This window comes from Panicum virgatum, chromosome 1N, assembly GCF_016808335.1.
Source record: "Panicum virgatum strain AP13 chromosome 1N, P.virgatum_v5, whole genome shotgun sequence".
NCBI lineage: Eukaryota > Viridiplantae > Streptophyta > Magnoliopsida > Poales > Poaceae > Panicum > Panicum virgatum.
In genome coordinates, this window is record NC_053145.1 from 66622779 (window position 1) to 66760842 (window position 138064).

The 138064-nt window shown below is 47.4% G+C and overlaps 12 protein-coding genes, 4 long non-coding RNA genes and 1 pseudogene across 25 annotated transcripts; 8 read left to right on the forward strand and 9 right to left on the reverse strand.

The window, feature by feature from the left end:
• Nucleotides 1-4213: 4213 nt before the first annotated feature.
• On the forward strand, nucleotides 4214-26389 carry LOC120657719. Of its 4 annotated transcripts, none has more exons than XM_039936139.1 (18): nucleotides 4233-4522; nucleotides 5284-5403; nucleotides 6191-6309; nucleotides 6487-6532; nucleotides 6758-6830; nucleotides 6924-6981; nucleotides 7315-7410; nucleotides 7538-7655; nucleotides 8200-8466; nucleotides 9021-9122; nucleotides 14613-14970; nucleotides 15059-15172; nucleotides 15509-16140; nucleotides 16416-16609; nucleotides 17139-17361; nucleotides 17600-17719; nucleotides 21730-22497; nucleotides 22946-26389. In XM_039936139.1, the coding sequence occupies exons 1-18, from the start codon at nucleotides 4316-4318 to the stop codon at nucleotides 26027-26029; spliced, it is 6699 nt and encodes a 2232-aa protein (XP_039792073.1). In that variant the 5' UTR covers nucleotides 4233-4315; the 3' UTR covers nucleotides 26030-26389. The 4 variants fall into 4 exon arrangements, with proteins under 4 accessions (XP_039792075.1, XP_039792073.1, XP_039792074.1 ...); XM_039936138.1 differs by having other exon boundaries at nucleotides 4260-4522; nucleotides 21727-22497; XM_039936141.1 differs by lacking the exon at nucleotides 5284-5403 and having other exon boundaries at nucleotides 4214-4522.
• Nucleotides 26390-28699: 2310 nt separating this feature from the next.
• LOC120653793 (serine/arginine repetitive matrix protein 1-like) lies at nucleotides 28700-31632 on the reverse strand. Its single transcript, XM_039931462.1, has 2 exons — nucleotides 30959-31632; nucleotides 28700-28880 (listed from the first exon to the last, which is right to left on the reverse strand). The coding sequence occupies exons 1-2, from the start codon at nucleotides 31630-31632 to the stop codon at nucleotides 28700-28702; spliced, it is 855 nt and encodes a 284-aa protein (XP_039787396.1).
• Nucleotides 31633-35518: 3886 nt separating this feature from the next.
• On the forward strand, nucleotides 35519-38791 carry LOC120657721 (zinc finger CCCH domain-containing protein 19-like). Its single transcript, XM_039936142.1, has 3 exons — nucleotides 35519-35875; nucleotides 36377-36487; nucleotides 36641-38791. The coding sequence occupies exons 1-3, from the start codon at nucleotides 35780-35782 to the stop codon at nucleotides 38408-38410; spliced, it is 1977 nt and encodes a 658-aa protein (XP_039792076.1). The 5' UTR covers nucleotides 35519-35779; the 3' UTR covers nucleotides 38411-38791.
• LOC120657723 (large ribosomal RNA subunit accumulation protein YCED homolog 1, chloroplastic-like) lies at nucleotides 38652-40766 on the reverse strand. The gene is made up of 2 exons (XM_039936145.1): nucleotides 40208-40766; nucleotides 38652-39484 (listed from the first exon to the last, which is right to left on the reverse strand). The coding sequence occupies exons 1-2, from the start codon at nucleotides 40690-40692 to the stop codon at nucleotides 39064-39066; spliced, it is 906 nt and encodes a 301-aa protein (XP_039792079.1). The 5' UTR covers nucleotides 40693-40766; the 3' UTR covers nucleotides 38652-39063.
• A 148-nt stretch (nucleotides 40767-40914) lies between these two features.
• Nucleotides 40915-44049, reverse strand: LOC120657722 (beta-catenin-like protein 1). Of its 2 annotated transcripts, XM_039936144.1 has the most exons (8): nucleotides 42936-44049; nucleotides 42689-42773; nucleotides 42059-42155; nucleotides 41910-41973; nucleotides 41765-41821; nucleotides 41613-41650; nucleotides 41423-41504; nucleotides 40915-41256 (listed from the first exon to the last, which is right to left on the reverse strand). In XM_039936144.1, exons 1-8 carry the CDS (start codon nucleotides 43953-43955, stop codon nucleotides 41167-41169), a joined length of 1533 nt encoding a protein of 510 aa, XP_039792078.1. In that variant the 5' UTR covers nucleotides 43956-44049; the 3' UTR covers nucleotides 40915-41166. The 2 variants fall into 2 exon arrangements, with proteins under 2 accessions (XP_039792078.1, XP_039792077.1); XM_039936143.1 differs by having other exon boundaries at nucleotides 40915-41504; nucleotides 42936-44018.
• Nucleotides 44050-44449: 400 nt separating this feature from the next.
• On the reverse strand, nucleotides 44450-46511 carry LOC120657724. The gene is made up of 5 exons (XM_039936146.1): nucleotides 46122-46511; nucleotides 45807-46010; nucleotides 45246-45329; nucleotides 45033-45155; nucleotides 44450-44955 (listed from the first exon to the last, which is right to left on the reverse strand). Exons 1-5 carry the CDS (start codon nucleotides 46359-46361, stop codon nucleotides 44818-44820), a joined length of 789 nt encoding a protein of 262 aa, XP_039792080.1. The 5' UTR covers nucleotides 46362-46511; the 3' UTR covers nucleotides 44450-44817.
• A 3434-nt stretch (nucleotides 46512-49945) lies between these two features.
• Nucleotides 49946-50761, reverse strand: LOC120654269. The gene is made up of 3 exons (XR_005667038.1): nucleotides 50704-50761; nucleotides 50105-50255; nucleotides 49946-50011 (listed from the first exon to the last, which is right to left on the reverse strand). It is a non-coding gene; the product is annotated as an uncharacterized LOC120654269 (long non-coding RNA).
• A 362-nt stretch (nucleotides 50762-51123) lies between these two features.
• LOC120657727 lies at nucleotides 51124-60496 on the forward strand (annotated as a pseudogene).
• On the reverse strand, nucleotides 56435-57663 carry LOC120657728. Its single transcript, XR_005668281.1, has 2 exons — nucleotides 56775-57663; nucleotides 56435-56693 (listed from the first exon to the last, which is right to left on the reverse strand). It is a non-coding gene; the product is annotated as an uncharacterized LOC120657728 (long non-coding RNA).
• Nucleotides 60497-60591: 95 nt separating the features above from the next.
• On the reverse strand, nucleotides 60592-67869 carry LOC120657726 (protein argonaute 1C-like). Its single transcript, XM_039936147.1, has 23 exons — nucleotides 67688-67869; nucleotides 66926-67508; nucleotides 66637-66845; nucleotides 66392-66541; nucleotides 66173-66306; nucleotides 65873-65982; nucleotides 65135-65241; nucleotides 64908-65046; nucleotides 64640-64756; nucleotides 64434-64541; nucleotides 64158-64229; nucleotides 63247-63369; nucleotides 62931-63096; nucleotides 62706-62827; nucleotides 62488-62625; nucleotides 62227-62369; nucleotides 62030-62092; nucleotides 61890-61953; nucleotides 61682-61817; nucleotides 61496-61569; nucleotides 61320-61414; nucleotides 61218-61249; nucleotides 60592-61132 (listed from the first exon to the last, which is right to left on the reverse strand). Exons 2-23 carry the CDS (start codon nucleotides 67493-67495, stop codon nucleotides 60924-60926), a joined length of 3081 nt encoding a protein of 1026 aa, XP_039792081.1. The 5' UTR covers nucleotides 67496-67508; nucleotides 67688-67869; the 3' UTR covers nucleotides 60592-60923.
• Nucleotides 67870-80111: 12242 nt separating this feature from the next.
• LOC120657729 (calcium-dependent protein kinase 6-like) lies at nucleotides 80112-82365 on the forward strand. The gene is made up of 2 exons (XM_039936148.1): nucleotides 80112-82015; nucleotides 82128-82365. The coding sequence occupies exons 1-2, from the start codon at nucleotides 80405-80407 to the stop codon at nucleotides 82242-82244; spliced, it is 1728 nt and encodes a 575-aa protein (XP_039792082.1). The 5' UTR covers nucleotides 80112-80404; the 3' UTR covers nucleotides 82245-82365.
• Nucleotides 82366-96694: 14329 nt separating this feature from the next.
• LOC120653794 (monosaccharide-sensing protein 2-like) lies at nucleotides 96695-98742 on the forward strand (the record flags this gene model as incomplete). Its single annotated transcript, XM_039931463.1, has 1 exon — nucleotides 96695-98742. A coding segment is annotated over exon 1 (1935 nt), but the record flags the coding sequence as incomplete, so codon positions are not given.
• On the forward strand, nucleotides 98743-99977 carry LOC120657731. The gene is made up of 2 exons (XR_005668283.1): nucleotides 98743-99286; nucleotides 99374-99977. It is a non-coding gene; the product is annotated as an uncharacterized LOC120657731 (long non-coding RNA).
• A 211-nt stretch (nucleotides 99978-100188) lies between these two features.
• On the forward strand, nucleotides 100189-101362 carry LOC120657730. The gene is made up of 3 exons (XR_005668282.1): nucleotides 100189-100612; nucleotides 101045-101081; nucleotides 101199-101362. It is a non-coding gene; the product is annotated as an uncharacterized LOC120657730 (long non-coding RNA).
• Nucleotides 101363-106932: 5570 nt separating this feature from the next.
• On the reverse strand, nucleotides 106933-107962 carry LOC120657733 (probable E3 ubiquitin-protein ligase ATL44). The gene is made up of 2 exons (XM_039936153.1): nucleotides 107901-107962; nucleotides 106933-107673 (listed from the first exon to the last, which is right to left on the reverse strand). The coding sequence occupies exon 2, from the start codon at nucleotides 107609-107611 to the stop codon at nucleotides 107063-107065; it is 549 nt and encodes a 182-aa protein (XP_039792087.1). The 5' UTR covers nucleotides 107612-107673; nucleotides 107901-107962; the 3' UTR covers nucleotides 106933-107062.
• Nucleotides 106955-109468, reverse strand: LOC120657732 (outer envelope pore protein 21, chloroplastic-like). 4 transcript variants are annotated; one of them, XR_005668284.1, is made up of 7 exons: nucleotides 109265-109458; nucleotides 109105-109188; nucleotides 108675-108827; nucleotides 108462-108560; nucleotides 107908-108034; nucleotides 107594-107676; nucleotides 107425-107517 (listed from the first exon to the last, which is right to left on the reverse strand). XR_005668284.1 is itself a non-coding variant. In XM_039936151.1 (6 exons), the coding sequence occupies exons 1-5, from the start codon at nucleotides 109352-109354 to the stop codon at nucleotides 107951-107953; spliced, it is 510 nt and encodes a 169-aa protein (XP_039792085.1). In that variant the 5' UTR covers nucleotides 109355-109458; the 3' UTR covers nucleotides 107546-107676; nucleotides 107908-107950. The 4 variants fall into 4 exon arrangements, 3 of the variants coding, with proteins under 3 accessions (XP_039792084.1, XP_039792085.1, XP_039792086.1); XM_039936151.1 differs by lacking the exon at nucleotides 107425-107517 and having other exon boundaries at nucleotides 107546-107676; XM_039936150.1 differs by having other exon boundaries at nucleotides 106955-108034; nucleotides 109265-109468.
• An 870-nt stretch (nucleotides 109469-110338) lies between these two features.
• Nucleotides 110339-136486, forward strand: LOC120657734 (callose synthase 3-like). 3 transcript variants are annotated; one of them, XM_039936154.1, is made up of 42 exons: nucleotides 110339-110585; nucleotides 110689-111048; nucleotides 111156-111381; nucleotides 111464-111557; nucleotides 111689-111799; nucleotides 111899-112015; nucleotides 112121-112213; nucleotides 112299-112390; nucleotides 112480-112606; nucleotides 114282-114419; nucleotides 114494-114570; nucleotides 114906-114999; nucleotides 115625-115747; nucleotides 115852-115966; nucleotides 116765-117099; nucleotides 117181-117233; nucleotides 117308-117368; nucleotides 117914-117995; nucleotides 118065-118114; nucleotides 118197-118283; nucleotides 119098-119226; nucleotides 119340-119443; nucleotides 119530-119614; nucleotides 119710-119870; nucleotides 119981-120104; nucleotides 120173-120279; nucleotides 120708-120837; nucleotides 124499-124650; nucleotides 125235-125344; nucleotides 125442-125567; nucleotides 125652-125720; nucleotides 125803-125977; nucleotides 126683-126827; nucleotides 127268-127387; nucleotides 127459-127577; nucleotides 127669-127752; nucleotides 133677-133789; nucleotides 133897-134126; nucleotides 134336-135133; nucleotides 135239-135289; nucleotides 135650-135835; nucleotides 135914-136486. In XM_039936154.1, the coding sequence occupies exons 2-42, from the start codon at nucleotides 110823-110825 to the stop codon at nucleotides 136160-136162; spliced, it is 5868 nt and encodes a 1955-aa protein (XP_039792088.1). In that variant the 5' UTR covers nucleotides 110339-110585; nucleotides 110689-110822; the 3' UTR covers nucleotides 136163-136486. The 3 variants fall into 3 exon arrangements, with proteins under 3 accessions (XP_039792088.1, XP_039792090.1, XP_039792089.1); XM_039936155.1 differs by having other exon boundaries at nucleotides 110378-110612; XM_039936156.1 differs by lacking the exon at nucleotides 127669-127752 and having other exon boundaries at nucleotides 110340-110585.
• Nucleotides 136487-138064: the final 1578 nt, after the last annotated feature.

The following is a 138064-nucleotide window of genomic DNA, read 5'->3' on the forward strand; positions in this document are numbered from 1 at the left end:
AGGATAACCACCGCGTTTACGTGCCGAAGAACGACTAGTTTACGAGCAAACTAGCAAAGGCCGTCGAAGCTCTCGCCCAAGAGGGACCCCCGTCAGGGTGTGAACATCGCCGGACGTGCCCTTAGGTCGACCAGCGAGCTTAGGACGCCATCAATGGCCGTGGAGATCACGATGGACAGCAAGGGAGATTGGAAAAGACTAGAGTTTAGAGGTAAAAAAGTAGATGCATAATGTTTTGTTCGATTGGGTGTGTCTCAATCGGGCATAGCCCTTTATATTTATAGGGCGGGAATGTCTGTACCCGTGGGAGGTCAAAAATATGTTACAAACCGACCTAGAATTAAATTACAACTCTAATTCGGACTAATCTGCTAAAAATCGGTCAGACCGGTCACCAAATCCGGTCAGACCGGACTCCTCGTGCTGCACAGCAGCCAAAACCGGTTAGACCGGTCCCCAAATCCGGTCAGACCGGTTTTGCCCAAATAGGCAAACTTCTTGGCGCCATAACTCCTACACCCGGACTCCGAATCAGGCGATCCATATGTCCGTTTCGATCGTCTCGACGAGGGCTTCATCTTGGTGCATTAAAACCCATGATTTGACCTCGTCTTGATGCCTTTTTGTGCCCATCTTTGTCTCATTGATGAAATCATATCCAAAATATCCCAAAACGATCTCCATATTCTGCACAATGGTCATATATGCCAAACTTATAAAATAATAAGAGTTAATATTGAATTAGTTATTTTGGCATTTATCTTGCCTACTTCAAGTCATGCCAATTTTGAGTGTCAATACTACCCTATATCTTGCATAGGAACGCGTCACGTCAGATATCTCGTGGCCCCAAGTCTGACAGTAGTTCGATGCGGTCTAGCTATTTTAAAGTAATTTGACTTTAATCAGATACATCTCCACTAGTACTCTTCGGATTTTTGTCTTTTATTTTAATCTTTTTTAATATATAATTTTAATAATAATCTGTCTGAATCTAAATTTTTAAGAAGTAGCCATTTTGATCATGGCACGACTTGTGGCACTCCCTGAAGAGTCACACCACATGCTACGGTGCGACTAACCTGCCATGCTGGAACTCCCGCGGTCGCGCCACATGCTTTGGTAATAAGGTTCAGTCGCGCTATTTGGCGTGACTCCTTCCTACATTGCGTCGAGCGGCTTGGCGTGACTTATGAAGGAGTCATGCCGACGGGTTGGGTTGCCAATGTCCGTGCCAAGGGTTGACCACGAGCCGACGGTTTCGTAGGGCGGGGGGGAGGGGGTTGCGAGGGCCAATGCCCGCACCAGATTGTTCTTAGGCAAATTTTGCATTAACTTGTTAGACTAAATCTTTTCAAGCTGGTTAAGTTGCATATTACAAAAGACAAAACACAGAGGTGTACTAGCACATTACTTATTCAATGGAACTCCATGATAAATCCACATAGTGTCCATGACAAGTCTAATAATATTACTGCCATTACAGTATGTTAGAACTTCATGACAAGGTCATTGTTGACGGTCCTTAAGTCAGAAATAGAACCGTCAACTCTTGCATATTTTCGTAACATTTAATCACCAAACGTAGTTGTAGGACTTAATTCTAATCAATTCCACGAGTTTTGGTGATTCTTGATTTGCAGGCACCCGTACGCGAAATAAGGAGAAAACAAGCACAAGACGCAACAGAAACACACAAAAAACTTCATCATGCGTCACACTCACAAGATGAGCCCATTTGACAGAGAAACCCGACGTACAGAGCCCCGGCACTGACGTACACAAGATCAAGATGGGGGCCCACCTGGCAGTGTCTAGGTCGAAAGGCGGTGCGAGAGGCGGCACCCGGGGGTTGGCCGAACCCCGAGGTAGCCCGAACCCTTTCTGGCACCAACCGGCCCGAGTTTTGGCGGGAAGATCACCACCGCCATCCCAACGTCGGTTCCTAGTGTTTCCATATTTAATTCCCGCGGGAACTGACCTATCCAAGCCATAAAAGGAGGTGGGGAGACCCTCTCAAAGACAACACACCTTGGAGAGAAGAAGGAGAAGGGGAGAGTCCACCTTAGAGCTATCTTGTAGAGAGTAGGTTAGGGAGTGTGCGAGGAGAAGTTCGGGAGGAGTGCCGGAGTTGTCGGCTTCCCTCTGCTTGCACCTCGGCGGATACGAGCCTCTTTCGAGTAAGTATCCGGGTTCGTCTACTTGTTGAGTTCTTATCTGAGTTAAGCTTTCGTTATCTTTTACTTGCGGGATCATCGTCCGTCCTCGTGACGGTTGCTCTAGTCTAAAGGCTCGAGTCGTGGATGGAGTCGGGGCTAGAGGTTACCGGTGTTTGCATACCTTCTCCACGGTCTGTCGGGGTAGGCGGCAGGTGGTGACAGCTCTGTCCGTCCTTTGTAGTCCCCCATGTGAGGGTTGGGTGTAGAGCTAATAGCCGGATACTCTTAGCAGACCAGGAGTAAGCCGGTGCCCGAAGTAAGCAAGTGAGAGCTGGTTTATCTCTGCTAAGTATCTCTTCTCTTAGACAGCCATACTACCCAAAGGCCACCCTTCTCTCTTCCTCCGGGTAAAACTAGTTAGAAGACCGTTACACCTCCGTTCCTCGTGAAAAATACGATACCCTTGAATACTCACCGGTGAAGTGCTACAACGGTATCTCCGTACGCTTGTGGATTATTCTGTGAACGTTAAGAAATACCAACATTCATAAAGTGAAAGAAATCGAGTGGTCGTAGCCTAAGAGGGGGAAGAAGTAAATTAGGCAACTTAATACTTTAACCTATGGCTCCAACTAATTTTCACATTAGACTAAAATACGCTATCTAAATATGCAATTACAATTCTTCTATTGTGAAACCTTCATCCCAAAAGAGTTTTGCAACCTATAACTAATTCTAGCTTGATGTTACTTTAAAAAAAATAAAGGAACACAAGTTGCAAGTATGAAATGCATAAACATAAAATGGGGAAGAGAGGAATCAAACTCTTTAGTGAGTTGTGAAATAAGACAGGTGTCCAGAGTCAGCTGGTTAGAGTCGCTGGTTAGGTGCATTGCAATTACCAAAATATTTTGACCTCTTTGGTGACCTTACCAAAGACTAAGGGCTATTTAGTGTATAGTAGTATTTACATCTGTAAGATACTTTGTTAGGTAGAAACAGATCAGTTAGAATAGATCTTAAAATCATAAAAGCATGATCTTGAGCATACATACAGTTTAGTAGGAACATATAAGATTAATATGGTCTAGTAGGATCACATAGGCTTTTAAAATCATAAATTCATGATCTTGAGCATATGATTTAGTAGTACCACATAGGATTAATATACTTTCTTTTCTGGTATCAGTGTAATAGTGATAGTGTTCTGTATCTTGACAGTACGGTCCGAGAAACTGGAGATCTTGCCGGCGGAAGGGGCGTGCTCAGCGCCTATGAAAGGTGCACGCCAGGTTTGCGGCAGCACCGCGGCCGCTTCCGCACGCCAACCGACTAAACGCGACTCAACTCATGCCAATTTCCCATACTGCCCCATCCATCTCCTCTAAAGAGCTCGATCCTGCCGGCTGCTACCACCCGCGCCTCCCTCCCACTCCTCCCTCCCGCAGGCCATCTCCTCCCTCCTACCAGCCGCCATCCTCGATATGTAAGTGGATCGAGCTAAGATGTGTCAGCGTGACATGTTGATCGCGCTAAAACATGTGATTTGATCCTTGAAATATTTGTGCGTCTTGGTATGACCAAAATAATTACTTCATGGAACTTTAGATTCACACGTGTTATTATCAAAATATTAAATTTAAAAAAATTAAAATAGAATAAAATTTCACTCTTAGGCTCTGTTTAGATCACACCCCATAAACTCCGTAAACACAAAAAAATATCACATCGAATGTTTCGACACATACATGGAGTACTAAATAAAGTCTATTTATAAAAAATTTTACATGGATGGGCTGTAAATCGCGAGACGAATCTAATGAGCCTACTTAATTTATGATTTACAACAGTGATGCTACAGTACCATCCACTAATTATTGATTAATCATAGATTAATTAGCATCATTAGATTCGTTTCGCGATTTATAACCCATCTATATAAAAAGTTTTGTAATAGACTTCATTTAGTACTTCAAATTAAAAAGATTCTAACGCAAAAATTTTGCGCGTGGAACTAAACACGGCTTTAGTGTAATCTAGTAACGGTTAGTGGTAGGACAGAGAGGCAGAGACATACGGACGGGGATTAGTACACCCCCCACCAGTCTGACGAGCTCGACCTCACCGGGGGTCCGCATCCACCACCGCCCCCCGCGATGGCTACCCCGCGCTCCTCCCACCACCTCTCCGCCGCCGCCGCGGCTGCGGCCGCTGGGGTATCCTACCCCCCGCCGCTGCCCCCCACGCCGCCCAGCGCCCCGCCCGACATGGGCGCTGGCGGCGCTGCCAAGCAGATCGTCGACTCCCTCCTCGCCCGCTTCCTCCCGCTCGCCCGCCGCCGCATCGAGACCGCGCAGGCACAGGTCAGCCGCCCCCTCTCTTATTCCTCCATCATCGCATTCCACGGCTTCATTTCCCACCACCTCATGGCATGGATTCCAGATCGCTTTGCAACCTACCATTGTTGCTGTCTAGGTTTCTAGGTTTCGGTCTATGTGCATGTCCAAATGCCCAATTCTAAATTCTAGTTCTCAAACGGCTACTTCCCACCATTTTGGGATTTTTGATTCTACATCATGTCATTCTTCATTCCGCTGTTGACGGCCCCATGCATGTCACGTGCTTCTCTACAATCGATCCGTTTCTGCCGGTGGAGGAGCAGGAGCGACCCTTAATGGAGGGCAGTCAGGATAAAAATGTTGCAACTGAATGCCAGAAAAGAATTTTTAGGCTTCATGTTGATGCCAGAGAACGCTTACAATTGGCCACAGTTCTCTGGGAATGATATTGTTTCTGTCAACTTTTCAAACACTCTGAAGCTTTCCTTAATTTGGCCTGCCCAATACTCAGCTGTGAAGACGGATCACTCAACCGCAATGTCTGCCCTCTCAACCTTTTTCACTGGGCATGCTGGTTGGGTTTTGTGAGAGACCCTGCACCTGCTCACTGTTATGACTGAACTAGCCAACTCCAGATCAATGTGCCGTGGTACTTGCCCCTCACAGTAGAAGGCAATATTCACTCACGAAATGCACCCGCCCATCCACCTCTAACCACTCCTCGTCATCTGCCCTAAACTCCTCACTTAACCATCTCCTGTCATTTGTCCTAAACTCCTTTCCAGGGACACCATGGGCAACCTTGCTGCAAACATATTCACTGCGTTCGGCTGGTCTCCAGCCCTCCAGCGCTACAGTATTTCCCTCTCACATCCCTCCAGCTCCAGCCTTCAGCCACCAGCCAGGTAACAGTGTTTTTCTCTCACAGCACTCCAGCTCCAGCCTCCAGCTCCAGCCTGCCGAACGCAGTGATTGTAAATACTGTCTTCTTTTCTGTAAATATTGTCTTTTTTTTTTGCTGTGAGGTATAATACGCTGATAGCCAATAATGCAATTAGGGATCAAATCTTTTTGTAGATTCTGTTGGATTTTCCTTCAACATGTGTCAAATATCTGTCCAAGATTAGTATTCTTGTCCATTGGTGCTCTACTAAAGGTTTTAATCTTTTATTTTGTCAAAATGTCCCCATTACCTTCTGGTGGCTTATGGTAGGTTTCACCTGTAGCCTATGTTTGTTAGGTTTTTCCTGCTGGAAAAGCTTAATGGGGTACTGATCTTGATATGCACATCCATTTAGAGGCACATTATCTTAGCTAAATGCCAGATGTGCTCAATTCATTTAGGGAGTGACCTATTGCATCAACTTAACATGGCTGACCAGCTCCTTAAAGAACTTTGTATACATTGGAATATCTGCTTAAGTGGTTAACTTCTATCAAAGAGTCTTGATATGTACATCTATTACACCATTTTCTTATAGCAGGAGGGGGATCAAGATTGCAAGATGGGCAGAACCTTAATCTAGTCATAACTTGCATATGTGGCTGGTTAGCTTGATGTAGCATTGTTTCATCTAGGCATGCAGTTACCAGCCATATGATTATGATGTCAAATTATACTCGGTGTGTTATCAGGTACGGCACTGTATGTAAAACACAAACTATACTTAATTCTAATTTTGAAAATAACAGGATGGGCAATACCTCCGGCCATCAGATCCAAGCTATGAGCAAGTATTGGATTCTCTCGCCATGGTTGCTAGACACACACCTTTACCACTTTTGGAAGCTCTTCTTCGGTGGAGAGAGAGGTATGCTGAGTGAACTATCCTGAAAACTCCAACCTTATAATATTAGGTTCTGATTATTCCACATTTAGCTTTGTTTCTTACTGCTTAGGCTTTTCAAGAAACTGTTGTGCTAACCCTAGAAAACACTTTGCAGTCCTTTACTTTTTTACTGAAATGTTGTTCATAACTGTTTGGCAGTGAATCACCAAAAGGTGCCCATGATGCATCAACATACCAAAAGAAGGTTTGTCATTGATGGACCATATACTTTCATAATAAGGATAATTTTCTTTCCTACTATCATTCGTTTATATAAAATAAAAAAAAACAGTAGACACACATTCTGTAAATTAGCATAACTGCAAGTCTGCAAGCAGTCACTGGAAGTACTTTTCACTGTTATTATAGCAATTGCATTGCGTTGTTAGTTTGTTACCAAATCTTATATCCGTCTTTTGTCCTTATTCAGCTTGCTGTTGAGTGCATATTCTGTTCAGCCTGCATTCGATTTGCCGAGTACTGTCCGCAAGAGGGCATAACAGGTTGCTAGTTTTTCTATTTTTTCTTCTTGATTTTCTTTGCAGACTTACTTTTCAAAGTAGTTGACTGAGTTCTTGCACTTTAATTCTGCGTAGAGAAACTTTGGATTGGCCTGGAAAGTTTCGTATTTGATTGGCTAATTAACGCAGACAGGTAAGGTTTTACTGCCTTTGTTAACATGTTTCTTGTATGGTAAAAGTAGACACATCTAACACTACAGTTTTTATTTGTGCATTGCCCTAAAAAAGTTTGTATATGTGCATTCATAAGCCCAACTTTATCCTGACATTTCATTAAAATAAAAAAATGTTAGTTGCATAATAAATGTTTGCTGTCTTATTTCAACAACATCCACCCATGTTTTGAGTCCTGTCATTTTGTTTGTTTTTCTTTTTCTTTTAATTAAGGGTTAATTGCCAGCCAGAGTTTATGTACTTGTGTTCTTGTGAAGCTGATTTTGTCCCCTACCTTCTATACTTTCTGCAGGGTTGTCAGCCAAGTAGATTATCCTTCATTGGTTGATTTGCGGGGTCTGCTCTTAGATCTTGTTGCGCAGCTTTTAGGGGCTTTATCTCGGATAAGGTATGCTTCTTACATTCTTGACTTCCATGGATAAGGAGGAGGGAGATGCTTATATGACTGAAATATCACATGAAAGCTGTTGCATCGTGTCTAAGTTACTGAGATCTACGATGTTTTATTCGTACAGGTTCAGTTCGGTGACAGAAAAGTTTTTCATCGAGCTTAATACACGGCGTATTGATTCACCTGCTCTTAGAAGTGAGACACTCAGCATAATTAACGGGATGCGCTACCTTAAATTGGGGGTATGATATGCAAAAGCAAAACAGCTCCAGTGCTATATAATTTCATATTTGGTATTTGTTGATAAGGAATTGATTAAGAATCAAAGTGCACATCTGTATTTTTCTTGGCCCCCTCTCACATATAGACTGTTAAAATTCTGGTTGCTATTGCGCTACTGTGCTCCAAGTCCAAGCTAATTTTCCAGTCTCCATGGACCAAATTGTTAGAATATTCATGCAAACGATAATCCTAGGGAACTAGTTTAATGATTGATGTTGTGGTTTACTTAGATGCATCGAATGATCTATGCCGCTATTTATGTACACCCAATCAATAAATTATGCAGTCTTAATTTCAATATAATAATAAGTCATTTGCTTATATGAGTATGAAGATTGGTTACCTGTTCACTTCCTCATCTTTGAATTAATGTTTGTTGGATAAAATGTCCATACGGCATGCCTGTGCACTTCAGAGTTATGGCTAGGTATGAGAAATGTATTTCTGTTTTGTAGAGAGGTATATACAACATTTTGTTTCCTGCAATTAATTTACGTTTTTCAGGTGAAGACAGAGGGTGGGCTGAATGCTTCTGTATCCTTCATTGCAAAAGCAAATCCTCTAAATCGTCCTCCCAACAAAAGAAAGAGTGAACTGCAACACGCTTTATGCAATATGCTCTCAAGTATACTTGCCCCACTTGCAGAGGGTGGAAAAAACCATTGGCCTCCACTTGGTGTAGAACCTGCATTGTCGCTTTGGTATGATGCTGTCGCGCGAATAAGGGTCCAGCTCATGTATTGGATGGATAAGCAGAGCAAACATGTTGCTGTAAGTAGATGAAATGAAACTAGTTATACACTAAGTATTTGCATCTTTATGAACAGTATTTATCAACTCTACTTATTTAGTCTGGTTGTTGCCGTTCTCTTCGGAAGGCCCTGAAAATGTTCATATTGTTATTGTTTTTTTGCAAGAGTAAACAGTCATATTGTTTGTGTCTCTTGAATTGGATAAACGATCAAATTCCATGCATGAACCTAAGCATTTTCTGAAACATTTAATTTCATACCTAGAACTCAGTAAATGAATCATGCTTCACAACTATTTGATGTGATAATGTAAAGCTGGGGTCTGGCTTACTTTGAACTTATTGCATTCTTCACTATTGGGAAGCACGGTGAATTGAATGTCACAATGATGAAATATTGTGAAAATGATTTGTAAAGTTGAGCATATTAACAAGCTTTAGTAATTTATGTCCATATTTGAATTATTCAGCAAGTGCTATGCTATATGCAAAGGCCCAAAGCAACAAGCTCCTCACCTTTTCTCTTATTGTTTTGGTAATACTATTAATAAACAATGCTGAATCTTTATTCCAGGTTGGTTTTCCACTGGTTACTCTTCTACTTTGTCTTGGTGATGCCAATACATTCAACTCTAATTTTTCCCAGCATATGGAGATCCTGTATAAGTATCTCAAGGTGATTTCTTTTCCTGCAGAGATGTGATATGATATGTGTTGGTGTATAGATTCAGGCCCATCTAGGCCCATGTACAGACTACTATATTGCCCACCCTTCTAGGGTTTGGAGGAATACATTGAGTTAATTCCCTCTAGCATGGTATCTAGCCTTCTCCCTCTTACATTGAGTTAATTCCCTCTAGCATGGTATCTAGCCTTCTCCCTCTCCCTCCCTCCCTCTAGCCGCTGGCGCCACCTGCCGCCGGCGCCATGGCCGCCCGGCCGCCGCCCCTCTCCTCCTTCCCTGCCCTCTCCTCCTTCCCTGCGCCCGGCGAGCCGGCCGCGTGGCCTCACCGGCCGCCCGGACCCGCCGCCGCCGCCGCCCTGGCCATCCTCGGGCCCGGACCCGCCGCCGCCGCCGCAGGGGCCGCGAGCGCCGCGGACGCCGCCGCCGTGGGGGCCGCAGGGGCCGCGGATGCCGCCACTGCGGGTGCCGGGGGCACCGCTCTGCCACCATCGCCGCCCTTCCTCCTCCCTGGATTGGGCTCGGCATGTCCCCCGCGGATGCGCCGTTCGCCGCCACTGCCTTCCGCGGGAAGCAGATCGTTGCCGGAGCTGCTACGGCCGACGCTGCTCTCGCCGCGGCCCTCCTTGCTGCCAAGTCCAAGGCTGCGGCGGCTCAGGAGCGGGTCCGCGCGGCTGCCCTCGCTTGGGAGCGCAAGCGCTCCGCGGCCGATGCTCTCGCTCGCCGGGTCGCTGAGGCGGAGCACTACATCCTCCTCACCGGCCAGCAGCCCGCCGTCCCCTTCACCGAGCACGCCTCCTCTTCCCACCAGGCTCCGCCCTCGGGTTCTGGACCCCGGCTCGACCCGACCGATCCCATGGTCGCCCAGCTCCACCTTCAGGCCGCCGGCGTCCAGAACATCAAGGCCCTGGTCGCCGTCCTCCTCGACCCTACGTCCTCCTCCTACGGGCGCTGGCGGGACCAGGTCCTCCTCGCCCTTAGCTGCTACGCCCTCGACGACCACGTCCTCCTCGACACGCCGGTTGAGGCGTGGGACGTTGTGTGGCTGCGCCTCGACAGCATCGCCATGTCCTGGATCTTTGGGACCATCTCCCTAGATCGTCAGGACATCGTCAGGACTCACGGCGGCACCGCGCGATAGGCCTGGCTGGCGCTCGAGGGGCAGTTCCTCGGCAACACCGAGTTCCGCGCTCTCCAGCTCGACACCACCTTCCGCACCTTAGAGCAGGGGGGCCTCTCCGTTGGTGAGTTCTGCAGGAGGATGAAGGGCATGTCTGATGCTCTTCACGACCTCAGGTGCCCGGTACCTGATCGGGTCTTGGTGCTCAATGTCCTGCGGGGTCTCAACTCCACCTATGACCACCCGCAGACATGGATCACCCGCCAGAGGCCCTTCCCCTCCTTCCTGCAGGTCCGGGACGACCTCGTTCTCGAGATCACCAGGGGTCCTGCGACCGACTCGTCCTCCACCACGCTCGTGGCTGCTCCACCGGCCTCCTTTGCCTCGCCAGCCACCTCCCTCCTTGGTGCTCCTCCCACAGGGCAGCCCGGGGGTTGGGGGGGTCGTGGTGGACGTCGTCGGGGGGGGGGGGGGGGGCGTGGTGGTGGTGGTACTGGTGGCCCTGCTTCTGGTGGTGCCGGTACTGGTGGTGATTCTGGTGGGGGCCGTCGGGGCACGCCGACTCTGGCTCCTACTCCCGCTCCTGCCCTTGCCCCTGCCCCTGGAGGTATGCCCTGGCCATCCTTCGGCAACCCATGGTCAGGGCGCATCTCGATGTGGTCGTTCCAAGGTCGAGGGGGGGCTGTCGCTCACAGCCCCAGCCGGCGGCCCTGCTCCCCTGTTCGCGCCGTCTTGGACTCCACCCACTCAGCCCAGCCAACCACCGACTGGGCGGGGGGGGGGGGGGGGTGGGACCAGGCCGCGCTGGCGCAGTCCTTCAGCACCATGGGGCTGACACCGCCGGTCAGCACCGAGTGGATCGCCGACTCGGGTGCCTCCTTCCACACCACCCCTGATGCCGGTATCCTCTCTTCTGTCCGATTCCCACATCCCTCTTGTTCTTCTTCCATCATGGTTGGCGATGGGTCTTGTCTTCCTGTCACCGCCGTGGGTTCTGCTCCTGCTTCTTTCCATTCGCCATTTTACTGCTGACAATTCATGTTCCATCGAATTTGACTCCTCTGGTCTTACTGTGAAGGATTCGGCTTTCCGGCGTCCGCTCCTCCGATGTGACAGCTCGGGGCCCCTTTACACCCTTCGTCTTCCTGCTTCCGCTGCTCCGCCTTCGACTTCTTCTTCGTCTGCTACCTTTGCCGCGACGTCGTCTTCCACCACCTGGCACCGCCAGCTTGGTCACCCCGGCCGCGGCGTTTTGGCTCAGCTTAGTCGTAGTACCGATGTTTCTTGTACTAGAGCTCCTGTTGAGCACCTCTGTCATGCGTGCTAGCTTGGTTGTCATGTTAGACTTGTTTTTTGTTCATCTTCGCATGCAACACATGCTTTTGATCTTGTTCACTGTGACCTGTGAACTTCTCCTGTACCCAGCATTTCTGGTTATAAATACTATCTGGTGGTGGTTGATGATTTCTCTCATTACTCTTGGACTTTTCCTTTGCGCGCCAAGTCTGAGACCTTTCCCACTCTCCTCCACTTCTTTGCCTGGGTGTCCACTCAGTTCGACCTCACCATTAAGGCCGTCCAGTGTGACAACGGGCGTGAGTTCGACAACACCACCTCCCGTTCTTTCTTTCTCTCTCGGGGTGTTCAGCTGCGCATATCTTGTCCGTATACCTCTCCCCAGAACGGCAAGGCTGAGCGGATGATTCGCACAACGAACGACGTCATGCGCACCCTTCTGATCCAGGCCTCTCTGCCTCCCCGTTTCTGGGCTGAGGGTCTCCACACCGCCACCTACTTGCTCAACCGCCTTCTATCCATGGCTTCCCCTGCTCCCACTCCACACCACGCTCTTTTTGGTACCCCTCATCGCTACGACCACCTTCGTGTCTTCGGGCGTGCATATTATCCTAACATCTCCGCCGCTGCTCCTCACATGTTGGCGCCCCGCTCGACTTGTGTGTTTCTTGGTTACTCCCCTGACCACAAGGGGTACCGATGCTTTGACCTCACTTCTCGCCGGGTCCTTATCTCCTGACACGACATGTTTGACGAGTTGGATTTCCCCTACTCCACCTCCTCTACACCTTCACCTGACCCCGAGTTGGAGTCCCTGTTTTCGCCTGACCCGGTGGTTCAGCCATCTTTGTCTGTCTGTCCTTTCTCTGTAGGTTTTCCTGGTACACCGGCACCGCCTCCGGTGATCTTTGCTGCGCCTCGCGAGGCCCCGGTACCTTCTATCGCGCCACGCGCGGTCCCGGTGTCTCCTGTCGCGCCACGCGCGGCCCTGGTGCCTCCTCCTGCGCCTGCGCGCTACGCTCAGCTGGTGCAGGTTTACCGACGTCGTTCGGTGCCGACGCCGACTCCGGCAACGGAGGCTCCAGCGTCGCCGCCGCCACTTCCACCGGAGCCGTCGCCGCTGCCACCTCCACCGTCTCGCTCTCGTGTCGAGCCGGTGGTGTAGCACCCGCCCGTCATCCATCGGGACCCTGGTCATATTCATCCCATGGTGACTCGGCGGATGGCTTCTCAGCCCGCGACTCTCTCCGCCACCGAGGGAGAGCCGCGGATCTCTCCGGTACCCTCTTCTGTCCGCGACGCCCTGGCGGATCCTCACTGGCGTCGCGTGATGGAAGAGGAGTACGCGGCTCTTCTTGCCAACCAGACGTGGGACCTCGTGTCGCGTCTGTCTGGTTGCAATGTGGTCACTGGCAAGTGGATCTGGACGCATAAGCGTCGGGCTGATGGCACCCTGGATCGCTACAAGGCTCGCTGGGTTCTCCGGGGTTTCACCCAGCGGTCTGGTGTGGACTATGATGAGACCTTCAGTCCAGTGGTGAAACCTGCTACAGTGCGCACGATCCTCTCGCTCTCTCTCTCTCGCTCTTGGCCTACGCACCAGCTGGATGTGAAGAATGCGTTTCTCCATGGCACTATCAGAGACAGTCTACTGTTCTCAGCTAGCGGGATTTGTGGACTCCAGTCGTCCGAACATGGTCTACCAGCTCAACAAGTCTCTCTATGGTCTGAAGCAGGCTCCTCGGGCTTGGTATTCTCGGTTCGCCACGTTCTTGCTAATATTGGGGTTCACTGAGGCCAAGTCTGACACTTCTCTGTTCATCTACCGCCGTGGGGATGAGACTGCCTACCTGCTGCTCTATGTTGATAACATTGTGCTCACAGCCTCCAGTCAGCAGTTGCTTCAGCACATCATCTCTCTGCAGCAGGAGTTTGCTATGAAGGATTTTGGTCAGCTCCATCACTTCTTGGGTGTTACTGTTGAGCCTCGCCCGTCTGACCTTCTCCTTCACCAGCGGCAGTATGCACTTGATATTCTGGAGCGGGCTGAGATGACTGATTGCAAGCCATGCTCCACTCCTGTCGATACTCAGGCGAAGCTGTCTGCTGCTCTGGGTGATCCCATGGCTGATCCTACTGCCTTCCGGAGTCTTGCTGGAGCCTTGCAGTACCTCACTTTCACTAGACCGGACCTTACATATGCCGTTCAGCAGGTCAGCCTTCATATGCATGATCCCCGGGAGTCACATCTTGCTGCGCTGAAGCGTCTACTTCGCTACGTCCGTGGCACTGTTGACTTCGGCCTGGTTATTCACCGATCTCCCTCTGCTGAGCTGGTTGTCTACACCGACGCTGACTGGGTTGGCTATCCGGACACTCGTCGCTCAACCTTGTCTCCTGGTCGTCCAAGCGGCAGCCGGTTGTCTCCCGCTTCAGTGCCGAGGCGGAGTACCGTGCTGTCTTCGACAGCTCTTGGCGGAGCTCCATAGCCCGCTCGCCAAGAGCACGCTCGTCTACTGCGACAACGTCAGCGTCGTGTATCTCTCCACCAATCCCGTTCAGCATCAGCGGACGAAGCATGTGGAGATCGACTTGCACTTCGTTCGCGACCGGGTCGCTATCGGCGATGTTCGGGTCCTCCATGTCCCGACCACCTCCTAGTTTGCCGACATCTTCACCAATGGTCTCTCCTCCTCGACTTTCTCGGAGTTCCGCTCCAGCCTCAACGTACCAGGTGGCTAGTTGTGGCTGCAGGGGGGGTGTTGTCCCTGTGTGTGCTTTCTTTGTTCTCCAGTCTTGAACTCCGCTGCGCCGGTAGTTCAGACTGCGGGGGTGTTGGTGTATAGAATCAGGCCCATCTAGGCCCATGTACATACTACTATATTACCCACCCTTCTAGGATTTGGAGGAATACAGTTAATTCCCTCTAGCAATATGGTCCCAAGAACAATTTCATGTTACGATATCAGAATATTTTATTTTCCATGTTTCTGATCGCAGAAACCTAATATTCTTCCTTTCCTTTGTGACGCTTTTGGAATAATTCTAATTTATTCATTATTATGCAGGACAAGAATCATCGATCAATGGCATTGGATTGTCTGCATCGATTAGTAAAATTCTATTTAAATGTTTATGCGGATTACCAACCGCGAAATCATGTTTGGGATTGTTTAGACAGTGTTACCTCTCAATTACTGACTGTTTTGAAGAAAGGCTTGCTAACTCAAGATGTGCAGCACGATAAACTTGTTGAGTTCTGTGTGACCTTAGCTCAGAGCAATCTGGATTTTGCAATGAATCATATGATACTGGAATTGTTAAAACCAGATAGTTTAAGTGAAGCAAAGGTTGTTGGTCTTAGGGCTTTGCTCGAGATTGTTGTTTCTCCAGCAAATCAACAAGTTGGCTTGGATCTTCTTCAAGGTAACCTGGCACCGGGGTAGTTTTGTTTTGTTTAGCTTTAGTTGTTATCTGAAAAATATGGTAAGTGTATTTTGTTCTCAAATTTCAGTGAATGGTATTGGGCACTATATTCCAAAGGTGAAGTCAGCAATCGAGTTAATATTAAGGTCTTGCAACAAGGCATATAGCCTAGCACTTCTCACATCATCAAAGGCTACAATAGGTATGCTGCTACATCTCATTATATATAACCATGTTTGAATTATTCAGCAAGTGCTGCTGTTATTCTTTTTTTTTTCTCAAACACACAGGAGAACTGTGTGTCATTTTATTAAGAAGGAGAGAAACATGGGTACAAGTAGAAAAAGGAAAAAAACTCAGCACACACCAATGCACCCAAACAACCACTCACACCCCTCTCACACACCCCTACTCTCTATTTATTTGGATAACACTTGGAAATTGTTGTATTAATTGTAAAAGATGGGAGGAATTATGTATTAGTTGTTTGTCACTTTCCTGTTTACTCTGTGATCTCTAATATTTTTTTACTTTTCAGACAATGTAACAAAGGACAAATCTCAGGGATCACTCTTCAGGTCTGTGCTTAAATGTATCCCGCACTTGATAGAAGAGGTGGGCCGTAATGATAAAATGACTGACATTATACCTCAGCATGGCATAAGTATTGACCCTGGTGTTCGTGAAGAAGCGGTGCAAGTATTGAACAGGATTGTACGATTTCTACCTAACCGTAGGTTTGCTGTGTTGAAAGGAATGGCTAATTTTATTCTAAAACTTCCCGATGAATTTCCTCTTTTAATTCAAACATCACTTGGACGTCTGGTGGAGCTGATGCGGTTGTGGAGAGTGTGCCTATCTGAGGAAGTTTTGGCAAAAGACATGCAAAATACGAGGCGCTCTAGTATAGGAGGTGATGCATTACAGAGGTCTCCTTTTCATAGGCCCAGGGATGTATCTGAATTTCGTGCCTCAGAAATGGATGCAGTTGGCCTTGTGTTTCTCAGTTCAGCTGATGTTCAAATACGGCTCACTGCCTTGGAGTTACTGCGATGTGTTCGAGCTCTGAAAAATGATCTCAGGGATTACTCGGCAAATGAATGGGGTGACAATAAACTGAAACTTGAACCAGAACCAATATTTATTATTGACATCATAGAGGAAAACGGGGTGAGTTTTATATATATATATATTACGTGGAATTTTCTGGATGTTAATTTCTTTTGAGTTGCTAGAAGACTTGTTTGGAATTTCAAAATTTCTTAGGAAAATATGCACAAAAGTTTCTCTTGCATCCAAGGCTTCCATGGAGTTACTATATTCCTGTGAGCCTAAAGATTTTATTGGCACAAGTGTTGTCATCAAACTTTTCTTCTTTTTTTTTTCAATCCCTGATCACACAAGAGAGGATACCGCAACGTAAAGTTGTCTTTATTAATACACAGGAAGACATTGTTCAGAGCTGTTATTGGGATCCAGGGCGGCCTTATGATCTAAGACGTGAAATGGACCCTATTCCTTTGGACGTGACTCTTCAATCCATTTTGGAGAGTCTAGATAAAAGTAGATGGGCACGCTACCTCAGTGAAATCGTGAAATATGCTGCTGAACTTTGCCCTAGCTCTGTGCAGGATGCAAGGTAAGAACTATGTTTTTATTGGATTTTTTGCATGCATAATTCTATATGGTAAATGCTACTTCATATTTATTTCCTTCCAAGGTCAACTGACCTTATGTTATGGGGTTCAATTAGGCATTGCTTTTCTCGCAATCTGGTGTACTAAATAGTTGAGTTCGAAAACTAGTAGTTACATCTTGGGCAGAAGCTCAGAATATGACCATGATGACCTGGTGCCATGGTAGGTACTGATGCAAAGTTGGCTGAGGGTCTAATATAATCAATGGAATGGATATACACAGCATTGTCTTGTTTTTACTAGTGATTTGTTTTGTTTTGACTTTGGAGATTATAGTTTTCTAAAATCAGCTGCACTCTTTCTTTCAGAACTAATCATTTATCCTTTAAAATTATTACTTTGTATTTTTTGAGAACTGATTGGCACTTGCTCATTCCATAGAAACTCTATTTTCTGCATTGATTTGATAATTTGATTGTGTGAAGAGCTATATTTGGGGTATCTTATTAACTTTACTATAAAACTCCTCAGATTAGAGGTTATTAGGAGACTCGTACAGATTACTCCTGTCGAACTTGGTGGAAAGGCTCAGCAATCACAAGATACTGAAACTAAACTTGACCAATGGTTGATATATGCCATGTTTGCATGCTCTTGTCCACCTGATAATAGAGAAGAACTTCCCCTCAAACCAGCAAGAGAAGTTTTCCATATGATTTTTCCGTCACTGCGTCATGGTTCAGAAGGATATGCAGTAAGTTAATGCAATGATTAATTTTGCATGCACTTATCCTGCCTTTGCATATTACTGCAGTTTGTTCTTTCTCGTCCTTCCTAACAATATTCTTTGTTTGACTGCCGCAATAGTTCTGCTGTGCAGAGAACTGCTAATAAATATGCACTTTCAGCATCTTCTACAATTTGATTAGTGAGTACTGCATATATGCTTAGAAATTGTTATTTCCCCTTTTGGATGATTTCTGTGGCTGCAGCTTGCTGCTGCATCTGCCCTTGGTCACTCGCATTTAGAAGTATGTGAAACGATGTTTGGTGAGCTGACAGCTTTTCTTGAGGAGTTGTCATCAGAAACAGAAGGAAAACCTAAATGGAAGGTACATTGGCTTAACTTTCTTCTAGAAGTCAGTATATTAGTGAAATTCATTTAACTAATCAGGTATGAATGTTTATTTGGCCTCCTTTCAAGGGAGGTAATATGTTTCATAGACTGGCACGCACACATGTAAGCACGGGCACACTTATGAGAAAGTGGCCAGCAGATCTTGAGATTTACAAAGTCGATGGGCATGTCACCTACTGTGGCTTGATTAGCCTTTTGCTTATCTGTCATCCGAATCAATAATTCCTCTACAAGCTCACAACCTCTTCGTCTATCTATCTTTATGTGCCTAGAGTCTCTAGCATAAGCCGCCGCTACCTTTGAATCCCACTTATTTTTTCTCCCTGCTTTCCTTGTGCAGCCTTTTCCCTCTTTATCCAGGCTTTTGCCTAGTTTTTTTTCTCGAACGCACAGGCTAGTTGTCTGACTTACATTTTCTAGATTTAGAGCTTCCTTGGTTTGTGTCCATGGTGGGGTAGACTTGGACAAATATTGTGAACTAAAGGGGTTTGTATCGTCCTCAATATTATTGAAGTGGTTGCAAATCTTTTAGGGGGATAAAAATACAAATCAAGTAGAGCTAGCATGAGATGTTAAAATGTAAATATAGCTTCTCACTATATCATATACTGGAAAGTAAAACAAAAAGCAATTACTTTCTCATCATATCTCTTATCTACTAATCTCTCTTTTTTCATTTCATTTTTAAACTTGTACATACGTATTAATAAAAAGCACAATGTGGTCGCCTCTATTAAAGACGTGTCTCTTGGTACCTCGTTGAATTCTTGTATCCGAAACCACCCTTGAGCCCAATGACCGATGAACAAAGATACTGCGTGCTATAAATGTGCTACGGACCAAATCATTGTATGATAGCGGGAAGAACTAGCTACTCGCCCTCCCTCTGGAAGCTTTGCCTGCTTTAGGTTCTTGTTGCATGACTACAATTGATGATACGTCTAGGTAGTTATAGCCATCTCCTTGACAAAAGATGCTAAACAATTGCAACAAACCAATCTATTCTTTACAAACTTCCCTAACAACCAAATGTAAACAAATTAATGATAATTATTTGCGGCTGGTTGCTGTAGCTGCAGAACTGGTAGTCCTAGGCCAGGGCTGGCCCCACTTTCCACAACACTTCACCTCCCCTTGAAGACAAATCGAGCTGTGTTTGATAGCTACGCTGAAGACCTTGGTCGCACTCCATTGGAGGAAGGTTACTATGTTGAAACTGATCATGCCATGAAGCTAGTGTCATCAGTAATGTTGTGTGGGCCTTTGGTTTTATTGATGGTGGTGGGGGTGAACGAATGAGCTGTGTGAGGGAACCTTTGGCACCATTGAACACAGCAACACTGAACAACACCTCCTTCATGTCAACACTTGTGCCCGTGTCAACGCAGGGCTGCACCTCCTGGCAATTGTTATCCATGTTGTGCACAAGCAAGATTTGATTTTCCTTCACATGGACGTTTGCCATATCAGTCTTGCTTATTATGGCTATAGATGCATGTTATGGTAGCAGGACCATGCTCAGGCCCACCAGTGCGGCGCCAAGGACATGGGCGTACTATTCCTGTGGTTACTGCTGCGCGTGATTGGTGGCACGGATTAGATTAGATTGGTGTTATTCAGTTTGTTTGGAAATATGGCTATAGATGCATGTTATGGTAGCGGGACCATGCTCAGGCCCACCAGCGCGGCGCCAAGGATATATGCGTACTATTCCTGTGGTTACTGCTGTGCGTGATTGGTGCCACGGATTAGATTAGATTGGTGTTATTCAGTTTGTTAGGAAAGAGATAATTATATTGATTTGCAGGTTTGGTTAGGATATTTTGCTTAGGGGTCAAGTCGTCTCTGTATAAGAGACACCATTGTATCAGTTGGGACCAAGCATTCCCTAAAAGCAGTCGGAGCCTCCAGTCCAGAGGGTGACTAGGACTAGTCGGTTTTTCCTGGTATCCCTACCAAATCTGCATCAAATGATGTAGGTGCGCTTTAGGAGGACGTATATTAACCATTTTTTTTCTTTATCATGTGAGGCTATAACAACAAATAAAAGAACACTTTTTTCGTTCCTAACACAACAAAATAACAACAACAACATAGCCTTTTTTCCCAAGCAAGTTGGGGTAGGCTAGAGATGAAACCCAAAAGAAATAAAGGTCATGGTTCAGGCATATTGATAGCTAGTCTCCAAGCGCTCCTATCCAAAGTTATCTCTTTAGAGATATTCCAATCCTTAAGGTCTCTCTTAACCGACTCATCCCAAGTCAGTTTAGGTCTACTTCTACCCCTCTTTACATTATCGGATCGCTCAAGAACCCCACTACGCACCGGCGCCTCAGGAGACCTCCGTTGGACATGTCCAAACCATCTCAGCCGATGTTGGGTAAGTTTCTCCTCAATTGGTGCCACCCCGACCCTATCCCGAATAGCTTCGTTTCGGACTCTATCCCTCCTTGTGTGCCCGCAAAACCACCGCAACATTCGCATCTCTGCTACACTCAGTTGCTGGACATGTCTTTTTGTAGGCCAACATTCAGCACCGTATAACATCGCCGGGCGAATTGCTGTCCTATAGAACTTGCCTTTTAGCTTTTGTGGCTCTCTTTTGTCACAAAGGATGCCAGAAGCTTGACGCCATTTCAACCAGCCAGCTGAAATTTTATGCTTAACATCTTCATCAATGTCGCCATCCTTTTGTAGCACCGATCCTAAATACCGAAAAGTATCTTTCTAGGCCACCACTTGTCCATCTAGACTAACGTCTCCCCCCTCATGCCTAGTCACGCTGAAATCACATATCATGTACTCGGTCTTGGTCCTATTAAGTCTAAACCCTTTCGGCTCTAACGTGCGTCTCCACAGCTCTAACTTCCTATTAACCCCTGCCCTACTCTCGTCAACTAGCACCACATCATCAGCAAAGAGCATACACCAAGGGATCTCACCTTGTATATCTCTTGTGACCTCATCCAGCACTAAAGCAAATAAATAAGGGCTCAAAGCTGACCCCTGGTGTAGGCCTATGTTAATAGGAAAGTCAGTGGTGTCGCCATCACATGTCCGGACAAACGTCGTTGCATCCTTGTACATATCCTTGATGAGGGTAATGTACTTAGTTGGGACTTTGTGTTTCTTCAAGGCCCACCACATGACATTTCTCGGTACTTTGTCATACGCCTTCTCGAGGTCAATAAAGACCATGTGCAAGTCCTTCTTCTGCTCCCTATATCTCTCCATCAATTGTCGTATTAAGATAATCGCCTCCATGGTTGACCTTCCAGGCATGAACCCAAACTGCCTTTGGGTCACACTTGTCACTCTTCTTAGGCGATGCTCGATAACCCTCTCCCAGAGCTTCATCGTATGAGTCATCAGCTTAATCCCACGGTAGTTAGTACAACTTTGAACATCGCCCTTGTTTTTGAAGATAGGTACTAATATACTTCTCCATTCTTCCGGCATCTTGTTTGACCGAAAAATGAGGTTAAAAAGATTAGTCAACCATACTATTGCTCTGTCACTTAGGCATCTCCACACCTCAATGGGGATACCATCAGGTCCCATCGCTTTACCTCCCTTCATCCTCTTCAAAGCCTCCCCGATCTCTACCTCCTGAATTCTCCTCACAAAGCGTCTGTTGGTATCGTCAAAAGAGTCATCTAACTCAAGGGTAGGGCCCTTACTGTCCCCATTAAACAACTTGTCGAAGTACTCTCTCCATCTATCCCTGATCTCCTCATCCTTCACTAACACAACAAAATAGGAGCACTAATTTTTGAGTGATAATGTCAGCTTAAACTTGCATTGTAACTTGTATGGTACTCATATTTCTGACGAATGTTGTTGCTTGAGAAGGCACATTGCCACTTGTGAATTAAATTGACAAAAACAATAATCCTATGCTCATCTCTTCAAATCATGTTGATGAAGATTATAGGCACAGTTATTCAGTACTCTCTATCTGATGTCTTGCGTTTGGTTCAGCAGAATCCTAGGTCCCGTCGTGAGGACCTGCGCACTCATGTTGCAAACATACACCGAATGATAGCTGAGAAGGTTTGGCCTGGGATGCTTAGTCGGAAAACTGTACTCCGTTCGCACTTCATAAAGTTCATTGAAGAAACATATCGCCAAATCACCATGTCATTGCCTGATAGCTTTCAAGACTTGCAGCCTCTGCGATATGCATTAGCATCTGTCCTGAGATATCTAGCACCAGAGTTTATTGATTCGAAATCTGAGCGGTTTGACAACAGAATGCGTAAGAGGCTTTTTGATCTTCTCCTTACCTGGAGCGAGGATTCTGGTAGTTCATGGGGAATGGATAGCAGCAGCGACTATCGCCGTGAAATTGAGCGATATAAAACTAGTCAACATACTAGGTCAAGGGAATCTCTTGACAAACTTGCATTTGACAGGGAAATGGCCGAGCAGTTGGAAGCTATTAACTGGGCTTCCATGAATGCCATTGCTTCATTGCTTTATGGGCCTTGTTTTGATGATAATGCAAGAAAGATGACTGGCCGGGTGATATCATGGATTAATAGTTTATTCATGGAACCATCTGCAAGGGCACCTTTTGGGCATTCACCGATTGATCCACGAACACCGTCATACTCAAAGCATACTGATGGAGGACGTTTTGGTGGGAGGGACAAACAGAAAACTAGCCACTTTCGAGTTCTCTTAGCAAAAACTGCACTGAAGAATATTTTGCAGACAAATTTGGACTTGTTTCCTGCTTGCATAGATCAGGTAAGCTTAACTTATGTTTCCTATGTCCACTTTCTGTATATATTAGGAGGTAGACTATATACACATTTGCAATGCTGTCCAAATCATATATTTCATGGAATAGTTACATTTGCTCTAAGAATTTTTTGCGCTAAAGTTTTCTTCTCAGACCAATGCATAAATTAGTTGCTTATCTAACCGCTTTACCCTGCACAAATGAGTTTGCACTAAAAGTTTTTTTTCTATCTTTGAACAGTGTTCTTTGTTTATTCTTTCTTATCTCCTCCAAGGAAGTTCTTTTCTTTTGGGCGAAACAGTCTTGGAGATTTTTGTTACTGTTGCAGTTTTCTCACTTTGATTGAAAAGTACACTGAGATGTTCTCAGTGACCTGGACATTATTCTGTTTATGTGTGTGTTCCACCCGCTGTTAAATTTTGACGGCGCTGATCTTTTATCAATAATTTGCAGTGCTACTCTCCAGATCCTCTAATAGCAGATGGCTATTTCAGTGTTCTGGCTGAAGTCTACATGCGTCAAGAGATTCCAAAATGTGAAATCCAGAGACTTGTGAGCTTGATCCTCTACAAGGTGGTTGATCAAACAAAACTTATCCGTGACAGTGCCCTCCAGATGTTGGAGACACTTTCTCTTCGTGAATGGGCTGAAGATGATACTGATGGTGTTGGGCATTACCGGGCTTCTGTTGTTGGCAACCTCCCGGATTCCTACCAACAATTCCAGTATAAGCTGTCCTCAAAGCTTGCCAAGGACCATCCTGAGCTCAGTGAGCATCTGTGTGAGGAAATAATGCAGCGCCAGCTTGATGCAGTGGACATCATTGCACAGCATCAGGTCCTTACTTGCATGGCTCCTTGGATAGAAAATCTCAACTTTCTGAGACTAAAGGAATCTGGCTGGAGTGAGAGGTTACTGAAGAGTCTTTATTATGTGACATGGAAACATGGCGATCAGTTTCCTGATGAGATTGAGAAACTTTGGAGCACTGTTGCAAGCAATACTCGCAATATCATCCCTGTTTTGAATTTCTTGATCACAAGAGGGATCGAGGACTGCGATGCCAATCCATCAGCAGAGATCACTGGTGCGTTTGCTACTTATTTTTCTGTTGCAAAGCGTGTCAGCCTATATCTTGCTAGAATTTGCCCACAACAGACCATTGATCACTTGGTCTGTGAGTTATCTCAGAGAATGCTCGAGGACAACGAGGAACCAGTCAGGCCTGGGAAGGTTGATGCCTCTGCAAATGTTGTACTGGAGTTTTCTCAAGGGCCTACTGCCTCTCAGGTTGCAACAGTCGTTGATAGTCAGCCTCACATGTCCCCCCTTCTTGTTCGTGGTTCCCTTGATGGTGCAGTCAGAAATGTCAGTGGAAACCTGAGCTGGCGGACATCTGCTGTCACTGGCCGAAGTGTGTCTGGCCCACTGAGCCCATTGGCTCCTGAGGTAAGCATTCCAAACCCCACAGCAGGCCGGTCAGGCCAGCTGCTTCCGGCACTAATGAATATGTCAGGGCCGTTGATGGGTGTCCGAAGCTCAGCTGGTAACCTGAGGAGCCGTCATGTTTCCAGAGATAGTGGTGACTACTACTTTGACACCCCAAACTCAACCGATGATATTTTGCATCAAGGGGGCAGTGGAGCTCATGGGATCAACGCAAATGAGCTCCAGTCGGCGTTGCAGGGGCACCAGCACTTGCTTTCGCGTGCTGACATAGCTTTGATTCTTCTGGCTGAAATTGCCTATGAGAATGATGAAGACTTTCGTGAAAATCTGCCTCTGTTGTTCCACGTCACATGCGTTTCAATGGATAGCTCAGAAGACATTGTGCTTGAGCATTGCCAGGACTTGCTTGTGAATCTCCTCTATTCACTTGCTGGCCGTCATCTTGAACTATATGAGGTTGAAAGTAGTGAGCGAGAGAACAAGCATCATGTGGTAAGCTTGATAAAATACATTCAGTCTAAAAGGGGCAGCCTGATGTGGGAGAATGAGGATCCTACCCTTGTCCGGACTGAACTTCCTAGTGCTTCGCTGTTATCAGCACTTGTGCAAAGCATGGTTAGTGCTATTTTCTTTCAGGGGGATCTTCGTGAAACTTGGGGTTCTGAAGCTCTTAAGTGGGCCATGGAGTGCACATCTCGCCATCTGGCTTGTCGATCGCACCAGATATATCGTGCATTACGTCCCAGTGTTAAAAGTGATAGCTGCGTATTGCTCCTGAGATGCATCCACAGATGCTTGGGTAATCCTGTTCCGGCTGTTCTAGGTTTTGCAATGGAGATATTGCTGACACTTCAAGTCATGGTGGAGAACATGGAGCCTGAGAAGGTTATACTTTACCCACAGCTCTTTTGGGGGTGTGTTGCGCTGATGCATACCGACTTTGTGCACATATATTGTCAGGTGCTTGAGTTGTTTTGCAGGGTAATTGATCGATTGACATTCCGTGACCGGACAACAGAAAATGTTTTGCTCTCAAGCATGCCACGTGATGAGTTTGACATCAATGGGTATACAAGTGACCTCCACAGGCTGGAGTCTAGAACCACTTCAGAGAGATTGCTATCGGTAACTGAGACTGGGAAGGTCCCTGCTTTCGAAGGCGTGCAGCCGCTGGTGCTGAAAGGGCTCATGTCCACTGTTAGCCATGGATCTGCAATTGAGGTGCTATCTAGGATCACGATACCTACATGTGATTCTATATTTGGGAGCCCTGAGACTAGGTTATTGATGCACATCACAGGCCTTCTTCCATGGCTTGGTTTGCAGCTAACGAAGGAAGTACAAGTACCTTCCCTTGGGTCAGCTTCGCCGCTGCAGGAGCAGAACCAGAAAGCTTACTATGTGGCGTCTAATATTTCAGTATGGTGTGGTGCCAAATCTTTGGATGATCTAGCTGAAGTGTTCAGAGCATATTCATACGGGGAGATCATGTCATTGGAAGATCTGTTTGCACGAGCTTCACCTGCAATATGTGCGGAGTGGTTCCCTAAGCACTCATCTTTGGCATTTGGGCACCTGCTGAGGCTCCTGGAGAGGGGGCCTTTGGATTACCAGCGAGTGGTTCTTTTGATGCTTAAATCGCTGCTGCAGCAAACCCCTGTGGATCCATCCCAGATACCCCAAGTGTATAATGTTGTGTCACAGCTAGTGGAGAGCACATTATGCTCAGAGGCGCTGAATGTGCTAGAGGCCCTATTGCGGAGCTGCAGCGGTGTGACTGGTGGGCAGAGCGAGGAAGCTGGGTTTGGTGAGAATGGGCATGGGGTCGGGGAGAAGGTTCTTCAGAGCATGCTGCTTCCTCAGTCATCTTTCAAGGCTAGGAGTGGACCACTTCAATATGCGGCTGGATCAGGATTCGGGTCTTTGATGGGTCAAGGTGGTGGAAGCGCCACAGATAGCGGGGTGGTGGCACGAGATGTGGCACTGCAGAACACCCGGCTGCTGCTTGGACGAGTTCTTGATACGTGCGCCCTTGGGCGTAAGAGGGATCACAAGCGCCTGGTGCCTTTTGTGGCAAACATCGTGTAGAATTATTAGCTGAGGTGTGTTGATGGATGCAGGCAAGCATTGTATTGTACAGCGAGGAGAGGAGAATGGGTGGTGGCTAAGAAAGATGGGATTGTTGTTTGGCATCATGGATGGAGATTGCTCGTAAGTGGGGCTGGTGCACAATCAGTTTTGAGTCTTGTTTGTCTGTGCAGCAGAGCAGCGGTGTGCAAGGTAGACTGGAGTCCAGTGTACAGTATGGGAATTATTTTTATATAGCTATTATTTTGTTTTGGTTAGAGATGCGGTGGTATGTAAATGGAAACCAATTATGAATCTTTCTCTGGTGTATTATATATTATGTGCTCCCGAACTAAAGGGACGGATGATGTTTACTGTTGATGCGTTGCCTGTGCTGTGCCGCTATTGTTTTATCTTATACGTCCAGTTGGGGTATCTACTGTGCAGCCAATCAACGAATAAGCCTACTTCCTCGTCCCTAAATAAGGCCCTGTTGAGTTCCCAAAATTCCTAAATAAGGCCTTGTTGAGTTCCCAAAATTTTTACAGTAACCATCATATTGAATCTTCGGATATATGCATGGAACATTAAATGTAGTTGAAAAAATAACTAATTACATAGTTCAACTGTAAATGACTAGACGAATCTTTTAAGTCTAATTAATCTATAATTGGATATTAATTATCAAATAACAATGAAAGTGCTACGGTACCCAAATCCAAAAAAAATTGCGAACTAACACCCTAACTGTCATCATTGGTGTGTGCTACAAGTTTGATTTGTAGAAAATATTTGCAAACATTAATATCTTCAAATAAATTTATTAAAAATTAGGTTCGAAAGTATTTCTAATGTTACTAATTATGTACCATAATGTTGGTACCCTGTAGCAGGGATACCCACTTTTACTGCAGCAAGGCAGGACCTGCGTAGTTGTCCATAGCTGCGCGGGAAAGACGGAGTAGCCAGGCCCCACAGGTCAGGCTCTTCCCTCACTAGGCCAACGGCCCCGGACCCGCTCCCCGCCTGGGGAAGGGTCCGGAGACGCCACATATCCCTAAAGAAGGGAAGCTCCGTGCTGATCGCCGAGGCCCGGACCCCCATAGGGGTCCGGGACCTCCTGCGCCCGTCCAGACTACCCTCACCATGTAGGGGTCCGGAACCGCCACGTGTCCCGAGGACGCGGGATCGTGCGCGAGTCTTCCGCAGGGGGACTCGCCCACCCACCGCATTTAATGTGGTGGACAAGGCGTGCTCTGTCGCCGCGGTATGTGAGACAGCCTTTGTCAGGCCTCGCTGAGCACCGCGTATTACCAAGAAGCACAGTGCAGCCGCCTGTGCCGCACCCGCGCAGAGCCCGCCTGCAGCATTAAATGGATACGACAGCACGGCACTTTTCCATCATGCCGCCTACGCCGCAAGCTACACCACCCGCTTAAGCAATGTGACGGGCGGTGCCACTAGCTACGACAGGCTCGACCTGACAGGACGACGCTAGGGCATGATGGACGAAGGGCTCCGGGAGCAGGCAAGGGAATCCAAGAGAGAGATCTCCTTTGCCTGCAACGCCATAATGTATGAACAATCCGTTATTTTATATTGCATCGTTGGACCCACCTGTCGGGGATCCAACAGCCGTGTACGCGCCCCCTTGAGATATAAAAGGGAGGTGCCCGCTGTGCACAGGACAATTAAGACAGACTCAAGCTCTCGCACCTTCTCACTCTCGTGGGAAGGCAATACAACACACAGTGGACGTAGGGTATTACGCTCCGGCGGCCCGAACCACTCTAAATCCTGCTGTGTTCCTCGTGTTCTTGAGTGAGATCGATCTAAGACTAGCTACCCCCTGAGTACACACCCTCTGGGCTAGGGCGGGTGCCTTCCGCCACCCGGCCGTGGTTTGCAGCACCACGACACATAAATATTAATATCTTTAATATATATTTAGTCAAAGTTGTTTCTTGGAAAGTGAAACCATAGTTTTTTTTTACGAAACGGGAGGGGGAGCTCTCTACTAATTATATATATTAAATAAAGTAAACAAAAGAGCTACAATGTTTCAAGATACAAAGAAAGAAACAAAAAAAGATTAAAAGAATTATACAAGTGAGTCCATCGATTCTGACATTGCTTCTTGTTTCAAGATACAAAGAAAGAAACAGAAAAAAAAGATTAAAAAAATATACAAGTGAGTTCATCGATACTGGCATGTCAAGAAAAATATGTTCCTTGGCAGCACAAGATTATCTCAATATTACGTTGGTATACCTATGATAAAAGGACATATATTGTCATCAGTAGAACATCTGCTTTAAGTTAGCTTATTGTTGGAATTCAGTTTTGGTTGATGTCGCTATGCTTATTTATGTTCTTAAGAAGTTGGGCCATAATATATCATCTTTTGGTTTGGTAGGGTGATTATGTGCACGGATATTATACTACTCACTTGGAATGGATTGGGATGGGAGAGTCCCAGCCATCCTTTGAAGCAGTGGCGGAGCTCGCCAGGAATTTTAGCTGGGGCAAAACTCACCTTTGGTCCTCCGGCACTCGTCGGCTCGCCAGCGACGCTCATCGGCTCGCCAGCGACGCTCATCGGCTCGCCGGTGTCGCTCTCCTCCACCATCAGAGGCACAGACGCCCGCCGGCGCTTGGGCTGGGGCCAGTGCCGCGCAGCTCGGCGGCCGGTCAGCCGGGGCGCCTCTGGCCGAGGCGACTCGACGCGACGACGCTCCAGTCAGAGGAGGCGACGGGCGGCGCGGTGGTAGCCTGGTAGGCTGGCTGCGAACTGCGGAGGGCCGGAGGTCGGACCGCCGGAGCAGGAGGCGCGGCGCCGGCGCGGATTGGAGCGGGGGCGCGGGGCTGCAGCCTGCGGGCACGGGGAGGTCGGGAGAATTAGCCAATTAGGGATTGCCGGATTGGGGATTTGGGGGAGCTACTTCTTGGGCCGGCGGCTATTGGGCTTACTGGGCCTTTATTTCTCTCCCATTTTGTAACACCCGAGTGTTAAAATTGGGCTTAACTAATTAATTAGTGACCTGAGTTAATCCATCGCAAATCAAGTCGAAATTCTGCCCAAACTCACTTTCATTTCCTGGAGTCGGGGTGAACCTGGATACTCCGGGGTTAAATCCGGAAACTACCCGGATACTCCGGATTTTCTTCCGGATTGTCCGGACTTGCAATCCTATAACACGTGCTAGGGTCCTTTTTCTGTTTCCAAACGTTAAAACACCAACCACAGGTTCTTTTTCTCTTCCTCACGAGCTCTCCCCCTCCCCTTAGCCCTAACTTCCAAACTTTCCCTCCCAAAATCCATCTCAAGGCCAAGGGAACCTCAAATCATCGTGAAAGACTCCTTTCCTTACGAGTTCCACTTTGGGGTGGCTTTATTTTCAAGTTCTATGGGCAAGAAAGGTGGGCTCAAGGTATGTAGGCTAGGGCTAAATGGATTGATCGTTCTAAGATGTTTTAAGCGATTTTTTTGGGTCAATCATCTCCATACGAGTCCCTCTACTAGGGTCTAGAAGGGTTTCGATTTTTGTAGATTGGTTATGCTAGAAATCAGCATTTTAGTTTTTGGGCGAAAACTGTGAAGAACCCAGATACTCCAGGTATTAACCCGGATACTCCAGGTATTAACCCGGATACTCCGGAATATTCGGATATTCCAGATAGAAACCCGGATATTTCGGGTTTTTGTAGGATTTTTGGGGCTTCGAGTTGTTTGGGTAGTGGTGTTTATATATGGTTTAGCTTGATTTCGAGGTTTTAAATCATAATGCGTGCATTCTCATATCATATGCATACGTGTAGACGCCGCCGCCGAAGGAGCCGTGTACGAGGTGATTGCCGGGCCACAGGAGCAGCGGGGGCAAGTTCAGCAGGAGAATTGTGAGCACCCGGCCCAAGGCCCAGCTGAGCCCAGTGTCAAGCAGCAGCCCGAAGGCAAGCCCCGGTGCACATCCTATTATTTTAAATTATGACACTGAAAGCATCTAGGCATCTAATTCGAGTTTTGGATATTAATGACAACGATTTGTGGATTAAAAATTTCATTTGAGATAATGAGCATAAGTTGATCCACGGATAAAAGGGATTTGGTTGTGAACGTGTGAAGTTTGGAGATGATATGCAAAGCTCGGGCTCAAGGTAAAGGTATAAAATAGAGCTTTTGTATTTTATCGGTCAAAAGGCGTTTAGTAGATGAAAAGTGACCGGATTTGTTGGATAGATTGTCGTACTATCAAGAGGGGTTGTGTACTCGTGCTTGACTGGTCTTTAGTGCCATTTTGCTCAAAATGTCTAGGTGCATGCATGAGGGCTAACGACGCTTTGACAAGATTTGAAAAAGAACAAGTTTGAGAGCTGACTGCACAAGCACGAACAGTCCGCTCCCTGGAGCGCGGACGGTCCGCACCCGTACTAGAGAGCATGTTTGGCTCTGGTGGAAATTAGATGTGACTGGCGGACAGTTCGGCCCAGGTGGGCGGATGGTCCGCCGCTCTAACTCAAATTGTACCAGAGATGGTGTTTTCTCTGGTTGAGGTGATGATCTGTGCGGCGGACGGTCCGCCCCTGGGGTAAGGACGGTCCGCCGGCTATTTGACAATTTGTACCAGAGACATTGTTGTCTCTGGTGGTTTTCAAGGATGAACGGCGGACAGTCCACTCCTGGGGAGCGGACGATCCGACAGCTAATTTCAAAGTTGTACCTCGGGCTGGGCAAATATAACCGAGAACCGAGTACCGAACCGAAAGAACCGAGTACCGGAACCGAAAAAACTAGAACCGAGAAATTTCGGTTCTACTTCGGTTCCACGTTCTGAGGAACCGAAATTCCTCGGTAACTTCGGTTCTTGACTTCGGTTACCCGAAGAACCGAACCCCTATGCCAAATCCCAAATTAGCCCAACTGGGAAAGGCCCAAGTCGGCCCAATACAAACCCTACCACCCCATCCTCATCCTCAGATCCCATCCGCCCTCCCGGCCTCTCCCACTCCGGGGCGCTGTGCTCATCACTTGACACGGTGACGTCGTCGTCTTCCGGCTGCGAGGGCGGCGGTGGCGAGGCGGGAGGAGGCGGCGGCTCCTGGGCGCGCCGCGGCGACACGCGGCCGGACGGCCTTGCCGGGACAGGCGGCTTCCGCTGCGCGGGCGCGGCTGGGCTGGCGGCGCGACGGTGCTCCGTCGACGGCCGCTTCGCCGCGGAAGACCGCCTCACGGAGCGGTCCCGGGGCACGTGCCGCGGCGGAGGCGGGGACGGCGAGGCTCGCGCGCTGCGTGAGCGGACGCCGTAGGAGGCCGCCGCGGCGCGGTCCCGACGCGCGGGCCCCAGATCGGCGGAGACCGGGCGCCTCCTGGCCGACGGCTTCCTCCCGGGCGACCGCTCCGGCCCGGCCACCGAGCTGGTCGCGACCGACGACTCCGAAGCCGCCTCTGACAGCTCGTCGGTGGCGAGCGAGAGCGACACGCAGCTGCCGAGGTCGCTCACCGCGGCGTCGGTGCTGTACTCCTGCTTCTTCGCCTTCTCCGCTCCTCGCTCCTCCGCGTCGGGGACGGCATTGGCGACAGGCTTGGGCTCGGGCCTCGGCTTGGCGCTCGGCGTCTCCGAGAGCATGGTCCCCCTGATTCTTTCCTACCCGACCAAGCGACTCCGCGTCCGGCCGCCAGCCGCCAAGCTGCCCCCGGCGCGGCGGTGCCCGCCCTCCTGCGACTCTGCGAGCGCGTCACGGCTGCCGGCTGGTGTCCGGCCACCCCTGCCTCGGCCCCTGCCACCTCTGCCGCAGGCCAGCCCCTGCCCGGCTACCCTGTCCGGCGTGGCGGAGTGCCTTTCCCAGCTCCGGCCGGCGCTCGTCCCCAACCGTCTTCTGAGATTTCGGTTCCTCGGTTAGAACCGAGAACCGAACCGAAGAACCGAGAACCGAATTTGCTCGGTTCTTAACTATATAAAGTACCGATCGGTTCCTGTTTTTTGGGAACCGAACTTCTGTGAGAACCGAGGAACCGAACCGATCGGTTCGGTACTAACCGAATGCCCAGGCCTAGTTGTACCAGAGACGATGTTCGTCTCTGGTGGTGTGGAACACATAACTGCGGACGGTCCGCCAGGGCTGTAACGGATAGTTCTGACACGCATTAAATGCACTCTGACTCACTGGTTTATAACAGCGGACGGTCCGGTTTTTGAAGGGATGTCTATATATATCCAATGCCCGGCCATTAGGAGGCTCTCTTGGCCATTTGGACTGCATACTTGACACTATAGAGCTAAGGCATCTCTCACACACACACACTTGCTTAGAGATTGCATTCTTGAGAGTGTGAGGGCTTCTTAGTGCATTGCATCAAGAGTTTGAGCTTTGTGGCACTAGGGAAACTTCAAGCAAGCGTCATCGACTTGTTACTCTTGGGAGTTGCCGCTCCCTAGACGGCTTGGAGAAGAGGATTTCGTGGAGCTCTTCCAAGGAGATTGTTGAGGAGCCCCGATTTCGGTTGTGAGAGGTCTTGTGCTCACCTTACCGGAGTGGTGAAGAGCAACTCTAGTGGAATCGAGGTATGGAGCGGTTCCTTGATTCAAGCCGGCTCAAGATCAAGAGGTTCTTGATAGAGGAGCGGTTGATTCTTGGAATCCACCTCAACGTGGATTAGGGGTGACCGGTAAGTCATCGACACCATGGGATAAATTCGTGTGTCAAGCTTGGTTACCTCTCTTGCTCACTTTAATTCTTGTTTTTACTTTGAGCAATTTACTTTATTAGAGTTTGATTTGTATCTTGTCACCCTAGGTTGCAAACCCATCTAGAGATAGTAGTAGCATGACATAGGGCTTTCCTTTGTTACTAATTAAATTTCTCTAGTGTTGTTGGTTTTAGATTTTAAACCGACTATTCACCCCCCCTCTAATCGGTGTTCTTGATCGTACAAACACATATATATGTCTCTATTACTTGTGCATTAGGTTTAGAAATTGTTTGGAACCCTAGGTGCCTGATCCCTAGGTTCTCTTGAGTTATACTAGTATGTATAGGACGATAGAAGTGCTATGCTTAATGGTTCCCGGTAGAAGACGAGTGATCTCTGGTCACTCGCGAGAAATAAGATGATTAGAAGTCGAGTAATTTCCGGTTACTCGCGAGATATATAATATTTTATAATCCAGTTATGAGTTGTTGAACTTGATATAAATGGAAGCTTGAGACCAGACGGGAAGTGATGATGATATATAGGTATGACAGCAGAATAGGGTTCCTGGGTGTCTTAGTCCCGTCTGTGTCGGTTAAGAACCATACCGTTGTTGGCCCTGCTGATCATGTTTGAATTGTACTAACCGCATACCGGGAGTAGGAGGTAGTCAAAAACGGTAAGCCGAATACTGCCTTGCTTCGAAAGTACAGGAACCCGCACCCAACTCCTGGGGTAGTCGAGTAGTCGCGGAGAAATGGAGATGCATTGTTTACTTTTGGTGGTCTCATGTTGAGCTCGGCTGACCATATATCGTTGGGCTGGTTTCTGTAGTTCGAGGCATGGAGGGGAATGATTGGCATGTATAGTCCGACGGGGCAAATACGTGCCGTGTTGGTTAGGTCCACCTTGCAAGGTTAAATCGGATCGATTCGCCGTCGGTCGCTCTCGGACATGAACACCTTAATCTTCGAGTCACACCGTAGTAAGGAAGTGAAACAGAATAATATGATAAATGTTGATATTTCTTAATCAATTGTGCTTTCACGTTGGTTGTCATATACATGCAAACCATAGATATTTAGCAAATCTATTGCTTTAATTTGGAGCTAAAATCTTGAAATCAAGGATCTACTTTTAGGTGCTTTTTCTGCAAAACAAACTACCAGCCAGAAAGCCTTGCATGTTTAGATATGTGGGCTAAGTCTACCCATTAGACGGGTAACTCTTGCTGAGTATTAGTATACTCAGTGTTTTGTTGGGAAAATGATTTCAGGACCCCGCACACGTAGACTTCTGTCCGTGTTGCGCCAAGTTCGTTCGACTGGACGCGGATGGGTGGAACGTTGAGCACCAGACGCGTAGCTTTGGAGTGTATAGAATTGCACACTTGTGGGCTGAGTGTGTAATTCATTTCTGTTCTTATATATTGTAGTGACAGATTCCATGTTTATCAAATTTTGTATAAAAGTCAGATACACTTGTATAATATTATGTATTTCGAACTCGGTTTGTAAACTAAATGTTTCAGAGTATTTGATGTTTGTATTTTTAAGTATTGTGTTGTGCTCGTACCATCTGCGCTCATCTTCATGTGAGACTACCGGTGTTGTTTCGATCGGGCCGTGGGTTGAGAAAGGATCGTCAAATTAAATCATTAAGCTAATGCGTCTGATGTGTTCAAATAACGGCTATTACACTTAATTTAAAGTTTTAATTTGGCGGTTCCGTCACACATTTTCATTTGGCTCCTCGCGTGAGTCGTCACGAGTAGAGGAGGACGGACGCCGCCGCAGCCGCGACACTGTTCTGCTCGCCGGCTCGCCGAAAGGGAGGAAGATAGAGGAGGCACTGGTGGTGCTACTCCGGCAGCAGCTGGGGCAGCTACCCCGCATGGGGAGCTCCGCCTTTGCTTTGAAGCGGGGGAGCCAATTGCCTACTCGTAGGAACTGGGAAGGACCAGATTTAGCAGGCCAGGCCGGCAGGGTATCACCGAACCCAACCAGAGCAGAGCAGACCGTTGCACAGGCATAGGGCGTCAGACATGCATGCAGATGCAGTCTCTCCCTCTCTCGCGCGCGCGCGCACATGACACATACATACACACGCGTGCAGCAGTGTGTGGAGGTAGTCAGTGGTCAGTCACTCACAGGCAGATCTATTCTAGCCATCTACTACTAGCGCTGTGTTTAGCTCCCATGAAATACACTGCAGCGGAAAAAACACTGTAGTATACTATAGCACTTTTCATTTGTTTGTGTTAGATATTGTCCTACTATGACCTAACTAGCCTCAAAAGATTCGACTCGCAACGTACATCAAAACTATGATCCTGTTTAATTCCCACCCCGTGAACGCAAAAAAGCCGTAAACGCAAAAAAGTGCAAAGGAATCTTGCTAATTTGAAGTACTAAATGAAGTCTATTTACAAAAACTTTTTTGTATAGTTGGGCTGTAAATCGCGAGACGAATCTAATGAGCCTACTTAATCCATGATTTGCAATAATAATGCTACAATAACCATCTGCTAATTATTGATTAATCATGGATTAATTAGCATCATTAGATTCGTCTCGCGATTTACAACCCATCTGTGCAAAAAGTTTTGTAAATAGACTTCATTTAGTACTTCAAATTGGCAAAATTCCCACACATTTTTTTTGCGAAAACATGTAAAACGAACTAAACAGGGCATATGGGTCATTTGATACACTTAATGTTTCGATGTGATGGAAAATTTGGTTTGGGGGGGGGGGTTTGCAAATTGGGAATCCCTCCGTCTCTCTCTCATCCGTCCCTCCCCACTTGAGCTGAGCTGAGCTGAGACTGCTGAGAGCTCACTCCCCACCACAAACAAAACAACAGACGGATCCAGAAAGAAGGAAGACATCGATCCATCGTCTGCTCTAGTCTCTAGCATGAGATGAGATGAGATGAGATGAAATACTGACCAGGAAGCAAGAGCACTTCCATCCGTTCCAGCTCCAGCTTCTCCATCTCATTTCTCATCTCATCTCGCCTTTTGGTTTTGGCCGGCAAGGGAAGGATTCCCCCCGCCCCTCCCCGCCTGCTGCATCGCATCTATGGACTCCGCCGCGCGCCCCGACGAGGAGGAGGCGCGCCGCCGCCGCAGCACCGACTGCATCTACTTCCTCGCGTCCCCGTTGACCTGCAAGAAGGTACTACCTCTGCTCATTTCCTTTTTATTTCTTCCATGGATTCTGATTCCATGGCTCGCTGCGCCGCTCGATTTGCTCCCTTGCTTCCCATCCCATCCATGCGCCGATCGATTTCTCCACCTAGTAGCTTAAGAAGCATGCATGCCACCTACCTTACTTCGATCCAGATCACCATTTCACCTTTGCTACTACTACTTCTTCTTCTTAGTAACAGTAAAATATTATTAATAAGAAGAAGAAATTCGTCCGAGTAACAATCATTGCTTCTTCTTCTATTAAATTAAAAGTTAAAAGCAACAATTATCCTGCAAATCATATACGTAGATCTGTTTGCCTGCTCTGGTAAATGGCTCGTCGTATATATGCTGTCATCGCTTCAGCTTCAATCTGTTCTAGATCCATTGCACTGCAGTTCCTAGGTTACAGTAGCTTGCTATTTCCTTCTTCCCTGCAACCCTAATCTCAAGCAAACGGCTGACATGTTGTTTCTCCCGCATGCAGGGAAGTGAATGCGAGTTTCGCCATAGCGACGCTGCCAGGATGAATCCCAGGGACTGTTGGTATTGGTTCAATGGCAACTGCGCCAATCCTAAATGCTCATTTAGGCACCCGGTACTCCCTAATCCCATAGCCCTGATTCTTGTGAAAACAATATTATCCTTGTACACCACACAAAACAAACCCATTTTATTTATTACTAAAAAATAATGCCATGAGGACCTGGATTATTAGCTCCACAATTAACAGAAGCATGCTATCTTTCAGCCATTGGACAACCTGCTCGGAGCACCACCAACACCAACAACTCCACGGGCTCCTCAACAGCCTGCACCGCAAGTTTCTGTTCCAGCTCAAGCCCATGGATCTGTTCCTGCCAAGCAGGGTGTTCCGTGCTATTACTTTCAGAAAGGCATGTGCGCAAAAGGGGACAGGTGTGCCTTCTCGCACGGCCCACAGCCTGCTGGGACTCCACAGCCGCCACCGGCCGCCAAGATCTTTACTCCTGCTTTGCAGCCTAATTCCCAATTGAAGAACTCGTGGACAAAACCCAACTCTTCAGGCCAACAGAATACGCTTGCAGGCATACAGGACAAGTCAAAGTTCAGCACTCATGATACTAAACCAGTTCAGAAGCAACATGTGACGAGTAGGGTTGACCACTCGTCAAGAACTTATCAGAATCACAGTAATTCTTATGTGCAATCTGGTACAACAAAGCATTACCAACCTCAGCCTTCAGTCCAGGATGGCTTAACTGAGAATGGAATGGAGGCGGGTGAATTTGTGAGGGAACCTTATGCTGGTTCTGGTGTTCTTGTTGCTGGTGTTAATGATGACTCTGAACAGTCATTTAAGGGAAACCATAGCAGCTATCATCATCATACTGAAAGGTCATACAGAAGTTCAGCTGAGAGATTGTCGTCGGACAAAAGGATCTCGGAGCGAGAACCTATGCCTGCTGTGATTACTGGCAGTTCAGATTTGCGCCACAGGTTACTGAAGCAAAGAAGGCTCAATAATAATTTAAGATCAATTGAGGCCCCTGATATGAATGACGCGTGTGTTGAGGGCGAACGCAATGACCAACATCGCTGGAGAGGTGAAGAGCATGATGACCCCCTCCCTCGATCTCGATTGTGTGATAGAATAAGACTGCCTGATGCGACATCCTTTGACAGACATGGATCACGCTCAGAGGAGTTGGATAGAGGGCCTAGGGGCAGGCTGTCACCACCGAAACACTTGGACCTTCGAGGGAAGCTTCTTGAAAGGCTAAAGGTCAGATCAGCTGAGGAGATACCAGTTAATAGTGTTAAGAGCTCGGTGGTGAAGGCAAGTAGTGGTGAGGATGCTGAATCATTGAACTTTGCTGGTCCAAAGAGCCTTGCTGAGTTGAAAGCAAGGAAGGGTGGTGGCAGCTCATCACGGGAAGAGGCCATCATCAAGGGTGTGGGCTTATCTCGTGTGACTTCAGGAACAATTTCGAGCAGGGAGACTGCTCCATTTGAAGGTCCAAAGCCACTAAGTGCCATACTGAAGAGAAAAAGAGAGGTGGCCAGTGAGGATGCTGCTGCCCATTTTGGCAGCATACAGGAAGAGGATAATGCTGCAGGAGTGGATGAAGAATCCCAGATCTTAGCGGATGACACAGTTGAGGAGGAGAACATGGAGGGAAATACAGCAGCAGATGAAGAAGGGGAAGAGGAAGCCTTCCATCCTGAAGATGATGTGGCGTATGACGACAACACTGATGAAGCTACAGGTCAAGATCTGGAGGAGCATCAAGATGTAGAGACAGCAGGGGAAGACTATGACTACGAGGCGCCTGACACCAACACTGCTGCAGGTCAAGAGCTGGAGGAGCATCAGGATGTAGAGGCAGCAGCCGAAGACTATGACTACGAGGCGGCTGACGTCAATGCCGAGGAGGATAATGAGTACCAGGAGTACCAGGACGACGATGATTTGGAGGATGACGATGACGACGACGACGACGACGACTTTGCGCGGAAAGTGGGCGTGATGATCTCCTAAGCAGGGCAAGTTGCTGTTTGAGACCCAAGCAGCAAGAAGAAAGAGGAGTTACCGGCGGGAGGGAGATACTTTTAGTTCACTGCGCAGAAGACGTAATATAATTTGGGGAACAGAGATAGAAGAATGGAAGCGAAAATCAGCCCGTGTATCGGAGAGCACGCTTCTTGTATAAACCAAACCATGAAACCAAGCAGCAGCAGTGACCGACCCGTCTGTCTGCCTGTCTGTACTCAAGCAAACGTTCCTAAATCGCCGTGTTGTACCCCCATCTTGTATTGTTAGTTGACACGAGACCAAACAGATACATCATACTCTACTTGTATTTGTTCTTTGGTGCAGAAGATGGAAAGAGATTACTGGTACAACATACATGGCATTCTATTCTTGTTTCTTGCATCCAGATTTGTAGTTTTTTTAAATATCTAATCGCTGATAGGTAGAGAATCCAATTGGTGTCTTCCCACACAAAGATCCGAGTAGAACTTTGCAAGGATCTCATCCATCTGTTGCCCATCAACACTCCTAGTTACTAGGAGATGCACTTGACACGATTCCCTTCAAGGTATGCAGTAACTGGGTATACAACAACGCTGGCTGCTAGCTAGTTGTACAAACTCATCAGTCATCACCTACGACAACATGTGGTGTTTGTATCATCTTTTCTGGATTGGTTTCAACAGCTCTTTGAGAGGTCCTCGACCTTTCACGTTCTTGGGCTGCTGTTGCTTCTCGTTGCTGCAGTTGCAACTGCTGGTGTTGAGGTTTGTGCCACAGGCAAGGCACAGGCCTTTGCAACTGGGGCTGCAGACTGCATCCATGGTTATCTCTAGGTGAATGATGTCCCGGATGTGCTTGGAGATGTCAATTTCCTTGTCACCTGCTGGGAAGTGCAGCCGATCATCCCAGTCGACGTCTTGGTCGTCTTCGTCCAGGGTGCCAGTTAACGAAGCGCCGTTAGCAATGTCTTCTTCATATATGGTACCTAGATCAACTAGGTCGGGTTCATCTACCGGCTCCTCTGTCAATAACAAGGAAAAATTGGCAAATATAGCTTGGGGGGCTGGCTCAGCACACCTGGGGAAATACAGAGAGAGAGAGATAGAGAGCATAAAACAGCTGTGTCAGTTGTACATTCCATTTCAGTATGCATTAGGCATCCCGACCCTCTATGTATAATAGTTTTCATAGCATTAATTATACCACCATATAGGATTTTTAGTTTATATAGCATCATAATAAATGAGAGAGTAAAGAGAGGAAAAAACGAGATCTCATCCTCTGCGGTACCTATTCCTCAACCCCCCACGACAGTGAGGGAGGACTACTGCAGAGGAATCCCGTCCTCGTGCAGAATCTAATCTAGTGTTAACACGTAAACCAATACAGGCACTATAAGTTGTGCATTGAGAGTAAGATGATATTTTTATAATAAATGGAGAACAAATATAATAGGTAGAGAATACGGTAGTAGGTGGAGAAAACAGAGTGAGTTTAATAGAAATCGACACCATAACATCATAGGTGGCAGAGTATAGTTTCTGGTATATGCCAACATAGCCACTACCCATAGATATGGGACTGCCTTATCCTCATCTCTTGGGTTGACAATGACAGAGAATGCTATGTAGATTTTTTTATAGAGGTACCAGAAATGTTAAAAAGTATTAACCGACCGACCGAATTGGAGTAGTACTAGCTACATGGTATGGAGACCATAGGAGACGAAGAGCATGAATTAAATTAAATATTATGGGAGGGAAATTAATAAAGGACAAAGGCGTGTGGGTGGTGTTTGACCTGAAGCAGCCGAGGGTGATGACGGTGCGCACGATGCCGTCGAGGCGCAGGCGGCCCCGGCGGCGGGCGACGTCGAGGGAGACGAGGACGGGGGTGGTCTGGGGCTGGGGCTGGGGCTGGTCCAGCGTCCCGAGCCCCATGGCGGCGGCACGCGCGCGGGAGTGGTGGGAGGAGAGGTCGCCGAGGCCGAGGCGCTCGAGAGTGGAGGCGTACTCGAGGTGGTGGACGGCGGCGTCGCGACGGTAGACGAGCGCGCCCTCCCAGGGAGAGTCGTCGTCGTCGTCGGATTCGGCGTAGTCGTCCGGGTCCAAGTCGACGGTGAAGAAGCTCTCGTCGTCGTCGTCGCCGCCTTGGACGGAAACGGCGGCGATGGACCTCCTCTTTGACCTCCACGGCGGCGGCGTGGAGCGGAGAAGGGAGGAGGGGCGGAGGAGGAAGAGATGAGCCGCCGGCAAGGAGACGGGGACAGCAAGATAGGAGTACATGATTGACGGAGCCGAGTGCGGGAGCGGAGTCGCCACCCAGCCCAGAAGCAAATGTAATAATCTTTCCTTCTTTGCCCCCTTCACCAAGGTTTTTAAAACGGTAAGGCATGTGGAGCCGCTCAGTCGCCTAGGCGGGCTAAGGCGAACCTTAAGCAAGCCGATGGGGAACCGTCTTGTCGTCTAGACGACGCCTTAAAAACCCTGCCCTTCACACAAACCAAGTGCATGTCTCAAAACTGGCATTCGAATCCCAGAATATAAAAACCAGTGTGCAAATAACTAACTAATACTTCTACACAGGAAAAGCATACAACACAACAGAATGCTGAGAGCAGGCAGGCAATGCCCCTCTTTGTTTCTGCCATCCAACATCTACACTACTCAAACATGCCAGCCTTCTCACAAAATCTCTCTCTAAACCCCCCTCAGAGGAGCATTGTCTTGCTCTACAACCAGCCCACCCATCCATGCGCATCACAACACTGCTATAATCTCCTTGGTCCGTGCTTGAGCTCTTTCCTTCTCTTCAGGTCCATCCAAGTCCCCAATGTTGTCATGGTACTCCTGCAATGCAAAACCACTAGATATCAACAGCTTTGTTCTTAATGCCCATCCCCTATCATTGAGGCTACCACCAAGCAACATAAACGGTCAACAGTGATACAAATTCAGGACCATACAAAGCAGCACCCACTAGATCGGAAGCAAACTGCAATAGCAAACACATCACCTCAAGTATGTCCTTCACATCTTGCTTCGTAAGTTTGTTTTGTCTTAGAAGCAATTCAACTCTTGCCCTCATCTGGGAATTCCTGAAAATCAGCCAGGGAGATCAAAACAAAAATGATGAGCTTTGCATTGAAATCCGACTCTGCAAGACAAAGCAAAATCACAGAGAAAACAAAACAAGTTTTACTAACCCAGAGTGCCAGATGTGTCCCAGAATAAGTGCAATTAACTGAAAATATACACAGAATTGGTTTCAGAAGCATCATAAGGTAAACATAAACCGAACCAACACTGGATGAAAAACAATGTCAGATACAATACTATCAGGTCATTATGCCAATACCTGCAGTGTGTAAAGGCCAGCTTCAAGTTTTCGGTTATACCGCTCATCATCGTCCATCTGGGAGAAAAAAGCAACGTGTTTCTAAGAATTCATTGCTTGCTCAAATGGGAGATGATGATCGATGCAACAAGGTCTAGAAAGGCACCTCTAGATCTTCCAAATCAAGACTATCAAGTCTCTCAGTCTCTTCTTTCACTCTGTCTGAATACCTGCACAGCACAAGATCAATGTGCAACCAAGAAATAAAGTGACCCAAAAGGTAAAGCAAATCTCTTTTCACCACAACAGATATACCTTGTGTAAAACTCCATCAGACGGTCTATCTTTTCACATTCATTCTCAACAAATTTTCCTAGTAGCCTCATCCTTCGCGAGCCCTTGGTAATACCACCTAAAGACAGGTATACATAACCATCATGGGAAAAATACAGAAACACAAACTGAACCACAAAAAGAAAGCAGCTAATCACAGACAGGGATCATTGAAATACACTATGGGCAAAGGAAATGTCGGTTGGTCATAATTGTGATAGGCTGTGAGATGCAAACATAATTGCTGCATGCTATGAACTGTTTGAGAAACTATCAAATCAAATGTTCAATGGCATTCTTCCCAGAGATACTGTTATGCAGGTAAATGTATTACTTGGGGAATTCCACACATAGAAATAAAATTAAAGTTCTTACATGATAAGTGGCAAAATATTTACACATTCAGTAGGATCTAGGAAATTCGATTTACAAATCTGTAGAATACTTGTGGATATTCATCTGATATAAAAAGACTTAAGTATATTAACATTCACCCCTGAAAGGCAGAAAAGGAATTTTGATGTATCATCACCAGGGAGAACACATCTGGTCACACAGAATAATAAATTAATAAATATATAAAGTAACACTGGAATAGACTTGCCTGCTTACCAAACAATGAGGCAATAATCGAAATGATACGTTCTTCTAGCTCCTCCTGATAACTCTCTTTCTTATTCTTCTTGTTTGCGGGAATCTGTGGTAGACTTTTAACAGACTCATTTCAGAAATCAGAAAACAGATTGAATTAAATGGCAGATGGAGTTACCAGGCCTATTACATAGCGCATAGCATCAAAGAATAGATGAATACACTGGATCGTCTGAGATGTTAGAAGAGGGATGAAGGTTTTACTTGCCTTACCCATGAAGGCCGCGAAAGCAGTCTTAAGGCCAAGCACGTCAACAAAGCGCTCGCATGCAGGCGGGAACCTGGTCATGGCGAAATCGAGCGTGCGGATGGCAGAGCTATATGCCAGCTTCTTCTGTTTCATGATGATGATCATGAGCTCGACGCCTTCAGCCTTGACAAACCTCTCCTTGTTCTCCAGGGGCATGAGCACGCAGCAGAGACAGTCAAAGAGGTTCTCGAGCATCTCCTCCTCGTCTGAGGTCTTTGGGTCCCTGGATTTGTACATGGCAACTGCCTGGAGCAGGCCGTCGACTCCGTTGATCTGTCCCAGGCGCTTCTGGTTGGCAGGGCTGTTCTGCAGGAGGATGGCGAGGATCTCCGAGGCGTACTGTTTGTTGGCGTCGAATTCGCGCGCCTTGAGGCGCGAGAGGAGCCAGCGCAGGAGCTTGGTGCCGTCGCAGACTTTGTCGGCGAGGTTGGGGCGGAGGTCGAGGAGGTTCTCAAGGACGGCGAGGGTGTTGTGGACGGCCTCGGCCTCGTCGGGGTCGGCCTCGGAGAAGCGGGAGAGGTTGTGGACGAGGAGGTCGAGGGCGTTGGCGTCGACGAGGGCGTCGGCGAGGGCCTGGACGGCGGCGAGGTCGGAGGGGTCGTCGGAGTCGGTGAGGTCGGCGAGGAGGGAGGCGGCGGCGGCGGCGAGGTCGGCATTGTCGTGGGTGAGGAGGGAGGCGAGGGAGGAGGCGAGGCCGATGGGGACGAGGTCGGGGAAGAGCTCGGGGGCGCCGGCGAGGAGGCGGAGGCGGTCGGCCTCGGCGTGGAGAGCGATCTCGGAGTCGGCGAAGCGGGCGGGGTCGTCGGGGTACTTCATGCGAGCCTCGAGGTTGTCGCGGAGGCGGCGCTCGAAGGCCAGGAGGAGGCGCTTGGCGGCCCGGAGGTCGAGCACCTCCACGGCGTCGGCGGCCGAGAGGTCGACGTCCGCGGACTCATCGGGCCGCTTGCGCTTGTGGGCGGCGGCGGCGGCGGCGGCCATGGCCAAATCCACCTCCTTCCCTTGGCTCTCCTCTCTCAGCTAGAGGCTAGAGCTAGGGTTTGGTCGGCTTCCACGCACGCGGACGGGGGGGATCGATTGGAATTGGAGAGCTTTTCGCATTAAGATTCGCGCTCGGCCGAAAGTTCCCTTTTGTTCAGTGTCTGATGATGAAAATGAAATGAAAGACATCTCCTGCTACTACAGAAAGAAAGCAATCTAGTAGTATTATCTAATAATCTAGTACTGGATCAAGCAGTATGTAATGTAATAAATGAATAAAAGAAAATGAAATACTCTGAAGCAATAGTACTCTCTGAACGAAGGTCGTTTTGGCTTTTCTAAATTCATAGTGTTTGCTATGCATCTAGATATAACATATGTCTAGGTACATATCAAAATATATGAATCTAAAAAAGTCAAAACGACTTATATTTTGGAACGGAGGGAGTAATAACCAATCTAAAAACCTCGCTTCCAATCACTCCTCACACAGATTTGCCCGTCAAGTATCATGATTATTATACCATACATAATACCACATATACTGCCAGCCACCAGAATTTTCTTTTTCTTACAAGAAAAAAAGAAACACAGAGGAGCAGAGCAGGGCTAGATAGATAAGCTTCCCAGCTATCGTACGTCAAGGCATCAACTAACCAACTATGGTCCTTTCATTTCCTCCATCACAAACAGAACAGCAATCTCTATCGAGCCAGTGGAATGGGAGCCAAGCACCACAAGTTTGTCCTGGCCTAGAACACACTAGTACATCTAACCCACACATGAAACAAAGAAAATTTAATCCCAAGTTAGTGGGGGACCAGATCATCAGCAAGCAGCATGCTGCAACACTCGCGTTGCTTCATTTCTTGTGCGCCCTGTAGTCTGGAGAGTTGTGGAGCAGCGGCGACAGTGGATGCCTTGATGAATCCGCACCACTGAAGTCAAGAGCCCGACCAGCTGGGCAGCCATCCCTCAAGCTAGAGGACTTGCGCTTATTCTGCAGTAAAAATCATTCATGGCATCATCCCACCACATTTTTGGCCTCACGCTTCATGACAGAATTTATCAAGTTACCTTGGTGGATGTGCTGGCCGATTTCTTTCTTTCAGACCGGCGTTGTCGCTCTTTCTCCAGCAAACCAAGCAGCCTTTTGTTCTCTTCATCAAGAACCCTGTTATCCTCACTCAGCGTGACCACCTTCAACGAGAACAAACAAGAGAACAATTGATTGCTCGTCACCGAAAACAAGCCTGCTTGTCAGGAAAACACGGGACTACACTGATATACCTCTGCCTCTGCTGTAGCAAGATTTGTCTTCAGAGTCTCCTTATCAGTCTCTAGTTCTTGCACTCTAGCCGTCAATGCCTCCGACTGCACAATTCATGTTGATACTGGCCGGGTGAAAGTTAGGAAATGCATATCGCTACTGGTGCAAGCAATCTAGGACCGTCCAGTGTTGACTTTCCAGGCAGCCCATTTACCGTCCAGCACAGACTACAGACTACAGACTACAGACTTGATGGAACTGCATCTAAAGTTGGAATGACTTGCAATTTGGAATGGAGGGAGTAATATACAAATTTAGTCGCTCAAAAGTCAAGAGATATACTCCCTCCATCCCAAAATAAGTGTTGTTTTAGCATTCAAATTTTATCCCATAAAAAGTGCTGTTTTAGTTCTAATCAAAGCAATATTACCAAGTACAAAGAAAACATGGTCATAGAGTCAATCAAATACTAATACTTAGTAGGTAGATGTTACTTTTCTAGTGTCTATTGAAACGAACGAAGCAGAAAGAGTGCAGCATGTTGAGTACAGGAATGTTATGTTAGTGGCACACATACATACATTTGCGTTTTGGTGGAGGCGTGCGCGCAGGTCGTTGTTCTCCCGGGCGAGTTCGTCGCAGGAGTCCATGGCGCGCTCGAGATCCCGCTCGTAGAGGTCGCACTCCTTGGCGCACTTGGCGTTGAGTTGGGCGTATGCGGTGGCCAGGGCCTCCTTGTCCTCGACGCAGCGGCGGAGGCCGGCGGCGTTCATGGCGGCCTCGGCCTGGGGAAGGAAAGCGAACGAATGAGTGAATCCAGAGAGGTGCCAAGGTCTGCTCGGCCTGGGAAGGAAAACGAAGGAAGGAACGAATGAATCCAGAAAGGCAATACGTACCTTGAGCAGGTCGATGCGGCGCTGGGCTGCGCGGAGGTCCTCCTCGAGCGAGAAGATGTGGTCCTGGAGGCGGTGGCGCTGTTCCTCGGAGGCGAGGAGCTTGAGGCGGAGGGAGCGGTCGGAGACGGGGAGGCCCAGGGAGCTGTGGATGGAGTCGCGCACGTACTCCTCGGCGCCGGCGGGGAGCGGCGCAACCCTACCCTCCATCTGCGGCGGCGGAGGTGGAGCAGTGGATCCCATCGCTCCGGTGATCTGCCCTAGCCCCTAGACCGCTAGAGAGAGGAAGGATGGATGGACGGACGGACGGGAGGGATCTCTTTTGTTCGGGAAAGAAGTCACCCTCAAGAAGAGGCGATTTGAAATCGATTGCAGGAGGAGGAGATGGGATGATGGACCATCAATGGGGGAAGAGGAAGATAGCGCCTTTTTTTTTATTTTTTTATTTTTCGAAAATATTTTTTACAGAAATATATTTTCAATATCACAATTTACAGTTTTGTACCCTACCGCCCGGCAGGGGGCGGCAGGGGGCCTGCCGCCCATCAGCGGGGCGGCAGGGACTTATATGTAAATTGAAAAAAAAATATTTGCGCGGGAGCCCTTGGCGGGAGCCTGCCGCCCCCCTGGCGGGTGGCAGGCCCCCTGCCGCCAATCCACTGGGCGGCAGGGGGCCCGCCGCCCGCCAGGGGGGCGGCAGGCTCCCAACTATGGACAATTTGCTGTAGCCATTAAATATGTTTTAGATATGGATACAAATAAAAACCATTAGTAAAGAACATGAATATAAAAAGTATAAGCTAGCAATTCACACACATACGCAAATGAGAACGAAATAAGTGATGTATGAGAAGGAAATAAGTATAACATGATGACATGTCCATAACAAAAATACAAAAACAACTAGAAGCACATCCTAACCACCCCGGCCACCCCGGCCACCCCGGCCATGTCGACCTCTTTTACGCTGAGCGTGGACGTGGTCTGTAGAGTAGGTGTGTCGCTCTGGAGGCCCTACGTCTCTACCTGGACGTCCGGTGGGCACAGGTGTCTGGAAGGTAATATCGGCCTGCGGGTTAGGTGTAGAAAATAACCGACTCCAATCTTCGAAGTTCGCCTCAAAGGTATCCTGTGTGGGCCCTATACAGTAGCAATTAAGATATCTTAATATCGTCTTATAAGTCATATATTTTGATATATATTCATCATACATACCTGGTGGTGGTGGATACGAGGAATGACCCATATCAGGAAGCTGGTGGTGTGATCCTGTAAACTGTTCAAATTATTTAAAATATTTATAGAGATAAGAAGCACATGATAAATTCGGGCTACAGATTAGGTATTTACCTTGCGTTCCTTCTGCTGTCGCCGTAGGGTAATACGAAGAAGGTCCAGCATCATACCCCTGTTGTGATCCTATATGTAAATACAAAAGGAATTAGACTTCATACCACAATTAATTGAAATTAAGATATTGACTATATGTTTACCGAAATGTCGTGGTGGTGCCTGTGTTGGTTGAAATGACATGCTTGCAGCTGGTGCCATGGTACTAAACTGAGTCCCTCCGTGAGGTTGGTAAGGTGGGTGTGCATCACATGTATGGACTGAGAATTAATTGTTGGCTTCAAAGTAGGAAGTTAGTAAGTATCCCCACGTACCTGGATAATGCTGCTGAGACCAATAAGGTGCTTGGGAAGACTGCTGCTGTGTGGGACCACAATGAAACGACGTCGAGGCTTGATTCGAACCGTACGAGTCATCGTACGATGTCCGGCTACCAAAAGCTTCAAGCATGGAATGAGATCTTTGTGAAACTCGGGTCCAGGGCGACTCTTGCTCATTCCTATCCATCATAGATCCCCCTCGAATCCTCATCAAATTTGCCCTGGCATCTAAGTCCATCAACCTGCACATTTCAAACTGCAAGCAAGAAAAAAAAGGCATTAACACTGTAATCCAAAGTATTTGAAAAGCGATGATAACTTTGACTCACCGCCCCAGCTAATGCTTCGTCCCTATGTCGTGCGTACCCATCCTGTGCTGTCGCAACATGCGGCTGTGGTTGCATGTCAGCATATATCAAGCGGCAACGAGTCTGAGGCTAGTACCAGCTCAGGTACGCCCTGTACGAAGCCTCCGTGTGTGCAGGGGTCGCAAGCACCACGTTCTCCTCTGCCTGGTCCCAGCCATTGACCCAAGGCTGCACCCTTGTCACCCACATGTTGGAGAAGGTTGCCCAGTCCTCGATAAACTAAATATTGAAAACAATTTAGTCAAATATGATTAGTTAACTATACAATGCATAGTCACTGAAATAGTATATGAATTGGTACCTGTGGTTATGGCGTTCGACCCGATCCAATGCTGACGGCACAGGATACAACTGCCTTTGACCGAACTGTCTCCTGACTCTGTCCGGGCAGTGAGCCTCAATGTAAACGTCGTACACCAACGCTGTAGTTGTCATCCATAAGGCCTGGTCCTGAAAGCAAACCGAAGATATCCCGATCGGTGCATGAGTGTTTATAGCCAACTCGGAGTAGGGCTCCCACACGACGTCTTCAGGTGTCAACCGATCAAACTCAGCCACAAAATCAGGATAGGCCCGACGAGACTGTACGTGGGCCCACCTCTTCTGTACAAAATTAATAATAATATATACAAAGAGAGTAAAACAAAGCAACAGAATTGCCAACAGAATAGTACGAGTAGCAGTTATTTCCGTACCTGACGAGCGTACCAGAGAGTCCCCATGGTGGGCCTATCGTTCTCGGTGTCACCGTACATATCCAGCTCATACGGTCAGTGGTCGACAAGCGGGCGACCAATTGCTATCCTCTCGTACGACCAAAGCTGTAGCAGAATTGGACATCCTGTAAGAATTGCATTGTGCTTATTTTGCACCGATGCCTTGCAGAGGCCATGGTACGTGGCTGCAAGTACCGCTGCACCCCAACTGTATTGAGGCATTTCCTCCACAGCTGGCTCTGCGATCTCCAGTGCGTAAGGCACAAGCACCCTATCCACATAGGCCCCGTGTGAGTTGTTGAACATTATGTATCCAAACAACCACAACAGGTATGCCTCAAGGGATCGAGTGACGCTATCATCATCAGCATCATGTGCCAAATTGTCGGGCTGCATAGAAATGATGAATATTTATGAGTACGAGATCAATTATAAAAATGAATGATGAGGCCTTCTTTAGAAAACTTGGTATGAATGTCAAATAATTCAAATGCTATGAATATCTTTGCAAAAAAACATTTTATTATACTCCATCGTTCCAAATAGTATAAGTTCATTAAGGCCTGGGTGCACTCATTAATGTGAGATGACATTTTCCATCAATTATTGGTATAGTTACAAATTAAAATAGGTGACAAATAATTGGCATGGATTAACATATAGTTCATTATTTAAATAGAGGGCATGGAACAACATGGGTAAAATGCTATCATTGACAGTACTCATTTGATGGATTTGCAAGAAATATATAACTGCACTAGTAAAAAGCATAACTCTAACATTAATCGTTCCATAACAAGGTATGTACCTGGAACTGGAGGATCCATGCCTTGGCAGGGCCTGTTGTTTTTGGGTGCTCTTCTACATCAATCGCGATGTCAATATTTGCAAAACGCTCTTCTAGATCGTCCAACCACGTAGGCGGGACGACACGAGGCCCTACGACATCCCCACTGATAGGAAGACCCAGCAGCATCGCAACGTCCTGTAGGGTCGGTGTCATCTCCCCACAAGGGAGGTGGAAGGTGTTTGTCTCAGGCCTCCATCTATCAACTAGAGCCGTAAGTAGAGACCTGTCCAGCTGTACTAATCCACTCTCAGCAAGACGACCTATAGTAAGAAGACCAGCCTCACTCAACCTGAAAAATAGAACGATGAAATGTAAGTACATTATGTACGAAACGTATACGAAACAAACGTATTTTTAAAAACATAATCCGACGACATATCACCTGGGCACCCATCGTGGCTCAACAGGAATAAACTCCGCTGGTGGACGTGGACGCAGCACGTTAAGTTTCACGCGCTGAACCACAGCAAGAAAGGACCGGTGCGATGAGTCTATGACTCCGTCAAGTAGAGCTGGCGTATCTCCGGCCATACCTAACACAAAAAAAATATAAGTTTTCTGCATTTTGTATATTTTTTCTGCATTTTTCTACAATTTATCTTAAATTTTCATAAACTTTTCTAACATTTTCGTGCATTTCCTACAATTTTTTACAATATATTTTTATAAATATATATTTCTAACATTTTCTAAATTTTTCTGCATTTTCTACCATTTATCTGAATGTTTCATATACTTTTCTAATATTTTCTACAATTTCTGACTATTTCTCGAAATTTTTTCTCGTATTAAACAACTAATCAATACCACAAAAGTTGTTGGTAAACCTAATTGGTTTTTCTAAAAACTAATCTTAATTCTACCTAAATTATATTATAAACATTACCTAAATCGCTAAAATATCATTACTGCTGCATACACTAATTATAGAATTAAACATACAATAAATTTAGATTGAGAAAGTTGAGAAATATTTATTACCTGCGGTTAGGATCCAAAATCCGGCAGGGCTTCGCCGTTACAACTCTCTCCCTCACCCCTCCTCTCTCCCTCCCGCTCTCTGGATGTCGTGGGAAGCAAATGAGGGGGGAGGAGGAGGGAAACCCTTTTATACAGGATTGGGGAGCCTGCCGCCCCCCTGACGGGCGGCAGGCCCCCTGCCGCGGGAGCCTGCCGCCCCCCTGACGGGCGGCAGGCCCCTGCCGCCCATCCCAGTGGATTGGCGGCAGGGGCCCTGCCGCCTAGTGGATTGGCAATGCCTTGCCTCCAGCCAGTCCCAACAATTGCAATGCTTGCTTGCTTTTGATTCTACATATTCTAGGACTGTATTATATATATGGGAGGACATCATCATCATCATCATATCTATCGTCGCCTTCATATATAGTACGGATCGGACGATCGCTAGCTAGTAGTCTTGCAGCAAGCATGGCCGGCGGCGGGTTCAGCAGGCCCGACAGCATCGCCGACATGATGCCGGAGGCGCTGCGGCAGAGCCGCTACCACATGAAGCGGTGCTTCCAGAGGTACGTGGCCAGGGGCAGCAGGCTGATGAAGAGGCAGCAGCTGCGCGCTGGAGGAGCTGCACGCACGAGGCCGTGGTGCTCCCTCCCCACGTCAACCTGGCAGTCAGGACCAACCCGGGCATCTGGGAGTACATCAAGGTCCACTCCGCCGACCTCAGCGCGGAGCAGATCACGCCATCCCAATACCTAAAGTGCAAGGAGATCCTAATAACACACCACGACCACGACGGCGACGAGCTGCTCGAGGTGGATTTCGGCGCCCTGGACGACCTCTCCACGCCTCGGCTCACGCTGCCTTCCTCCATCGGCAACGGGATGCACTTGGTCTCCAGGTTCATGTCTTCCAAGCTCGCCGCCCCGGGAGGCATGGAGCCGCTGCTCCAGTACCTGCTCGCGCTCACCCACCGGGCCACAACCTCATGGTCAATGGCACCGTCATCGACACCGTCAGCAAGCTCCAGACGGCGCTGCTCCTCGCCGAGGCCTTCCTCGCCGGCCTGCACGGCAGCACGCCGTACCAAAGGTTTGAGCACAGGTTTCAGGAGTGGGGGCTGGACAGAGGGTGGGGCGCCACCGCCTAGGCGTGCAGGGAGACCATCACCTACCTCTCCAAGGTGCTGCAGGCACCGGACCCCACCAACATGGCCAGGTTCTTCAGCAGGGTGCCGTCGGTCTTCAACATCGTCATCTTCTCCATCCACGGATACTTCGGGCAGGACGAGGTCCTGGGGATGCCAGACACCGGCGGCCAGGTCGTCTACATCCTGGACCAAGTCAGGGCCCTCGAAGACGAGCTCCTCCGAAGGATCAAGCAACAGGGCCTCCTCCTCGATCTCACGCCTAGGATTCTTGTGGTACTACTGTGTGTGTGTGTGTGTATTCCTTCCTGAAACATATATATACATGTAGCATTAATTAATCAATTTGCAGCTTCAATAATCAAGTTGAAATACATACTGTTATTCCAGCTAACAAGGCTCATACCAGAAGCCAGCAAGGCCACCAAATGCAACGTCGAGCTTGAACCCGTCCACAACACAAGCCACTCCACCATCCTCCACGTGCCATTCAAGACTGAAGACGGCAAGGATCTGCCCCACTGGGTCTCCCGCTTCGACATTTATCCTTACCTGGAGAGATACGCCGAGGTTTGCATTACATTATTTATTCCTTGTCTTTCTTTTCAAAAAAAATATATATATATATCCATTCCTTGTTGACAGGTATAGTATATGCATTCATTTCTTCCAACAGCATTATATATTCATTCCTTTTTGGGACTGGCTGACAAATTGAATGCTCTACTTCAGGACTCCTGTGCCAAGATCCCTGACATGTTGCAGGGAAAACCAGACTTGGTCATCGGCAACTACACTGATGGCAACTTAGTAGCATCCCTCGTGTCAAGGAAACTAGGAGTCACCCAGGTGATGAATAACGGCCCATCATATATATAACCCATGCAATGCAATGTAAAACCACCAGCCAATAAATTTGACAAAAACCTTACTTGTGCATCGACAGGGGACGATCGCTCATGCTCTTGAGAAGACAAAGTGTGAGGACTCGGATCTCAAGTGGAGAGAAATGGACCACAAGTACCATTTCTCCTGCCAATTTACTGCTGATATGATTGCCATGAACACCAGCGACTTCATCATCGCTAGCACCTACCAAGAAATAGCTGGAAGGTTTGTTTGCTTGTCTTTGCATTGCTAACCTCTGTGAGAACCGCCCAATTTGATACTATTTTAAACGAACCGCCGGCCATTATCACCCAGATGAGAGTTAACACGTGCTTGCCGGAGAGCGTGCCACGTGCTATCCCACATCTAGAGACATGAATAACCAACACGTCATTCATCCAAAATAATATCAAATCCGGTAGTCCCGGTATGTGCTCCAACATACGCCCAGAATCAGCATATGCACATACTGTTTACAATCAAATACATCGCCAATAATCCACAAAGAGCAGTTTTACATTACCAGAGTTCACAGCTTAACATTACAAATTCAACATAGGAGGGTTCAAACAAGTTCCATTACAAGCCTTGGGCTCACGAAAATCATATTAAACATAAACATAAAGTTTATTGCATTTACATGCTCTCACGAAGCTCGATTATGATAAAGACTTACGAAAGTAATGATGCCTTGCTCAAGGACATCGTTACAGCCACTACGACCTACTCTTCCCCCGCATTAGGATCAGCGGGGTAGAAATGGCCGAACACCACTTCCGGCTCACCTGCAACTAGGTTTAGAAAGCAACATGAGTACAAAAGATACTCGCAAGACTTACGCGATTACATATACAAGGATCATGCAATGTCTCAAGTAAAAGCTTTAAGGTTAAGTAATTATTGTATAAGCATTAGCTCTCTACACTATCACCTATCAAAATTGATTAATGTTGCCCAAACCCCTAAACAATTTTAGTACATTAAGAGTATACAATATAATGAGGCACAGAGGTGCCATGAACCATTCCCATCAAAACCGGAACTTTCTACGAAGAGTTCGACGGACAAAGAGCTTGCTCATAACCGAGAGCGCGGCAATTCGAATTGATTATAACCTTGCAAGGGTGTACTACTTTACCCACACGACGCAAGGACCATGCAACTCACCCACCGGCCATTGTTGGATAAGGGGGTACTCGCGTCAACCGTTCCCAACATGGCTCGATCATTGAAATCTTCACACCTAGTTTACGCGTAGAGACTTAGTTTCCACCGGGGACATTTCTAAACTTTCCTACTCGTAGGTCCACCCGGGGACACCTCTAAGCCTCTCTGCATAGCCCGTAGCCATGTATCTAGGATTGTACATCAATGATCAAGTCAAGGAAGGTAATTGGCTTATCCGTACCATTATATAGGATATGTGGTAGCACGGAAAGGTGCTCAAAGCCGACGTCATCCACGGACGGTCCTTAAACGATCCAAGCGGACTGTGCCCATATGACTCCATTCACTAGGCCCTACCATTCCGCTCGAATCTCGATACTGCACTCTACTTGCGCCAGATGCTCAAGTGCGATCAAGGATACCCAGGTAAGTGTGATACTACAAACCATTCCTTTCTAGCAAGCAATGTAGTATTCTAAGCAGGGCTAAGCATCTAGTCGAGTTTAAGTGAGTAACGGACTAATGTGTGGCAATGACATGGTTGAACAATTCAAGGAAGGATAATGCATCAAAGTAGGTACAAGCATGCAATGCATACATAAAATATATAACCCAACATTACCCGGTGAGATAGCTAAACTAAATCAGATTAAATAGGTGCAAGGAATATGCTTAGTTGCTTGCCTGGGTTAACTTTCGGCTCGACCACGAACGGGGCTCCGGGTTCAGGCTCCACGGACTCGGTGGGCTCCACGGGTTCGGTCACTAAAATGCATGAATGCATTGCAAGAATTAAGAAATGAACTAAACAACAAGAATAAATCATGAAATAATTTGAGAATGCAGAAGACATTGCAAGGGACTCATGAAAATTGGTTTTGCAGCAAAAGCATTTTCCTATAAGTAACCATAAATATATGAGTTTTTAGCCACTCTAAACAAGGTAAATCAGAAAAGGAATGCAAACTTAACTAAACAAATCCAAGAAAATTATCATGCAAACTAGGCAGGAACACAAGGCTAACAAAACTAGTTTTACTATTTTCTAACTTTCCAGTAAAAAGTTCTATATTAAACCACATTTTGGACAGCAAGCACGAAATCGAAATGAAAACCTAACTAACAGCAAAGAAACACATGAGTAAGTTGCACTAATGGAAATAATATTTCACGAGGAACCTAACAAAATTTGGTTTGGCATTTTTCGAGTAGTATACAAATAACCAAGCATTAAACTCACTTTTGCAAGATAAAACTATAAATAAATCTACAACAAGGTAACATGCAAAACAATATTTTTCCTAAGTAGATCTCAGATAGAGGAATCCAACAAAACAAGTTTCATAATTTTTTAAGTTATACATGAATTTCTACAAAATTTGCAAACTTGCTACTCAACTAAACACCTAGAAAAACGCTAGATGCACCCCAGCCGGCCAGCCCAGTGGCTGACAGGCAGGGCCCACGGGCCAGCGGCCCACCCAGCCGGGTCAAGGCGAGGCTGGCCTTGAACGCGGCGTGGGCGCGGCCACGGCGTCGCGCGCGTCGCGCGGTGCGCGCGCACGCGCGTGCGCGGCCACGGCGAGCAGCGGCGGCGCGAGGCAGCGCGACGGGGCGGGGCCAGAGCGGGGAAGGGGAGGTGCGCACGGGGATGCGGAGGTGGCGGTGAGGCTCACCAGCGGCGGCACGGGCAGGGAACGGCGATGAGGGGGCGGCGCGACGAGCGGAGGCGGCGGCGGACCGAGGCTCTCGCCGGCGGCCCTGCAGGGAGGAAGAGGGGGCCGGGTTAGGGGCGAAATCGGTCGAGGATGGGGAGGACTAGGTGGCGTGCATGCTAGATCGGGGAGGACCTCACCGGCGGTGACGAATCGTGGCGGTGACGGAGCTCGGGGGCGGCGGCAATGGGGAGTCGGAGCTAGGGTTTGAGGCGGGGAACGGGGCCGACCTCGACGCGGATAAGAAGAGGGGGCGAGGGAAGAAGGAAGGGGTGGCACGGGACGCGAGGATGGCCATCACGTGGCGCAACTCGTGAGGATGGACGCCGGCGGCGGCGACGCGTGCGGCGCGGCGCGCCGAGCAGGACAGGGGAAGGAGAAGGGAGAGGCTGACGGGTGGGCCCGGCAGGGAATTTTTTTTTTTTTTTTTTTTTGGCTGTGACAACCTCTGTTGCGAACGAATGGCTTGGCAATGTCCCACAACTCATCAAGCAAGCTACTTTGCAACAGCAAAGACAAGCCTGGCCAGTATGAGAGCCACTACGCCTTCACAAAGCAGAAGCGCCTTACAGAATTGCACCCGCAGATCGAGGAGCTAGTCTACAGCAAAGAGGACAATGACGAGCACATGTAAGTACACACATGACATTATGGCTGGGCATTCGGGTTACCCGAAATTTTCGGGTCGGGTAGTTCGGGTTTTAGGAATTTCGGGTTTCCAAAAATGATACCCGAAATCAGTTGGAAAAAAGAAGAACCCGAAAATTCGGGTACCCGAAAATTCGGGTTCGGGTTTTACCCGAATTACCCGAAATTCTGGAACTCCACATACGCAGTATAAAATCAAATCAAATACACTCAACCATACATCCAGTTCACACGTCCAAACTGACAGTTCAAACGAAATTAACTAACACTTCACACATCCAAACCGTGACAGTTCACACTTCACATATCACAATTAATAAACATAGTTTTGAAGCACACAAATCAAATCATAGATGAAAAAACTACATGACTAAGACAGATTCGCTTCCAAAGTCCAAACCACCCAGCACGGCAGTACTCCATCTGTCCAGCAGCACCACTGCACCACCCTAAATGCAAAGCAATAAGACAGGGATTTTCATTAACATAACAGAGATTGAAAAAAAAAGTAAAAACCATTAGAGCATTACCTTTTTAAGATGTAGATGACCTAGGTTTGGAGATCGACTTGGAGTTGCTTCCTGTTGGTGTTGCTTGTGATAAATCATTTGTGATCTGTGAACACTGAACTGACCACTCTACGATTGATGCTAGCAAACAACAGCCCGTGGATTGGCGGTTTGACCACCTTTTATTTAAATAAATGTCAAGCTGCAACTATTCCTAATTCCAGAGGAAGTAAAACTAAGATCCGCGCTGTAAATCCTTCACCGTATAACCGACGAAAACAGCTTGACCCAGCAAAATCAAAGAGCAAGTTGCCCCACCCGCAAAACACAGATTTTGCGGACAAAAAAAGAACTTATTGCTTGAAAACGATAAATACAACTAGATCTGACCGAGAACTAACAAATCCCCTAAACATGGAGAACCCCTAGAAAGTAAATTGATAGTCCCCTCCGCGCATCAAGTCCAGCGTAATACAAATAAACAGATCCGCAACAAAAAAATATAAATGAAAAACTTTTGGATTCAAGGGCTCGCAGCAGAGCAGAGAATCTGCAGAACACCATGAAAAAACGGTCGCAGCAGAGCAGATAATCTGCAGAGCACGAAGCAACCGACTGCAGCGCGCCCGAGTGAGGAGAAAGAGAGAAGCAGTTGCCGCGGCGGAGGGTTACCTGGATCTGGATCGAGGCGCCTCCGGCAGCGGCGCGGAGGGGGCAGGATAGAGGGTGGTGCAGCAGCGCGAGTGGGCTGCAGCAGCGCGGAGGGGGCAGGATAGAGGGTGGATCGAGGCGCCTCCGGCGGCGGCGCGGCGCGGTGTTGGGGCGGTGGCGCGGCGCGGGGTTGGGATTGGGACGGCGCGGGGTCTGGGCGTCTGGGTCTGGCGAGTCGCGTCTGGCCGTCTGGGGGCACGGCGTGGGGTTAGGGTTAGGCTTGGACGCTTTGTGTTGGTGGTGGGCTGGGCTGCAATTTACTTGGGCTAATGGGCTGACGAATTTTTCGGGTAAATCGGGTATTTCGGGTACCGTGGCCCAAAACCCGAACTACCCATATTAATTTCGGGTACCGTGGGCTGGAACCCGTATTATGGTTCGGGTTTTTCGGGCTCGGGTTTTTCGGGTTCGGGCTTCGGGTATCGGGTTTTTTGCCCAGCCATACATGACATCCAGGGCTTGCTTTTTCTTTTGATTTTTGGCAAAATATAATAATCTTGCTGATGAGTCTCAACCATGATATAATGCGACCAGAGGCTACCTGGAAGACAGGAGCAAGCCGGTCATATTTTCAATGGCAAGGCTCGACAAGGTGAAGAACATCACTGGGCTAGTTGAATGGTATGGTCAGAACAAGAGGCTCAGGGACCTTGCCAACCTTGTGGTTGTGGGCGGCCTCCTAGACCCCTCGCAGTCTAAGGACAGGGAGGAGATTGAGGAGACAAACAAGATGCACAGTTTGATCAACAAGTACCAGCTCAAGGGGCAAATCCGCTGGATAAAAGCCCAGACAGACCGTGTGTGCAACGGGGAACTTTACCGTTGCATATCAGATACCAAGGGAGCCTTTGTTCAGGTATATGACCAGCCCAAGGGGGACAACCTAAGTTGCACGGATAACCTAAGTTGCATATCAGATACCAAGGGAGCCTTTGTTCAGGTATATGACCAGCCCAAGGGGGACAACCTAAGTTGCACGGATAACCTAAGTTGCACGGATATGGATACGCGGATACGGCAATTTCTTAAAAAACCCGATACGAGGATACGTTTACTATTTAAAAAATAAAATAATAATAATAATAATGCAGCGCCACAAAGTATTTTCTCCACTAATAATAATAATGGCTTCTCTAGAATGGAGTCAATTCATGTTAGTACGTATTTCATAGGGAATATGGCAATGTTGCACAAGGCGCTATGCACTCTTTAGGAAAATCAGAGAATAGTGGGCCTCAAATTAGATAGAAGGCCCATCAAAACAAGCAAGCAGCCCAACCGAAAACTTAGCTCCACCTTTATCTCTAGCCTCCACCCTATCCATTCGTGGCTTCCCACCCCTGCCTCCTCCTCCACCCGTCTCCTCTGCTGCAGAGGCCGTCGCCGCCCTCCCGCCCCTGCTTCCTCTTCCGCTGCCTAGGACAACGTCGCCCACCCCTGCCTCCACCGCCGCCGCCGCCACCCGCTCCGCCTCAGCCTCCTCCGTCGCCGCCACCCACTCTACCTCAGCCTCCTCCGCCGACGCCCCCTCCTCCAGGCTCACCTCCTCCGCTGCCGCTTCAGCTTGCTATCCCGTCCTCCCTCAACGGCGCACGGCGTCCCCACCTAGCGGATCTGCACGGCGGCCACCAGGGGTCCTGCTCGAGGGGAGACTAGAGGAGGCGTCTCGTGTCCTGCTCGATGGAGAACCAGAGGAGGCGGGGAAACAGCAGCCCGCCGGCGGCTGCTCCTCGCGCGGATGGAGGGCCAGAGGAGGCGGATACAGCAATAGATACGTATCCAAAATTGAGTTTCAAGGCCCATTGCAGCCCAGTACACCGATACGCGATGGATACGTATCCCCAGCGTATCCGTATCCGATACGTATCGGATACGGGATACGTGGTCTCCTGGACGTATCGGGGTATCACAGGTGACAACATATAGCCAGGTCATCGAAGCTGATGCTATTCATAAAAATCAGTGCTAACCTAGTCATCTACTGCTATGCCTTTCAGCCTGCACTCTATGAAGCGTTCGGATTAACTGTCATCGAGGCAATGAACTGTGGGCTGCCAACCTTTGCAACAAATCAGGGAGGCCCCGTAGAGATCATCGTAAATGAGGTCTCGGGTTTCCATATCAATCCACTTGATGGAAAAGAGGCAAGCAACAAGATTGCTGACTTCTTTCAGAAATGCAAGTAAGATCCCATGTACTGGAACAAAATGTCCACTGCTGAACTGCAGTGCATCTATGAATGGTAAAAGTGTCCTCGTGTCTCCACTGATGGTTAAAAAAAAACAATCATGTGTGATGCGTGTATTGTCTTTGAATGTAGCTACACATGGCAGATCTATGCAACCAAAGTTCTGAACATGGCGTCAATGTATGGCTTCTGGAGGACTATGAACAAAGAAGAGAGAGGCAAAACAGCGCTACCTACAGATGTTCTACAACCTTCAGTTTCGGAAGCTGGTGAGTTGAGTACCCGAACTAGGTGGATTTTACGATACCTCAAGAACATAAACTTTTGAACTTAATGATGTTTTCAGGCAAAGACCGTGCCAGAAGAGGGCGAACGACCCGAGCAACCTGCGGCAGCTGCAGTGCCAGATAGATTGGTATCAAGGCCAAAAGAAAGGCAAGTGTGTCAACTCTTAAGAAATTTACTGAAGAAAGAGCGGGGAAGCAGCTGAACTGACTGATCATGGTTTGTTGCGCAGGAAGACACAGATAAGGATCCAGAGGTGAGAGCATACCATGCTGCAGCTGCAGAACACAAGGATTTGATAGATTCATAAGAAATCCGTGATGAATGAGTATAAATACTGTCTGTATCTAACATGTGCAGGATTGAGAGCAGCTTACTTGGACCTGTGCTCCCAGCCTCCCATCTCTCCAACGCTGCTTGAAGTGCCAAAAACCAGATGTGTACCCGAGCTACAATGTGTTTCCTCATTTTTCTCATGCCTGTATTGATTTGGAAAGATGTATGAAAAATAACCACATGAATAAAATCACAGCTTTCCATGATGATTGTGGAAGAAATACATACTGACCAGAGCGGCATTTTGCATGAAACATGAATTCCCACCAGCCTGACATAAGAACAGGAACAACAGAGCCAACTAATTGCCTATTTAGATTGGGTCACCAAATGAAGTGTTCAGACTGATGCTGAAAATTCAAAGGATACACTTCGTTTCTTTAATTTCCGCCACAGGCTCCTCCCACGGAGCTTCAAAAGCACCATACCGAAATACCAATTGCTTTACACAACACATACGGGGCAGCGGAATTACTCACTAGTAACTGAGGGTATTACCATTAAAAGAGACAGCATGAGTGACATATCCTAGCATATGGACATCAGCATAGCAAACGGTAACAGTACAGCATGTAAAATAGCAGCTGCCAGATTATTACTCTCTTCCCATATTTACAAGTGCGGGTACCATAAGCCACCAAAGCCTAGCCTCAGCAGTAGAACATGACCCTCTTTACATTATCCTTCAGAGCCGGAAGTGGCCTAACAGCTGCACCACCAGGGGGGCGAGTGCTACGGGATGCTGATTGCGGTCCACGGCCTGCAGGACCACTTGCCACAGAACCACTGTCCGAGGTCTCTGGTTCCATGTAGAAACGAGCACGGAAGGCAGCCAGATGAGCATAATATGCCGGTGGAACTGCAAATGAAAACATGATTTTAGCCATGAAGCAAGACAGTGGTGGAACTGCCAAAAACAATTCCTGGATGAGTGGATAGCTTACCGATTGATACAGAGCGCGTGCACCTTGCATAACTGCACATATGGTGCAAGTTAGAAAAATAATATTCTAATAGGAAATTTCGCCAGAGAAAGACACACTTACGTGTAACAGAGGTTGTTGGTAAGAGTCTGCAACCCATCAGCAGAGAAGTTGTTCTCATCCCACAAGACATGATAATGAGCTGGACGGCTAGTACCCTATACATGAAGTATGTGATGACTTGTGTGTTAGAATGGCATTATATGACATAAGAGATGCAACCAAACCATGGTGCATACCTTAATGCCAGCATGGCTGCACAAGTAGAAGTCAAATTCAGTAGGATGGCAGATCTTCGAATCTACAACCGTACCTTTCGAAATGTGCATCATGGCAGAAGCATTATGTCAGATAATAAGTGGCAGTAATGAATATCAGTATTAACATAGTAAAGCTACGAGGTACAAGGTAATGTTAAAATTTACCTGGGAGTATGTTTCCACTCCTGTCAATTGAATTTTGATCATTGTGGTTGTGAGCAAATAATCTGGTATGATGGCGCTTCTGAACCACAACAAAAGTCACCTTAGGTTGGTAGTTTGCTTCCAGGGAGGCACAGGCCTGAGGGACACAGAGATCATATTTAATTGTAGCATCCACATATGAACATGCCTGATCTGGTCATATACTTACCTTTCGGATTGCATTGAGCTCATACAGCAGAACTTGATAAAATTGTCCTTCACTAACACCATCCCTGATAAGCACAAAGAAGATTAAGCTGTAGAGAAAGCAGAAAGCAGAGTACCAGTGTTCAACTCGAGAGCACAGACCTGTAAAATATTATTCGCTGGGGCTTCTCCCCGGTTGATTTTTTGAAGGATATAAGTAGCTCCCTGTAATTTCGTGATGTAACAAATTAATTGCATTGAAGAAAGAGAAACTGAAAAATGCATGATAAACCTTGTCATTCGATCACTCCATGTTCCTTTCTTAAGGAAAGAAAAAATCGAAATAATAAGCAGTGCACCTTATCATTCCACCACTAACTGTCCCTCTCTGTGGGTCTTGCCAGACCTTATACAAATCCTCTATCAATTCTTGCCGATGAGCTTGAGCAGAAACTAATCCAGCATATTTTGTCACTTCTGGCCAATCTTGGGAGGCCACAACCTACAACATAGAGTTACTGGTTAACAAACTAAATAAGAACTTTTCTCAAAGTGAAAATCAGGACAAGAACAGGTAATTAGGCATTAAACCTAAAGAGTGAAGTTGTAATTCTACTTACAGCAGCAATTGAAGGGCTGCTGTCCTCTCCAGGATGAGGATGAGTCACATCAGCACCAAATATAATTGTAGGTCTGTCAGTAACCAGAGGAATCCGCCTTGAGACTGCATCTACCAGTACGGTGTTCCTGCCTCCAACCTTTGCCAAATTACATGCTGTCAACTTGAGGAACACAAAGAAGTATAACTTGTAAAGGACAAAACTGGAGGGTACTTCACCTTGACATTTATCTTCAGAGCAAGATTTGCAAGAATTTGTTTGTTCATTTTGAACACCTGCTTCGTACAACAGCACTGCGAAACTATCCCAAGATCTATTTCACACACACGCTTCAAATCACCTAGCATCAGGCAAGGAGACAAGTAATGTTGGCAAGGACCTCACATGAACAACAATATAATGAGAATCGAACAAATAAGAAGCTAGTACTGCAGTTCGTGTACCATAAAGTGAGCCGTTATTATCGGGTAGTATTCCGATAAGTAAATCAAGATCCTTGCGTTGAGGTCCAAGAACGTTCATGGCATCATGGTACCTAGCTTTTAGAGCTCGCTCCACTTGATCAGGACGTGCATATAGAGGTGGAAGAACAGGCTCCCGAGCAAAATCCTAATGATTACGCATGTAATGTTACTGTTGTATACGAGTCGATGAAGTGCAAATCCTAATGTTCATGTTGATGCATTTATATAAGGAACTTGAGGTGCCCCCTTAATGTCAATATGAAAGTTTTGCAGGAGACGTGTCAAGAATACTTGCCATTCCTGACGCTTGGCACATCAGTGCGAGTTCATGACAGAACCCACGAACAACACTCTCTTGCATATTGCGAGCAAAATTGACACATATCCAGCTTCTGACTTTGCCACCATTTACCATTTTCTGGATAGGGAAAGTAAAAAGAACAGTGAGCATGCATACACAATAAAGAAATGCCTACATCTTTTTTAATTGAAACCTAAAAGCCAGTGTTTAAAATCGGTCTAGAACTGGATCATGCTGATTGCTAACACAACTATATTGACTTCAAGATGCAACTTAACAATCTGTACTGTGCACTTACAAAAGGTGCTTTTCTGACTTGTATGTTTCGTAAAAACCCAAGATGGGAGATGTTTTACAAATCATTATACTTCTATAAAAAGCACATTGGTGGTGGTAGTGGGTGGTTCTACATAAGGATCTTCTGTGCAATGATCTGTGTAATGTATCAACCACATAATACAAAGATGGGCCCCCACTTTCTACCCATGTGGTTTCTTTGTGGCATCATTCTATTTTATACATAATTCAATTGTTAGAGCCTTGAACATTAAATACCCTTTTTTACTGGAAATCTGTTGCACGCACAGGTAACCGGATAGCGTAAGATTAAACCACACCACTATCAGGAGCAACTGGGGTCAGTTCCTAACTTAAAGACCTATTGATCATATAGATATAGTAAAATAGCTTGATATAATCATAGATGATGTATCATGCAAAGCACAAGGGGAGGTGTGATTACTGTAAAAGCAGTCATTAGGCAGTATAGCACTAGAACAATAAGCGCAACTGGCCAGAGTTAGGCCAGTAACAATGAAATTGTTGACAGCATATTGTCTTCCCTCCTCTACTTCCCTCGCATCAGGCCAATAATTGTAAGAACAAAAGAACATTCATGCAGTTACCTTGTTCATCATATTCCACTGACCAACTCTAGGTAGGCAATCCTTCTCCTGACCAGTCTCATTGTACTTAAGCTGTGTTAAACGAAAATACAGAAAAAGGCTTGTCAATGAAGCCATATGTTTACAAATAGGCATCTTCTTAGGACCAACTTTATGGTATTCTATACCCAGTGTTAAAGAGAGGATATTCCATTGGCTTATAACACTTGTATTGCTGAGAGCATGACTAAGGGTGAAGCAGAAAGGTCAAAACAGACAGAAAATGGGTCAACCTACCCGTGGAGCTGGTAAAATCCGTGCCTGTACTGATGCCAGACGATCGCTAATCGTAATGCCAAACTCTTGCGCGTAATCATCCTTATCATAGGCATTATGTTTAACCATCTGTCCACTCAAGATAAAGCGCTGAACATGAATGATCTGAACTTGCAGAGGCGAAATTAGGAAGCCACATGAAACCATAAAAACAATAAGATACATGCCTGAATTATATCACGCTCACGATCACGTGGGTGCTGGCATGTCTCCTCCAAAAGAGCTCTTATCTGATTTTGGTTTAATCTCTTGGAGTACCTCTGTCCTTCCACTATTTTGCAGACCTGGATAAAGTCAAACTCTACAGTCATAAAAACTTTCATGAAAGAATCCAAAAAAAATGCAAGATTTGTTAAAGAAGAGACATGGAAATTTGGAAATGGAGTCATGTTACGGAAATTCATAACAAGGAAGAAAATCAATGTTCAGAATTACCTCCATAGGCAAGTAATTTGGACGCTGTTGATTGCCAACTTGAAGGCAAGGAAGGTAGGTGTGTTGGATGGCAAAGCCATATGTCTCTTGAAAGTATTGTACAACTGACTTCATTGTGCCCCCTTCATCAACAGGAAAACTGCGGCACAAAGAACAGTGAATCTTTTACAGGAAAGTTCAAGTAGCATTGCAAAGGCCTTTAGAAACTAAATGAGAAACTTGCATACGTTAACTCTCGAGTCGCCTGAGTTGTTAATCCAGATATCCGATACTTTCTCCGCATGTTGCCACGATGAGTAACTTCCACCTTAACTCCTCTCAAGGCCTTCTTGACCTAGGGGTGTGAACAAAATATGAATATGTGTTTTTTTCTTACACAATTAAAATAGAAACCACATATGTTTTTTCTTTGGAAGAAGATTTTTCTTTTCGTATTGGATTGGATCCGGGGGGGGGGGGGGGGGTATAGAATGCATTTGACAAGAGCAAGACAACACACTGATCTACTATGCAGCTAAATAGTTTATGCCAGTGTAGTTCAAGCAATGTGAGACATAAGTATAGTTGCAGTTTCACCTATTACTTTTTTCCCTGCAAGACATGTGGATGTCATATGTGACATAAAGAAAATTGTAAAATCAAATATTCTCTGGTTATACAACCTAAAATACCATTAATGACTTTTCTATTAACACTCTTACGGACAAACAATATGAAATAGTGTGCTACATGAAAACATCAACAAACAGCAAAAAAACAAGGAGCACTATTTCTCCAGGACATAAACCAACTTACAATGTGCAGATTACATTTTACCACTTGTTGTTTCTATATCCAAACAGTTTAGATTAGTTCATCAAGAATTATACATTTTTATCCTCAAAGCAATACACAATATTTCATTTGAACACAGGTTCTTCCTATGAGATGAAATATCAGGTAAAAGGTTTGTTCAGTGAGAACACCTTCACACGTTCCGCGTCTGAGAGGGGCCTAGAGTGAATGTCAGAATTCAGCAGTTGTGCAACAAATTCAATTACAGGTAATGGCTCAATGAAAGCTGTTGCTGACATATCTGAAAAGGTACAGAAAGCAAAAAAAAATCAGGATATTTGTGTTCAATATGGATAGGAAATCATCAGTTAAAGTTCAAGTGCATTTGCCTCAAATGGAACAAAAAAATCCATGACCGAGACCATGCAGTAATAAAGACAGATAGAAAACATGCACAAATTCGCTACCAAGGGGATCAGGCTTTATATTACCGATGTTCAGTGAGAGGCCCATCTGAGTAGGCCTAATGCTCTGGTAAAATCCCCTCCAGCTTTCTAATCCATCGCCAAGGGGCTGCCTTCGGCCTAAGTCAGGCGAAAAGAAGGACCGGCCAAATGGTGCATAACTGTGGAGAAACAAATTGAGAAATACAGGCTTCTCTTCTTTGTTCACTGCTGCTAATTACAATGACACTAGAGATTCATTATTACCTTGCAGAAGGCAGCTCCCGCAGCACAATATCAAGAACTTGCAGTGCCTTTTGAGGCGCTTCTGCATGCCTCCCAGCTAAAAACAACTCGAGACAGTGGAGGTCGGCTCGTGCAGCAAATTTAATGACTACCTTAAATTTCCTACGTCGCCTACATCAAAAGAAAGCGAATAGTTCAGAAAGCATATCCTATGAATCTGTGGAGCAGGGGAAAATAACTTGATGAGGAAAATATGAAGAGCAGACCTCTCGGAACCAGAGCCATCATCATCATCAAGTAAAGTGATATGAAATTCCTGGGAAGTAAACGGCAATGGGCCTGCTGTGTACAGGCTCTTCCTACCATCATAGGCTGGAAGCCGCCCACCCAAGTAAGATTGCTTGTGGAGATTTACCAGCTCCTTGATTATGGCTCGACTAAGAACTCGTGATGTAACTTCCGGTGTGATTGAGACCTGTCGAAAGTAACTCGGATGTGACACGAGATTCCTCAAGATAAGACAAGAATGCAGGCTGCAAGTTAGAGTGGACGCACATCGTAGTGATGAAGATCCTTGTCTGGAAGTTGGGCAAAGAAATGATTGGCCTTAACCAAACACCTGATGCCAACACTACCTTTTCCTGGGCGCAAAGGAAACCTGAGTGACTTGCTTGAGGCGGGAATTGCAGGCACAACCTGGTGGCCTGCAGCGAGTTTGTGCTCCTCCATGGGCTGAATCTCGGGTGGCGATTGTGAAGGACCTGCCTGCAGTGGTGAGGCTTGAGGAAGCTCATGTGGAGCTTCCATTGCTTGGCGCAGCTCGGGAGCTGAAGGGCTTGATGATCCTGTGGATGACCCCTGGCCACCCGTAGCAGCACCAGCACGAGGGTACTGTTGCGGGCGCGTTCCAGATTCCCTGCCCGGATGCTCTCCAGGACGACCTCTTGGCTGCTGATGGTGGGCCTCGTGAACAGGAGACGGGCGCCATCCACCGCGCCCCTGGTTCCCTCCACGACCTCCTCCTCGCGGTGCCTGCTGAGCACGACCGCCTCTTCCAGCAGCAGGCTGCGGGTGCGGAGGCTGTGAGCCCTGCTGCTGCTGCTGCCTTCCCCTCCTCGACCCCATGCCTGGGCTTGGGCTGCACGAGATGAGAGAGAGGGACTTAGTCGCCAAACGCACCCATGGGCAGAAGGCATCGGAGCAGGGCGCGGCGGAGAACCCCAGCAAAATGCAAGTGCTCCACAGAGCACGTCCCCTGCCCGGATGTCCTCGGAGTCGGAGATGAAGAAGAAGATGGGGGGAATGGAGGAGGCCTACCTGGCTTGAGGAGGAGGGGATTGCGGTGAATCGAATCCAATGCAGATGCAGTGCAGTTCGAGAGGAGAGGAGAGGAGAGGAGGGGGAAAGGGGGATTGCCGTTGCGGTCGCACGCCACGACTACTCGACGAACAAACCGAAAGCCCCCCAGCTAGAGAGAGAGAGAGAGAGAGCACTAGTAGAGGAGAGAGAAGACTAGCAGCAAGCAGTTTTGTTCCGATGCGGCCTTTGGGCCGGGCCGGGCCAGGACCCTCCCAGCCTGCTCCGTACATACAGCAGGAGCACAGCCTGGCGGCTCCGTCAGCATTTCCAAGTACAGTACAAGCTCCGCCTCCGCCTCCGCTTGCAGGGACTAAAATTACAAAACTAATTTAAATGGAAGCTAATTCGTGAGATCAATCTATTAAGTCTGATTAATTCATAATTTGACAATATTGCGCTAGAGTAAACATGTGCTAATAATAAATTAATTAGGTTAATAGATTCGTCTCATGAATCAGCCTCCCATATATGCAATTAGTCTTATAGTCAGCTCATGTTTAGTCATCGTAATTGGTATCCAAACATCGGATGTGATAGAGACTAAAAATAAGTGACTAAATATTATTGCTATGCCAACTAGATGCATGAAACTGTGAAAATGATAGAAGGTGGTTCATTCATTCATATACTCGAATCTCCTTGAATGAAACTCTCAGCTGGGACCCGGGAATGGCCGTCTCCCCTACTCGAGCTGTGTACCAACATTTCTTCCTCCATTAGTATATAGTTTTCTTTTGTCTCCATTTATACATGCCAGTCAGTAGTATGTTGAAACACACTGCTTGCCTGCTTGGGAATATAAATAAAATTTACAAGGGGCCAAAACAAAACAGATTGTTTTCTTCCTTTTTCAATTTGGTAGTCCAAAAATAAGCTATATATATATACGGCAGCGCTATTCTACACCCTAGGTGTAGAATGGGATTCTACACCCTAGGTGTAGAATGGGATTCTACACCCAACCAGCCTAACACCTATCTAGCTAACCGACCAACCCGCCCCACCTTGTCCAGCTTCTTCATTCGCGAGCACGAGCCGCGAGCCGCGCGGAGCGCGGCGAGCGGCGAGTGCGAGACGTCCCCGAATCTGCGGCACGCGGGTCCAGTGGCAGCTGCGGCGTGCAGGCCGGCGAGGGCAGCGGCGGTGCATAGGCCGATGAGGGTAGCGGCGGCGCGCAGGCGGGCGCAAGGCTGCGGCGGCGAGGCGCAGGCCGGGCGAGGGCAGCAGCGGCGCGGTTCACTGGGCGCTCGACTAAGTAATTGCGGGCAGAGGAGGAGTAGGCCAGCAGAGGAGGCTGCTGCGGTGTGGTGCGACACGGGGGAGGTGGCCGCACGGGCCAGCGGAGGCGGCGGCTGGCCGGCCAGCAGCTGCGGTCTGAAAGGAGTAGGCACGTGCAGAGGCCGCAGCTGGAGCGTGCAGGAACTCCAGAGGCAGGGCGCGCGGGGACTCTGTCGGAGGCAGCGGCGCATACTGTGGTTGGCCAGGCGTGCGGCATGATCCGCCCAGGCAGGGAGCAGCGGCGGGGAGTACCCCCATGCCAGCGGCGGGGAGTACCCCCATGCCCAGAGGTGTAATGTGGTGAGCGATTGGGGATGAAAAAATTACTGAACCTTCCATTGGAATTCGATAAATACTGAAGCACTCAACTTCTCTCTCTCAGTAATTGAGCTAATACCTCTATTATAACTTTTCTCCGTGTGTTTTGCTGTGATGGACTGATTGAATTCAATAATTTATGGTTTGATTTCTAGTTATAGTGGGTGCCATCGAGATCACTATCCGGTGCTAGGATGGTTCAGTATTGGCCTATTCAATCTATATTTAGTTACTAAATTTGAAAATTTTACTAGCTTAGTTTTCGGGTAGTATCAGGTGATCTATTCAATCTATTGTAGTTCAGTAGTCTTAGTATTTAGGTTTTTAATCCATTAATTTAGTAATACTAATATGTTCAGTAGTCTAATGTGTTCAGTAGTGTCGAGAAGCTTTATTCAAATCTCATGTAGTTCAGGAGTCTAGTATTATCCTTTTGATACATTAGTTCAGCAGTCTAGTATTATCCTTTTGATTCAGTAGTTCAATAGTTCAATAATCCAGTATTTTGATCCAAAAAGTGAAGAAAATTGATTCGTCGGTAATGGAGCAATCCCTACAAAAGGCACTAGTTTAGTAGATTTTTTTTTGTAGTTTTGGTAGTATCAATTACTGAATTATCTCTATCTCATCTACATTTGTGGTCCAGTAATTTGTATTGTGTTGTGTGATGGCGATAGTTCATTAGTTTTTTTTATTTCCAGTAGCTCGGTAGTCCAATTATTCAATTACCGAAGAAATGTATTCGCCAGTTATCGGCGTATTACCAGAAAATGCATTTGTTCAGTAGTTTCTGTAGTTCAGTATTTTTTTAGTTAACATATTCTTTCAATCTATTATTGTTCAGTATTTTAGTATTTGTATTTCAGTTAATGTGTTCGGGGAACAGCGGTGGTCCGTGCCACTGTGCCCGAAGATGACCGTGTGTGAGCTGTACCGAGGCGAGCAAGTTGGGGCATCGAAAAATTATTGAAAAGCTTTGTCATGGCTTGGAGTATCTGGCTCTAGATTGTTCAACCTATGTTGAGTTACTGAATATAAAATTCCACGAGTTTAGTAGCTTTTTAGTTTTAGTAGTTTCTGTTACTAAGCTCTATTCAATCTCATGTAGTTCGGTAGTCTAGTATTTTGTTGTTTGATTCAGTAGTTCAGTAGTTTCTAAATAGTTCAGTATTGTTATGTTAATTGAGCTCTCTCAATCATCTGCATTTTCAATTTTTGGTAGCTCAGGATATCAGTACTCTAGTATTTTTCTGTAGTTCATGAGGTCAACATTGAGTCATTGGGGTGCTGCATACTTTGAGTGCTTTTGATTGCTCGTTCGAGGGGCAAGCAAAAGTCGAATGTTGGGGATGACCACAAGACATCAAAGGCATAGAATCATGATGGGTGCAAAAAAAAGAGCAATGGTTTGTGCTGGAACATTGTGCTTCAGCAGAACCACAAGCTCATCTACAACGCACATGATGATTTCTCAAATTACTGTAATAATAAAATTACTGATGTACCAATGGCTATTTATTTGGATGAAACAAAAAAGTACATTGCTGATGATCTCTTGTAATACTGGATTACTGGTTACATTGGTTATAAAATGTTGCTAAAATTGCTGGTTGGATTACTAGATTTCTAAAATGAACCACCAAAAACCTAAAAAATATTGGAAGAAAATGCATACAACAAGTAATGCTAATAATATTTATAAATGGATCTGAAAAAAAATACTGAATATCTGCAAGGTACACCATTGTTGATTGCAAAAAATAATTTATGAAAGTAAGATGTTGGTGAATCCGGACATTACTTCATGTACATAATACCCAATAATTGGATTACTTAATACAAGCATCTGCTGAATATTTATTACTGAATCCGAACATATGAACTATTTTGCAAAATAATTACTGGTTTGCAAGGAATCCTGAATCCATCCAATGTACAGAAAAATTCTAAATAACTGGATCTCAAAATTATTGAACCCATCCAATGAAAAAAGTACATAATACAGAATAGCCTAACTAGCCAACATTGAGTATGGCTTAAAGCATTGAAATATACAGTAATCGCAGAGAAAAATGGGCATGTGATTTTGGATATTGAACATTACTCCTGCAGTTCTCACCTCAATTTGTCAGCGTCGTTGCTTGTTTAATGACTAGCTTGACGGGTTTAGCGTGTCTCCATTTCCAACATACCCCGAAAAACCTAGAACATATATATAGGTAAAAAAATGTGCAGATGATTCAGTAATTAGCATATTCAAACTATGTTGAGTATCTGGCCCTAGATGATTTATGAATTAGCCTATTCAAACTATGTTGAGTTACTGAATATAAAATTGCACGAGCTTAGTAGTTTTTTTAGTTTTAGTAGTTTTAGTTACTGAGCTCTATTTCAATCTCATGCAGCTCAATAGTCTAGTATTTTCATTACTAAACTACTAGACTACCTACTCGGTTCATATCATCAGTGCTCAAAGAGTCGAAAAAAATACTGGTCTAACTACTAAACTAACAAATTACTGATACTACAGGCCTAACTACTCAATACTGAGGTACGTAGTAGCAGGGGTTTTAGTAATAGAGAATTACTGAAAATACTACAAAATAGGATGGAGGAAATACTAAGATGGAATTACTCTGTTACTGAGGTGTGTAGTAGCAGGGGATTTTACAAATATAGAATTACTGAAATACTAACAAAGATGACATACTGAATGTGCGGGATTTAGTTCATTCTCATCGACCATCAAACAATGGCCAAGGAACTTGCAAAAAGAAAAAGAGCCATGAAGGAAACAGATTACTTGGAAAAAGAACTAAATCTGAATGCAACAGATTGGCTACTGAATTATATAAATAATATTACTGAATATGATTACTGAACAATGTTAATTACTGAAATGAATAGAATTTAAATTTAGCTAGACTACCGCCACGTTATGCGTGAAAACACATATAGGATCCTATGAGAAAATACGTAAAATCTATTTTCTACATGCCCCCATATTACTGAAACTAAATATGTTCAAATAAATTACTGAACTAAGTTGTTCAAGCAAATCTATGAACCGCATGCTGACGACATCACAAAACGCATAGAAAAAATTTTGGAGGATTAGTAAAAAGAGGCAGAGAGGTTGTGGAGGTGTGAGAGCCGCACCTTCATTTTCCCAGCGGCGCTCCTTCATCTGGACCAGCACAACTATGTGATACTAAATCCTAAAAAAAAGAACTAGCCTAGCTAGCCAAAATATTCAGTAATCACCGATAAACATGGACATGTGATTTTGGATATTAAACATTACTCCTGTTGTTCTCACCTCAATTTATTTGCGCTGTTGCTTGCTTAATGACTAGCTTGGTGGAATCAACATGTATCCATTTCCAATATATATATATATCGGGTCAAAAAGGGCACACAATTCAGTAATTAGACTATTCAACTATGTTGCGCATCTAGCTGATTCATGAGATGATTGAGCTCAGTAATTTTTTTAGTTTCAGTAGTGTTAGTTACTAAGCTCTATTTCAATCTCATGTAGTTCGATAGTCTAGTATTTCATTACTGAACTACTAAACTACTTACTGGGTTTAAACTAAGCGACAAAAAAGAATAATTGTGCTTGCAATAACAAATTACTGAAACTGAAATAAAAATACTTACAAAACTACTATACTAACTACTCAGTTTAGTCATTAGCGCTCAGTAATCGAAAGAATATACTCGACTAACTACTCAATTTAGAGCATCAATATTCAGTAACTACTCAAGGGCTCGATGTGGGGATGGGGGAGGACGGTGGGCGTCAAGCAGCCTCTGGACGCCGTCGCTCGCGGCCGCTGGGGGCACAACGCAAGGCCCCAGCAGGGTGTGCGCGGGGACCTCGCGCATCACGCGTCTCTGCAGCCCCTGCATGCCGGCCGCTTGTTGAGGACGCCGATGAGCCGCTTCCGCACCATGCCGCTCAATGCCACAGCAGCCTCCACGCCCCGCTGCTTTCGCGCCGCCGCAGCTTTCGCGCCGCCGCAGCCTCCGCGCCATGCAGTTCGACGCCGCCGCAGCTTCCGCGCCGCCGTAGCCTCCACGCCCGCGCTGTTCGACGCCGCCGTAGCTTTCGCGCCTCGCAAAGCCACCTCCGCGCCACGCCGCTCGACGTAGCCGCGGTTGCCTGGCTACGCTGCTTGCTGCTGCCGCGGCCTCCGCTCCCATGGGGCCGCCGCCCTCTCGCTGCTCGCAGCCGCCGGAGCAATTTGAATCGGGATCTGGCGAGGTTGGGGGATTGACCGAAGGGGTAATTGGAGCAGGGTCGGGGTGGGCCAAGTTGGGCCGAGCGGGTTTGGCATGGGGAGACGTGGCTGGATCGGTTGGTTGGGTGTCGGTGTAGAATGCTAATCTACACCTAGGGTGTAGATTAGCACATAGGTATATATATATATATATATATATATATATATATATATATATATATATATATATATATGCATCCCCTCCAATGAAACAATAAGCTACGTACGGCGCATCAAGCAATCGGGTACTAGTAAGTAGTAAATTCTGATCTTCATTTAGTCAGGCCCGTGTTTAGTTAAAAAATTCAAAATTCCAAAAAAAAATTCCGGCACCTGCATGTAGACTAAAATCTAGACGAAATAAAAAACGCATTGCAACTGCTGTCTGTAAATGGCGAGATGAATCTAATGAATCTAATTAGGCTGTAATCAGACGCTAAATTGCTACAGTAATACTACAGTAACAATCTTTAATGACGGATTAATTAGGCTCATTAGATTCGTCTCGCGATTTACAGATGAGTTCTGTAATTATTTTTATAATTAGTCTATGTTTAGTACTTCAAATGTAGAAAGATGTCTTTTCAAAAAATTTACGGAGCTCAACTAAACATCCCCCAGGAGATATTCAAGATGCAACCTTCCCTGAGGCCAAGCTGCTAAAGTTCCAGCTTCTGGCTGCCCAACTGGCTGAGCATGATGGCCATGTCCATCCCTTGAATCATTGTTGCCATGGCCATCTCGTACGGGCATTTCACGGAGAAACCAACCTTGCCTGCCTTTTTCACTCTCCTAGCTGGCATTATCTCTGCTCAAGTTGCAAGTGGGACGGTGTCGGGATACCCACTACCCGTCCACGACACCCGCTAGCTTTTTCCGGGCATTTGCGGCGGCCCGCGAGACGCCGCATGCTAGCTGCGGGTGTTTGCATGGGGGCGCCGGCTGCGGAGGCCCGCGCGGCGGCGCTCTGCGTGCGTGGGCAGCACTCGCGGCGGGGCGGAGGTGGCCGCCGGCGGCTCCCCTGCTCGCGGAGCCTCGGGTCCTGGCGGAGCTCGAGCGCGCGCTCGCCGTCGACTCCGCGGCGGCAGCAAGGCGAACCGGCGGCGCGCAGTGGTTGGGATGGCACGCGCGGCATCGAGCGGGGAGCGGAGGTGGGGCCGGCGAGAGCGAAGCGGACGCCCGCTGCTACGCTCGATTTGCCGTAAGCGGCTTCGTCCGCTTGCGTAGCAGGTCTCGTAGAGAAGACCGCTGCAGGGGAAAAAACGGGATCCGCGTACTGGAGGAACGCGTAGCGTTCCCAGTGCGGATAGCCTGATGATGCTAGGATGGCGGTGAAGGCGGCAGTGCTGCAGGCAGGGTCGTTGGGTGCACCATCAATGGGGTAGGGCCCACGGTGGTGGCGGTGATCGACAGCGAGGAGAAGGGAGAGGAGGTTGGTGGTAGGATGGTGGGTACCTTCCGGAGCGCGGGCAAGCTCTAGAATGTCTGTTTCCCCTTATTTTAGTTTATTGTCTCACATAATACTATTGAAACAGTTGAAATCAGCTGGCTCTTTACCAGCCGAACCAAGGGATATTCTCTGGTTTTGTTGTACTGGACTGATGAGTGAATAAGTCCCCGTTTAGTTCCCAAACTTTTTCACCCGCTATAATAACTTCGAACGTTTGACCACTAATTAGAGGTATTAAATGTGGATAACTGACAAAACTCATTCCATAACCTCCGGTGAAATCGGAAGACGAATCTAATGAACCTAATTATGCAATGATTAGAAAATGTCGTGCTACAGTAAACAATATCTAATTATGGATTAATTAGGTTTAATAGATTCGCCTCGCGTTCAAAAAATTTTGCTAGCTTAGAGTCTAAATGAATCTGGATCTGAATGGAGGACAGGACAGGAGCCGAGGACTCACTCCTCAACACGTACCGTCTCCAATTCTGCATATCATCAACAAGCAGTGCTTTTTTCCTAGCGGTGCCATTCTTGCTGCTTCTCTCCGTTTCTTGCTGCTACGGGTTAGAGAGGGCGATAAGAAGGCGAGTGCTTTTTTCCTCCGGCGATCTGCCACCACCCTCTCCTCCGGCAGCCCTCGGGCCGCCTGAGTTGAGAGGGGAGCCCGGCTCCATCGGCGGTGGAAGATGTACAGTTGTAGATCTAGGGTCTGCTAGCTTTTATTCCTCACTTGTGCTTTTGCCCGGCTGGAGCGGCAGTGCCGCTTGCTCCTCCTTCTCTCTTGCCCCTCGCCGCTCGCCATCCACTCCTCGCCGGCTGCGGTGCCTTGGCGTGCCTCACGGGTGGTGGCTCGCGCGGCCGCCACTCTCTACCCCGGCTCCGGCCTCTGTGCGCGGGCGGTGGCGGGAGGTCGTGCGACGGCGGGCGAAACTGGCTGTTGGTGGTGCGGGTGGCCGGAAGGTGGCAGTCGTGGGCCGGCTGCGGGCTGCGCGGCTGGCTGAACGACGACAGGCGGGGTCGGCGGCGGCAGGCGGTGCGGGTGCGCTTCATCTGGCGGCTGGCACCTGTGGGTCTCCCCTCTCCTTCTTGTCGATGTTGCTTCGTGTGGCGTCGATGGGGATGAGTTTTGGTTCTTCCGAGGCGGATCCGGCGACGTTTTCTTCGGTGGTCTCGTGAGGTCAGTGTTTCCCGACAGCGCTTGGTTGGGAGAGTCGGCGTCGTCTGTATGGAATAAGGTACTCCAGACTTCTCTTTCCTTCGCCGGTGTGTGCTCCGGTGCCGGCGTCAGGTCTGTGAGTTTGTGTATAGGAGCATCGATCGTCTTGTCGTCGGCGCCTCTCACGCGTGAAGCCACAAAGGTATTGCGACGTGCCCGTCGTCTACGGAGTCTTCTGGTGATTTCAAGGACGCGGATCGGACCTATGTGTAGATGTAGGTTTGTTTGTAGTGTGTTCTATAGCTGCATGTATCCAGATGAGAGACTTCAAAAAAAAACCAAGCAAACAAAGCCGTGCGTGCATGCCACGACTACACGACCCACCCATCCTGAAGCGTCCCCTCATGAGAGAAGACTTAAATGTGATACAAAGCACCAGTCCCAGGAAGCTGATGCCACATTTATTACATCAGATGGTTCAAAACCGTACAAACCTTGGAGGACACTCGATACAGATGATGATAATTATTAACCAAGCTACAACATAGCACCAGACCGCAAACCACATAGGGTCTACTACGGGCTCAGAGTACTGCGACAGCGGAGGCATCTCAACGGGGTCGGTTCCACAGGCAAGGTTGGGTGTAGAACGATAACCCTACTCGGCGTCGTCTGGAACGAAGTCCGGGTCTTCTTCTGTAAAAAGTGAGAATGGGGTGAGTACGAACGTACTCAGCAAGTCCAACCACACCCACGGAGGGGTTAAATCAGAATAATATGCCTAGGTAAATCAAGGATGAGGTTACGGTTTACTTTGCAGAGAAACGATATTTTATGCAGGGGTTTGTTTTAAAGAAAACCTTTATGAAAATCAATTTCAGAAGTAACACGGAGTTTCCAATTTTTAAACTGCTACCGGACTCCCCGTCCGTCGTAGCACACGGCACATCTGCCGGACACAATTCCAAAACAACTCACACCAGCCCATCCCGATAAAACACTAGTTATGTGACCACACCATAACTCGCCCAATACCGTGGGCACGGCTATTCGAATAGATTCTTAACTCTGCAGAGGTGTGCAACTTTACCCACAAGTAGGATACCACAACTCGAACACCGTCGTGTCGGTGTAGATCCCAACATAGCCATTACCCACCATAGCTAAGCCTGACTAGCCATCACGGGTTGCACCAAGGGGTCATCGACCGTTCACTTAGGTATAACCGGGCATAAGTCACACGGGGCTTATCCCTTTTCCTTAGTCACCCGTTGCTCTCAGCTCTCCTGATGGCTACCACACCAACTAGTGGGATTTATGCTGCGCCGTTGCCCATTCAACGGTCGAGTGGTTTGCACGATAGTGGAGTTAGGTGAGATGACACACCAACTCGGTCCTTAGACACGACAAGATGGATATCTCCCTTCTTTGCCCTGCCACATTGGCACGAGCACACCAAATGGCAAATCCGTGGATATGCCATCCATCCCGTCTAAACTTTCTTTACAAAAACACCACATTTATCTCATCCCACACGCACACATTTTCTTTATAAAACAAATCGTATTATGAGTAAAGTCCTAAGCATTCTAATATCGATTAACGTCCAAGCAAAATCAGACGTTAATCTAGGTGGTCAAGGAGTGGTCATCACAAATCAAGGGGTGGCTATCCAACCGTGTTTTCATGCACGTAAATCATATGCAACTTTATAAAACAGGCCATTGTGTCGTGTTTAAAAAAAACTAGGACAGAAACATGCATCAAAGGATGGGATTGAACTTGCCGTCTTCAAAGCCTTCGGGGAAGTCCTGTCTTTCGGGCTCGGGGTCGTGGAACTGATCCTCGTTCTCCTGCTCACAGAACTGCTCGCTGACGGGCTCTCCTTCGTTCACTCCGCGGTCTACACACAAACAAGCATCCAATCAACACAAGATCTATCGTTGAGCTCGAATCGGAAGCACATAAAATATAGAGTACGAAGTATTATTTTTCGAGTGGTTTCCTAATGGCATGGCCAAGACTTGGTTAGGAAAAACGTGATAAAGTTTCGGGTTGATCAGAGGTCGTTTGTTACATGAAATGATAGGTTTTAGTAAAGGTTCGGGATCGGATAACAGGCAGGGGCCTAGTTGTAAAATAATCTTGAGTAGGCAGGGGTCTGTTTGTAATTTTTGGAAGCTTTTGGGTTATTCTGGAGAGATCAGGGGTCTATTTGAAATTAAGTTTATAATGGAAGAGGGTTTATTTGCAAATATATTAGGGGTGGGGGTGTTTTCTGCAAAAAAGGCAAAAAAGGGGTGGAGGGTTTCTTTAAGAAATAAAGGAAAGGGGAGGGGCTTTTTGGGCTAAATGCCCTTTCCTTCCCCTTCCTTCTTCCCGCAGAGCAGGGGAGGCGGCCTAGGGCGCCGGCGGCCCCGATTCCGGCGGCCCTGGGCCTCGGGGAGGGGCGGAGAGGAGGGGAAAAGGGGCTCGGGTGTGCGAGGGATCAATTCCCTAGCTCACCTCGGCTTAGGGCGCGGCGAGGGAGCGGGGCGACGCGGGCCGGCGGCGGCGGCGTTAACAGAGCGCGGCGGCGGCGCTAGCGCTGAGGGGAGGGGGGGGCGGTGCTGTGGCGGCTTGGATGTGGAGAAGCGGTGCTAGGGCGGGGGCTTTTATAGCCGCGGAGAGGCGGTGGCGCAGTGGAGGTGGGTGGCCGGCTCAGCGAGGTCCGCGGGCGGCCATTAATGGTGTCTCGGCCGCTAGCGGCCGTCGTGGAGCGGCTCTCGCGCCGAGGGCGGCGTGGCGGTGTAGGGGTGACGGGACTCGAGCGGCAGCGGCGAGCACAGGGCGGTGGCGCAGGCGGCGAGGCGGCGAGCAGTGCCGCACTGTGCGGCCGGACAGGGCAGCGGCGGGCGTCGCGCGGCCGAGCGTCCGGGTCGAGTGCGCTGGGCGCGTGGGCCAGGTGCGGCGGCGGCTGCTGCGGCTGCACAGCGGCGGGTGGCACGTGGGGCGCAGGGCATCGGCGCAAGCGGCGAGGGCGGGACGCGGCCCGGCGAGCGGCGCGGCGGTGATGGCGGCCGCGTGGATGCGCGCCGCGCACGGTGGGAGCAGGCGCGTGCGGGCGTGCGCGTGGGCGGCGGCTTGGCACGACCGGTGTCGCGGCGTGCGGGGCACCGGGCTGGCGCTGGCAGGCGGCCGCGGCGTGGCGCGGTTGGCCCGGGCGCCGGGCGCCGCGTGCGCGCGCACAGGGGCGGGGTAAGCGAGCTGGGTGAGGCCGGGGCCTGGGCGGCGTGGTGCGGGTGCGGGAGGGAGGTGAGGCGCGCGCGGGGTAGGCGGACCGGGGCTGGGAGCGGCTCAGGTGCGCGTCGGGGAAGAAGGAGAGAGGAGAAGGAAGAAAGAAAAGAAAGAAAAGAAGGGGGGTGAGGAAAAAAAAGAAAATAGGAAAAAAAAGGAATAAAGAAAAAGAAAATGGGGAAAAGGGGAAAAAAAGAGAAAGGAAAAGGAGGGGGGGCGGTGCGCGCCAGCGGCGACTGCGGCCGCGGTCGGCCACGCGGGTGCGGCCACGGGAGATGGGGTATGGGGCCAGGAGGGGGAGAGGGAAAAAGAAGAGAGGGAAAAAGAGGGGGCGGGATTCGCGGCGGCCGGTCACGACGCGTCGCGTTGGGTGGAAAGGAGATGGGACGCGGATTGAAGTCGGGTGTCGGGTTGTTCGGGAGGGTTTCTGGGAATTAGGGTTTAGGGTTTCAAGGAGAGATCGAGCTCAACGACGAGAAACAAAATTTTAGCGCACGATTTATTTTAGGTAATTTTCGGGATGTTACACATACCCAACGCATGGCCCATGGTGAATGTCCGTCCCGTCCCCGTCCACGTCCACACGGGAAGGGAATGCAATGGAAGGGAAGAGGCTGGAGGCATGCCCGTCCTCAATTCCCGCCCGCGCTCCTCCTCCTTCGTCGCTCCCTCCAACCTCTCCTCCACCTCCCGAGCTTTTCTCCCCACCGACCCCAAGATACGGATCGGATCGCAAACGCAATACCATCCATCCATCCGCCGCTGCTGCTTACCCTACCGGACGGGACCACGCCGCCGCCGATCAGATCGTCGTCGTCGTCGTCTATCGGCCCGGCCAACCAGAAGCAGAATGGCCAGTCCCAGCAGCCAGCGGCCCTTAATTTGCTATACTGATTGATTGATGCATGGGCAACTCCTGCCGCGGCTCCTCCACGCCCACCTACTCCACGGCCGCCGCCTCCGACTACTGCTACGGCTCCCGCCGCGGCACCTCCTCGGCCTCCTCCTCATCATCCCGCTCAACAGCAGCAAGCGGCAGCTCTAGCGCGGCGGCGGCGGACCACCAGCAGCGGCGGCGCCGGCGGCACCCCTCCTGCAACAGCAGCATGCGCGGCGGCGGCCACCAGCAGCAGCTCTCCTCCCCCACCGCCGTGCTGGGCCACGCCACGCCGCAGCTGCGCGACCTGTACGCGGTCGGGCGCAAGCTCGGGCAGGGGCAGTTCGGCACCACCTACCTGTGCACGGAGCTCGCGACCGGCACCGCCCTCGCCTGCAAGTCCATCGCCAAGCGCAAGCTGCTGACCCCCGAGGACGTGGACGACGTCCGGCGCGAGATCCAGATCATGCACCACCTCGCCGGCCACGACAGCGTGGTCACCATCAAGGGCGCCTACGAGGACCCGCTGTACGTGCACATCGTCATGGAGCTGTGCGAGGGCGGCGAGCTCTTCGACCGCATCGTGGAGCGCGGCTACTTCTCGGAGCGCAAGGCCGCCGAGATCGCCCGCGTCATCGTCGGCGTCGTGGAGGCCTGCCACTCGCTCGGGGTCATGCACCGGGACCTCAAGCCCGAGAACTTCCTGCTCAAGGACCGCCGCCGGCCGCCGGGGCAGCAGCAGGGCGACGAGGCGGAGGCGGAGGCGGAGGCGGCCTCCGCCTCCGTCTCCCTCAAGGCCATCGACTTCGGGCTCTCCGTCTTCTTCAAGCCCGGGCAGGTGTTCACCGACGTGGTGGGGTCCCCCTACTACGTGGCCCCCGAGGTGCTCTGCAAGCACTACGGGCCCGAGGCCGACGTGTGGACGGCGGGGGTCATCATCTACATCCTCCTCAGCGGCGTGCCGCCCTTCTGGGCGGAGACGCAGCAGGGCATCTTCGACGCCGTGCTCAAGGGCGCCATCGACTTCGAGTCGGAGCCCTGGCCCAGCATCTCGGCCAGCGCCAAGGACCTCATCCGCTGCATGCTGCGCTCGCCGCCGGCCGACCGCCTCACCGCGCACCAGGTGCTATGCCACCCCTGGATCTGCGAGAACGGCGTGGCGCCGGACCGGGCGCTGGACCCGGCCGTGCTCTCCAGGCTCAAGCACTTCTCCGCCATGAACCGCCTCAAGAAGATGGCGCTGCGGGTCATCGCCCAGAGCCTCTCCGAGGAGGAGCTCGCGGGGCTCAAGGAGATGTTCAAGGCCATGGACACGGACGGCAGCGGCGCCATCACCTTCGAGGAGCTCAAGGAGGGGCTGCGCCGCCACGGCTCCAACCTGAGGGAGAGCGAGATCCGGGACCTCATGGACGCGGCCGACGTGGACGGCAGCGGCACCATCGACTACGACGAGTTCATCGCCGCCACCGTGCACATGAGCAAGCTGGAGCGCGAGGAGCACCTGCTCGCCGCCTTCGCCTACTTCGACAAGGACGGCAGCGGCTACATCACCGTCGACGAGCTGGAGCAGGCCTGCAGGGACCACAACATGACGGACGTCGGCATCGACGACATCATCAGGGAAGTGGACCAGGACAACGTGCGTGCCTGCCTGCCTGCCTACTTATTATTAAGATTATTAATTAGTAATAATCAATCATCATCGTCATTGCTAGCTTATTGATTACTAGCTAGCTATTTGCTGCCTGCAGGATGGCCGCATCGACTACGGCGAGTTCGTGGCCATGATGAAGAAGGGCATCATCGGCCACGGGAGGCTCACCATGAGGCACACCTCCGACGGCAGCGTCCTCCAGGGCGCCGGCTAGGCTAGCCACCTGCGGCTTGCTCATTTATACATACTCCATCAGAGTACAGTACAGGCACACCTCCGACATTCAAACTGCTAGCACCTAGATCGATTTAATTAATTTATTTCATCTCATCTCATCTGAGGAATATATATATATATATATATATATATATATATATATATATATATATATATATATAATAAGTTGAACTTCGAGCAGAGTCATTTCTTCTATTTTTCTTTAATTTCTGAGCTACTAGGGAACGGCATGCAGAAACCCTCATCTGTAAAGGATAAACAAATTAATTAACGCTAGCTACACTACACATGCATGCATAGCTGCTTATTATTGCAAGCATTTATACAAACAGCTATTAAATCTCTACTACTAAAACGAGACTAAAGGTGATGTTTTCTAGTACGTGGTTATTCCTTTTCCTTAGTTAAACCTGTGACGGTTGTGATTCGCCGATTTAAATTTCGCCGTGTGATCCACTGCTCCTGCCCGCAATTCTCACCCACAGCCTCGCCTACCCTAAGCCCTCGCCTCCACTCAGCGCTCACCCTCACCTATGCTCGCCAATCGCTTCCTCGCCCTCGCCCCACGCACGCCACTTGCCGCTTGCTGCCATGCTCGCCGCTAGTATTTTATTGAAGACATAATTGTTAGGCAGTGTTTTTTTTTGCAAGGAAGGCTAGTGTTTTATTGTAGTAGTCACGAATTAAGCATGTCAAGATAAAAAAATGGGACCCAAGGAGGCAACAACTTACAACAATATAATAAAAGTTGTGATGTTTAATAACATATAAAGGCTAATAAGGTTGATGGTTGGGAACTGCGGAGGCGCACGACGAGGCAAGCTGCGGACGCGCGGCGGCGAGGCGAACTGGTGAGCGCGGCGGTAAGGCGGAGGTGCGCGGCGAGGTGGGCCGCGGAGGCACGGCGGCAAGGCGGGGCGGAAGCGCGCGGTGGCGAGGCGGGACGCGGAGGCGCGGCGAGCTCGACGGGCGGGCGCAGCAAACGGGCGCGGCACGGCGAGCGCGATGTGCGGGCGCGGCGCGGCCGACGGTCACGACGCGGCGCTCTTGGCGGCGGGCGGAGCTCGGCGAACGCGCACGGCGCGGCGAGCTCGACCAGCGGTGCGGCTCCCGGCGACAGAGGCGGCTCACTCTCTCTCTCTCGGCCGCGCAGCGGGCTCCGCGCCATGCTAGCTTGTACAGGAGGAACGGGGAGGCCGCTAGATTCACAGGATTGGGGAGTCACCGCTATCATCCCGTACTCGATAGAGGACGCCGCTGCGGCGGTTTCATCCTATATTTGATACATAGTTCCCAGTCGACGTCTTAGTGTCATCATACATGCCTTGTGTTTACTTTGTTTTTATTTGAAATAATAATAATAACAGAGACGAGGGCATATCAGCACACCAATCTGTACTCCATTTCAAACAGGCAACATTCCATTCAAATATCACAAAAATAAATTCCATGTCCACATGTTTACAGTTTTACAAAAGGGCACAGCCTGTTCAGGTTTCACAAAGTCTCAAGTTCTACAGGTCTACAAAAGGGTACAACGATCAAAAAAACATTGCAAGTTCTACCACACTGAGATAACTGAGGAGTGTTAGATTAGACTTGATTGACCTGTCTATATGGTACCAGTTGTTGTTTCATTAAATTTGCTTCATTAATAGGCTCACGATTCGACTTTGATCGTTATGGATTGGTACCAAGATCAAGTCCTAGGCAAGCGGACCTAATTTTAACAGCTGGTATGGTAACAATGAAAATGGCTCCATCTTTAGTGCGATTATATGAGCAAATGATTGAACCAAAATACGTCATTGCTATGGGAGCCTGTACTATTAAAGGTGGAATGTTCAGTACGGATTCCTATAGTACTGTTCGAGGAGTTGATAAGTTAATTCCAGTGGATGTCTACCTACCGAGTTGCCGCCTAAATCAAAGGCTGTTATAGATGCTCTAACAAAACTTCGTAAGAAGATATCGTGAGAAATAGTTGAGGATCGAACTCTATGTCAAAGTCAAAAGAAAAATCGATCTTTTACTACCCGTCACAAGCTTTATGTTCGGCGCAGTACTCACACTGGAACTTACGAACAAGAATTGCTCTATCAATCACCATCTACTTTAGATATATCTTCTGAAACTCTTTTCAAATCCAAAAGTCCAATATCTTCCTACAAATTAGTGAATTAGGAGGGGTTCTTTTGTGCATAAAAAGAAAGAGTAGTGCAATCTTTCAAACTTGCATTTGAAATGTGAAATATTTATACAAAGGGGGAGAGATCAAGACAATACAGCAGGGTTGGTTATCTAATTGGCTAGTCAAACATGAGGTGGTTCATAGACCTTTGGGCTTCGATCACCGAGGAATAGAGACTTCACAAATAAAAGCGGGGGATTGGGATTCCATTGCTATCATTTTATATGTATATGGTTACAATTATTTAAGTTCCCAATGTGCTTATGATGTAGCACCCGGTGGATCTTTAGCTAGCGTGTATCATCTTATGAGAATACAATATGGTATAGATAATTCAGAAGAAATATGCATAAAAGTCTTTGCCCAAAAAGATAATCCTAGAATCCCGTCTGTCTTCTGGGTTTGGAGAAGTGCCGATTTTCAAGAACGCGAATCTTATGATATGGTGGGAATTTCTTATGATAATCATCTACGTCTTAAATGTATCTTAATGCCTGAAAGTTGGATAGGTTGGCCCTGACGTAAGGACTATATAACCCCAAATTTCTATGAAATACAAGACGCTCATTGAATGATAATAAATTCATGTTCACTTTTACAACACAACTCCAGATTTTATTCAAGTCAAGGAATATTTTTACATTCTGTTCCTAGACGAAACAAAATACTTATTATATTCTAATTAATTCCTATTATATTATACAAAAAGATCCAGATAGACTGAACAAAAAGGGCTTCATTTAGATTTTCCAATTTGGAAAATCCTATAGTCGTTTCCTTCGTATGAACATAAAAATACAATGACTCAAAGAAGTTCCTACCGCGAACTTTGTACCGCGTGGATTACTTAGAACAACTGGGAAAGTAGGATTTATTCGGCAGCAGCAAATGCTACTCATTTTAGGGATTTCGACAAAGCGAGTTTATTCATCACTAAAGCCGAAGTAAGTAGGAATACTATTATGAAGAAATTCAGACCTCGAGCTCGAGGACGTAGTTATTCTATAAAAAAAACCATGTGTCATATAACAATTGTACTAAATATAGTAAAGAAATCTAACAGCATGGAGTCATTTATATGAGCTCATTTTGGGCCACTTTACTTGTTCGGGTCTAGCAGCACCACTGCTTTGAGGACTTGTGTTTGATCATCGAGATGTGCCCTTCATTTTCAGTAATTAAGCAAATGAGATTAATGTCGTTTGAATTGCAATCAAATGGTTTAAACTGACTAACCTGTGAGATAATGCAGTTTGTAGTGCCAGCAGTTGTGGAGTACTGGAATATTCAGATGTTTTGGATATACAATTTAGTTCACCACAGCAAGCATATGAAAGCAGATTAGAAGTAAGTTGCTGATAGTCATATCCTAGTTGCCATCACAAATCAGAAAACTCTCCTGAGTTCTGACTCCCATGCATATTTCAAATTCTCTTGATAAAACAATCTATAATTTATACTAGTATAAATCTGTAGCATTTTGAAAAAGTTGATCAGCATGGATGCTAGGAGTAATAACAAGGCCTTGAGTTGAGAATGTGATGTTTCTCCATAGTCAACAAGAGGCGATACTCATGGGCACGAGCACATACATGAGTTCTAAAGTACAGATCACTTTCATCCTTGAGAAGAGCGTACCACAAATGAAGACAAGGGATGGGAAGCTGTGTTTATGAGGATGGCATTCTGCTGGAGTTATATGTACAATTTCTTGCCAAACATGGTGTATGCATTTCATTGAATAGGTAGGTAGCACTGGCCACGGCAAACATCAGGAGCAGAGGAAGGATGTTCTTCTTGTAGAGGTAGCTGCACAGTTCCAACCGTGGTCCAAAGAAGAGGATGCAGAGGAAGGACTAACCATGGGGGGCAAGGCAAAGGCCGGTGACAAGGGGGTTTCTTGACCTTTCGTTGCAGCGGCGCCACGGTCAGTTTGGCGAGGTCGTGGCTGTGGAGATGAGGCGGAGGGGCTAAGCTCCGTTGGGCGGTGGAGCCAGCGCACACCCCTGCGTCTACCGGAGCTGCTCGTTCTGGCCAGGCATGCGCACGGCCGGACGGATTCCCGGTGTAGGTGGCCGCGGGAGCGGCCAGGCGGGAGTTCTCTTCCGATTCTCTTTTGGCGGAGACTTCACCAGCAGAAACCTGAAGTTGGCCAGCTTCAGCGGCCGGAACAACGACGTCATGCCACATAGCCTTGGTTCCGTGGCTAGCGGCTTCGCGTAGTCCCGCACAGATATGGATACCACCAGGAAATGGTGGTGTCCCTGGCGGCGTAGCAGAAATGGGGGCTGCTCCCGTGCGAGGAACACGGAGAGATCTGCGTCGTGCCGCACCGAGGCGTTGAGCACCAGGTCGAGCACGTAGTGAAGCACATTGAGCGCCACACAGTAGGGGATGAAGACGTCGTCGGCACGGGTAGGATCGTCGTCGAGGCAGTCCCACTCCAACGTGCAGCTGTGGAAGGAGGGCTCCGGGAGCCGCGCGTCAGTGTAGTACCAGGAGCTGTTGCGCGAGTGCGCACGCGGGCTTAGGCCATGATTGGTGAGCGACTCGCAGTGCGGGTCTGAGGTGACCGCCGGGAACGAGTCGGCGAGCGGGAAGGCATCGGCCCTGCAGTGGCCAAGAATGTCTGTGCGGTGCCGGCAATGTTGAGGAGAAATGTGGTAGCCCCGCCCAAATTAATCCGGCTCAAGTGCGCTAACCATCTCCATAAAGGCAATATAGGTTAACACGCACTTCAAACGGAGTAATCTGGCAGTGTTGTCGGGTAAAATCCCGATTAAACCACTTGAAACAGGATCGACAAAGCAGTTCAGAGAATACAACATTCCGCAAATTTTACAGCACAGAGTATGAAACTGAAATATTATTACAAATCGAGTTTAAATTTATAAACATACAACAGAGTTCAAGTTTGACGAAAAACGAACGATAGTCTAGCGACGAAACAAGACGTCATGATGAAGCCCGTACATGACGCCATCCACCCTATCTTCAAATGTACCACCTGAAAAACAAAGCCACAAGCAAGACTGGGTATACTAATACTCAGCAAGGCTTACCCGACTAAGGGTATACATAGCCCATTATCTAGATATGCAAGGCTTTTGGTTTGAGGGGTTTGTTTTGCCGAAAAGCAGTAAAGAGTAGATCCTTAATTTCAGGTTTTTGCTTTCAGGTTCTAGTTTGATTAACCATTGTAGGTGAGCATCTATCCAATAGCATACATGGTGGAAAACAATTATCTTTCAACATCCAACCAACCGTATTCATCATCATCTTTCACTTCTTACTCTATGTGGCAGAAGTATTAAGCAGTCCCAAACCGTGAGAAGCGGACGATTCGAATCAAATTTGTTAACCTTACAAGGCAGACCTAACCACACGTCACGTGGTTACTCTCAGAGTCATACGTGCAACATTTCCCCTTTCTTTTCGGGTTGTGGATCAGGGTCACCCACCTCGACTACAAGAATCCACGCCCGGCGTGCGCCTTCTTGTACCCGCATGTGGCCGCATGTGAACCCAGTTCAAAGAGGGTGAAAGTAAAGTCCACTCGCCGGGCCGATCAGGTACTTAAGCTTACCGATTACCATATTTCTCAGCATGTGGTTAGTACGTTCAAACGCTTAACCACCACTACCACACACTGCGGCCTTATCCATTTTCACTAAATAGACGGGGCATCACAAGTACCACAGCCCCACCCGTGATCCTTATAGTTGCAGTATGTAGTAGACATTCAACTCCAATAATTCTCGCGAGTGACAGAAAATCACTCGACTTCTACCGAACCATTAGCCTAGCCATCTAGCGACCTACACATACTAGTGTTCAAGAATAGGTACCTAGGAATTATGCATCTAAGGTTCCAAGCAACTCCTTTAAACTTATATGCGCAAGTAGATATGAATAATAAGTTGGTTAAATTTAATATAGATAGGACATGCTCCGAGGCTTGCCTGGGATTAACACTAGGTCAGTGTTAGTTAGAGGATAGCCGCTCGGCGAGTATCTTCATTTGGTTGTGCACATCGGGATCCATCCGTCCATCTTCTAGATGTATCCACCATTAACCGTCTTCTGGCTCGACTGTCGACTCCAATATCACGTCATTCACATGGTTCATCTATCGTACCTAAATGAAATACAACCATGCATATGTATGAATGCAAAGTTCCGAGTTGCTTAGCGATTTAGATGTTATTATTTTTCCTTTACGATAAAGTTGTAGTCCAACAAGATGTGAGTTTGGATGTGAAACTTCCTAATTAACATTTCCTAGGCAGTCATTTATAGAGTAGTAATTTAACACAATTTAGTTCGCAAGAGGAACGGGTGGTTTTCAAAATCTTGCTAAGTCATGCGACACCAGTATTCTAGCAATTATTGTTCAACCAAGGATACAACATAAACATAATTACATACATCCTCTGATAATGAAATGCTTACACAAGGTAGAAAACTTAATGAATGATCTACTGTAAGAATTGCAACTATTTTCATATTTAAAGAAATAATACACGAGGTATGAGAAATAGAACAAGTTATAGCTGCATTAATGAAATTTAAATCCTACAGACATTTATAGCAATTCCAGAGTCTCAAATTTTGCTAGAAGGATCATACACTCAACTAAAGCCTCTAGTAAAAATATTAGATTTTTCTATGCAGAGGAGCTATTTTTCTCAATTTAGCACACTTATTCATGGCATAAATAATTGAGCAGGTCCCACTCAAGTAAAAAGTTCCAAATTTTTCTACAACATTTAAGAAGCATTATCACATCACTGTAAAAGTTTCAGCCTCTAAATCAAAGCATAACAGCCATAAGAATTTAGATTCATTTATCCATGGCATAAAGTAAGGTCTATTAAAAACTATAGCTAGAATTTTCCTATGGTTGTGAAACTTTTACACAGAGCTACTCTACCTACTAGTACACTACTGTCCAAAAATCAGAACCAGAACATGCATACAACTTGAGATACATTAAATGCTAACAATTCTTTGTATTTTAAATAGAGAAAAAATATTGAGCAAAATAAAAAGTGCAAGTAACAAAACTTGTAGATCTAGTTGCAATGAACTCAGAACAATTGAGTTTGTATTTTTCTGATTTTTCTACGAATTGTAATGTATTTTCAAAGTTCACAGCTAAGTGTTCATGTAACTTTTGCATTCTAGCCCCTGAAAGTTTTTGAATTCTTGCAAAAAGGCCCTTGGCCGGATGGGGAGAAACAGGGGAGGGGGAGGCGGCCGGATTCCGGCGAGATGGGTCGCCGGCAGCGAGGGCTAGGGTGGGGAAAAGCAAGAGGGGACCGAGGCGAACCAGTAGAGGTGCTTGGTGGGGGCGGAGGCGGTTTGAGGAGGGCTGCCCACGGGCGCCGGCGCTAGGCCGTGGCGGCGGCGCTCCGGAGGCCCTGGGTGGCATGGAGGGGGTCGACGAGCTGCACTGCGCCATGGAGAAGGTCGTTGTGGGGTCGGTTTGGCTCGAGGGAGGCCGGAGGAGGGGTCTCCACAGTGAGCTAGGGGGCGGCGGCAACCATGGCGGCGGCGGGAGCTCCGTGCTAGCGAGGGCGAGCGGGGAACGAGCCGGTGAGCATCAATGGGAGGAGGGAGAGCTTCCTGGGGGAGCGGTTGCGGCAGCGGAGGGCCGGAGAGGGAACCTCCACGGAGCAGGACCGGCGGCAATGGCGCCGGCAGTGCGCTGAGCGACGGGGAGGAGGGAGTTCGGCTCTGGAAAAGGCGAAACAGAGAGGAGAAAACAAACTTGGTTTTGTCGGATGGTTAAGCGGCGACGAGAGTAGTGGCACGGCGGCGCGTGGATGCGAACGCCGAGAAGTTGCGGCGGCGCGAGCAGAGGAGATGGAGGTGATGGCAGTCTCGTAATTAACTTGAAGTTCCAAAATGCAGTTTGTAAATTCAGTTTTTCTCCTTCTTCCTGGCCTCAAATAAAAAACTCTTGAATACCAAACTTGCTTAAAATTTTGAGATCTACAACTTTTGTTTTAGGCACTTTTTCATTTAAAGCCTACTTTAAAAGTTAATTTTAAACTCTTACAAATTTGAAATATGGCCCTTTTCAAAATTCAAAATTTTCTCAAGTTTTTGCGTGGCAACTTGAAAAATTATGAACATGAAAGTTGTTCCCTATTTAAAACTCTACAAATTTGGTTTTATGCAAAAGTTCATTTGAGCACTGTTTTAGAAATTATTTTCAAGGAATGTTTGTTTAAAATTTGAAACAAAATAGTTTAAATCTTTAAAAACCTTGATTCAATTGACTCGTCATTTCATGCGTAAAATTTCATTTTCTCACTTTGACCTCAACTAGACTTCGGTTTTTGTAATTAAATACCTGGGCTGTCACAAGAAAGAGGAAGATGAAGAAGGGACTACAAGTTGATTTTGGTAAAGATGGAGGGCTTTTTTTGCAAAATAATCAGGACTCGCACAAGACGTGGCCCGCTAAGAGGCTATCTTTTGGTGCAGGATTGGTATTAAGAGATTAGCAGCCAGTTCCCTCTAGTGGATTAGATTTTCCATACTGTACATATTTTTATTGGTGATACTCCAATGGTTCGGTTTTCCGCATGGAATTGGTAGGCTGTTGTTATATCGATGTCGTAAATTTTACTGCAGTAGGTAGATCTAATTTGTTTGATTCTATAGTTTATCGCATTCTTTTATTTATGTGAAACAATTTTTAAAAAAATTATATTTCTTTTAAAGTTGATTATCATATGAAAAGAACACGATCTCCTAATTTTTCCCCTGGACTGTATTCTACAAATTCTGATATATATTTTAGCGAGATTTCATGGACTTCAAGTACTATGCATTACTGTAAATGTATCATACCATTTATAAATTATTTCCATTGTAATATCATAATTTAGTTGTACATAATTCTTGTAGTTTTACTAGGTTTTCGTTAACCCTTCACTTTGATTAATCAACTATAAAATTTACTACTACATTTTAAGTATGGCGAATTCACCATTTAAGAATTGTTTTTTATTTGAATGGATTTAGGTTTTAAATCATTTTAATGTCGAAACTAGACCAACATTGTTATAGATTTATGGATCCATGTTAGTTACTTATCATGATTTATATTTCTTGTAATTACATAATTGATGTATTTAGCACCAGGACCACCGATGGACGCAATAGCATCTGTAATTACAATCTCTATGGCTAATTTCTTGGGAACATAGTGCCACCACCAGAAATCCTAGAATATGTCAATTGCTGGTTGGACCACTTTTCTCTAACCACCACTTTCCAAAGCAGAACCATTTCTTGAAAAAAAAACATATTTGTACCTGAATCTAATAGGAGAGGGTTATGAACTTATGATCACTTGCCAGTGCGATGGAAAGTGGAATTTTGGGGTGGGATGGAAGATGGAATTCTGAGATGGGGGAGCATCTATGCGTGTATAAGTTTTTTTTACTGATTTCTGTTCTCTAATTTAGTGGAGCCTAATAGAAATTAAATGGAGGGGGTACATCTATGCGTGTATAAGTTTTTACTGAATTGTGTTCTAGATTTGCGTTGTCTAGTTTTATGGAGCCTAATGGATGGGATTGGATTGGATGGGTGCAGGGATGTGGCGGGGGAATCGAAGGAAAGACGGTTGCTGTAGTAGGAGCAAGAGGCTCTGTACACTAGCATTCTCAGGTTCTCATTCATGGTGATGTGTTTTTGGGATGGTTCCTTTTTCTAATTGTGAATTTCAAGTGTGATTGCAAATCAGCATGTTAAATGAAAGAAATAATATAGGATGAGGATACAAAACATTGTTTAAGTGTATATTCCTAAGAAATCACCCAAGGAAATATGGAGGTTGGAAAACTTTATGAGAAATCATGTGAATCCTTATGCAAGAAGCTCTCAAAAAAAAGGAATCCAATGCAACAAGTCTAAGTTCATAAATGGGATGGGGTAAAAAGGCTGCATAGTTTTTGGCACAATTAGGTGCTGGGGGCATAAGTGAAAGTGAAAGACAAAAAATTCTATAAGCGTGTATTGAACGTAATATTGTGTTCATTTATTTTGTTTAAGCAAAGTTACAACTATTTTATTGTTTTTCAGTCTCAGGTGTCAAACATTGAGTATAGAAATTTAAGACATAGACCACCGATGGATATTGAATATCTTAATATCATGTTTGGAAATAAGGTAAACATACTAACATATTAAGGTAAACATACTAACATGTTAATTGTAAATATCTTACTTATTATACTATATTTATAACTTTACATTTTATTGCCTTATATTTTTTCTTCAGCTAACTCAAAAGTCTTCTCAGAAGAAGTTAACTCAAATGAACAATAAGTTAGCTCACGAGAATGAGATCAAAGAGCTGGAGAAAGATTTGAAGGAAGAGGAAGATCAAGATCAAGATTCTTTTGTTAATTCTCTACTTATAGTAAGGGGAGGAGAGCACCCCTATTTATAGGACTCCATGGCTCATATGGTTTCGTCATATGACCATCTTCCACGTACTTCTTTATTTACAAAATATCTAACTCTAAAAAAATTGTTACCAATACGAGTCTTCCTAAAAATCACATAATGCTTTCATTTTTAGGACAAACTGCATGCATGCATGCGTTTGAGGGGGTCTCCCATCTCGATAGGTAAGTTAGGATGGCTTCTGTATGATATTCATTCATATTGTTTACCAAAACCCACATCTGCCTAGCTGGTTAAGGAGTTTATTAGGTTCTTCTGTTCTATTATGCGCCTATGCATGCCTGGGTTGGTGTTGATTTTTTTTTTTGCAATTTTTTTCCTCAACCTTGCTATGACATGTTACCTTTCACGTTGGGAGAAAAAAAGTCACATTACCTCATGTTAGGTGAAACAAATGTTGCATCTAATAATAGCACATTGTCACAGCTAATAAATTGTCACGTACATATTGCTAGATCTAACAGGATCATTAGATCTAATGGGTCATCCTAACAACCTATGGATAAAGCATGTGGAATTGTGTTGTAAAGAATGGATAAACATGTGTATATATGATGTATATAAAGGTATATTTTACTCATTTTTCTTTCTTTTTTGTTTTTTAATCATCATAGGAGACGGGTTAAGGTTCCCTAGTTTACGGTAGACCGTAAGGATGCGTTCCTTACGGTCGATCTTCCGACCATTTTTTTTCTATTTTTGGTAAGTTTTTGTCGTTTTGTGATGGAAAAAAATTTATAAAAAAATTCAAGAAAAATTTTGGAGACACAGAAAATTTTTCAAGGAACATTTGAAGAGGCAGAAAAAAATTTCAAGAAAAATATTGGACAGACAGAATATTTTTTGTCATTTTGTGATAAAAATAAAAAAAATCAAGGAGAGAGAAAATTTCTTTCAAGGAAAAAATTGAGGGAACAGAAAAAAACTTCCAAGAAAATTTTTGAAGGCACAACAAAAAGTTGAGAAGAGAAAAAATTGAGAAAAAAATCGAAAAAAATTTGCAGCAAAAACAAAGAAAAAAAAAACAGGAACCTCCAGCGCCTCCCCGCCAGCGCTGGCTGCGCCAGGCCTCCCCGCTGGCGCCGGCCGCGCCGCACCACCACCAACCCCCTGCTGCCGCGCCCCCGCCCCCGCTCCGCCACTTCCGGCGTCGCGGCGCGCGCCGTCCCCCCCCCCCCCCCCCCCCCCCCGCGCCGCTGCGTTCGGCGTCGCGCCGCGCCTCCCCCCACCGCCGAGCCGGGGTTGCGCCCACCAGCCGCGCGCGCTCGCTACCGGATGAGAGGAAGAGGAAGGGTGGGGAGGAGAGAAAGAGAAAGGGAAGAGAACAACTGGATCTAAGGAAAGGGGAGGACCGGCAATAATGGTAGTGGACCCCACCATGTGAGTGTTGAGTGAAAAATTGACCGCTGGAATGGGAACTCACAGCTGGTTATAGATTCAACATTGGGCATCTCCTCTGTGAGAGTTATCCGAGACACGTCTCCTGTGTGAGGGGCATTGGAGATGTGGGTTTGTAAATACATGTCTTCAATGACCCCTCTCATAGGAGACGTGGAAAAATTGCATCTCTTATAACTTCACATCAGAGACATAAAATTGGAGATGCAACAAAAACACGTCTCCTATGTGAGTTAACCCACGTTTCTTATGAGGCTTTCTTACAATAGATAGTGCTAAAATCCTATCGCAATGGCATTCAAGTCAACTCAAGTTGTATCTTGCATTGTTTCCCAGCTAGCTGTTAAAATAACCGGCCACTTTCTTGACCTAGCTTCACTTTGATTTATAATTATTTTTTCATTGAGGAAAACAAGAAAAAGTGATATCAAAACGATATCTTATCTGGATGCAACCCATGCCTCGTCAGTTACATGTCAGAGATATATGCCATATATATAGTATAACATTCATGGGATTACTTCCTTACATTCCAAATCCTATTAGGGAATGAATGAACAATGGTTGATTAAAAATTGAAATGCTAGTTCAATATATGTTTTTTACCTTGGAATGTTCTTATTTTGTTTCTTATTTTCTTAGAATGGTTCATTGCTACCTGTTTCTTTTTTTAGACCAAATGTTCCATTGCTGTCTGATAATCCTACGAAGCAGTGACTCAGCTTTAATATGTGCCCACGGGCCAATAAGGTATATATATTTATTTATACCCCAATAATTATTGAGATGCTTGAATTTCAATACATATCTGTATGCGGTTATCCCGGTCAAGAGAGAAGAATAATGGGACTAAATGAAAGAAGAAAAACATAAGGGTTTTTTGATACAATGACAACCCTGCAAACTGCATCGGGTGCATGCCGTGGCAGATTTAGCCCTGTGCATGGGTTCATCGAGGCTTTTTTTTATAGGAATGGGTTCATCGAGTGCATAATCCATTGTTGCAATATGTAGAATGATAAAATTCTGGATGTATTAATCAGTTGGTTCAACCCTGGGCACAAAAAAAAAACAAAGAGGAGAAAATAAAGAAAAGGAAAAGGCTACGGCACACGGTATATTGTAAACTAAACACCATTATACCAGAGCTGACATAAATACACATACTCCATTTGCAACACTAGAGCTGATGGTATACATAGTGGCGGAGCCAGGGGGTGCTGGGAGGGCTCCAGCCCCCCTACCTTCGTCACTTCATGGAGCCCATGCCCATGGAGTTCCTTCAAAGCCCCCTCTACAATTTTCAACCATGAATCAAGAGGGAGAGGAAAATGAGGAAGAAGAAGAAAAAGAAAAGAGAGAGGGAAGGAAGAAGAGGAGAAAAATGAGCCACCTAAATTCAAATTCTAGATGGTACACAATGTACAAGACATTGAACTAACTAGAGTGGAAGTGAGATGAAACTGGAAACCCCAAACGATATCAGCCTACCAGCCTACCCTAAATACAACCCTGCTGTTAATTAGTTGAAGGGTCATTCCCTTTATTGAAACAAGAAGAAAAAGATGTTTGAAAGTTTTTTGATTTGGTACCAACGGTACTGGTTTTTGGTAACAAAAAAAAACTAACCCAAGCTGTGGATTCGGCATGAATTCGGACTCTTTTTTTCTACCTATTAATGAAATGATGCGCAGCTCTCCAGCGTGTTCGAGAAAGAAAACGGTACCGGTTTTTGTGCAGCTGGAAAAAGGAAGTACAAGTTTGAATAATTGCTGTAAATATGAGGAGGGTGATTGCACTGGATCATCCAAGGGAGGGCCGGGCGGCCTCCAGATGGAGTCCAGAGTGGCAGAGAGGAGCGAGCGAGTGGGTAACCACAACCACGTTGAATTGGCGGCAACGCAGCGCAACTGTGCAAGGGGAGATTTTGATTGAACTGAAAGAGGGGGGAGATCTGAATCTGATATGAATATGATCGCCGGCCAGAGAGGAGATGGACATGGGAACAACTCCTCCTGCTGCCTCTTGCATCTAGTCATTCCCACGTGGCCTCGCAGCCGTAGATCTCTCTCTCCACTAACATGCATTTAACGAATTAAAAAATGCATTTAATCTGCTACTAGTACATATTAGTACGTATTTCCCTTCAATTTCTTGATGATTTTTTCTTTCAATCCATCTCAGCGGCCTGCCTGCCGTGGAAGATAAATCTTAATTAGATCAAGCAAGCGAACTGAAACACAGTCAACCATGCATGTGAATATTATTATTACTATTATTATTGTTTCCTTGCCAATTTATATTGCAAATTTGCAATCTCTCCGATCCGGCCGGCCTTATAAGCGAGGCAGCGCGCCGGCCATGTAATGTAGATCTCAATCTCGCAGTCAGTCTTCTTCGATTCTTCTTAGCTTCTTCTTCCTCCTCCAGGTAGCGGGCTAGCTGCTGCTGCTGCTGCTATATGCATGTGACATCCATCCATCATCCATCCTCCTCCTCCACCATGCGGGGCGCCGTGCTCGTCGCCGTCGCCGCGGCGATCGGCAACATGCTCCAGGGATGGGACAACGCCAGCATCGCCGGCGCCGTTCTCTACATCAAGCGCGAGTTCCACCTCGAGTCGCAGCCCACCATCGAGGGCCTCGTCGTCGCCACCTCGCTCATCGGCGCCACCGTCATCACCACCTTCTCCGGCCCCGTCTCCGACTCGGTCGGCCGGCGCCCCATGCTCATCGCCTCCTCGGTGCTCTACTTCCTCGCCGGCCTCCTCATGCTCTGGTCCCCCAACGTGCACGTGCTCCTGCTCTCGCGCCTCGTCGACGGCTTCGCCATCGGCCTCGCCGTCACCCTCGTCCCCGTCTACATCTCCGAGACGGCGCCGCCCGAGATCCGGGGCCTCCTCAACACGCTGCCGCAGTTCACCGGCTCCGGGGGCATGTTCCTCTCCTACTGCGTCGTGTTCGCCATGACGCTGGCGCCGCAGCCCGACTGGCGGCTCATGCTCGGCGCCCTCTCCCTGCTCTCCCTCCTCTACCTACTGCTCACCATCTGCTACCTGCCCGAGTCGCCGCGCTGGCTCGTCAGCAAGGGCAGGATGAAGGAGGCCCGGGCCGTGCTCCAGATGCTCAGGGGCCGGGACGACGTGGCCGGGGAGATGGCGCTGCTCGTCGAGGGCCTGGGCACCGCCGGCGACACGGCCATCGAGGAGTACATCGTGGGGCCGGCGGCTGATCATGAGGAGGCCGACGGCAGGGTGACGCTGTACGGGCCCGAGCGCGGCATGTCGTGGGTGGCGCAGCCGCTGCCGCTTGGCGCGGGCGGGCAGGGCAGCATGCTGGGCAGCGCCATCGGCCTGGGCTCGCGGCAGGGCAGCGTGCTCGATCACCTCCGGGACCCCGTCGTGGCGCTCCTCGGCAGCGTGCACGACCTCAAGCCCGCCGCCGCCCCTGAGGGCAGCATGTTCTTCTCCAAGTCCAACCTCGGCAGCATGCTGAGCTTCCACGACACGGCGCCGCCCGTGGTTGACTGGGACGAGGAGAAGGACGGCGGCGAGCAGCTGGCGGCCTCGGACGACGAGGGTGTCCGCGCGCCGCTGCTGGACGGCCGCGGGCTTGGGCGGCTGAGCAGCAGCATGCACGAGACGGCGACGACGATGGGCATCGGCGGCGGGTGGCAGCTGGCGTGGAAGTACGCGGACGGGCCGGAGAGCGGCGGCGTGGTGAAGAGGATTTACCTGCACGAGGAGGCGGGCGGCGGCGGCGTGCACGCGGCGGCGCTGGTGAGCCAGTCGGCGCTGTACCTGCACGGCACGGCGAAGCAGGAGGAGGAGGCTGGGCCGGCGCTGGCTCACCCCGCGGCGGCGGCGGAGCAGGCTGGGGGGAGCTCATCAAGGTGGCGCGAGCTCCTGATGGCGCCGGGCGTGCGGCACGCGCTGGTGTGCGGCGTCACGATGCAGGTCCTGCAGCAGTTCTCCGGCATCAACGGCGTGCTCTACTACACGCCGCAGATCCTGAAGCAGGCCGGCGTGAGCGTGCTCCTGGCGAGCCTGGGCCTCGGCGCCGACTCCACCTCCATCCTCATCAGCGGCCTGACGACGCTGCTGATGCTGCCGGCCATCGGCGTGGCGATGCGGCTCATGAACGTGTCGGGGCGGCGCAGCCTGCTGCTGTGGACGCTCCCGGTGCTGATCGCGTCGCTGGTGGTGCTGGTGGCGGCGAGCGTGGTGCCCATGGCGGCGGCGGCGCACGCAGCGGTGGCGACGGGGAGCGTCATGGTGTACCTGTGCTGCTTCGTGATGGGGTTCGGCCCTATCCCCAACATCCTGTGCGCCGAGATCTTCCCGACGCGGGTGCGCGGGCTGTGCATCGCCATCTGCTCGCTGGCCTTCTGGCCGACGCGGTTATTGTGCGCACAGTGGTCCGCGCCCACCCGACGCCGAAGCGAGGAGACCCATGCCCACCCAACTGCTGAGCCGTTGGATGGACTTCAAGATTCGCAGACGGCCCATATCTAAGAGATGAATCGTCAATTAGAATCGTCATAACCGTGCGCAAATGAAAAATGCGTTCACACGGAGCCTCTGGCGCGTCCACACCAAAGCTGGTCCACTGTGGCGACAAGTCATCACCTCTCTCTAGATCCTTCTACCTGCGCCAGCGTCTGCTCTCCTGTACCTAGATCTTTCCATCTCCGTCGCCCCCATAGCAAAGAAACCTCGAGAAAACAAAGTATGGCGAGCACAAGCAGTGGCAGAAGCTCAACCCGATCCAGCGCTTGTGGAGGACGCGGCGGCGATGCGGATCGAGGAACTTCTTGGTCGGGAGGGGCCCCTAGAGTATGAACCAGCCGTGTACTGCAAGTGCAAGAAGAAAGCGCCGAGATGGATTTCCAGAAGCATTATGAACCCTGGGAGGAGGTACTATGCCTGCATCAACCGCCGGGTAGGTGCTTTACCTCCTGTACGAGAGTTGAATTTGGTTTTTTTTCCGGTTCAACCAAAATGTTGAATGTAGATCTGATTACTACAGGCAGGCGGATGCAATTTCTGGCAGTGGCATGATGAAGACAGCAGTACCCCATTTGTGAAGCAATTGCTGATAGATTTGAGGGACAAGGTTTGGGCTTTGGCTAAAGAGAACGCAGAACTGAGAGATTCTTTTGCTGACGCGAGATCAGGAACGGAACAACTTGTTGGGACACTGCAGTGGACTGCCTTGACGACAGCTCTAGCAGATAAGGAGTCCGAAGTCTTTTCATTAACTGGCAAACTGAAGAAATTAGAAACCCAAAGGCAATTACTAGTGGTAGCAATAATTGGCTGTATGTGTATTGTTGTTGGCATGCTGTTTACTTAGTACGCCCAGTAGCAGATCGAGCTTGGCTTAGTATGACGAGCAGAAAAAAAATATGAGCATGGACTTTAGTAGCTGGAACATGTAGCAGATGCAGGGGTCGCTTTAGTGCTGGTGAGTAGCCAAGTATATGCCTAGAAAATTTAGGGATGTTATGACAATGAACATGGTATGCGTATGTTCCAATTTGTCTAAGTTGTTGTCGGCAACGATGCCCTGTATTATAACACTGGGCCTTCGTTATAGCAATTCGAGTGGGCAGCACACATTGGCTTTGAAACAATGTTGTTGGTGCGAAATTCAGTAAAATGTAGTATTCGTAACAACTTGCAGCATTGTTGGTGCGAAATAACACGTAGCTCTTGTTTTTTGGTTTGAATACAACTTGCAGTATTCATTGATGGTCCCCCCCTGATATTCGCATGTCTGCCAATAATTGTCTGTAATGACAGACAAGATCCTACCCTTATTTTACTCATGTAAAAGGTGGTTTAGTATAAACTGGGACATATCCTAATTTCAAAAATGATGCATTACTTCCAATTTGTTCCCAAAAAGAAATGAATGTGATATTTGCAATTAACTCATAACCCAAGCAAGCATGTATAGAAGCCTACAAAAAAAGCCTCAAGTTCCGCCAGGAAAGGCGACTAAAAAAAAACGTTGGAGGAAAAAACATTATCGTCAGGAGTTCCCATTTTATATTGAACTTATCTCTTATTCCTGCAGACATCATTTTCATTAAAGAATTGAGTAGCAGTCTGTTTTCTGGCCTTATATATAGAGTTGTTAATATAATTGGACACATATATATAAAGTTGTTAATATGATTAGCCATATATAGAGAGTTGTTAATATGCAGGGGTTCGGGTGGATGCGGGCGACCATGATGTGGTCCAGCATGACGTTGACAAGGTAACTCACTACACCATTCAGAAACAGAATAATAAAATCCACACGAAGATAGTTTAATTCCATTTCATCCACGGCAAGAGTATATGACTCTGATGGGTCTTGAATGGGTCTGAGATGTATTGTTGGAGTAGTGATGGTAGAACTTCACCCAAAATTTGAATGTTGCACTTGTAATTGTGTCAAAAAACCCAGAAAAGGACGGTAAATATGGTCAAACATGAGATTCCATAAGTAGTGTTAATTTCTCAGGAAGAAAAAAGGAAAGTGTGCATCGAATCAATTATTTCCAAATGCGTTTTATAGAAAATAAAGAGCAGTGCACCCCCATACATATGAGTACAAAACCAAAATGGTGGCATTTTAACATTATGGCCTTATTTGTAGGGGACGTCTGCGTAAATTCTAATTGCTGTAATTGTTTCGTTCTTGTAGCTTGAATCAGACGGACTTCTAGCTCTGAGAAAAAATGGTACTTGCATATAGAAAAATGTTGTTATGGATTGGAGCATTGACTATTGATTTTCTTTCTACATAGCTGCCTCCTGACTACATATATTCATAAAAGTATGGTGTGATTGTTGGACAGAAACAAAAAAGCTGGGACGTATCAATACATTGGAGCAGGAGGCAGGGTCGCCCTTAAAAAAAACAGTTGGTAAGATACATACTATGAAAATCGCAAACCTATATTCGTTCGTCATATAAATTAAAATGATTGTTTTCGGCGCAAGTGCATTGATATAAAAAGTCAGAATGCCCATCTTGACGACTCATATATAGTGCTGAGATATATTGATTGGTTTGCGATCATTAAATTTCGACGTAGACGGATAAAGATCATTGCACATTTTCAGGCTGCGCATGCCATGATATAGCAAATATCGTCCATTTAAAAACTACATATACATGAATAGTTCATGACTTCACAAATTTGGACTTCTTAAAACTTAGTAAAGACAATCCTTGTGATCAAAATAAATATTGTCAGAATGATATATAGCTACGAGCGCGATAACAAATATCACGCTCGCACGGACTACCTGTATTGTGCGTACAACTTCATATATAGCCATGCAGTCGCTACGCATCAGACTTGTACAAAAATACAAGTAGAATAGTAAGTAAAGACGCAGAAAAGGAGCAGCTTGAAATGACATCACGAAAAAGGTCCATGGACATAAAGACCAAGTTGACATGCATAACGAAATACATCATAGATCAACAAGGAAGAAAAAGGTAGAGCTGCATACGGTCCAGCACTATAATACATTATGTGAGTACAAAAAGTGCGCTGCATACTTCATTAACGAGTTTCAACGTCGAGTTCACAATAACCTCATGGCCGCCCGGTTCACCATCCCTGCTAGCCTCTGCCATCCCGATTTGTCCTGGCTCTTCCATATATCCCTTGTGTAGATTTGATCTGAAGAATCGCTTTGACACCGTCCTCTGATTGCATTCATGCAATCATCATCACCAAAATCCTACTTTACCCAATGATGCAAAACCGGAAAAACTACTCACCTCTTCAAGCCTATGTAAGATTTCCAATCGGACGAGCACCTCCCTCTTCGACCTTCACAGGCTCCTTCCTAGATCCCGCTTCTTGCGCTCTAACTCTCCAACTATACCTCCCCCCAACTGGAATGGCATCACCGCATTTTAGCGTCCGCATACAAGCGAATGTTCTGGAATCGGAAACATGTACCCATCCAAGTCAACGCGTTCCCACTTGCAATGGACACGGTTCTCACTACTTTGACTTTTGTGTCGTCCACCAAGAGATTAAAATTACAATGACAAGTTAGTACTCAGTAACCTCAAAGGCGCAGCTCATGAATCTTAGCGCGCCAGATTGGATCCCAGCCGTTGGCTACCGCGTGGGCACGGGCCGCTGTGCGCACTAGAACATTTACGCCTTCTGGCTCGGCGACATCGCCGTCACCTACAGCCTGCCGGTGATGCTCAAGCTCAACTGGGTGGGGCTCACGGGGTCTTCGCCTTGTACGCCGTCGTCTGCTGCCTGGCGATTGCTCAACCAAATGAAGCCCTCCGAGAGCCTTTGGCTGTTTGGCCAGTCCTATCGTGCCACGTACGTGCAAGTCGTGGAGAGTCTCGCCACGCGTCAGCCTCCGGCGGTTCGCGTCCACCCTATGCCGCTACGTGCGGTAGAAATAAAGGAGGCCCACGCGGGGACCCGAGCGTCGTCGTTGCCCGCAGACCCAATCGTCTCCGCTAGCTTCATCACGCCTTGCCTCACCTCGTGGTCGTCGCCTCGCAAGCTGTCGCCTCCTCCGTATCGCAGCACCATCGGCAGCCTTCTCTGAGCCGATCCTCCTCCCCCGTTGGCTGTGAAGAAGGGCACAATGCTGTGCCCATGGTGGAGGCGGCGGATTCGTTGCCGGAGGGGAACGCACGACAACAACAAACATCAGCATAGGGCAGCCGCCCTAGGTTCCTGTGGGCGAGCTCCATATCATATCGCAGTTCGCTCAAGTCCGGCGAGGGTTAATGGCAGCACGGCGGCGCCCTCGGCGAGAAGGATAACGGCGTTGGCCAGGCTTGACATTGAGGGCGACTAGGCTAGCATGGGTCGCCTCGCCTGGTGGTTCCTCCGGCCCAACGCCACGTGCAGGGTCTTCTTCCTCTTCCAATCCACCCAGCATGGAGCCGCCGGCGCCGTCGGCCATCCTACCCCCGAGTCGCGGAGCCCCCCTCCCCCGTTCGGGCCCTCGGCAGTCGGCCGCCGCCGCGGGCGCCTGCAGGCCTCCTCGCCCCGACCCCCGTGCTCCGCCCTAGGTATTTTCGTGAGCTGGCTTCGCCACTTGCCATGGAGGTGGGTGGATAAAGGAGCTGCAAGGGGCTCCATCAACGCATGGAGGTCAGCTCACAGTCCCTCGCTCAAATAGTCGGATGCAAGCCTGTGCCTCTTCCTCTCGCTCATATGTTGGTCCCGTTCGCCATCCTCCCTGCGCAACCTTGGACGGCCGCCTCTCCTCTTTATCCTCCTGCAGCGACGGCCTCGCATCTATCTTAATTAAGGTGCTTCGCTGCCGGATGCAGGCTCTCAATCTTCCTTGAGTGCGTCGTCGCCATCATCAGTTGCGCAGGTGACGAGTCCATATCAGCACTACATGTATACTTCTCTCTGTTGATTGCAACTAATCTTTGTTTCTGTCTTTGGTTAGCTGAATAATCACTAGCCATTTTATTTTGCAGTTACCTTCTGATGAATCTAAAGATACTAAAACAAAATGCATCTTTGGCATTACGGGAGTTACAATGTTTATACTGTGCTACTCTAATTCCAGTTCGTTCCACTACATTGGATTTAGCTTATAGCATGTAGGTAAACCTTCTAACCTCTTTGACTTACAAATTATAACATATCTGATCACTTTAAGCTGTTGTATGTTGGAGGAACCTGAGAGTATTTCTGCTAGGTCTGAAAAGAGGAAATTTACTAATAACCCGCAAGGGGATTATTTAGCAATTACATACACATGAAACGATCTACCATGGTATCTTCTTTATCTGAATTTTGAAGTCAAATACCTTACATTAAGATTGAAGATGTATTGAAATTGGTACTGGTTACGTACATGTAGTTTCAACATGCTCTCATTTATTCAATTTATCAGACTAAATTTTTATTAATGTAGCTCATGGCATGAGGGCGCTCTGTTTCCTTCCGTGCACATAGGCCTCAAAGTTTTCTTATTTTGTGATGAAAAAAGTCAGGCATTGACAATATTATGTTAGTGGTAAGGAAAGTAAACTGGCAAAAAAGAGTGATACGATTGATGTGAAAAAGTTAGTATTAAAATTTTGTTATTATATTTCCTCCCCGCCTCTTGATTGTACATAAAAGAAAAAAAATGTATTCATTTTGCTTTGTGTCTATTTCTTTTAGGGAACCTCTAAGGTGTTTCCCCTCAACCCATGTTATGTACTCCTATGGTGTTACAGTACATGTGTAATTACCTTCGATGACGATAAATTAGCTATTTGTGATCTTAGCTGACTAAGAATCATGTGATCACTGTGTTCCACTAATATTTATTCTTATTGCACTTCCTATCTTTTGTTTTATGCTGTTATTATGTTTATTTTGATTTCTCTATTTTCCAAGTGCCTTCTATTCCTGTGTCTTCTATTCCTGGCAAAAGTTAATGCTTCACTAGAGAGATTAGTTGTCAGGATATCCTTGCGGGCCTTCAACATTAGTTAAAGCCTATCGATTTCCAGAGACATTTTTCCTTTTCATCAGCTAATGTTCTTCTTAACCAGGATTGCCTTTCTTCAAATCTCAAGATCTGTTTGCAGTAGTCTTAAGTATTTTTTTAAGGTTGTTCTCATCATTTAATAAAAAAATCCATTACAAAAATTGCCATGATATAAAAAAAGTAGCTTCGAATTTAGAATTTGCATAATCTTTTAAATTATCCAATATCAGTAATTAGTAGCTTAGTCCTCCAGTTCTGTCCAGGAATAGGGCAAGCTATTTTGGTAAAAGCTGCGGATTCAATTAGTCTTCTTGGTTGCCTTTCAATTTTACACAAAATATTTGTGTTCCATTTTGCAGATTTGCTCATGGGTTGACAAACTGAGCTAGAGGTATATGATCTACAATGTTGCATTCCTGCTTTGGATTTATTTGCCAAGCAGTGATACTAAATCTGAACACCTATTCAGAATTTCAAACTGACCATGGACTCTGTGATAGCCTTGTGTTTTATTATTATGCCCAGTTACAACGCCATTTGAAAATGCAGGAATTCAGTTTGAAACTCTAAGCCCTGAAAATGTCAAGTTGTATTTGTTTTTTTTTTGTCTAGACTAAAACCTCTGGCCATGAACTTGGTTAGATGGGGCTGAACACAAATGAAGTGTGACCTTTGGTGCCATGTGGTGAGGGAAGGATCCAACATCTAATGCCTCCATTTAACTTTTCTCTTTTCTAACATGCTATTTCCTTGGGTTTCATTGAATAATCACCTACACCTGGATCTGTTGTCTGGTAAGATTCTTTTGCCGATTTGGGATTTTAGCTACATTGTAAAAAGTACATAAGAGTGATTTATTTCTGAAATATTGTTCTCACCCTTCAATAAACAAAATCCATTGTAAAAATTGCCCTGATACAAAGAGGTAGCTTTGAATTCGCACAATCTGTTAGATTATTCAATCAATGTCAATAATTAGCTTAGTCATTCATTTCTGTTCAGTAATAGACCATGCTATTTTTGTAAAAACTGCAATTCAATTAGCATTTTTTGTCGTCTTCAAATTTTACACAATTAGCCAACTGAGCTAGAGGTATATAATTTATATTCTTGCATTCATGATCTAGATTTATTTGCCAAGCAGTGACACTAAATCTGAATGCCTGTGCAGAATTTCAAATTCCCTATGGACTCTGCGATACCTTTATTGTTTCTTATCGTGTCCAGTTAGCAAGCATTTGAAAATGATTAGTTTGCAGTTTTATATTACTCCCTGAGAATCTTAAGCTGTATTTTGTTTTCCCTTTTGGCTAGAATTTTGTCCATGAACTTGGTTAGCTGGGGCTCGACACAAGATAAGTATGACCTTTGGTGCCATATTCGGGGTGATGGAAGGAGCCAGTTCCGTAGATTTCTATCTTTTAGCATAGTACTTCCTTCGGTTTCACTGAACACTGACCTATGCCTGAATCTTTTGTCTTGGTAATTTTTTTATCCAATTGGGATTCCAGGTTATAAAAAGTATAGTAACCTTGATCCTGACTCCTTGAGTAATATGTGCAGGAGACCTATGCCTGGATCACTCACATGATCAACAACCTACTACATGTACAATCATCAATTACCCTTTCTTATGGACATTCAGCTACATAGGGCCATTCTAATAAATAACAATTTGTGTTCTTTGCTAAGATACACAAGTATCGTATTGTATGATGATGATGTTGCTCCTCCATGTCTCCAACCCATGCTGTTGTTGCAACCTTTAAAAATGGTTGTGCAGATATGAAACTATGTAAATGCATGATTAGTGCAACACAATCCATACACTGGCATGCACGACTGCTCTACGGGCGCAGCGTTAGCGCGCCTGCCTTCCTAGTCTTCTTCTGTTACTAAAGAAAATGAGGCATGGAATCAAAAAGAAAAAAAAGGAAATGAGGCATGCATGCGTGATAGTGGAGGTGGCACTTGCTTCGCTTTGCGAGGTCAAACCAAACAAAAGCATCGGCCAGGAGCTAAAGAGAATGAATTCCATTGGGGAGAGACCTCATTGATGCCGTAACAAATGCTGCCTTTCTCACTGATGGGATGTTTGGCTGGAGACCAAAGTTCATTTCATGGTACCATGATGCATCTCATTGATTGTATACTGCTGCTGCTGTAGTCTGTAGTAGACGATGAGATTAGTACTTGATGAACAGATACATAGATGACGACGGCGCTAGGTTGTTGCGTCCCCAGCGGCCGCGGCCGCCCCGCACCTCCGGCAGGTGAGGACGGCGGCGCGGCAGGAGGGGCAGCTGGCGTGGGCGCCCAGCCAGGTATCGATGCAGGCAGCATGGAAGCCGTGGCCGCAAAGCGGCTGCAGCCGGAGCTCATCTCCCTCAGCCAACACCACCAGACAGATGGCGCACTCCCTCTCCTCTCCAACTCCTCCTGATCTTGAGGCAGCTGCTGCTTGCAACGACACCGTGGGCAGCGTCTCGATCGCCGCCTTCTTCAGCCCCTTCGGTGCCTGTACCTCCGTGGCGGTTGGGTTGATGTTGCTGCCACCGCCGCCACCACTGTTGCGTCTGCGGCAGGTGCACCGCGCGACGAGGGCAAGCCCGGCCACGCAGATGAGGGCGCAGAGGAGGGACGCCAGGATCACCACTGTGTCCGAGTCCCCTGCTGCATCTGCATGACCATCACAAAGCAGGGGAGGAGATGGAGATGGAGATGGGCCATTGCCGGCTGAGTGGAGGCGGCTCACCATCACCGGAGCGCGCATGCTCAACCCAACAAACTCGCCTGCCTTGTGCTGCCTGCCCGCCTGGGGGTGAGGAGGTGCAGCTGCTTTTATAGACAAAAGACAATCTGATGACTCAGTCACTGTCACGGGCAGATGAGAGCCCTTTGGCATGATGGCTACAGTATACTAACTACTACACAACCCTTGACAAGAGCACCAAAGCTGATAGCTTGTAGTAGATGAAAGCAGATGATTGATTAGTTTCTGGTTCTCGTAAATAATGCATGAATGCACTTTCTGGTGCAGTACAAACAAGTAGAAACGATACCACTCACTTGGAGCCTCCCTAAACAATCACCATTGAGGAGTGGCTTCGGATCACATATCAAATCTAACATCCCATTTCCCATCCATATAAGCATTCAGTGTCCAATTGTTTTCTCTAAGCTGGAGATAAGGCACCTGCAGTCAGATAATACTTTTAAAAAATCACAACAAGGCATGAGGTCAATCTTCTTGCTCCCCCCCCCCCACTTTTTATCTTAGCCACAAATTGGAAGCTACTAATACTTTGCATAAATCAAATTTGGTAGGCACCTAGGATGCTTTACTTAAAAATTTAGTCAGCAGCATATGCAGCTTCCAAATAGAACAGCAAATTAGATAGCCTCGGCAAAAAAAAAAAAAAGGCTGACACAGACCAGACTACAAGGCCCAACAGGTAATTTTCAATGTAACTAAAACTTTGCGACTCTAGAACACTGGATTTGTTCGTATTTATCTTTTTGGAATGCACCCATGCATTGTATTGTAGTCTGTGTGCATAATTAAAAGATGATTGTACTTGTACAAGTACAACTAGGGCATAAATGATGAGGGGCTTGGTTACCTTGTCATAGAATTCATAGCCAAGTTTGAGCCTGACATCTTGGCCTCTCCTCAAGTCAAGTATGGTCCAGGCCAATTCGACGGCCCCAGTTCTATTCTTCTGCATGGAGTGAAGCAGAGGTTTGATGAAAATGAAATCACAGGAGTAAACAAAGAGGCCCTGCAAAGACGTGAGCATGATTTGTGAAAGGAAATGGGATGGGGAGTTAGGTACCGGCTTGAACTCTGCGTCTGTAAGCAGGCGGGCCTTGAGGTTTAGTCCTAGCAAGCCATTGGATGTGAAGGGGAGGGCCTTCTTGGCGCGAAGATTGTAGGTGAGGTCATTGCCTTTGTGCAAGTGGACGCCAACTCCGAGGTTGGCCGAGAGCTAGGCATGGCACGCATTTGGCAATGTGAGCAGAGGTGGTGTGCATAGAAAAGAAAATATTATTAGAACTGCTTTACACAGCTTGATCTCTAGGGTCACCTGGATTTTTATGATATAGTCTGTGGGTTCATAGAGACCTAATCTTAATCTAATTACGTAATCCAAGTGAATTTAAGTGACCTACTCGGATTACAATGTTCTAGTCCTAGTTTAATACAACTCCTACTCTAACAGTGTGGTGGTCTGTCTGGAGCGGGGAGGAGGGGAGGGAGCTGACCTGGGGGTAGAATTGCCTGACAAAGAGAGCAAGGTAGCTTGGGGCAGCAGCTCCGGCGGTGCTTGCGTCCATCTCCCCATGAGCCTGCCGTCAATCATCCGATGAAATGCGATGGTAAGGGGGTGCGGTGGAGGCGAATGGGGAACGGAAGAGAACCTGCCTGTATTAGGGAGTTGTAGCCGAGGGGAAGCTTCTCCTTGGCGTGGATGCGGAGGCCGCCGCCGCCGCGCAGGCGCAGGGAGGTCTCCATTAACGGGTTTGTTTGACTATTGAGGAGGAGGAGGAGGAGGAGGAGGAGGAGGAGAGGGAGCGCAGCAGCAGAGACTCTGGGTGATTCGATGCTCTCTCTCTGCCGGCGGCCTGGCCCTCTCTGCCTGCGGAGGAGAGACTGACAAGAAGACGACGACGCCGACGAAGCGGAGACATTGGGCCGGCCCATTCTACCTAGTAGTAGTAGTAGTAGAACTTTGGTGGGCTTCCCTGGGCTGGTCTGGGCTGGCCTTTTAGATAGATAGACCGAGTACTACCAAGTAGGAGTGGAGTGGAGTAGCAGGGAAGAAGAAACAACAAGTGATGCGCCCTAACTACCGCCACGTAATTTGTTTGTGGTCCTTGAGTTTCTTGTGTCTGGTGACACCCACCACCCGCCGTTGCATACTTGCCTTGTTTTCTCTCTTCTTCTCTTACTATTTTACTATACTTATACAAATTATTTATATGCCTCTGCAAAAGAAACAAGGGCGAAATTCTCTGACTAGACTAGCTACAAAAGCCCACGCTGCCTACTGCCGGTGTACATGCAATGGAATAATGGAATGGGATGCTATGCCTACGCGCCGCCAGCAAAAGAGAAGATTACTTATTGTTAATATCGTCTTCGACTTTGTGACACATTTTTTTTTACTTTTTTCCCTAAACATCTCTTATCTAAATTTATATCCGTTCAAGTACTTAACAATTCTTGTTTTTTAAAACAAAAAAATGTTTTTTAAAACAATAAAAGGATTTGTTTTGTCCAACGAGGAAGAGACGTGTTTGCAGCTTTTTCCCTACTTACTGTATATCTCTTTTGTTTTTTGAATTGATGGACTGTTTATACAATACAACGTTATACGATGGTTCTTTCCATTCTATGGAGTATGGAGGCCAATGTTATTTTAAAGAAAAATATAAATATACTAGTAATAAATACATTTTGAATTGAATTTAATTGAATATGGTGTGGGGGATTGATTGGGGAGAGGAGAAAACGGAAAGCACCACTAGTGCTCCTGCTTTGCTCTGCTGCGTTGCTTTCCTCTCCTTTCCTCTCTCTCTCCTCTCCTTTGGAGGAGGGCAAGGAGGCAAGCAGCAGCAGCAGCAGCGGTGGCGAGCTCTTCCTCGCCACCAGCACCCACCCCGCACTTTCCCCCAAAACCTCCTCCTAGGGCTTGGCTTGGCGGCTGCCTCCCTCCGATCCGATCCGCCCCTTCCCTCGATTGGTCTGGTGGCCTCTCCCTCTCTCTTCCGTAATTCCTCCTTCCTTCCCCAATTCTCTCTCTCATTTTCGAAATTCTTCTCAACCTACCTACCTTGTACTAGCAGATTGGTCCCTTTGCTGCTACTGCTTCGCTTGCTTGCTTCCACAACACAATCCCCAGGGAGAAGAAGAAGAACAACTGCTGCTGCAGCAGCAGCATCACTTGCTGCCGCTACTACTCCATCTCCATTAGGCGGCCATGGCGTCCTCCTCCGGGGGCCGCAGGATGGCCCCTGGCGGAGACTCCTCCTCCGCCTCCCCCGCCTCCGCCGCCGGCCGGAGGATCCTCCGCACCCAGACCGCTGGCAACCTCGGCGAGTCCATCTTCGACAGCGAGGTCGTCCCATCCTCGCTCGTCGAGATCGCGCCCATCCTGCGGGTGGCCAACGAGGTGGAGGCCAGCAACCCGCGAGTAGCCTACCTCTGTGAGTTTCTACTTTCTGCTCCCTTCCAATTCATTCATTCATTCATCATTAATTTATAATTTAATTTAATTTAATCCTAATCGCCCACCCCCAACAAACCAACCAAGGCCGCTTCTACGCCTTCGAGAAGGCGCATCGCCTCGACCCGACCTCCAGCGGCAGAGGTGTCCGCCAGTTCAAAACCGCGCTCCTGCAGAGGCTCGAGAGGGAGAACGATCCCACGCTCAAGGGCAGGGTCAAACAGAGTGACGCCAGAGAAATGCAGAGCTTCTACCAGCACTACTACAAGAAGTACATCCAGGCGCTTCAAAATGCCGCTGATAAGGCCGACCGGTCTGCCTTCCTGCCTGCCTGCCCCTCTTATTCCTCCTCATGCAACTAAATCACTCAAACACTACCATCAATGCTTTCCCAGGGCTCAGCTCACGAAAGCTTATCAAACGGCTGCCGTGCTTTTCGAGGTCCTCAAAGCCGTCAATGTCTCCCAGAAAATCGAAGTTGATCAATCGGTAACCGCCATTGCCTTTCTTGCTGGAGCACCACACGATATGGAGTAGTAGCTTCATGTCATTCTGCTTCTAGTTGCTTGCATTGCAGCTCCTGTTCCTCAATGTCCTATTCACACAACCGCTCCTTGCAGATTCTGGAGACACATAACCAAGTCGAGGAAAAGAAGAAGTTATATCTCCCGTACAATATCCTCCCGCTCGATCCTGACAGCACCAACCAGGCTATCATGCGCTATCCCGAGGTTGCTACCTGTTTCATATCAAACTTGCCATCATAGTCTCATGGGATGCTAATGCATTTACGCGATGCCCTCTGTCGGCTGTCATCATTATGCATGCAGATCCAAGCTGCTTTCCAGGCTCTCCGTAACACCAGAGGTCTGCCATGGCCCAAGGAACACGACAAGAAACCTGACGCAGATCTTCTTGGTTGGCTTCAGGCCATGTTTGGATTCCAGGTTATCACACTCACCATCTTTTCCCGTTTCATATCAGATACACATGCCCGTAATTGCTTGCGAGCACTTAATCCATGCCCTCTAACTTTGCTCATCACTCTGCAGAAAGATAATGTATCCAATCAGAGGGAGCATCTCATACTCTTGCTTGCAAACGTTCACATCAGACAGATTCCCAAACCTGACCAACAGCCAAAGGTATACACATCGACCAAACACATGAGGTGCTTGATGTCTTCATGTCTGCGGCATTTATCCATTTCTTGCTGGCTAATGTTCTCAGTTGGATGACCGAGCACTGGATGCAGTAATGAAGAAGCTATTTAAGAATTACAAGAGATGGTGCAAATATCTTGGCCGCAAAAGCAGCTTATGGTATGACGTGCTTATGGTCCCATGAAGAGCTGCAGTTATTTGCTCTTCTCAATTGCGATTGACTTACTAGTTAATCATTTTTGTTCTAGGTTGCCGACTATCCAACAGGAGGTACAACAACGCAAGCTCCTCTATATGGGCCTTTATCTGCTCATATGGGGCGAGGCAGCTAATCTAAGATTCATGCCGGAGTGTCTTTGCTATATTTATCATCATGTATGGCCAGTTCTGAGTTATTCAAATTAAGTATATATTATTGTATTGAGTAAATTGTACTCACCCTACAACAACTTGGCAGGTGGGTGCAAATTGGTCCAACAACTTGTAACATGCTCAATTTAGTACAATAACTTGACAACTGGGTGCAGATTAATCCAACAATTTAGAAAATGCTTAATTTAGTACAATAACTTGGTAAATTGGTGCATTCACAGTCCAAACCTTACACGACAATGTGTTTGCTAACGTCAGGTCACAATAAACACAATAAACAGTAAACAGTATATTCACGTGAGAATTTATTATTTCACCACAAATTTTCATGTCGCAATGGACGCCAATAATTTTATTCTCAGAATAAATTAATTATGGTTTTATTAAAAATAATATATTATTTAACCGCCATTACAACAGCAACATGTTAAGCACAGTAGATGAACGTCAATAATTCTTAAATTTAATAAATGGAAATTATTGATGGTGTAATTCTAAATTTTTTTATTAGTTCAAATTCAATCAAATTTTAAATTACACCATTAGCATCATTGAAACACTGAAGTCGATAAGAGAGACCCTGAAACCTTAGGTTTCTCCTGCGCTTCTGCGCTCATGTATTCAACTATGCTCTTGTTTGTTTCTGTTTATTACTTTATTTAGCTCATTTTCCATTCTAACGAATATAGGAGGCTTTAAGAATATGCGTACCAAGCTCATAAAAGGTATCAATAGTATGTATCAATATATTAATTTTTTAGCTTAACAATGTATATAATCAAACATATCGAAAACAGTGAGGGTGATTTTTTTCAAAATTGAATATCAAATTAAATAGTTTTAATCAAAACTAAATCACTATACAAAAATAATTATGTAAAGACATAACATTAATTTATAAACACTGAGAGTTCTTATCTTGGCCAAATACATTGCCATGCAGGTGCAGCACAAAAATCAATGGTCCAATAATACTTAATAATTTGTCCTAACGTGAATATACTCTTTATCGACCTTGCATTAGTTACATTGCTGTGTAATGTTTGGACTGTGAATGCACCTATTTACCAAGTTATCGCATTAAATTGGGCATTTTACAAGTTTTTGGACCGATTTGCACCCACTATCAAGTTATTGCATTAAATTGAGCATTTTATAAGTTGTTGGACTAATTTGCACCTACCTGACAAGTTGTTGTATGGTGGGTGCAATTTACTCTATTGTATTTACTAAACTAGTGAACTGAATCTAACAAGGATTAGTTCTTCTAACATAATTGTCTGGTTACTACTAAATTTGATGCCGAAATAGTATGATGTTTAGCTTATCTGACCTCCACTGCACAATTCTGTTGGCATAGTATGAATAATCACATTCTGTTCACGTCCACAGTTTGAGGGAGTATATGTTGGGTGCAACCTTGCTTTGGTTCAAGACAAACATGCAAATGAGTCATCTACGTAGCATCTCTAATCTTACTGGCCTTTCATGCTCCTTTGTGGCTATTATGAACTTGTGTAAATGAATATGCATGCAAGTGTGCAGTGTGCTTAACTCCCAAGGCTGCTTGTTGATCACGATTGATTGGCTTTGGGTCGTTACAGTATTTGTCAGTCATAAGCCTTGCTGTAAGATTATTATTAGGGAGTGTTGACAGTCTTATGCTGCTTCATAACAGATGGCTTTTGAACTATATGGTATGTTGGCTGGAAATGTGAGCCCGACAACTGGTGAAAATGTTAAACCAGCTTATGGTGGAGAAGAAGAAGCCTTCTTGAAGAAAGTTGTGACTCCAATCTACAAAGTTATAGAGAAGGTACAGTTTCTTAATTTCCATTCCTCATTGTTATGTTATGAAGCGCAATTATATCCTTTGCAACTTTTACATAGGAAGCTGAGAGGAGCAAGACCATAAAATCGAAGCACTCACACTGGAGAAACTACGATGATCTAAATGAATACTTTTGGTGAGTGCTGATCTGATTACTCGTTTTCCTTAATAGTTGTGTGGGCTGCTATACTGAGTGATGGGGAGAGGTGGGCAATTCACTTATATTCCAACACTCCCCCTCACGTGGAGGCTCCCTCAGGCCTCAGACGTGGAATAGGAGCGAGCAGCAATTATTTTATTTAATCGCGCTAACCAGGATTCGAACTCGAGACCTCTGGCTTTGATACCATATTGAGTTGCATGCACCGACCAGTTCAACCCAAAAGCTTAAGCTGATGGGGAGAGGTGGGCAATTCACTTATATTCCAACACTGAGAAAACTCATGCAATTATTTCTGCACCGTTGCTCAGGTCAAGATATTGCTTCCGATTGGGGTGGCCTATGAGAGCTGATGCAGATTTTTTCAAGACTCCAAATGATGTTCCTCGTCACCTTGCGAATGGGGTACGTCCCTTGTGATAATGAATTACTTACTGTACCTTTGTGCAATCGGTATGTTTGAGTTAGGTGACATTTTGCTAGAGTATCATATTAAGAGAATTGATAAAACCAGACATCTTCATGTCATTCCATAAACCTTACACTAGAAGCATTCGGTGAATATCATGTGTTCTAACTATTTCTGTAAAGAAATTTCATCTGAGGATGGGACTGTAAAACATGCTTGATTAAGGAATTTCATCCGAGGATGGGACTGTAAAACGAGCTTGATCTTGCAGCAGTCAAACAAGATTCATCCGATATTATTTAGTATGTTTTTACTATTAATGTAAAAAGGTGGTTTGCTATGCAGCAATGCATGTATGATACTATATGTAAGCTGTTTTCTTTTTTTGTTCCTCATTTAGTATTTTTCAACCTTCTACTTAGCAAAGATTCTTAGCTCAAGTTTATGCTAAACTTCTGTTCTAATGCAAACAACTTTTTAGCAGTAGGAAAAGCTGAAAAGGGATGATTCATCTGCTTGTTTCTAGTTTTTAGGTTTAGCCTATAGAGAAGACTAGAGCTGATTAAACATGTGGGTACACAATTTTTATACTTGGTACTGATTTTTCTTGTTTTGGTCCAGGAGGACAGACCCGCTGGTAATGACAATTGGATGGGAAAAGTCAATTTTGTTGAAATACGGTCATTTTGGCACATATTCCGCAGCTTTGATAGGATGTGGAGCTTCTTAATTTTATCTTTACAGGTTTGCAATTCTGTTTCTTGTTCAAGTTCTTTTGGCACTTCTTTTTGATGCTTTCTGTTTCCTTACCCTTATATGTTACTTGCTATCTTTTATCTTGTATGAAGGCCATGATTATAATTGCTTGGAACGGTGGCACACCAAGTGATATCTTCGACCGTGGAGTATTTAAACAGGTTTTGAGCATATTTATAACTGCTGCTATACTGAAATTGTGTCAAGGTATGCCCTCCCTCCTCACTCTCTCTAGGTGCCCTTTCCTATCATGACAAAGACTGATGGGTACATGCAGTTGGTGCTGTTATTGACCAGGATTGTAGTTGCAGGTCAAGTTAGATAGAAGTTGCCTTAGTCCTACATGAATTTTATTGGATAGCTGCTGTGCTGGAAAAAGCATAGAGAATTACTTATGGTATTTGAGTAATCTCAAATCCATTCTTCATTGAAGAAAGGGAAAAATATTGCAGTGTTACTTCCCTTTATGTCAATTAAGTCTTGGAACTCACTGCTTGTAAACTATGTTTGCAACTTGTTGCTTTTTAGCAATGGTCGGGATTGTCAAATTATAAAGGTGCTATGTAGTCATCTCATTCTCATGAACTGTGATCACCAAACAAGACCCTTTTATGTGCTAGGCCAACCAGTATACACCATTTTGCATGTAATCAATCACGATATTCAAACAGCTATTGAACCTTTAACTCCATGAGCATATGATGATACCTGAACAGCTAGAGCTTCTACTGATCTGCTGTGGCAATACAGTTAAAAGGCCTGCCAAAAGAACGTTGAGGGGATTTATGAGCGCATTTGTCCCAAAATAGCAGAACCAAAGGATATGCCTAAAACTCTGGATCAGAGCTTGCAACTATGCTTTCTGTTCAATTCTTTACCTTGGTATATTCAAGTTCCGCAACATAATTTGTGTAGCATGAAATCAGAGGAGCACTGTGTATTTGTGTTTGTTTAGGCTATGGAAGTTTTTATTTCGTCATTTAATAAGTACATTTTCTACTGCAGCAATCCTGGACATTATCTTAAGCTGGAAAGCAAGAAAAAACATGTCTCTTGTTGTTAAGCTACGCTACATCTTGAAGTTACTATCAGCTGCTGCTTGGGTTGTGATTTTGCCTGTAACTTATGCATACACCTGGGAGAATCCAACTGGTCTTGCAAGGACAATTAAAAGTTGGCTTGGTGATGGCCAGAATCAGCCATCATTGTACATTTTGGCAGTTGTGGTTTACTTGGCACCAAACATGCTGTCGGCTATGCTATTTCTTTTCCCTGTGATTAGGAGAGCCCTCGAGAGATCAAATCTTAAAGTGGTAACATTCATGATGTGGTGGTCACAGGTATTTTTCTGTTTGGCTTCTTTTAGCCGAATTTAGTTCTTTTCACCCTTTAGGTTGTAATAAGATGCAAAACTTTTACAGCCTCGTTTATTTGTTGGAAGAGGAATGCATGAAGGCGCATTCTCCCTTTTCAAGTATGGTTTCCCATCTGCTTTTCGTTCCTTTTGGTTACCATTAAAGCCTTTCCTGATTGTCACTTCCCTTGCAGGTATACAATGTTTTGGGTCTTGCTTTTAGCCACAAAATTGATTGTGAGCTTTTACGTGGAGGTATATTCAGAACTAATATCTTCAATTTTCTATTATATATGAACATGAGTATATTCACGCATATTCTTAGGCCTGGATGGATGGGGAATCTGCCTAAGATTTAGTTAACAATCCTCAAGTTTCTTCATTCTAATGCTGAGGTATTTTGGCAATTCTTGATGCATGGTGGGCACTAAGATCCACATGCAACATAGAGGTGAAAATTGTGTAGTCACAGGTCCTTAAACTAGTGCACTTTGATGGACCTTACACAAAATGGACATAAACAAATATGAACATTTATGTTTTCCATAAGTAAATCAACAGTTCTGCATACTATTCTGACATTTGTAAATGGTTGGACCTGAGGTATTCATGCAAGTTTAAGTGTTAAATTTCGGGTTCCATGTGAATTTTAGGACCATGGTGCATGCTACTCTATTCTCTATGTGTATTATCTCATCAATGGGAGGCTTAGAATAGAGAATCGTACCATTTTTGCCCTCCCTTTGTTGCTGATGTGTCAATTATTGGTTACCCATCCTGTCCTGTGTACCTGCCTGCAGATCAAACCACTTGTGCAGCCAACAAAAGATATAATGAAGGAGCCAATACGGACATTTCAGTGGCATGAGTTTTTCCCCCATGGTATACCTCTGAAATGATCATGATCTTTTATAGATATTTTGATATTTCCTTACTTTTTTTAATCTGCAGCAAATAACAACATTGGTGTTGTCATTGCGCTTTGGGCTCCTATCATTCTTGTATGCTTCCTATCCTCTTTTGTTGTGTTGAACAGTAGGTTCTCTTACTCCTATTTTGACTTGCCATGTTTGAGTGCTTCAGGTCTATTTCATGGATACTCAGATTTGGTATGCAATTTTCTCGACACTAATTGGTGGTATCTATGGGGCCTGTCGCCGTCTTGGTGAGGTTAGTAAAGCTGACCAATGACCTACTTTATTATTCAGTAGACTGTGGGTTGTCATTGTGTGACATTATTTTGTTAGCTATTCCCTTGTGCTATAACAAGTATGGATTTAAGATCGGAACATCTAGGTGCTTTGGTGCTTGGGGGGGCTTGCAACCCCCCTCCTTTGTATTTTATTCTCTTCTTAATAAAATGAAACACAGCTCTCCTGCATTTTTGAGGAAAAAAAGATCGGAAAATATCTTAATCTAGCACCCTTTTCTGTGCTACCGTTCAAAATCGAGCGCAAATGGTCATGATGGCCTTTCAAAAGAAATATTTAGATAGCAGTCACATATCACACAAAATTTTACAGAAAATACAATTTATATCTGGGAAAACAAACAAGGCAGTTAGTGAATCAGAACCCTTTTCTCATTTCCCTTGTTGTCTGTTGATAGTATCTTTTCTCAGCAGAATTTTTCTCTTCTGTTTCTCTTTCTGTCTCAGTGTGCATCAACGTATGGATCTGAATATTGTAGCATGATAGATTAATTGAGTTGATCTTCAATTCATCAAATCTTTTGTAACTATTTGCACCAGTTTTTTTGCGATCGGTCGTGCAGCAGTACATGAAGGTACAGTTGCACTGGATATGTTATTGGGATTTAAGTATCTCACTTTCTTTCAAATTTTTTGGGGTGCATTTCTGTTTGAATTGATGATCTTTTAACCTGGTTATGCATCTTGATTTCTGGGGGTGGGGTGGGGGGTGATTGTGCGTGTGTATGGAGCTTTTGTAACTTTGTACTTTTACTGGTTTTTTCATGATATCAGATAAGGACATTGGGAATGTTGAGATCTCGGTTTGAATCTCTGCCTAAGGCTTTCAACCAATGCTTGATTCCATCTGACACAAGCAAGAAGAGAGGATTTCGGGCTGCTTTCTCCAGTAAACCGTCTAAGGTGTGGATTCTTGTTCTACAGCCTTTACTTGACAGCACATCTAATGTACATTTAAATTGCTTTGTACATAATTTTCTTTTATTCCATCACCTGGTACATTCAAATTGCCTTAGACACCTGAGGGCACCAAAGAAGAAGAAAAAATAGCAGCAAGATTTGCTCAGATTTGGAATCTAATTATCACAAGCTTTCGTGAGGAAGATCTGATAGACAACAGGTGCAACATCCAATCTTTACCCCCATTCACATATGGACTTCCTTTGCCTTTTGCCAAGCTGTTTTTTATGTTTAAAAAAAATGCAGAGAGAAGGACTTATTACTTGTTCCATACTGCAAAGACCGAGATATGGATATAATCCAATGGCCGCCGTTCCTGCTTGCCAGCAAGGTATATCTTCTTGTAATTTGCTTCCTATTTCTCTGCTATCTGTTTTGGTAGAAGGAGCTTTTGTGTTTCATTTTCTATTATTGATTGTATTTCAGATTCCAATTGCATTGGATATGGCAGCAGATAGTGGAGGAAAAGATCGTGATCTAAAGAAGAGGATGAAATCAGACCCATATTTTACTTATGCTATCAAGGAATGTTACGCTTCCTTCAAAAACATCATATACGCTCTAGTGATTGGTCCACGAGAGAGAGAGTATGTTTGACCTTCTTATGCTTCTATGCTACTAGACTCTTGGCTGTTAAAGTTTTGATTTTATTCTGAACCAGCGGATAAAGTTAATATATTATGGCACATATTTTCAGAGTGATACAAAAGATTTTCAACGTGGTGGATGAGCATATAGCAGAAGACACTCTGATAAAGGAGCTGAATATGAGTAACCTTCCTACCCTGAGCAAGAAGTTTATTGAGCTGCTTGACTTACTGGTATAAAATTAGCTATCATTGTTCTACCACAGTGTGGATATCATATAATTCTCAGTCCTTGAATGCAGCAAAACAATAACAAAGAGGACCAGGGCCAGGTCATCATATTGTTTCAGGATATGCTCGAAGTGGTTACAAGGGACATAATGGACATAATGGATGAGCAACTCAGCGGGTGCGGTTTCAGTTCTACTATACAAAATAGCAGAGTAGCCTTTAACTGTTAGTTTTGTTCCTATATACATGTTTCCTTTTAACTTATCGGAAGCTTGTTTCTCATGCGCCATTCACCCAATAGTGGGGAATATCTGATGTTATATTATTTGGGTACCAAATAGCTATCAGAGAATGGGTTATTTGGTTAATGGAAGTTGTTTCTTTTTCCTTGATTTTGGTGAGTATCTGTAGTCCTTCAGAATGGTTCCTCTGATAACAGAGGTCACACTGTTCTTTGATTGATGATGAAACAGTAATTTTGTTCATAATGGATCACATAGCAACATGCCTGAATTTTTCATCAATATCTTTGGTGATCACGTGCTAGGTTCTTGGTGGTTGTTGATTGTATTATCTTTTGACTATCTATTATTATCTCTTGGGCAGACTGATGGAATCAGTACATGGTGGAAATTATAGAAGACACGAAGGGATTACACCTCTTGATCAGCAAGATCAGTTGTTCACAAAAGCCATTGATTTTCCTGTAAAGAAAACACAGGCATGGACTGAAAAGGTTATGTTTCTTGTCTAGCTTTATTTCTTATTGTAGGAAAGGTAGGATGCGTATAATGTGGTTGATGTATTGCATTGAGCCCCTTGGGCGGTATATATAGAGTACATGGCTTGGAGGGCAAGTAGCCTCTCCTAGAGATAAGGAAGGTTATCCCGGGATTACAATCAATCCTAAACTAACCATATCTGGAGTTGTCTAATATACTCTAACATCCCCCCGCAGTCGTAGCGGTAGCAACACGAACGGTCAGACTGAAGAACAATGGAGACGTATCCCCCCTGCAGTTGGAACGCCGGTGCTAAAGCTTTGACTGGAGACTCATGCAGATGATAGCCCTTTAGTGCCGTAGTAGCCGAAGTCGAGGTGGACGTGGTCGAAGCCATGGAGGGGGCGCGGGTCGAAGCGTCGTCGAGGTGCTTGAGTACACAAACTCAGCAGCTTCTTGCCGAAAACAGCAGCAGGACGGTGCGGCGGATGACGATGGTAGACGGCGCGGTTTGCGACTTAGGTCACGCTCAGAACAGGGGTGGCGATGGCGCAGGTTGCAGCAAGTGTCGCGCTCAGATCAGGGGTGGCGACGACATCTTTCTTCACGAACATTGGCGGCGATGTCCGCGAGAGAACGGCTCGAGGCGCGGAGGCGGATCGAGCGCTTGCTTGACGAAGACCGGCGGCGAGTGGCGCCACCGCCTGAAAAGGCGACGACACCGGTAGGGTGGCTTGATCACGAACGTCGTTGCTGCAGCCTGGAGGGCGCAGCAACAACCTCGTCCTTCGGGAGTGTCGGCGATGAACGTCGACGAACGGCAGGGCAACGCAAACCGATCTTAGATCGGAAAAGAAAAAAACCAGCTGGTGAACCGCGGGTACAAGCTCAGGTGCACCTAGCAAATGTCCCTCCCCTCCCTTATCCTCTCCCAATCGTGGTCAACCACGGGCAGAAAAGGAGAGGAGGCGAGAGGCCGGCGCCGGGTGCGGTTCGAGCGGCGCCTCTGCTCCTGCCGTACGGGAGACTGGCGGTCAGAGGAGAGAGAGCCGGCGGGGAAGGGCGGAGCCCCCATGGCGCTGCAGTCCGCCGGCGACGGCGGTGGAGCAGCGCGACGACGGCACGGCGAGGAGTCTCGATGCGACCGTCGGCGATGGATCTCGACGTGGCGCCGGCGACGACGTCTGCGGCGCGGCGACTGGCCCAACCGCAGTACCCCCGACGGCGCGGCAGCTCAGCGCCCCCGTGCTTCCTCCTGCTGCAACGCGCCCGCGCCCAAGGCAGCGGTGGTGGCGGCGCAGGGAGGGGCGGCGCTGGGCCAGATGCGCGGGAGGGGGGGCGACGTGGACGGTGGAGGCAGCTTGAGGAGATCCAATCGACCATGGGGAGGTAGGCCCCCTGCTGCTACTTGACGACGACGGCGTGGCGGATCAGAGGGATCCGCCACACATCCTACGAGGGTGCTGCCCCCGGCGGAGATCGATCTCCCCGGGGCGGCGCCGCGGCGGCAGCGGAAGTGGAAGCCTAGGTCGAAACCCTAACTCGTGATACCATGTAGGAAAAGTAGGATGCGTATAATGTGGTCGATGTATTGCATTGAGCCCCTTGGGCGGTATATATAGAGTACATGGCCTGGAGGACAAGTAACCTCTCCTAAAGATAAGGAAGGTTATCCTGGGAGTACAATCAATCCTAAACTAACCATATCTGGAGTTGCCTAATATAACACTTATTGTGTAGTCTTAAAGTAGACGTGTAGGAAAGGTAGGATGCGAATGTGGTCGATGTATTGCTTGAGCCCCTTGGGCAGTATATATAGGAGTACATGGCTTGGAAGGCAAGTAGTCTCTCCTCCAGATAAGAAAGGTTATCCCGGGATTACAATCAATCCTAAACTAACCATATCCGGAGTTGCCTAATATACTCTAACATCCCCCGCAGTCGTAGCGGTAGCAACACGAACGGTCAGATTGGAGAATAATGGAGACGTATCCTCCCTGCTGTCGGAACGTCGGTGCGAAAGTTTTGACTGGAGACTCATGCAGATGATAGCCATTTAGTGCCGTAGTAGCCGAAGTCGAGGTGGACGTGGTCGAAGCCGTGGAGGGGGCGCGGGTCAAAGCGTCGTCGAGGTGCTCGAGTACACAAACTCAGCAGCTTCTTGCCGAAGACAGCAGCAGGACGGTGCGGCGGATGAGATAGTAGACGGCGCGGTTTGCGACTTAGGTCACGTTCAGAACAGGGGTGGCGACGGCGCAGGTTGCAGCAAGTGTCGCGCTCAGATCAGGGGTGGCGACGACATCTTCCTTCAGGAACATCGGCGGCGATGTCCGCGTGAGAACGGCTGGAGGCGCGGAGGTGGATCGAGCGCCTGCTTGACGAAGACCGGCGGTGAGTGGCGCCACCGCCTGAAAAGGCGACGCCGCCGGTAGGGTGGCTTGATCACGAACATTGTCGCTGCAGCCTGGAGGGCGCAGCAACAATCTCGTCCTTCGGGAGTGTCGACGATGAACGGCGACGAACGGCAGGGCGACGCAAACCGATCTTAGATCGGAAAATAAAAAAACAGCAGCAGCAGACGAACCATGGGGTACAATCTCGGGTGCACCTTGCTGGATGCCCCCCACCTTATCCTCATCTCTTCCCACAGTCGGTAAAAAAGACAGAGAGGGAGAGAGAGGCATAGCGCGGGGGGGGGGGGGGGGGGGGGGGGCAGCCGGCGAGGTGCGTCCCGAGCAGCCTCTGCTCCAGCTGCGCGGCGGGCTGGCGACCCCCGAATCGCTCCCGCAGCTGTGTCCTCGCGCGCAAGGCGGCGGCGGGTGCGACACTGAGGACGAAGGGGGGACGCAGGCTCGACGGCGCGGAGGAGAGAGCCGACGATGGAAGGCGGGAGGGGCAGAGCCTCGGCGGTGCGGTGGCCCAATGGCCCCGACGGCGCGGTGGCCTGGCGGCCCCACGACTTCCTCCTCAGCCGCTCACTCGCGCTCAGGGGCAGCGGTGCGGCGGCGCTGGTGGCTGGGGGGTGCCTGGACGTTGCGCGGAAGGGGCGGCGGGTCCTGATGCAGAGCCGGAGGAGCGACGGCGCGGAGGCAGGGCAGGCCCGGCGGCGGGCCCATGGCGACGCAGTGCCCGACGAGGATGACGGGCGGATCCGGATGCGGAGCCGAGGGGGACGACGACGCGGAGGCACGCAGGCCAGAGGCGCCCCCATGGCGATGTGGTACTCGACGGGGACGTCGAGTGGCGCCGCCATGGGGCGGCCAGGGAAGAGGTAGGTCATTCTGCTGCTTGACGACGCGACGTCGCGGCGGATCAGAGGGATCTGCGCGCTGATCCTATGAGAGCGCTGCCCCCGGCGGAGATCGATCTCCCCGGGGGCGGCGCGACGGCAACGGAAGCGGGAGCCTAGGTCGAAACTCTAACTCGTGATACCATGTAGGAAAGGTAGGATGCGTATAATGTGGTCGATGTATTGCTTGAGCCCCTTGGGCGGTATATATAGGAGTACATGGCTTGGAAGGCAAGTAGCATCTCCTAGAGATAAGGAAGGTTATCCCGGGAATTACAATCAATCCTAAACTAATCATATCCGGAGTTGCCTAATATACTCTAACAATATGTTTGGTAATAAAACTAACTTCTGTTTTTGTGGTTATGCCTAATTATTGGTTTCAGATAAAAAGGCTTCACCTTCTGCTCACAGTGAAAGAATCAGCTATGGATGTCCCTACGAACCTGGATGCCAGAAGGAGGATATCTTTCTTTGCTAATTCTCTTTTTATGTCTATGCCAAGTGCTCCTAAAGTGCGGCAAATGTTGCCCTTCTCGTAAGTTTTACCCATTAAGTATGTTGTTCTTAGCTAGCTTGTGTGTTCTTACTGGTAATTTAATACAATTTTAAGTTGATAAATAAAACCTTTTCTCTTTGGACTGGAGAAAGGAAGCTCAACCTCACTTAGCGACAAACAGAACAGTCAATGCAATTCCTCAGATTTATCATTCAGCTGTTTATAGTATCTTGTAGCTAACTAGAAGAGATGAATATCTACAATCGTACACTTTTTTTAGTTATTGAATATCTACAATGATAGACTTTTTTAATTATTCTTTTGAGGAAACAGCATACTTTATTCCATGAAACTATCGAATACAAGTGATTACTGGGCACCCAAGGACTGGGCCACAGACTGAAATTAGCTATAAACATCATCTGCTTATACGTGATACATTTCTATTCATCTGCTCCCATCTTATTGCTTCCTCTTCCAAACTTCTGTTAACTAGAGTTACAAACATTATCTGCTTATATGTGGTACATCTCTATTCGTCTGCTCCCATCATATTGGCCCCTCTTCCAAACTTCTGTTAACTGGAGTTAAAAATTCATACTGTTTCTTCTTCCAAACTGCAGTGTCTTGACTCCTTATTATACAGAAGACGTTCTTTTCTCTTCACAAGCACTAGAGGAACAGAATGAGGATGGAGTTTCTATTCTTTTCTACTTGCAAAAAATCTACCCAGGTTCTTTGATTAATATCTTAATTTGTAAATAAACACATCTCATTCCATGAATTCTTTTGATCATCAACATAATGTTTCTTATTCAACATCCTTGCAGATGAATGGAAAAATTTTCTTGAAAGAGTGGATTGCAAGACTGAAGAGGAACTCCGTGAAACTGAGCAATCTGAAGAGGAGCTTCGCCTTTGGGCATCATACCGGGGACAAACTTTGACAAGAACTGGTATTCTTTTGTCGTTTCTCAACAAAACATCTTATATAGTACATGTTCCATTGCTGATTTAATAATTGTTGTACTTTCTTACAGTAAGAGGGATGATGTACTACAGACAAGCTTTAGTCCTTCAGGCTTTCCTTGATATGGCCAGAGATGAAGGTATGGATACTTGACAGATGATCCTATTACCATTGTGTGGACACTGCATGGCTAATCCACTGATTTTACTTGCTTTCCTCAGATCTTATGGAAGGCTTCAGAGCAGCTGATCTGTTATCTGATGAGTCACAACTATTGCTTCAATGCAAAGCTATAACTGACATGAAATTCACATATGTTGTATCATGCCAGCAATATGGTATCCAGAAACGATCTGGTGATGCACGCGCGCAGGATATTCTAAGATTGATGACAACGTAAGTCTTGATTTAAGATCAAAACATCTTGAGATAAATTGGCACTTCCTGCTTGCTTACAACTGGACTATGTTCTTTTTACTGAGTACCCACAGGGAAGGGATTATTATTTATAGTAAAACAGCCCAAAATTTTGTTTAGATAGTATTGTCCCAGCCTCCCAGGATACAAGTAATACAGATATTTTTGGCCTGTATGAGTGTATATTATGTTGGAAAAGGTGACTCATACCCAATCCAGGGATATTTATACTAGCCCTACTAGGAGTAGGATACCTATTTAATTGTGGTGGACAACATAACCTAAGGGGTGCAAGCCCATAGCAAATCTTACCAATACAATCCCATCTGAAGCAAGTAGAAGCGATGAAGCACACCAGAGGATTTTAAGTCTAGTTTCCTTAACACTACAATGTTGTATAGGGAAAGAATATGAGGGTCCAAAAAGGCTAGAGAGGGTTGTAGGACAGCAACAATTCCTAGACCCTTTTGAAGTTGTTCTTAAATAATAGACTGTTGACTCTTTTAACCTTTTCCTTTTCAAGTGGTTGCTCCATAGCTATTATTTTTGTTCCCTAAATGAAATTCAATTAGTTTTTTGTTCTTAGTTTTATTTGCTTTGGCCATTGCGATACATTCTTTTATTTTACTTGTATTGAAGCTATGTGCTTCTAAATGATTGAAAGGATTTTTTTTCTTTTGGCAGTTACCCGTCACTTAGGGTTGCCTATATCGATGAAGTTGAAGAGCCTAGCAAAGACAGAAATAAGAAAATAGAGAAGGTTTACTACTCTGCATTGGTGAAGGCAGCAGTAACAAAGCCTGATGATCCTGGCCAGAAACTTGATCAGGTACTGTGAAATGGTTTTTAATTCAGTGTTAGTTATGCTGCATATGGATCAAATTATATTGTGTTGTTCCTACTATTTAGTGTTGTGCCTCTATGTACTGGATCGCCCTTTTTTGTCTGTGGGGCATGCTTTGCAGTCTGTGGGTCTGTAATACCCATACGCTTGTTCCGAAATTCTGTCTAAACCAAACTATTTTTACCTTGTATCCTAGAGCCAGATTTCATGGCTATGTATTCTCCATACAGTGGCACTATATGCATTCTTAAGGCCAAAATATGACCTGTTGCATTGTTGAATCGGTCTAGGATATTTCATTAGAACTGTTCAAAGTGTCTAGAATGCTCTAATGCTACCTATTTGGAATGATTGTATTTCCTGATCTCTTGGTGGCAATGAGATAAATGTGTTTACCTATCACCTGTTCATGTTTTGCTGCATAGGATATATATAGGATAAAGCTTCCAGGTAATGCAATGCTAGGTGAAGGAAAACCAGAAAACCAGAACCATGCCATAATCTTCACGCGAGGTGAAGGTCTCCAAACCATTGACATGAATCAGGTATGCATCAATTTTTTCCCCTGGAGCGGTTTCTGTGACAGTTTTTTTACTATACCATTTTATCATGACAGGAACATTATATGGAGGAGACTTTAAAAATGAGGAATTTGTTGCAAGAGTTTCTGAAGAAACATGATGGTGTTAGGTATCCATCAATACTTGGTGTTCGAGAACATATCTTCACCGGCAGGTACGGCCAAATTGGTTTTAAATTTCTGAGTTTGTTTATCAGTGCCATTTAGTTGGATAACCATTGCCTAATTTCTTGATTTCCTCTACAGTGTTTCCTCTCTTGCATGGTTCATGTCAAACCAAGAAACGAGTTTTGTGACTATTGGACAGCGTGTACTCGCTAATCCTTTGAGGTGATTCGTCTTATTATGGACTGATGGAGGGAATAATGGATGTATTCCTCCAACTCTAGGAGGGTGGGTATATATAAATCCTATACATGGGCCTCTAGATGGGCCTCTATACACATGGGCTCAATATACACCAACACCCCTCCCAGTCTGAACTACCGACACAGCGGTGTTCAAGACTGGGTAACAAGAAAGCCAACACCCCCCCCCCCCCCCGCAGTCTGAACAACCGGCGTAACGGTGTTCAAGACTGGACAAGAAGAGAGTACAAAGGGCTAATACCCCCCGCAGCCACAACTAGACACCGGCTACGTTGAGGCTGGAGCGAAACTCCGAGAAGGTCGAGGAGGGCAGCCCCTTGGTGAAGATGTCAGCAAACTGGGAGGTAGTCGGGACATGGAGTACCCAAACATCGCCGATGGCGACTCTGTCGCGCACGAAGTGCAGGTCAATCTCCACATGCTTCGTCCGCTGATGCTAGACGGGGTTGTTGGAGAGATACACGGCGCTGACGTTGTCGCAGTAGACGAGCGTGCTCTTGGCGAGCGGGCTGTGGAGCTCCGCCAGGAGTTGTCGTAGCCAGGACGCCTCCGCCACGCCGTTAGCGACAGCCCGGTACTCCGCCTCAGCACTGGAGCGGGAGACAACTGGCTGCCGCTTGGACGACCAGGAGACCAGGTTGCTGCCCAGGAAGACGGCGTAGCCGGAGGTGGAGCGACGAGTGTCCGGGCAGCCAGCCTAGTCAGCGTCGGTGTAGACCACCAGCTCAGCAGAGGACGAGTGGTGAAGTACCAGGCCGAGGTCCACTGTGCCACGGACGTAGCGGAGGAGACGCTTCAGCGCGGCAAGGTGTGACTCCCGGGGATCATGCATATGGAGACAGACCTGCTGGACAACGTGGGTGAGGTCCGGCCTGGTGAAGGTGAGGTACTGCAACGCGCCAGCCAGACTCCGGTAGGCCGTAGGATCAGCCACCGGATCACCCAGATCAGCAGACAGCTTCACCTGAGTGTCGACAGGAGTGGAGCAGGGCTTGCAATCAGTCATCCCAGCCCGCTCTAGGATATCAAGTGCGTACTGCCGCTAGTGAAGGAGAATACCAGACGGGCAAGGCTCAACAGTGACGCCCAAGAAGTGGTGGAGCTGACCAAGATCCTTCATAGCGAACTCCTGTTGCAGAGAGGAGATGACACTCTGAAGCAACTGCTGACTGGAGGCTGTGAGCACAATGTCATCGACATAGAGTAGCAGATATGCAGGCTCATCCCCACGGTGGTAGACGAATAGAGACATGTCAGACTTGGCCTCGGTGAACCCCAATGTCAGCAAGAACGTGGCGAACTGAGAGTACCAAGCCCGAGGAACCTGCTTCAGTCCATAGAGAGACTTGTTGAGCCGACAGATCATATCCGGACGACTCGAGTTCACAAATCCCGCTGGCTGAGAGCAGTAGACAGTCTCTGACAGAGTGCCGTGAAGAAACGCATTCTTCACGTCCAGCTGGTGCACAGGCCAAGAGCGCGAGAGCGCAAGCGAGAGGACCGTGCGCACTGTAGCGGGCTTCACGACTGGGCTGAATGTCTCATCATAGTCCACACCAGGCCGCTGAGTGAACCCCCGGAGAACCCAGCGAGCCTTGTAGCTCTCCAGTGTGCCATCAGCCCGAGGCTTATGCGTCCAGATCCACTTGCCGGTCACCACATTGCAACCAGACGGACGCGGCACGAGGTCCCACGTCTGGTTGGCAAGAAGAGCCGCGTACTCCTCTTCCATCGCGCGACGCCAGTGAGGATCCGCCAAGGTGTCGCGGATAGAGGAGGGTACCGGAGAGACCCGCGGCTCTCCCTCGGTGGCGGAGAGAGTCGAGGCCTGAGACGCCATCCGCTGAGTCACCATGGGATGGATATGCCGAGGATCCCGATGGATGACTGGCGGGTGGTACACCTCCGGCTCCTTGAGCAGAGCCGGAGGAGGAGGCGGCGGCGACGGCTCCGGCGTCGGCGTCGCAGGAGCCTCCGGAGCAGGAGGCGGCGCCGAACGACGCCGGTACACCTGCACCGGCTCAGCGTACCGCTATGGTGCCGGGGTCGGCGCCGAGCGACGCCGGTACACCTGCACCGGCTGAGCGTACCGCGCAGGTGCAGGGGAAGGCACTGGGGCCGCTCGTGGCGCAGCGGGAGACACCGGGTCCGCGCGCGGCACGACTGGAGGTCCGGGGCCGCGCATGGCGCGACCGCGGGCACCAGGGCCGCGCTCGGCACAGTAGGGATCACCAGAAGTGGTGCCGGTGTGACGGAAAAACCTGCAGGAAAAGGACAGACAGGTAATGGTGGCTGAACCACCGGGTCAGTCGGAAACAGAGACTCCAGCTCGGGGTCAGGAGAAGGTGTGGAAGAGGTGGAGTAGGGGAAATCCGACTCGTCAAAGACGACGTGTCGGGAGATCAGAACGCGGCGAGAGGTGAGGTCAAAGCATCGGTACCCCTTGTGGTCAGGGGAGTACCCGAGGAACACACAACGAGTCGAGCGGGGCGCTAGCTTGTGAGAAGCGGTGGCGGAGGTGTTAGGGTAATACGCACACCCGAAGACCCGAAGGTGGTCGTAGAGAGGAGGGGTATCGAAGAGAGCGTGGTGTGGAGTGAGAGCAGGAGAAGCAGTGGACGGAAGGCGGTTGAGCAGGTAGGTGGCGGTGTGGAGGCTCTCAGCCCAGAAGCGCGGGGGCAGAGAAGCCTGGATCAGAAGGGTGCACACGACGTCGTTCGTCGTGCGAATCATCCGCTCATCCTTGCTGTTCTGAGGAGAGGTATACGGACAAGACATACGCAGCTGAACACCCCGAGAGAGGAAGAAAGAGCGGGAGGTGGAGTTATCGAACTCCCGTCCGTTGTCACACTGGACGACCTTAACGGTGAGGCCGAACTGAGTGGACACCCAGGCAAAAAAGTGAAGGAGGGTGGGGAAGGTCTCAGACTTGGCGCGCAAAGGGAAAGTCCAAGAGTAATGAGAAAAATCATCAACAATGACCATATAATATTTATAGCCAGACATGCTGAGTACAGGATATGTCCACAGGTCACAGTGAATCAGATCAAAAGCATGCGCAGCATGCGAAGAAGAAGAAAAAGGAAGTCTAACATGACGACCTAACTGGCACGCATGACAGGTGCTCAGCAGGAGCCCTAGTACATAGAACATCGGTACTACGGCTGAGCTGAGCCAAAACGTCGCGACCGGGGTGACCAAGCCGGCGGTGCCAGGTGGTGGAAGAAGGCGTCACGGCAAAAGCAGTAGATGAAGAAGCCAAAGGCGAGGCAGCGGAAGCAGGAAGCCGAAGAGTGTAAAGGGGCCCCGGGCTGTCACATCGGAGGAGCGGACGCCGGGAAGCCGAATCCTTCACAGTAAGACCAGAAGAGTCAAATTCGAGAGAACATGAGTTTTCAGTAGTAAACTGGCGAATAGAAAGAAGGTTGTGAACCATTTGAGGAGCAATAAGAACATTAGGAAGACGAGGAGCAGAACACACGGCGGTGACAGGAAGACAAGGCCAATCACCAACCATGATAGAAGAAGGAAAAGTGGGGTGTGGGGGTCGGACAGAAGAGAGGATATCGGCATCAGGAGTGGTGTGGAACGAGGCACCCGAGTCGGCGATCCGCTCGGTGCTGGCCGGCGGCGTCAGTCCCATGGTGCTGAAGGACTGCGCCAGAGCAGCCTGGTCCCACCCCCAGGCCAAGTCGGCTGCTGACTGGGCTGAGCAGGTGGGGTCCAAGACGGCGCGAAGAGTGGAGCAACGCTAGTGAACATGGCCGCCGGCTGGAGCTGGCTGGAGCTGAGGACGAGGTCCCCCTCCCGGACCCTGAAACTGCCACATCGAAATGCGCCCTGACCATGGGTTGCTGAAGGATGGCCAGGGCGTACCTCCAGGGGCAGGGGCAGGAGCGGGAGCCGGAGCCGGAGCTGGAGTCGGCGCACCCCGACGGCCCCCACCGGTACCGGTACCCCCAGAAGCAGGGCCACCAGTGCCACCAAGGCCACCACCACCACCGCGTCCCCCCGCCGGCGACGTCCACGGCCACCCCCACCTCCGGTCTGCCCGGCGGGAGCAGCACCAAGGAGGGAGGTGGCAGGAGCAGCTGAGGAGGCCGGTGGAGCAGCAACGAGGGCGGCGGGGGTGGGCGAGGACGATCCGGGCACGAGACCCCTGGTGATCTCCTCGAGGGCGAGGTCGTCCCGGACCTGCAGGAAGGTGGGGAAGGGCCTCTGGCGAGCAATCCAGCTCTTCAGGTGGTCGTAGGTGCTGCTCAAGCCCCGCAGGACATTGAGCACCAAGACCCGATCGGACACCGGATCCCCGAGGTCGTGAAGAGCATCGGCCATGCCCTTCATCCGCCGGCAGTACTCACCGACGGATAGGTCCCCCTGCACGAGGTCGTAGGTGCAGAAGGTGGCATCGAACTGGAGGGCGCGGTACTCGGCGTTGCCGAGGAACTGCCCCTCGAACGCCACCCAGGCCTGCCGCGCGGTGCCGCCGTGGGTCCTGACGAGGTCCTGAAGATCTAGGGAGATGGTCCCGAAGATCCAGGACATGGCGACGCTGTCGAGGCGCAGCCATGCCACGTCCTGTGCCTCGATCGGCGTGTCGAGGAGGACGTGGTCATCAAGGGCGTAGCGGCGGAGGGCGAGCAGGATCTGGTCCCGCCAGCGTCCGTAGGAGGAGGACGGGTCGAGGGTGACGGTGACCAGGGCCCTGATGTTCTGGACGCCGGCGGCCTGGAGGTGGAGCTGGGCGACCATGAGGTTGGTCGGGTCGTACCGGGCTCCAGATCCAGCGGGCGGGGCCTGGCGGGAGGAAGAGGCGCCGGGCTCGGGGTCGACGGGCCGGCCGGAGGAGACGTCGGCCACGGCACGTTCACGCTCCCAGGCGAGGGCGGCGCGGACCCGCTCCTGGGCCGCCGAAGCCTCCGACTTGGCGGCGAGGAGGGCCGCGGCGAGAGCGGCGAGTGGCGCATCCTCGGGCGCCATCCCGAGGCCAGACCATGCGGCATCGGGCGCTGCATCGACGACGGGCTGCTTGCCCGCAGCAACAGCGGCGCGGTGGGCCGCAGCGGCGGCGGCTGGATCGGCGCCTGCGGCCCGCAGCAGCTGCGCGCTGCTGGGCCCCGCAGCCCCGGCGCCCGCGCCAGCAGCTACTGCGGCAGCGGCGGCGTCGGGCTGCAGGGGGCCCAGGGCGGCAGGTGGCTGCTGCCGCGGCCCCTGCGGCGGCGGCGGCCCCTGCGGCGCCTGGAGCAGAGGCGCCCGCGGTGCCCGTGCCCGCGGCGGCGTCCGCGACCGGCACCCCCTCGAGGAGGACCAGCGCGACGGCCGGGGAGGCCCAGGGCCGAGCGGCGGCGGCTGCCAGGCACCGGCGGCCCAGGCGCCCAGATCTGCGCGAGCGGGAGCAGAGGAGGGAGGGGAAGAGGAGAGGGGAGGGAAGGAGGAGCGGTGCAGCGGCGGCCGGCCGGCCATGGCGCTGGCGGCGGCGCCGGCGGCGGCTGGTGGTGCTGGCTGCTATATGTGGGAGGGGAGAAAGGAACCCTAGGCTAATGATACCATGATGGAGAGAATAATGGATATATTCCTCCAACCCTAGAAAGGTGGGTATATATAAATCCTGTACATGGGCCTCTATACACATGGGCTCTATATACACCAACATGGACATTTCTATATCACATTATGATCCATCGAATTTCATGTTTTGTAGGTTTATTTACTTGTTTTTAGCATGGTTCTTCCTGATAATTAATATGTTGGGATTTTTTTCCTCAATTCTGTAATGAACTAAAAGTTATTGGGATTTAATCTTAATGCTTGCTATATGTATTCAGTCAAGTAGGCATGCTTCAGTACTTGATAATTTTTTGTTGTTTGCCCTAAACATGTATCCAGGGTTCGATTTCATTACGGGCATCCTGATATCTTTGATCGGCTTTTCCACCTCACAAGGGGAGGTGTAAGCAAAGCTTCTAAGATTATCAATCTTAGTGAGGACATATTTGCTGGTACGCCACTGCCACCCCCCCCCCCCCCACCCACCACCCCAACGCTCGCGCGCATAATCTTGAAATGTGGGAATTATTTTGCTAATATATTTGTTGCTTGATCACAGGATTTAATTCAACATTGCGTGAAGGAAATGTTACACATCATGAATACATGCAAGTTGGCAAGGGAAGAGATGTTGGTCTCAATCAGATTTCACTGTTTGAAGCAAAAATAGCAAATGGTAATGGTGAACAGACACTGAGTCGCGACGTCTACCGACTTGGACATCGTTTTGACTTCTTCAGAATGTTGTCATGCTACTATACTACTATTGGCTTTTACTTCAGTACAATGGTACAAAGTTCTCCCTTAACTTTTCAACTTTCAGAACCATTGGCTAATGACGTGCAGCTCTCCTGCTCTCAGCAGCTTGCACGGGTCTTCTCAGACTCTTTTATCTTTTTAATATTAATATAATGATGCACAACTCTCCTGCATGATCGAGAAAAAAAAAGAACCATTGTCCTATTCCAAACTTTGTAACTTTTTCTGTCTCTTCTCAGATAACAGTTTGGACAGTGTATGTATTCCTCTATGGGCGCCTTTATCTTGTTCTCAGTGGCCTGGACGAAGCACTAGCCACTGGAAAGCGGTTTATACACAATGAACCTCTCCAGGTTGCTCTAGCTTCACAGTCTTTTGTGCAGCTTGGGTTCTTGATGGCGCTGCCTATGATGATGGAAATTGGTCTAGAGAGAGGATTCAGAACTGCGCTGAGTGACTTTGTACTTATGCAACTGCAACTAGCATCTGTGTTCTTCACATTCTCCCTTGGGACCAAAACTCACTACTACGGAACTACACTGCTACATGGAGGAGCTGAATATAGAGCTACCGGGCGTGGATTTGTGGTGTTCCATGCCAAATTTGCTGAGAATTATCGACTGTACTCGCGAAGCCATTTTGTCAAGGGCATCGAGCTGATGATTTTGCTTATTGTGTATGAAATATTTGGGCAGTCATACCGAGGAGCTATTGCGTACATTTTCATCACGTTCTCCATGTGGTTTATGGTTGTCACCTGGCTCTTTGCACCATTCCTTTTTAATCCTTCTGGGTTCGAGTGGCAGAAAATCGTGGATGACTGGACTGACTGGAATAAGTGGATCAGTAACCGTGGTGGTATTGGTGTACCGCCGGAGAAAAGTTGGGAGTCATGGTGGGAAAAGGAGCAGGAGCCTCTTAGACTTTCTGGAAAGCGTGGCATTGTCCTTGAAATAGTGCTCGCATTGCGCTTCTTTATATACCAGTATGGTCTTGTCTATCATCTGAACATCACCACGCACACAAAGAGTGTTCTGGTAATTTTCTCATCTCATTAATATTAAAAGATATCTTTCTGCTTTACGCGAATAAACGAGTGCTGTACTAAATGTACATAAACATTTTCTTGATGGTCTTTCCAGGTTTATTGCCTCTCGTGGGTTGTAATCTTTGTGATTTTGCTCGTGATGAAGGTAATCTGCTGCCTGTGCTCTTATCACTTTGGTCTGTTTCATTTTGATGCCTACCTGTGAGTAACACTTGCTATAGATTTGTACATGCAAAACCACATGTAAATTATATGTGCTATATCTTGGTGCTGGAGATGCCATAGAGATTCATGCGAGTATACTGCAATGATTTTGCTGAATCAAATGTCAAATTTGTGGTGTCTCACTGCAAATCAGTTTGTTTAGAGGGGCCTAGAGCCAGTTTTACTATAGGTTTACCTGCTCAGAGATTAGAATGGATTGCTTAGGCTGTTAGTTGATCGAATAGGCAGATCCTTGACGTGAAATTTTGCTGACTTTCGCTACGTGCTTTGTCGTTTACAGACTGTATCAGTTGGGAGGCGGAGATTCAGTGCAGAGTTCCAGCTTGTCTTCCGGTTGATCAAGGGGCTGATATTCATAACATTTATCTCCATCATCATAATCTTGATAGCAATCCCACACATGACAGTTCAAGACATCTTTGTTTGCATCCTTGCGTTCATGCCCACTGGATGGGGTTTGCTTTTGGTAAGTAGCTGTTGTGTATGCATATGGTTGGTTTGTTTGGCTGACGGGGGTTGACCTTCCCTCGTGTGTTTGCTTCAGATTGCGCAGGCTATCAAGCCAGCTATCACAGGTGTGGGGCTGTGGGGTTCGATCAAGGCGCTTGCCCGAGGCTATGAGATCATCATGGGCCTGCTGTTGTTCACCCCGATTGCGTTCCTTGCTTGGTTCCCGTTTGTTTCGGAGTTCCAGACAAGGATGCTGTTCAACCAGGCCTTCAGTAGAGGTCTGCAGATCTCGCGCATTCTAGGCGGGCACAAGAAAGACCGGGCAACACGGAACAAGGAGTAGGTAGTATTGTAGACGCCCTTAAACTAGCCGGCATCCCCGTCCGCCTTGAGTGTAAATTATGATTCCTCTTTCAACTCTGTTGGAGTATTTTAATGTAATCGTACGAATGAATGAGAGCGAGAGTGAGAGAGAGAGAGAGATCGAGCCGGGGGTGGTGGTAAATCAGCAATTTAGCATTTTGTCCGTGGATGTTACAGCCTTGTGTTGGTTGATGATTGGAGTGGAGACCCCGGGATTTTTATGCTGTAGTTGGAGGGAAATCAATTCTGCAAACATGCCAGTCAAGCTTATGTGTGTATATATATATTCTCTATTTAACACCCAGGTGCTGAATATATTTAACACACTAGCCAACACCCCGGTCCGATCCAGTCAATCAGCAATTCAGCATCTATACCGCAACCGGAAAAAATGAAGGTCCTCACCGGAAATATGTCAATGTGACTGGAAAACGGAAAATTTGACCGATCGTCTGTGCCGTAACCAGAAAAATGGAGATACTAACTGGAAATCAGCCAACGTGATTGAAAATTTTGTATTAGATGAAAAATCAGCCAACATATTGTTGCCGTAAACAGCATTGTAGCCCGTGTACATGCTGTGTGCACACTAATTTTTTAAGTCCTAAGCTAGAGTACAAGTTGTAGTATCTGAACTCACAAGTAGACGCACACTACACACACTCACACCACACGCAACACCCCCTACAAGCAAGCTAAGACTTACAACAACCTATCCTCCGAAGATGCCTGCTCATGTGCCGAAGCACGATTAGAAAAGGGCCAGCAGAGAACCTGCGTGGGAATAAATCCCGGTGTGACACCCAAGTTGTCCCCGACGGGGATCGAACATGGGCGGGCACGCTCCACAACGGGAGACGCTGCCATCACGCTACGAGCGCGTTCGCGCTGTGTACGCACTACTTGACAAGCTAGCTACCGTGTAGTTTAGAACACGGTCCAACTGTTTACAACAACAACAACAACATAGCCTTTTATCCCAAGCGAGTTGGGGTAGGCTAGAGATGAAACCCACAAGACACAAAGATCACGGTTTAGGCACGTTGATAGCTAGTATCCAAAGCTACATCTCTTAACCGACTCGTCCCAAGTCAGTTTAGGTTTACCTTTACCCCCTCTTTACCTTATCGACACACTTAAGCACCCCACTACGCACCGGCGCCTCCGGAGGCCTCCGTTGGACAAGTCCAAACTATCTCAACCGATGTTGGGTAAGTTTCTCCTCAATTGGTGCCACCCCTACCCTTTCCCGAATAACTTCGTTCCGGACTCTATCCCTCCTTGTGTGCCCGCAAAACCACCGCAACATCCGCATCTCTGCTACACTCAGTTGCTGGACATGTCGACTTTTTGTAGGCCAATATTCAGCACCGTATAACATCGCCGGACGAATCGCTGTCCTATAGAACTTACCTTTTAGCTTTTGTGGCACCCTCCTGTCACAGAGGACACCAGAAGCTTGACGTCATTTCAACCAGCCAGCTGAGATTCTATGCCTAACATCTTCATTAATATTATCATCCTTTTGTAGCATCGAACCTAAATACCGAAAAGTGTCCTTCTGGGCCACCGCTTGCCCCTTGAGACTAACGTCACCACCCTCATGCCTAGATGCGCTGAAATCGCACATCATGTACTCGGTCTTGGTCCTACTAAGTCTGAATCTTTTGACTCTAACGTGTGTCTCCACAGCTCTAACTTCCTATTAACCTCTGCTCTACTCTCATCAACTAGCACCACATCATCAGCATACACCAAAGGATATCACCTTGTATGTCTCTTGTGACATCATCCATCACCAAAGCAAATAAATAATGGCTCAATGCCGACCCCTGATGTAGGCCTATATTAATAGAAAAGTCAGTGGTGTCGCCACCACATG

What these genes read in the sequence shown, in the direction of transcription:
- LOC120657723 (XM_039936145.1), bottom strand. Translation starts at nt 40,692, where the DNA reads ATGTACTCCTATCTTGCTGTCCCCGTCTCCTTGCCGGCGGCTCATCTC. An exon ending in ATCACCCTCGGCTGCTTCAG is followed by an intron (nt 39,485 to 40,207) that starts GTCAAACACCAC and finishes GTATTTCCCCAG; the next exon opens with GTGTGCTGAGCCAGCCCCCC.
- LOC120657719 (XM_039936138.1), top strand. Translation starts at nt 4,316, where the DNA reads ATGGCTACCCCGCGCTCCTCCCACCACCTCTCCGCCGCCGCCGCGGCT. An exon ending in ATCATCAAAGGCTACAATAG is followed by an intron (nt 15,173 to 15,508) that starts GTATGCTGCTAC and finishes TTTACTTTTCAG; the next exon opens with ACAATGTAACAAAGGACAAA. An exon ending in AGCTCTGTGCAGGATGCAAG is followed by an intron (nt 16,610 to 17,138) that starts GTAAGAACTATG and finishes AAAACTCCTCAG; the next exon opens with ATTAGAGGTTATTAGGAGAC.
- LOC120657734 (XM_039936154.1), top strand. Translation starts at nt 110,823, where the DNA reads ATGGCGTCCTCCTCCGGGGGCCGCAGGATGGCCCCTGGCGGAGACTCC. An exon ending in TTTGCTATATTTATCATCAT is followed by an intron (nt 112,607 to 114,281) that starts GTATGGCCAGTT and finishes GCTTCATAACAG; the next exon opens with ATGGCTTTTGAACTATATGG. An exon ending in ACAAACTTTGACAAGAACTG is followed by an intron (nt 125,568 to 125,651) that starts GTATTCTTTTGT and finishes ACTTTCTTACAG; the next exon opens with TAAGAGGGATGATGTACTAC.
- LOC120653793 (XM_039931462.1), bottom strand. Translation starts at nt 31,632, where the DNA reads ATGCTCTCGGAGACGCCGAGCGCCAAGCCGAGGCCCGAGCCCAAGCCT. An exon ending in GATGAGGATGGGGTGGTAGG is followed by an intron (nt 28,881 to 30,958) that starts GTTTGTATTGGG and finishes CCGTGCCCGCAG; the next exon opens with GCTGCAGCCCCGCGCCCCCG.
- LOC120657722 (XM_039936143.1), bottom strand. Translation starts at nt 43,955, where the DNA reads ATGGCCGCCGCCGCCGCCGCCGCCCACAAGCGCAAGCGGCCCGATGAG. An exon ending in CTGGCCTTTACACACTGCAG is followed by an intron (nt 41,651 to 41,764) that starts GTATTGGCATAA and finishes GTATATTTTCAG; the next exon opens with TTAATTGCACTTATTCTGGG. An exon ending in GGACACATCTGGCACTCTGG is followed by an intron (nt 41,505 to 41,612) that starts GTTAGTAAAACT and finishes GCTGATTTTCAG; the next exon opens with GAATTCCCAGATGAGGGCAA.
- LOC120657721 (XM_039936142.1), top strand. Translation starts at nt 35,780, where the DNA reads ATGGACTCCGCCGCGCGCCCCGACGAGGAGGAGGCGCGCCGCCGCCGC. An exon ending in CCCCGTTGACCTGCAAGAAG is followed by an intron (nt 35,876 to 36,376) that starts GTACTACCTCTG and finishes TCCCGCATGCAG; the next exon opens with GGAAGTGAATGCGAGTTTCG. An exon ending in AATGCTCATTTAGGCACCCG is followed by an intron (nt 36,488 to 36,640) that starts GTACTCCCTAAT and finishes GCTATCTTTCAG; the next exon opens with CCATTGGACAACCTGCTCGG.
- LOC120657732 (XM_039936150.1), bottom strand. Translation starts at nt 109,354, where the DNA reads ATGGAGACCTCCCTGCGCCTGCGCGGCGGCGGCGGCCTCCGCATCCAC. An exon ending in GCTACAACTCCCTAATACAG is followed by an intron (nt 109,189 to 109,264) that starts GCAGGTTCTCTT and finishes GATTGACGGCAG; the next exon opens with GCTCATGGGGAGATGGACGC. An exon ending in CAGACGCAGAGTTCAAGCCG is followed by an intron (nt 108,561 to 108,674) that starts GTACCTAACTCC and finishes CACTCCATGCAG; the next exon opens with AAGAATAGAACTGGGGCCGT.
- LOC120657733 (XM_039936153.1), bottom strand. Translation starts at nt 107,611, where the DNA reads ATGCGCGCTCCGGTGATGGTGAGCCGCCTCCACTCAGCCGGCAATGGC.
- LOC120657726 (XM_039936147.1), bottom strand. Translation starts at nt 67,495, where the DNA reads ATGGGGTCGAGGAGGGGAAGGCAGCAGCAGCAGCAGGGCTCACAGCCT. An exon ending in CAAATTACTTGCCTATGGAG is followed by an intron (nt 64,757 to 64,907) that starts GTAATTCTGAAC and finishes GACTTTATCCAG; the next exon opens with GTCTGCAAAATAGTGGAAGG. An exon ending in AGTGGAATATGATGAACAAG is followed by an intron (nt 63,370 to 64,157) that starts GTAACTGCATGA and finishes TTCCCTATCCAG; the next exon opens with AAAATGGTAAATGGTGGCAA.
- LOC120657724 (XM_039936146.1), bottom strand. Translation starts at nt 46,361, where the DNA reads ATGGGATCCACTGCTCCACCTCCGCCGCCGCAGATGGAGGGTAGGGTT. An exon ending in GCCGCATCGACCTGCTCAAG is followed by an intron (nt 46,011 to 46,121) that starts GTACGTATTGCC and finishes TTCCTTCCCCAG; the next exon opens with GCCGAGGCCGCCATGAACGC. An exon ending in GCCTCCACCAAAACGCAAAT is followed by an intron (nt 45,330 to 45,806) that starts GTATGTATGTGT and finishes TGAATTGTGCAG; the next exon opens with TCGGAGGCATTGACGGCTAG.
- LOC120657729 (XM_039936148.1), top strand. Translation starts at nt 80,405, where the DNA reads ATGGGCAACTCCTGCCGCGGCTCCTCCACGCCCACCTACTCCACGGCC. An exon ending in GGGAAGTGGACCAGGACAAC is followed by an intron (nt 82,016 to 82,127) that starts GTGCGTGCCTGC and finishes TGCTGCCTGCAG; the next exon opens with GATGGCCGCATCGACTACGG.